The following is a 144,179-nucleotide window of genomic DNA, read 5'->3' on the forward strand; positions in this document are numbered from 1 at the left end:
TGCCATAGGCAGGTCCAAGAGCAGCAAGAAGACTTAGGACTTAGGCAAAAATAAATTAATTAGGAATGAATGAGTTTTGAGTATGTGTTCCTTTTGTTTTTAACTCAAAGCTTCTATGATTTAATATTTGATGGGTGTGCCTGAAAAATGGCTTGCGAAATTCCTGAAGGTGTATCCTCTGGCTTTCAGGAACCAGAGTAAGACATTGCAAGCAGCACCCACACATCACTGAACTTGTTTACCTGTTTTCCTGATGACAGACACATGGATTCAATTCAATTTTTGCCTATTATCAATAAAACTGTTATGGACATCACTGTACGGTTCTTTGCATGAATGTATGCTTTCATTTCTGTTTGGCTGGATGATCGGATAAGAGTATGTTTAGTTTTTTTTGTTGTTGTTTTTTAAGAAATTAAAGGGCCTTTATAAATTGATTATACTCTTTTACACTACCATTAAAATGTGAGATTTTTATTTATTTTAATTTAATTGTAGAATGTGTGATATGCATAGTTCAAATAAAATACAAATCTTGAAAATTATCCTTCTCATATACCATGCTCATGTATTAAAAGAATTATCATTAAAATGTCCAAAGCAATCTACAGATTCAGTGCAATCCCTGTCAAAATACCAATGGCATTTTCACAGAAATAGAACAAATAATCCTAAAACTTATTTACAGAATTGTACCCCTGAAACCTATATAATTTTATTAACCAATATCACCCCAATAAATTCAATTTTTAAAAAAATAAAAAATGCTAATATTTATATGGAACCACAAGATACCCCAAACAGCCAAAAAAACAAACAAACAAACAAACAAAAAACCCCAAAAACTTAAGAAAGAAGAACAAAGTTGCTGCCATTATCAAACTCTACTACACGTCTAATGTAATCAAAACAGCATGGTACTGGCAAAAAACAGATACATGAATCAGGAACAAAATAGAGGACCCAGAAATAAACCCACACTTACATGGTCAATTAATCTATGACAAAGGAGGCATAAATATACAATGGAGTAAAGACAGTCTATTCAATAAATGGTTTTGGAAAAATTGAACAAACATATGCAAAACAATGAAATGGATCCCTTTCTTACAACATATACAAGAATAAACTCAAAATGAATTAAAGACTTAAATATATGGCCTAAACCACAAAACTTCAAGGGAAAAAACATAGGCATTAGACTCTTTGACATTGCTCTTAGTAATACTTTTGTATATGTCTGCTCTGACAAGGGAAACAAAATAAAAATAAACAAGTAGGACTACATCAAACTAAAAAGTTTTTGCACAGTGTGAAAACTATTAACAAAATGAGAAGACAACCTACTGAATGAGAAAAGATATTTGCCAATGATACACTTGCTAAGGGGTTAATATCCAAAATTTATTTTAAAAATTGTGCAGTTTAGCAACAAAAAGCCCCTACAATCCTATTTTAAAATGAGCAGAGAACAGAGAGATGGCCTATAAACATATAAAAACATACTCAACATCATAATCATAAAGGAAATACAAATTAAAACCACAATGATATATCATGTCAAACCTGTCATAATAACTATTATTAAAATCAGTAAACCAGCAAATAACAAGTGAAAATATGTTTGTTCTTACTTGTATACAAATTCAGAAACAGTTTTAAAAATCCAAGAAACTAAGAACAATGATTACCTGCAGTGAGGCTAGGTAAAGGGTGGGCCCTGAGCAAATGAGAAACAGGGGTGAGAGGTTATTTTTCTTTTTAAAAAAATTTTGTAAAATTTATTTGTCAATTATAATTGACATACAATATTATATTAGTTTCAGGTGTACCAGATAGTGATGTGGAGAAAAGGGAATCCTCATGTACTCTTCCTAGGAATGTAAACTGATGCAGCCACTATGGAAAATAGTATGAAATTTCCTCAACAAATTTAAAATAGAACTATCATATAATCCAATTCCACTTCTGGGTACATATATGAAGATATCCTAAACATTAATTCAAAAAGATATATGCATCCCTGTGTTCACTGCAGCATTATTTACAATAGCCAAGACATGGAAGCAGCCTAGATGTTCATCAATAGACGAATGGATAAAGACAAATGGAATATGCACAATGGAATATTATTCAGCTATAGAAAGAATGAAATCTTGCCATTTGCAACAACAGGGATGGAACTATAGGGTACTTTGCTAAGTGAAATAAGTCAGACACAGAAAGATAAATACCATATGATTTCACTTATGTGTGGAATCCAAAAAACAAAATAAATAAACAAACAAAATAGAAACAAACTCATAGACAGAGAAAAAAATTGATGGTTGCCAGATGAAACAGCAGTTGCAGGGTTGGGTGAAAAAGACAAAAGGGATTAGGAAGCACAAATTGCCAGTTATAAAAATAGTTATGAGGATGTAAAGTACAGCATAGAAAGTATAGTAATTAATATTGTAATAACTCTGTATGGTGTCAGATGGGTACTACAGTGTATAAGTTATATAAAAGTTTCATCACTATCTTGTACACCTGGAACTAATATAATATTATATGTCAATTGTAAATGACAAATACATTTTACAAAATTTTTAAAAAAAGAAAATTATCCTCTCACTCCTGTTTTTCACTTGCTCAGGGCCCACTCTGTACCTAGCCTCACTGCACGTAATCACTGTTGTTAGTTTCTTGGATTTTTAAAACTGTTTCTGCATTTGTAAACAAGTAAAAACAAACAAATATTTTCATTTCTACCTTTTTACACAATGTTTTTTAAAATTGATTTTTAGAGAGCGAGGATTGGAGAGAGAGAGAGAAACATTGATGTGAAAATGAAACATTGATCCTGGGTACATGCCCCCTACTGGGGGTGGAGCTCAAAATCCAAGCATGTGCCCTGACTGGGATTCAAATTGGCAATCTGTTGGTGCATGGAATGATGCCCAACCAACTGAGCCACACCTTCCAGGACTACACAATGCTTTTTTTAAGGCAGTTGTATTAGTTAGCTAGGTCTGCCATAAAAAACACCACAGACAAGACAGCTTAAACAGAAATTTTTCACACTTCTGGAGGCTGCAAGTTCCAAGATCAAGGTTCTAGCAGGTTATGTTTTTCCTGAAGTCTCCCTGCTTGCAGATGGTCACCTGCTCATTGTGTCCTCATATGGTTGTCTATAGATCTATGTTCTTTGTATTCTAATCTCTTTATGTAGACACCAGTCAGGTTGGATTAGGGCTCACCTTTTTAAGCCTTAATCGTGTTTTAAAAGGCCCTATCTGCAAATGGTCACATTTTGAGTAACTGGGGGGTTAGGACTTCAACATATGCATTGGGGTGGGAGAACACAGTTCAGTCTATAACAAGAGTTCTACATTTTGTTTTGTTCATCTAACAGCCTACCTTAAAGATATTTCCATCTCAGTATACAGAAAGGTTGTTCTTTATTATTATTATTTTTTGAGTTTGGGTGAACCAGATTTTGTTCAGTCACTCCTCTGGTGATAGACACTAGGGTTGTTTCCAATATTTTGCTTCTCTCAACAATGCTGCAGTTGTTAACAGGTGAAATGGCAACAGATGTTAGGCCTTGGTCCTTGAGTTTTGGCTAAGAAAGAATTCAGAGCCAAGACTGAAATACAAGCAAAAGTTTACTTAGAAAGTCATAGAGGTAGAAGGAGTGAGCCATGGAAGAAGTGAGCCAGCTGGGCAATATGAGCTCAGGAAATAATTTACAGCAGCAGAAGAAGAACCTTTGGGGCTTAGGAAAAAGAATGGCAAAGAAAACACGCCTGGCGGGAGGAGAGGGGAAAAAGCATGGGCATGCTCCAGAGAGAGCACAACTAGGGAAAAAAGGGGTGGGAAAAGGTGTGAGCATGTTCAAGGGAGCAAGAGTGTGTGTGGACTTTGAGTCCTTTGTCTCGAGGGTTTTTATCAGGAGGTCTCAGGGATGGATCTCAATAGAATATTCATCAGCTTTCCAGGTGTGTTCTTTAAGGGTCATTGTCTCTACTGATTGTTCAGCACCAGGGCAGCTGGTCCTGATGTCAACCTTGGTGTCGCCACCCGATCTTGCTACTTTTCTGGGCTTGTAGCTGAAACACAACTGATGCCCAGCTGTTACCTCTAGGGCTTATTGCTTAAGAGAGTGGTCATGCAAGGGCTTGTATGGGAATAGTATCTGGCCCTCTTGTTTCTCCTCTAAGGGGGTCTACCACATGACTAGCAACATGCTGGGGAGGAAGGTCAGGGGAGGGTCTGAAGTGCATGAAAGATCAGGCGGTATAAACTGAATCACCATCAATACGCTAGGGGAGGAAAGGTCACCCTGGAGGTGAGGTGCCACCTTATAATTGTCTGTTGCTAGGCACCTGGGGCTTTCCTCCCTGGTGACCGTTCCTACCTGGCCTATCATTCCTATTCAGCTCATGTCTGTCTAACTTCCTACTATACCACAGTGAATAAACTTGAAATGGTTTTATTTTACATGTCAGCAAGAATCTCTGCAGACACTCTCAGAAGTGAAATTGTTGGGTCTAAAGTTTTGTGTATGTTTATCTTGGTACGTATCATCAAATTATACTCCTTCCAATTTAGCAATGTTCCTGCTTCCCCACAGCCTCAGCAATAGTGTACTGCCAGTTTTTTAAAAATTTATCTTTATTGTTGAAATTATTACAGAGTTCCCCTTTTTTCCCCATTGACCCCTTCTACCCCACACCCACCCCCAGCCCCAGGCCTTCACCACACTACTGTCGGTGTTCACGTGTTATGAATATATGCACATAAATTCTTTGGTTAATCTCTACCCACCCACCCACACACCCACCCACCCACCCACTCCCGCCTTCCCTCTGAGATTCATCAGTCTGTTCCATGCTTCTATATCACTGAATCTATTTTGTTCACCAGTTTATAATGTTCTTTAGATTCCACATATAAGTGAGATCATGTGATATTTGCCTTTCTCTGACTGGCTTATTTCGCTTAGCATAATATTCTCCAGGTCCATGCATGCTGTCCCAAAGGGTAAGTAAGAGATCCTTCTTTACAGCTACATAGTATTTCATGGTGTAAATGTCCCACAGCTTTTTTATCCACTCATCTACCGACGGGCACTTGGGCTATTTCCAGGTCTTAGCTATTGTAAATTGTGTTATGAACATAGGGATGCATACATTCTTTCTGAATGGTGTGTCATGATTCTTAGGATATATTCCTAGTCAAGAGCTCTGGTGGGGTTATGCTGCCAATATTTTTGATGCTTGCAAATCAAATAGGTAAAAGATGCTATCTCAGTGAGTTTAAACTTCCATTTTTCTTTTTATGAATGAGGTTAATTTTTTTCACATGTCTAAGAGCCACTGACTTTCTTTTCTATGAACTCTTTTTTCTCTTGAGTTGTAGGATCTTTTCTTAATGACTTCTGGAAGCTCTTTGAAAAATATTAAAATTAGCTTATTGTGTATATGTGTTGGAACTATTTCTTCCTTTTAATCATTTGTCTTTTGACTATGCTCCTGGTGCATCTTGCCAAATCAAAGTTTTTCATAGTCATGGCTTCTGGATTTTGAGAGGACATTAGAAAGGCCTTATTTATGCCAAGATTAAAAATGAATTTTCACACGTACTTATCAAACAGACTATTTTTATCCCCAGTAATTTGAGATGCTTCCTTTCAGATAACAACTTTCCCAAATTATTTGGGTGTATTTCTAGATTTTCTGTTATATTTCATTGGTCTCTCTACTCATGCATCAACGATACACTGTTTTATTGATCAGGGCTTTTAAATTTGTCTTCCTATCTGCGAGGTCTAGGAGCCCTTCCTTATTACTCTTTATTTTCAAAGTTTTCCTGGCAGATATGCTTGCTTTTGATTTTGTTGTGTTTCTTTTCCCCATATGTAAATTAAAAACACTTTATCTAGTTAAAAATAATTATTGGTGTTTTATAGGAATTGCATTAAATTCATAAATTCATTTAGGGAGCATTGACATTATTCTGATATTAAATCTACTTATCCTAGACTATGGTGTTTTTCCCCATGTTCTTCTGTGCCATTTGGTAGTTATACTTTTAATCATATCGATCCTGAATGATTCTTATAAAAGTGTATTACTAGGCATTATATTGTTATTTTTATATGTTTATTTTCCCTATAAGTAACCTTGTACAAAAGAAATCTTTTCTTCCATTATATCTTTTAACTAGTTGTTATTTAAATACATGATAGCTTTTTTTTTTTTCATTTTGATTACTCCTTGTTGATGAATTCTCTTATTCTTTGTGTACTTTAGATGATCCCACCAGCTTTGGACCTGATGCTTAAGTGAGAAATAAACTTCTATTGTGTGAAGACACTGAGATTTTGGGCCTGTTATTGCAGCATTTCCTGGCTATCTTGACAGATGTGATTTTTTTTTAAAAAAGATGCCCAATACACTATTAGGGTAAAATTTTGTAGGAGCAGTGGAATGGAAGCAAGAATTCAAACAGAAAAAGGAACAACGAAATTTCATACTGTTACAGAACTTATTCATGTACTTTTAAAATGAACAATAGTGGCAATCAAATCACCATGATCTCTACATTCCAGTAGATGTTTCAAAGAATGACATCCAGTTTTATTTAAAACTCTCTGTATTTACAGTGTTCCAGAAATCACGTCCTTTGCAACTACCTTAACTTGCACTGAAATCTTATAGATGCTAAGTAGAGTCTTTAGGAATGGTATGGGGTGTTCCTCAAGAACAAGTTGTTCTCTGCTCCATCAGGGCAAGCTAGACTGCCTGGGCTCTTTCTGATAAATACAGGTTCACAGGGTTGTCCTTTCTCTTGGCCCTAGCCAGATGACTTATCCCAGCCTGCACCACAGGACTTCTCCACCTCCCTTCAAGGAAGACCCATTGGTTCTGAGCTCAGGCAGGGAACTTGTAGTACTTGTAGTACTATTAATGCTACAGAGACAGTGAGAACAGTTCTGAAAGTCAATAAAAGGTCACTGCCATCAATCCAGTGTCAACAGGAGTCTCCAATTCAGGGTGCAGTAAAAGGACAGGCTTAATTCAGGTGAAAAAGAAAATGCAGCCTCCAGCAGAAATGGAAAGCACACTCCCACGAACAGACAGGAGGCTGGCTGTTTGTACCTGCCCTAATCCTTGATTGGTTCATTGTTATGCAGTCCAAATTTGCCCTCTATTGATCCAAATTGCACTGTCCTGATTGATCCTTATGGAGCCACTGCATTGGGGTAAAGATGCAAATAAGGATATATCTGTGCACCTCCAATTGGACAGGCAAGTCTCAGCCAATTGGTCAAAACAGGATTCCAGGAACTCCTTTATAAGATTGGACTCAGAAGACAGGAATGTAGTGCAGGAGGCTTGGCAGCTTAGTTTCTGACTTTTCCTGACATGCAGGTGCATGGGAGACCTCTGTAAATAATGGCTGCTAGACTCTGGTTATGACTTTGGAGCTCAGTTAACCAGTTTTTTGACATGTATATTCCTTCCTGGGGTCAACATGGGAAAGCTAAAAGCCAGAACTTCCCCTTTAAGAGCAAACACTCTGAAGTCAGAAACGAGTTTGAATCTTGGGTCAGCTTCCTAGTAGTTGTGTGTTGAGCAAGTTTGTCAGCCTCTTTGTGTCTGAATTTCTTCATTTGTAAAATGATTTATTATGTGTATTAAATGACTTAATGAATGCAGAACATTGAAAAGTGTCTGGGAGAGTGAGTGCCGTGTCGACACTGGTAGCCACTGCGTGGTACTTCTGCTTCATGGCTGAAGCATGCTCTTGGCGAGGTAGCATATACCCCTACCCTCACCACCGCTAAATCAGCCCTGGCTACAGGAGTTAGGCCTGGTGCTCAGCTCTCTAGAGCATCACAGCCAGGAGTGGGTCACCCACCAGCATCGCCCCTTGGCATGTTTACATGAAGGTTCTTCCAGGGCAGAGGCTATCTTTAAATACAAAATCAAATACATTTTCTCATACCATTGTAATTAACCTAGTTATTAATAACAGGAAAGGAGCCAAGTTAAGGCCAAATATCATGGGCATATTCTTTGTTCAGCTTTGCCAGGAAGCTGCAGTTTAACACTCCGCTGGTCTATTCCCTGCAGGTCCATGGGGGAAGGGACTGAACAGGTGGAGCATAGCCAGGGCCCAGTAAAGTCTGAGTGTAATAGGGAAGGTGTTTATCTGTCAGTCACACCTGGGAACAGATCATTGGCCAAAGTAGGTGTCTCGGCTGCAAGCACGGGAAGATTTGTGATAGTTAATCCCCTAAACAAAAAAGTCCATTCTTTTGCCGCCCCTGCATCCACCTACATGGCTAACGGCCTGTGGACCCCACACAGTGGACTGCAACTAGGCTGATGCTATATCAGGCCCAACTTCACCATGGAAACTTTAGACTCTTGTGCTGGCTTTGCTTCTAGCTCTACTGAATCCCCAGCTTCCCGTCTTTCAAAACTGAATTAAAGGAAATGGGACTTTGGAAACTTGGAGATGTAATTCCACTCAAGTAAAAATCACTCATCCCTCCCACGCGAGTCTCAGAAAATTATTTTTCTCTAAATATAAGGACCCCAGCACTCAACAGGAAGAGGGATACCCCACTTCCACTGATGATAATAAAATGTTAATAAACCGGTACAATTACGTTCCAATATGTTCTTTCCATAATGCATCAGTAGGAGCAGCAAAAAAGGCTTGAGGAAAAACATTCCATATGAGCGCTTGAAAAGGGAAACAGAAACCACCCCGCTGGCGCCATGGGCCTCTGGCTAAGCGCCTTTCAAACCATCTGGATGCTGGGAGGGTCGCCACAACACTCCTTCATTTCCGTCTCTCGCAGAGGCACCAGGCGCCGCTTCGACGCCCAAGGGAACTTGCACGTCACCTCCCCAGCCCGGAAGGTGCAGTGGATTGACGTGCTCCGCACCCCAGCCTGGGCGCGCTCCAAGCGGAAGTCAGAGGTCCGGGCTGCGCAGCTTCAGTGGGGAAGCGGGGTTTTGGAGAGGGGGGCCGGGCCTAGGGGGCCCCAGAGACCCGACAGCGAGGCTCAACCCACGCGACGAAGTAGGCCTCCGCGGCGCTCTCTGCTTGCGGAGCCCCAACGTCAAGCCAGTCCCGAGCAGACGTGTACTCGTCCTCCAGGCCTAGAAGGCCACCGCTGCGCGGTGAGTGCGGCGAGCGTCCCACTCGCTAGGCGCTGCTGCCCGCCGGAAGTGCGGTGCTTTATGCAGCCCGCTTGGGGCGGTACCGAGGTCGAGCCCCTCACTCTGGTCCTTCCGCGCCCCGGAAGGAATCCGCTGCGCTTTGTTCCGCTGGGCCAAGCTGGGCGGTGTTGGGTACGGGGTCCTGGGACGCGGAACCTGGTAGGGGAGCGGGGCGCGGGCAGGTGCGTTGTGGGTCGCGGGAGCTGCTGCGTAGGTGGAGACTTTGCACAAGAATGTTCTCTGGGTCTCTTTAAGGTCTGAGTTAGATCAGATTAGGAAATTGGATGAAAAATGGGGAAGCATCGGGTTTTTGTTTCTGTAACTTAGGTTTAGATTCTTATGATTTTAATAATTTCATATATGTAAACTACTCTCTTTGCCTGACAGAAACCTAGTGTTTGCCCTCCAGCTGGATGAAAGGCTTTTAATGTTTTCTTCAGAAAGGGCATTTCGTGGCTCAGTCTGGGTTAACTTTGAAAAGGAGTGGTGGAGTTTTACAACCTGTCTACAAACAGGGTATTTCTCCTTTATAGTGTAAGTGGGCACTCAATGGGTTGTATAAGTTAATGCTTAATTAAAGTCATACATAAAAATATTTTGGAATGTCTTGGCATGCAAGAAAAATTTTTAAATGAAAAGGTTTGTCTAGTTTCCACTCCTTAAATTTTCAAGTCACCTTTGTGTTTGTAATTTAAGGTTACTTTCCCAAATAGTATATGAAAAACTAGATTAAAAGTTTCTGTATTTGGCAATAATAGGGGCGCATTTTTAAACTTTGGTAGGTATAGAAGTAGTGGATTATTTTTGCATTGACAGCCAAGAATTGAACAATTCAAAGCTATTTTTTCTAATGTTGAAGCTACTGTGGTACACATTGTGAAATTTTTTTGTCTCTCTTAAGCTACGCGGGCTCCCAACGAGTGTTTGCCTACATTACATGTGTTTAGTCCTGGTGTGGTCTGGTAGAGGTCCCTGAAGGCTTTAAGAGTTGGAGACAGCCTGCTTCCTTGGGTTCTGCTTGGTGTTTTTTGTGTAGTGGTTGCTAGAAATGCTGAGCTGGTAGCGCCCCCCTCTTCCTGCCTCTGCTTTTCAGAATAGTGGATTGGGCTCTGTGTGTAGAGCAAGTGCTTGCTACCCATGAGGAGGGAGGAAGCATTATCTGCTGCAGTTGGTACCCATGCCATCCTATCAGGTCCTCCTGTATTTGTTAGGATTTTCAGTTATTCCACTCTACAACTGCGTTTCAGATCATTTCCATTTTAAGGTTAGAGAGAATTGCAATGCCAAAATTATTTGAATTTTCAAACATTGGGACAATGAGTAAGTAGTGTAATGCTACAGAAGTAGAGGATTAGAATTGGAAAAAAAACTTAAGTACCCTTAAAAATATTATTTTAACTTTTTATAGGTTTTGTAGTTTAAAGGGAAATTTTTGTGTACCAAACTTGTCTTATATAAACATCTTCTTTTCGTGGATCAGTTAACAATTTAAAAATGCAGTCAGTATATGTGTTCAACTCTATACCATTGAAGTTTCTCCAATTGTTCTATGCAGAAATACATGAATTTATCCCAATAGATTGCAAACCTTGGTAGTGAAGGTAAAGTTTGTGGGAATTGAGAATTTTCTCCTATTACATGCTCTTGATGATGTCATAACGTCACTGAGAATTTCCAGTGTTGATTGTACAAAGGGGTATCGTATCTTGTATATTAGTGTCTCATAGGTAGAATTTAAGCCCCTTAAGATTAGTTTTGTTGACATGAAATACTAATATATAAGGCCTTTAAAATTTTATAATTACTATTTTGTGGGGGAACTTTATTTAGGTCATATCATGTTTTGAAACTAGAGAAAATAGTACAGTGATGGGTTTTAAATATACTTTTCCTGTGGTTATTATTGGATTTTCAAATTGAAGACTTTTTACTGTCATCTCTTTTAAAGGTAAACCTGAGGTTTTTCTTCTGATGCAGGTATCAAACCACTCATAGGAATTCTGACAGTTGAGTCATTACAAATGGGAAACTTAAAAAAAAGAAAAAGTGATATCCTCTGGATCCAGCCTCAGATTTGGGATTCTTGGTCCATACCAACCAAATCAGACTGGGAAATTGAGGGTTTCTGAGTAGCCAAAGGCACTAGAATTCCAGACAGAGTAGTGATGGTGTGTTTTTTCCTTACATTTTCATTATGCAAATTTCAAAGTATAACAATCCAGTATACAGCCACATACCCAACATCTCAGTGCAACAATTATTAGCATTTTGTTGTAGTTTTTTTAATTACTATAGGCATCATATCATTTTTATTCTTATGTGTGTTAGTATGTATTTCTAGGGGAAAAAAGACCTTTATTAACCGAAATACTATTATCACACCCAACAAAATTCACAATTATTTAATGCCATTTGATACCTAGTGCATATTCAGTTGTGTCCCAAAATCTTTAACATACCATTTTACAGTTTTTTCCAATGTAAATCAGGATACAAACAAAATCCACTTATGGCCTTTATGTCTAAATATGTTTTAATCTAGAACTGTCCTCCCCACTCCTCCACCTTTTTTCAGACCATTGACATACTGAAGAAACTGGGTCATTTGCCCTCTAGAAAGCCCACCTTTTGGGTTTGTCTGATTGCTTCATGGTATTGTTAGGCATATTCCTCCAACTCCTGTCTTTTCCTGTAAACCAGAAGTTATGGAACGGTTCCGTTAGATTCAGATTTTAATGTTTTTGTAGCAGTACACCTTAGATAATGCAGAGTAATGTCATCACATTAAGATGGACATAACATTAACTACTTTGACTTTTAGTGATGTTAAGATTGGTCAGTGGGTTCAGCTTTCATATTCACTAACCAATAAATAGATGTATTTCATCAATTATGAATTAGATTTTAAAATGTCTCATCATATTTATTACTATGAAAAGTCCTATATTTTCTGTTGGATAGTTCTTTTATTCAGGAACATTCAGAAGATATTTATGAGCCACCTCTGTGCCAAACACTGTGCAGGGAGACAGGGCCAAATAAGTTATTTTCCCTCCCCTTGAAGCACACAATATTGGGAGGGAATCTCTTTTTAAAAAAAAAAAATTTTTTTTAATTGAGAGAGAGAAATCGGTTGCCTCCCCAACAAGCCCCCCAAACATGCTCCTAGAACATGCCCCGACCCCACAACCTGGGTATGTGCCCTGACTGGAAATCAAACCACAACCTTTCGATGTATGAGATGACACTCCAACCAACTGAGCCACACTGGCCAGGGAGAGAAACTCATTTGATCAAGTAACTTAAGGTGCTGTTTGACGTGTTCATAGACCTTATTTTTGTATTACCCAATGCAAGCCCTTTTGTTGAATTGGAGAGGGAACTGCAACATTTCTTTCATCAATTCTGTTACCATGTTTTCTTACCTATAATTTTTATTTATTTATTTTTAAACATATCTTTATTAATTTCAGAGAGAGGAAGGAAGAGAGAGAAACATCAATGATTAGAGAGTCATTGATTGGCTGCCTCCTGCACACCCCTGAATGGGGATTGAACCCACAACCTGGGCATATGCCCTGACTGGAAATCAAACCATGATCTCCTGGATCCTAGGTCAATGCTCAACCGCTGAGCCATGCCCAGCTGGGTCTTACCTATAATTTTTAATTCACTATGACTTTTTAATCACTTTAGGAAATATTTATCATTAGCTTCTGGGAAGTAAAAGTGTTTTCAGGAAAGGTAACCTCTGGGTGGTTTGGAATTAATGGTATTTAGAATTCAAATGCAATTCTATAAATTTTTTAGTGGTGAGTGTAGAGTATATTTTTATTATTGGTTAAACTATAAGTCAGGTCATTTTGGAAGGAGAGCCTTGTGGTGTTCAGTGCTTTGAGTTGTTTGCAATTGTTTGCCATTATGCATAACATTTGTGTACAAGTTTTCGTGTGATTGTATATTTGCACTCCTCTTGAGCAATTTTCACTTAGGAATGGAATTGCCAGGTCATCTGGTAACTTGTTTTTAACTGCCATGCTATTCATGAGCTTTATTGCCTGCCAGGTGACATCTCCTACTCAGTTCCACATTTAAGAGTTTCTACATGATGGTTCTAACTTAACCTTTGTCTCTATATCATCTGCTGATTCCCTACATATAGCCTAAGCGCCGAATGAGACTTGTTGCCCAGTATTCCTAAAGTGCATCTTGCATTTTCTCATTTCCATGACTTTTTGAGATCTTACCTGCTGTTTAGAGCTGATTGGAAATACCTCCTCTGTAATCAAGTTTTCCCTGACCATTCCTCCCCCACTCAACCCTCACTTTATTCTTTTATGGCTTTTAACACTCTATGCCTTGTATCACCATTATTTGTGTCTTGTCTTATAGACCTGTGTTGTCCAATACAATAGCCATCACCTACTGGTGACTGTTTAATTAAAACTTAAATTTAAGCTAAGATGTAGTTCCTTAGATGTGCTGGCCGCATTTGAAGTGTTCAGTAGCCATTAGTGGCTACTATATGTGGACAGAGCAGACACATTTCCATCTTCACAGAAAGTTCTATTGGACAGCACTTTTCTATTTTGTAAACTCAGAACAGGGACTGTGACTTGATTTTTTGTTTTCTCTATGGCCTTTGCCTAGTGCTTTGCTTGTCTTGAATTCAATTAAGGAAATATAATTAGATCCTGGAACAGAATAGAGAAATCATTTTGAGAAATACTCAATTCTTGAGAGATGATAGTTGAACCAGAAAGCTAGATGAAATATGTGAGGGACTCCACAATTCTTATGTTGTAAATCTACCAAGAATGGGTTAAAAGTGCAGGATAATAGGGATTGGCAGTTGCCAATTTGGTTATTCTTAAACTATGGGGTAAAAATTCACAATTGATTCTCCTGCTTACTTGTTATATACCTTCCTATCCTTGTTTTCTCTGTAGTCTGTTTGTAGGCCTGTGCTGTTCAATGTGGTATCCCCTAGCCACATGTGAGTAAATTGAAATTGAAATTTAGTAAAAGTAAAATAATCATATCTTATACTAGCCACATTTTTGGGGTGCCCAATAGTTCCTTTTAGCTAATGGCTATCACGTTGGACAGCACAGAGAGAGAATATCTGCCTTGTTGCAGAAAGTCTTCTGGATAGCATGGATCTAGACTTATTTTTTTCTTAGCTCTAGTTGTAGATGTCATGGAAAATTTGGCATCTGCCTTTGGTTTAGAAGTTTAAATAAATTAGACAGTTATTCAGGTAGTGAATGTCCCAGTCACCGATGTCCCCAGTTTATTCCTAATTTGGATTAGAACTTGTTACAAAGGTTAAGGATGTGACTGATTATATTTTTTGTGTGTATTGAACTGCTTGGTTGTGAAAATTCTAAAGGAGTCACGTGAGCTGAAAATTTGAAGTGGTTTGTTTTTGTATTTTGTCTTTGTAATGGAATTTGATATCTAGAGTTTTGAGGTGCATGTTTTTTTAGATAGCCAGCAGGTAGTTGCACCTGTTTTGTGCCAGACATTGTTACTGGTGCTGGAGGTACTGCAGTAAATAGGTCCAAGTCCCCTGTTCCCTACCTGCATGGGGCTACATTCTAGTTGGGGGTGTAGTGGAGAAGGCTGAACAATGCATGTGCATTTTATGTGTTTTTATTTTTTAAATAGACCTTATTTTTTAGAGCAGTTTTAGGATCACAGCAAAATTAAGCAGAAAGTACAGAGAATTCCTGTGTACTACCATTTGCCCACTCCTCCCCCTTCCCCTTCCCGCTTCCCATGGTATTTTTATTGTTAAATGTAAGGTTGCCTTAATCCTTACTACCACATAAATCAGTGAGTGGTTAGATGAGAATACTGAAGAGTCTTAATTAAGCTCACACTTTAAAAATACATTGGGTAATAAAATTCAGACTGGCTTGCTGGAGATATTAAAGATAATCATTTTTGGGGGGAGGGTGTAAAATCATGATTGTAGATGTGCAAGTTCTTGAACTTTTTAGGAAAAAATATTATGAACGATAGAACACTGAATGGGTAATAGAGTTGCTGTACCGTAGCTAATTTGTCTTTTTTAGGAAATATATGTATATTTAACAGAAGGTATTTAAGAAATAAGAAAAGTGCAAAAAGAATACTAAACCCACCCCATCTAAAGACAGTTATTCTTTATTTTTATTTCCTCCCAGACTTTTTTCTGTTTGTGCTGGGGGTGCCATGCCTATACGTCTAGGTACAAATTTAAGATCATGCTGCATAATGCAATATTGTCCCCTTCTGTTTTTCACTTAACATTTTTAAAAGCAGCTGCATGAGCCCTAGCCAGTTTTGCTCAGTGGTTAGAGTGTTGGCCGGAGGACTGCAGGGTCCTTTGGCCAAAGGCACATACCTTGGTTTCAGGCTCCCCTGGATCAGGGTGTGTGCTGGAGGCAACCAATTGATTCACATCGATATCTGTATCTCCCTCTCTTTCTCTCTCTCTCCCCCATCCACCCACTTCTACTCTCCCTGAAAAGCAATGGAAAAATATCCTCCAGTAAGGATTAAAAAAAATTTTTTTTAAATATAAGCAACTGTATGATATTTCATGTTGTGGGTAGATCTGTTTTACTTAACTATTCTTTTCTGTTATAAGGACATTTAGGTTATTTACAGATTTGTTTTCACTCTTTTAAGCAGGGACATAGAGAATACTTTTTTTCCTTAGCTTGTGATGAACTGAAGCAGTTGTAAAGAAAGTTTACAGTGTCCTGGTGGGTACCTGTGAGGACTTTGCTGTTGATTTTCTGTTCACTGTGGGTTGGCAGCAGCATGAGATACCTTGTTTATGTAAAGGAGAGGAAGGACTCTTACTACCTGCTTTTTTGAGACTGATGCTGGAGGAAAACCTGAGAACAATAGTGTTTGACTAAATCACTTATTTTTTCTTTTTAGTTCTTAAAGTCATGAATCCTGTTTATAGTCCTGGTTCTTCTGGGGTTCCCTTTGCAAATGCCAAAGGGATTGGTTATCCAGGTAAGCAAGTACAATTTTGTTTTCATTATTGAACTTTGAATTTAAACACTGGTGAATTTCCATGTCACTAAGAATGCTTTCAGTTGAAAACCCAGCACAAAGTGGCTTAGTTAAGGAAGAAAATGCATTGGCTCATGGAACTGAAAAATCAGGATACTGGAAAATCGAGAGCTCTGGTGACTCCTGTGGTTTGGACTAGGATCTAGTTTCTCTGCCTCCTGGGCTCAGCATTACTTCCTCAGTATTAGCTCAGTGTTTGTCACAGGTCATACTTCTCCCCATTGTGGTTGCTCTGTTTTTAGTTTTTACTATCTGTCCCTTGGCTAGCAGCCTTTTTATCTCTGACTTACAGGGAGGCCCCATGGGCATTGTTATTCCCTGTTCAAACCAGTAGTGTGCTTTGTTCTAATTAGTCTCAGCTCCCATCCGTGGGCCACATGCCCACCATTATTATTATTATTTTAAAATTTATCTGTATTGAAAGTATTACAGATATCCCCTTTTCTCTGCATTGACCCCTTCGACCCCGCACCTACTCCCCACCTCAGGGCTTCACCACACTATTGTCTGTGTCCCTGGGTTATGCATATATGCATATAAATTCTTTGCTTAATCTCTCCCCACCTACCCACCACCACCTTCCCTCTGAGATTCGGCAGTCTGTTCCATGCTTCTCTTCACTGAGTCTGTTTTGTTCATCAGTTTATTATGTTCTTTACATTCCACATATAAGTGAGATCTTATGATATTTGTCTTTCTCTGCCTAGCTTGTTTTGTTTAGCATAATACTCTCCGGACCCATCCATAATGTCCCAAAGGGTAAGAGATCCTTCTTCTTTGCAGTTACATAGTATTCCGTGGTCTAAATGTCCCACAGCTTTTTTATCCACTCATCTACTGATGGGCACTTGGGCTGTTTCCAGATCTTAGCTATTGTAAATTGTGCTGCTACGAACATAGGGATGCGTATATTCTTTCTGATTAGTGTTTCGGGATTCTTAGGATATATTCCTAGTAGTGCGATCATTGGATCAAAAGGCAGTTCGATTTTTAATATTTTGAGGAACCTTCAGACGGTTTTCCATAGTGGCTGTACCAGTCTGCATTACCACCAGCAGTGTACCAGTATTCTCCTTTCTCTACATCCTTGCCAGCACATGTCGTTTGTTGAGTTGTTGATGTTAGCCTTTCTGACAGGTGTGAAGTGATAGCTCATTATGGTTTTAATTTGCATCTCTCTGATGATTAGTGATGTTGAGCATTTTCTCATATGTCTCTTGTCCATCTGTATGTCCTCTTTGGAGAAGTGTCTATTTGGGTCCTTTGCCCATTTTTTAATTGGATTATTTGTCTTATTCCTGTTGAGTTGTATGAGATCTTTGTATACTTTGGAAATTAGCCCCTTATCAGATACATCCTTGGCAAATATGTTCTCCCATACCATGGGATTCCTTTGTATTTTGAGAATGATTTCTTTTGCTATGCAGAAGCTTTTTAGTTTGATGTAGTCCCATTTGTTTATTTTTTCCTTTGTTTCTCTTGCCCTATGAGATGCATCAGTGAAGGTTCTGCTGCTTGAGATGTCTGTGATATAACTGCCTGTTTTCTTCCAGGATTTTTATGGTTTCTTGACTTACATTTAAGGGTTTTTTTAATCCACTTTGAATTTATTCTAGTATATAGAGTAAGTTGGTGGCCTAGTTTCATTTTTTTGCATGTACCTGTCCAATTTTCCCAGCACCATTTCTTGAAGAGACTGTCTTTACTCCATTGTATGCTTTTGCCTCCTTTGCAAGTATTAATTGACAATAATGGCATAGGTCGATTTCTGAGGTCTCTGTTCTTTTCCATTGATTTATATGTCTGTTGTTGTACCAGTATCAGGCTGTTTTGATTACAATGGCTTTGCAGTATAGTTTGATATCCAGTAAAGTGATCCTACCAACTCTGTTCTTCTTTCTCAAGATTGCTGTGGCTATTTGGGGTCTTAGTTGGTTCCATATAAATTTTTGGAATATTTGTTCTAGCTCTGTGAAGTATGCTGTTGGTATTTTAATAGGGATTGCATTGAATCTATAGATTCCTTTAGGTAGTATAGACATTTTAATTATGTTAATTCTTCTAATCCATGAACACTATATATTCTTCCACTTGTTTATATGTTCCTCTGTCTCTTTTTGCAATGTCCTGTAGTTTTCCAAGTACAGGTCTTTTACCTCCTTGGTTAAGTTTATTCCTAGGTATGTTAATTTTTTTGTTGCAATGGTAAATGAGATTGTTTTTTTAGTTTCTCTTTCTGAGAGTTCATTATTGGTATATAAAAGGCCATCGATTTCTGGGTGTTAATTTTGTATTCTGCTACTTTGCTGAGTTCATTTTTTAAATCTGGTAGTTTTTTGGTGGTCTTTAGGGTTTTCTATATACGATATCATATCATTTGCCAATAATGACAATTTTACTTCCTCCTTTCCAATTTGGATACCTTTCATGTTTTCTTCTTGTCTGATTGCTGTGACAAGGAATTCCAGTACAATGTTGAATAAGAGTGGTGAAAGCGAACAACCCTTGTTCTTGTTTTTAAGGGAAATGGTTTTAGTTTTTGGCATTGAGTATGATGTTGGCTGTAGATTTCCCTCTATTCCCACTTTGCTGAGAGTTTTTATCGAAAATGGGTGGTGGATTTTGTCCAGTGCTTTTTCTGCATCTTTTGATATGATCATATGATTTTTGTTTTTCATATTGTTTATGTGATGTATTGCATTTATTGATTTGCAGATATTATACCAGCCTTGCATCCCTGGAAGAAATCCCACTTGGTCGTGTTGTACGATCTTCTTAATGTATTGCTGGATCTGGTTTGCTAGTTTTCTGTTCAGATTCTTTGCATGTATATTCATCAGGGATACTGGCCTGTAATTTTCTTTCTTTATAGTGTCTTTATCTGGTTTTGGGATTAGGATGATGCTGGCCTCATAAAAAGAGTTTGGGAGTTTTCCCTCCTCTGAATTTTCTGGAATAGTTTGAGGACAATAGGTATTAATTCTTCTTTGACTGTTTGGTAAAACTTGCCTGTAAATCCATTTAGTCCCAGACTTTTGTTTGCTGGGAGTTTTTTGATTACTGCTTCAATTTCATTAATTGTTATTGGCCTATTCAAATTTTCTCATTCTTCCTGATTCAACTTTAGAAGATTGTATGTTTCTAGGAATTTGTCTATTTCACCCATGTTGTCCAGTTTGTTGGCATATAGTTGCTCATAGTGTTTTCTTACAATCCTTTGTATTTCTGTTGGGGCAGTTGTTATTTCACCTCTTTAGTTTCTGATTTTATTTATTTGGGTCCTCTCTCTTTGTTTCTTAGTGAGTCTGGCTGAAGGTACATCAATCTACTTATCTTTTCAAACAACCAGATTTTGGTTTCATTGATCTTTTGTATTTTTTTTTTAGTCTCTATGTCTTTTTTTTTTTAATATATCTTTATTGATTTCAGAGAGAGGAAAGGAGAGGGAGAGAGAGACAGAAACATCAATGATGAGAGAGTCATTGATCAAGCCTGCAACCGGGCATGTGCCCTGACTGGGAATCGAACCCCGACCGCCTGAATCCTAGGTCGATACTCAACCACTGAGCCACACCCGGCCGGGCTCTATGTCTTTAATTTCTGCTCTGATCTTTATTTATTTCCTTCCTTCTACTTCCCAGGGCTTTTCTTGCTGTTCTCTTTCTAATTCTTTTAGTTATTGTGTTAGATGGTTTATTAGAGGTTTTTCTTGTTTCTGAAGATATGCCTATAATGCTGTGAAATTTCCTCTCAGGATTGCTTTCATTGTGTCCCATAGATTTTGAGTTGTGTGTTCGTTTTCTTTTGTTTCCAGGAGGTTTTTGATGTCTTCCTTGACCTCCTTGGTAACCCATTCATTGTTTAATAACATGCTATTTAGCCTTAATGTGTTTGAATATTTTTGAGTTTTTTATAGTGGTTAATTTCTAGTTTCATGCTATTGTGATCCAATAAGATGCTTGATATTATTTCAGTCTTCTTGTAGAGACGTGTTTTGTGTCCTAACATGTGGTTTATCTTTAAGAATGTTCCATGTGCACTTGAGAAGAATGTATATTCTGCTGCTTTGAGGTCAAATGTTCTGTATACATCAATTAAATTCATTAGCTCTAGAGTGTGTGTCAGTTAAGGTCTCTGTTTCTTTGTTGATTTTTTGTCTAGATGATCTATCCAGTGATGACAGTGCGGTGCTAAAGTCTCCTACTATGATTGTGTTGCTGTTGATCTCACCATTAAAGTTCACCAAAATTTTTTTTATATATATAAGTGCTCCTCTGTTGGGTACATATATGTTTATAAGGGTTATTTCCTCCCGTTGGATGGATCCCTTTAGTATTATGTAATGACCTCCTCTGTCTCTTATTATGGTCTTTATTTTGAAGTCTATTTTGTCAGAAAAAAGTATTGCTATCCTAGCTATTTTTTCATTTTCATTTTCATGGAATATTTTTTTCCATCCCTTCACTTTCAGTTTTTCTGAATCTTTTGTTCTGAGGTCTGTTTCTTGTAGACCACATATATAGGGGTTGTTTTCTTATCCATTCAGCTTCCCTATGACTTTTGATTTAAGCATTTAATCCATTTACAATTAAGCTTATTATTGATATGTACTTGTTTAATGCCATTTTCCCCCTTTATGCCTATATGCCTTACTCTCTATATTTCTTCTTAAAGCAGCCCTTTTAGCATTTCTTCAATGCTTATTTGGTGGTTCTGAACTCCTTTAGCCTTTTTTTTTATGGGACACTCTTTATTTCACCATCAATTTTTTTAAAAAAATATATCTTTATTGATTTCAGAGAGAGGAAGGGAGAGAGAGAGACAGACAGAAACATCAATGATGAGAGAGTCATTGGGAATCGAGCCCACAACCCAGGCATGTTTCCTGACCGGGAATCGAACCTGGATCTTCTGGATCCTAGGTCTATGCTCAACCGCTGAGCCACGCCCGGCTGGGCTCCACTGTCAATTTTGAATGACAGCTTTGCTGGATAGAGCAGTCTTGGTTGCAGGGTCTTGCTTTTCATTACTTTGAGAGCTTCATGCCAATCCCTTCTGGCCTGAAGTCTGTCTGTTGAGAAATCTGCTGACAGCCTTATGGGGGTTCCCTTATATGTCACTGATAGTCTCTCTCTTGTGACATTAGGATTCTCTCTTTTTCCTTAACATTTGCCATTTTAATTATGATATGTCTTGGTGTGCATCTCTTTCAGTTCATCTTGATTGGGACTCTCTGTGCGTCCTGAACTTATGTAGCTTTTTCTTCTACCAGGCTACAGAAGTTTTCTGCGATTATTTCTTCAAACAAGTTCTCTATCCCTTGCTTACTTTCTTCTTCCACCCCTATGATGTGGATGTTGTTACGTTTCATGTTGTCCCAGAATTCCCTTAAACTATCCTTGTTCTTAATTCATTTTTCTTTTTGTTGCTCTGTTTGGGTATTTTTTTCTACCTTGTCTTCCAAATCACTGATTTTATCCTCTGCCTCGTCCAGCCTACTTTTAATTCCTTGCAGTGTGTTCTTGATGTCAGTTATGGTATTTTTTATTTCCAACTGGTTTTTATTTAGAGTTTCTATCTCCTTCACATTGATGTAGTTGTCATTAAGTTTTTCGTAGTTCCACTAAGTTGTTTGAGCATCCTTATAAGCATTATTTTGAACGCTGTGTCTGAGAAATTGAGTGCTTCTCTTTCATTTAGTTCTTTTTCTGGGGATTTTTCCTTTTCTTTCATTTGGGGGTTGTTTCTTTTTCATCCTATTTTAGTTGTTTCTTTGCTTTTGTTCCTATGTATAAGATAGAACTACTATAACTCCCAGTCTCTGTGGGGTGGCCTTATGTAGTAAGTGTCCTGTGGGACAAGGTGGTAAAGTCTCCTTGAACTCCTGAGCTGAATGCTTTAGTAATGTCCCTTGTGTGAGTTATGCGGACCCTCCTGTTGTATTTGGGACCTAATTGTTGTTGGCTCGTTTGTGGATGGGATCGACTTTCACCCCACAGAATTGAGCTTAGCAGGATGGAGCCAGCTGGAGATGGGAGTGCAAATCCAATCCTCCCTTTAAATGGAGTGACACAAGATCTCAGACCTCGAGTGGGGAGCTAGCTTTTTGCCTTCTAGCTTAGTGGTGTCATAAACCCTGAGGGGAGGCTCTGAGGGGATCTTGCCAGATGCCCTGGCTCTGGGATATGTCCCCTTTCTCCTGTGTGTCTTCCTCTGCAGGGATGTGTAGGCAGAGCTTGGAGGAAGAGAACAAGGCTGCCCCCCCATCCACTTGGGGTGTCACCTTTCCTTGGAAGGAGTGAGAGAGAGCTGTTTGCTTCCTTCTCTCTTTGCAGTGCTCTGCCACAGGCCCTGTTGGAGTGCTCTGAGTCAGGTCCAGTGTCCAAGCTCTGCTTTATGCCCCGTTCCCCCAGTGGATATGAGATCATGAGGGCATTGCCAGCAGAATCTGGGAATGCTCATCTAATCCACCCTTTGACTGAGGTGGTGAGGGTCCTTAGCCCTCAAGAGGGGAAGGTAGGTCCTTTCCTTTAATCTCCATGCCAGAGCTCTGGAAGGGAAGCTCCAAGGGGGACACATCAGATTTCACAGTTCTGATTTGTTACCTCTTTACCATGTGAGATTGCACCTGCAGGACAGTGGAGGCAGGGCTTAGAGATTAGATCAAGGCTGCCCCCTCTACTTGGGGTAGCACTGGCTCTTGTGGGGGGTGGGAGAGAGCTTTTCACCCCCTCTCTCCTTGCAGCCCCCTTGGAGACGCCCTGATGTAGTAGTCCTCCAAGGGGGTAGCTCCAGATGCCTCGGTTCTGACCTGCAGTTCCTTTCCTCTTTTAGTTTGCACTTGGCTGGTGGTGCAGACAGGCTTTGGGAATGCAAATCCAGGTCGCCCCTTGTTGGGGGCGCTCAAGAAGGGAGCTAGGTGCTTGCCCTACAGCTCAGGGGTACCCCACCAGAGCCCTGGAAGGGAGGCTTCTAAGGGACATACCAGGTTTCACAGTTTTGATTTGTGACCCCTTTTCCCAGCAAGTCTGCTCCTGCAGTATAGAGTAGATGGGGTTTGGAGTGATAGCACAAGGCTGCCCCCTCTGCTTCGTGTTACAACAGCTCTTGTGGGAAGAGTAGAGAGCTTTTCACCCCCCTCTATCCCTGCAGCTCACTGCCAGAGGCCCTGGTGAAGGCCTCTGAGGAGGGGGGGCCTCCAAAGTCCCAGCTCTGGTTTGCTCTTTGCTCCAGCTGTGGATCTGCTCTTGGCTTGTTGTGCTGGTAGGTTTTGGAATGCAAATCCAGGCTTTGGGAATGCAAATTTAGGCATCCCTTTGTTGGGGGTGGTGCAGGATCTTGGCAGGTTAGTTAACTGTTGGCTTTCTAGCTTTGTAGCACCTGGCCAAAGATGTGAAGGGATGTTTGCAAGTGCATACCTCCCCCTCATTCCACAGCTGCCTATAGCCTGAGACACTGCCCAGGGATCCTTCTTTGGGGATTGTGCCTGCCTACCCCATGGGAGGGGGGGAATACTGGCTATTATTCCCCAGCCACTCAGTTCAATGTTCGCCTAAAGCTGTCTATAGTTTCTCCAGAGGAAAAAGCACTGTTCAGGTCTCTTTTGGGTACAGCCTACAGTTCTTTATGCCAGACTCAATCTTGGCAGGGTGGTGTCACCAGCATTTGGAGGATAGGGTTAGTGCACTTTCTTCAGCTGGTACTATAAGAATAGAAGTGCTGGACCCTGGGAGATGGTGTCTGGGGACTTTGTAGGATGTTGGTTCTGGACTGGGTCCTCAGAAGCCTGCCTTCCCAATCTCCAGCACTATCCCACCATGATCTCCTTTTGGCTTCTGTATGCCGAGTCTTGTTCCCTCCACCAGAGCCCTGGGTGAGTGCCTGAGAGCTAGTCCCTGTGAAGTGGCCTTTATGGAGAATGCCCTGGATTCAGGCAGACTCCCTCCCCTTCCCAGTGGGCCAATTCCCCATTTAGTTTTTGCTGCCAAATGTTATGCAGGCTCTTCTTTCAGGCCCTGGTGTTCTGGGTTTGGGGTCCTGGTGTGGAATTGAGACACCTTTTTCCTCTGGGGGTGCTTTTATAGCCACAATATTTCTCCCTCTAAAGCTGCTGCCCTAGGGTGCAGGGACCAACCCTTTCTGCTTCTCTGCCTTTCTTACTAGTCTCTGTGTAGCTTCTGTTTTTCAATCCTTGGATATACTACTCCTGTTCCGGTGTCTTTTTGTTGTTAATTCAGGTTAATTGCTGTAAGTTTTAACTGTATCTCTGGTTTGGCACCAGGATCAGGTGTATTTTGCTTTCATCTATTCAGCCACCATCTTCAACTCCTGCCCACCCTTATTTGAGTCAACTAGTCAAACATGGGATGTGAGGGAGGGAAGAAGCAAAATTTGGGGGAATAGGAGTGGGTTGGTAAAAAATGGCAAATGAGGCCCTGGCTGGATAGCTCAGTTGGTTAAAGTGTCATCCTGATGTGCTAAAGTTGCAGGTTTGATCCTCAGGGTACATACGAGGATCAACCAGTAAATGCATAAATAAGTAGAACAACAAATTGATGTGTCCTTCTCTCTCAAATTAAATAATTTTTTAAAAAAGCAAATGGTTGTCTTAATTGTTGACTTTGAACAAGGAGTAATTATTTGTAATGTTACAGTTTCATTTTGGGTTTTGATAATATGTTGGAACAAATAACCTTAAAATTTTGTTGGTTAAAGAAAAACTAGAAAATTGAATAAAACATGTAAAAATAAATGTAACTGAACTTGCAAGAATGTAAGAAAAATATCTTCAGGTAAATATTGAAGTGATATAAAAGCCAGTCCATTTTGCTATTGAGCTAATGTTGTGTCTGTCCTTGGGGCATTTACTATTTGTGGGCTTAAATAACTCAACGTGGGGACAGAAAGTGAGGCCTTAGGCCCTTGTGAGGCTGGGAGTTGGAGTGGGAGCTCTCATCAATGTGGTTCCTCCGAGGGTGATACTCCCTGTGAAGAGGTAGACTGAAGCAATTCATTCACTGGCCCAGAAGGAAATTAGTTTTTGCTTGGGCTGTGGGAAGGGGGAAATCTTTCCTAAGAATATGTAACATAAAAAATAGTTTTTAGCCTGCAATATTCCCTGGAACACCTGACAGCAGCAAATGTAGAATTGCTATAGAGGCATTTGTTCTCAAACCAGGTTATGAGGTTTTTCCACATACTTCTGTCTGTTAACAGTGCAAAATTATTGGTGTACACTCAGTCCTCACTGGTGAAGAGTTTGTACACTTTCCTGCAGTGGCCCCCAGTTCCCTCTCCTTTCTGAGCCTGTCAGCAGACCCAAGTTTGAAGCGGCAACACTGACATTTGGAAAATTTTACCAGATAGTGGGTTAGGACTGCAGCTGCATTAAAGGCTCTCCGCCTCTCCCGAACCCCAGGAACAGGAATAACACTTTTGGGGGGAAAACTAAGTCAATGGCTACAACGCTTGGCTATGTAGCTGATTGCCTTTGAGGTTATTTTTAAAGTTTTGAGTTGTACAGCACTTGATTCTTTTGCTCCATTGTGGAAACACCTCTTCATAATGATTGCTTCAGAGTTACGAGTGTTACAGGATTCAACTAATGAAACTACTGCTCATTCGGATGCTGGCAGTGAACTCGAAGAAACAGAGGCCAAAGGAAAAGGAAAAAGGGGTCATCCTGGCAAGTTTCCATCTATAAATAAGAAACCTCAAAAATCTCCGGGATAGAACAATAGAATTGAAGCTGGAGTTAGAATTAAAGCCGTGGAAGAGCTAATGGGCACCTTAACTGAATGGTTAAGGGGAGCCTGTCACATTATTTGAAGTGGTGAAACTGGGAGAAAGTGCAGTGCAGTACTCGTGGATTACTGGATTGAATCATATAAACAAGACAGAGACATCACACTTCTGAATTTAATCAACTTTTTTATGCAGTGTTAAGGATATTGAAGCACTGTGAAAATAAACATGTTTTGAAATATGCAGAATGCAGAAATCGTCAGAAAAATTACTGAAGAATTTGATGAGGACGGGGTGATTATTTCCTTACCATGCCTGGACCTCAGTGGAAAAAAATTTGTGAACTTCATTGGAGTTTTGATTTGACAGTATTAATACATCATAATTTATGATGAGTATATGATGAACACAGTAATCTCCCTTTTGACTGGTTTGTCAGACTCCCAGATCAGAGCTTTTAGCCATACAAGCACCCTTGCTGCCATGAAGCTCCTGACTGCTTTGGTGAATGTTGCCTTAAACCTCAGAACTCATTAGGATAATACCCAGAGACAATATGAAGCTGAAAGAAAAAAAAGGATTGGAAAAAGAGCCAATGAAAGGTTAGAGGTACTACTTTAGAAATGCAAGGGGGGTACAGGAAAATTAGGATGAAATTGAAAACATGATGAGCTCTATTTTTAAGGGTATGTTTCTTCATAGATACTGTGATGCTATTGCTGAGATTAGAGTCATCTGTATTGAAGAAATTGTAGTATGAAAGAAAATGTATAGCGATGCCTTCCTAAATGACAGTTACCTAAAATATGTTGGTTGGACTCTTCACGACAGGCAAGGAGAAAACAGGCTGAATTTTTTAAAGCTCTAGAGTCTCTATGCCAATAGAGAATTATTCCCCAAATTGGAGTTATTCACAGACCAATTCAAGGATTGCATTGTATCAGTGACACTTGATAAGGAATACTATGTTGCTGTGGCAGCTATTCGATTGGTTACTCTGTTATTTCATAGAAGTAAAGAAGCTCTTTCTGAGAAAGACTGTGAAAATGTTTGCCACTTGGTGGACTTAGCACATTGCCCTGTTGCTATGGCAGCTGGAGAATCCTTCACAGAAAGCTGTTCAGCAGACATGACCCACAAGCAGAGAAGCATTAGCGAAGAGAAGGGGAAAAAACTGTCCAAATGAGAATCTCATTATGATGCTGTTTTTTTTCTTTCTTGAAAGCTTTCATGTTACTCTGTGATCTTTTGTTGATTTTTAGCCACTAATTAATGACAGGTGGTAGGGAGGGCCTTCAGCCTTTGGTGTTTAATCCAGATACTGGACTCCAGTCTGAACTCCTTAGTTTTGTGATGAATCATGTTTTCATTGACAAAGAAGAGAAGAACCAGAGCATGGAGAGTGATGAAGAAGATGAAACAAATAAAATTGGGTCCTTACATAAAAGAAGGAATCTACTTGCTGCCTTTAGCACACTTATCATTTAGGATATTGTTGACTGCAGGCATCTTTAAACACTACATGAAGTATTGCTATGACTGTGGTGATATTAATAAGGAAACACTGAGTAAACCCAGGCAGACTGAAAAAATTCAGTGTGCCAAGATCCTCATTCTCAATTTATAGCGGTTTAATGAACTGTTCAAGAGCAGGGTCCCAACTTATATAGGATATCTGCCTACGTCACAAGAATGGCGTAGAATTTGCCTTTAAATACCAAAATCAGGACAGAATATCTACCTCCTAATCTGGCTTCTAAACTTTTTCTTCTAAACTTTTTCTGCAGGACAAAAGGACTGTTGTTCATACATACCTAGAAAAAAATCCTTATGGAGCAGATGATGGAAAGGGTGGAAGATGTATGGCTTTTATACATCTCTTATAGAAATTTGTTAGTCACTAGAAGTGTAGCTGATAGAATGTGTGGAAGTAGCAGCAGCAAAACCTCCTCAGTAAGGAATAAGAAAGGACAGCCCCCACTTCATAAGAAACAACTAGAAGGTGAAAGTCTGGATAATATGTGGCTAAACAGGACTGACACCATGATTCAGACTCCTGGACCCCTGCAAGCACCATAGCTCACTTCCACTGTCCTGTGGGAGAATAGCCAGCCCATGGGAGAGCAAATTCAGGAACCTGAGTTCTGAACCTGACTTTTTACACAATCACAGATGCAGATCTCTTGGTTAGGAAAGCCAAAATTAGAAGATTTAAATCAGAAGGACAGAACAGGAATGAACTACGTGAAAGTGAGAACTGGAGTGAGTCATGCTGTTTGGGACCTAATGGAAGAAGATGCTAACCCTGTCTTTGAAGATGTGATGTCATTCTGGAGCCAGTTGGAAGATATGAATGAAAAATTTGAAGACACCATAGTTATTGATCTGCCCCCATCAAGAAATTGGTGAGAGAGCTGAACTGAGGCTAGATTTCTTTGATTCTGCAGCTGTTGTAGATGATTCAGGATTTGGAATGCCTATGTTCTGAAGTCTGAAGAAAATTTACAAATCTGGAACTCTGCTTTTAGAGCTAGAGGCCTATATACTGTGATAGGTGGTATGGGGAAAAAACACTTCTGATGTGATCTGATTTGTTTTTTAATCAAGTGATTGAGGTCAATCCCTTTTTGCATTAACAAAAGAGGAGCATGTAAATTACTCAAGGGAATGTTGGTGAATGTCACCTCAGGAAGACTGACCTGAAAAATCATTTGTGTCCTAATATTGGACTTACCCAATACAGATGTGTGTTATTTTGGAGGGAGGGGAAAAATTTAAAACAGCTGTCAAGATAAACACTGTTATACACCTGTTTTATGAAAACTCAGCATTGAGTAAAGAAAATATTTTAAACTTTATTTTCCTATTGTACTATTTAAAAATTGTTTCAACATTTTGCTTTTTTATGTTTTAAAAGGCCACTTTTTATGTTTGAATAACCATTTTTATTAAACCTATGAGTAAGCAGCTCATTTTAATTGCTGAAGAGTGTTTTGGATCTCACTGGATTTGGTTGACCTTGTGGAATACAGAAATATAGAGGAGCAGAATATTGATAGGCTAAGATGAAAATCTGACATTGCATCTCTGCCAAAATCCACACGCCCTCTATGGATATGGATTCCCTGGTTTTATATACTCTTGAATAAAAAGGTTTATTTTTATTTGTAATGAGGGCATAAAATAAGAAATGTCCATGTAGCCATTTTTCCAACAGATTCTGTGCACCATTCACTATATAGGATAGAGAGATTCAAATACAGTACATTTTCTATTGGTATTTGCTCTGTGCATTTTTAGTAACTTCTACTAGCAAAGTATTCTCAGTAAAAACAAACAACAACAAAAAAAGTGCAAAATTATTATAAAACACGACATAATTTATCAATAACAGGCACCAATCACAACAGACTGCAGGAATAGGACATCAAGTAGAAGCCATGTCACACAACAATGCTTAGAATAACAAAAGATGTAAAACTCTGAGTCAAAACATGAGAATGAGAGGGGAATGAGACACTTGGTGAACAAAAAGTGGGCCCAGCTGGGTATGGCCCAGCTGGGTATGGCCCAGAGGTTGGGCATTGACCTAAGATCCAGGAGATCGTGGTTCGATTCCTGGTCAGGGCACATGCCCCAGTTGCGGGCTCGATCCCCATTTGGGGGTGTGCAGGACGCAGCGGATCAATGACAATTCTCATCATTGATGTTTCTCTCTCTGTCTCTCCCTCTCCCTTCCTCTCTCTGAAATCAATAAGGATATAGTTAAGAATAATAATAATAAAGTACCAACTGGAACTTAAATGGGGAAAAAAGGCATTCGAACAAAATTTAGGTTAAATTGCAGGTAAAACTGCTAAATAGAGAAATAGCGTAAGGAAAGGGGGAAATAAACTGGTTAAGAAATAAAGGTGTTGCCCAGCCGGGCGTGGCTTAGCGGTTGAGCGTTGACCTAGGATCCAGGAGATCAGGGTTCGATTCGCGGTCAGGGCACATGCCCGGGTTGCGGACTGCAGCCAATCAATGACTCTCTCATCATTGATGTTTCTATCTCTCTCTCTCCCTCTCCTTTCCTCTCTCTGAAATCAATAAAGGTATATTTAAAAAAAAGAAAAAGGAAAAAAAAAAAGAAATAAACATGTTAGAATGAAAAGATTTGAGAAGAGCTCCAGAAGGATTGAGTAGAATCTAGAAGAAAAGGAACAACAGAATTTTCCAGAATTGATAAGAGGTAATTTAGTAATAAGACCTACTGTTTTTAAAATGTTAACACTTAACCTAGTGTTAACTTAAACTAGGAAAATGCTAAATAGCTGAAAAGAATTCTGAGTGGATCCAGAGCCAGTGAAATAAATAGGCATTACCTGAGAGTCCATGTAAAAACATTGATTGATTGTCTGTCATACACCAGCTCTACAAGGCTGTGAGGATACTAAAGACATATACATATATTTTGTTCTGCTCTTTGGTTGGTCAAAAGCAGGGTATGGCAAACTTTATGTAAAGGTCCAGGTAGTGTAGTATACAGGGTGTGTGGGTCACACTGTCTCTGTGGTAATTACTCAACTGTCTTTCCATCACAAAAACAGCTGTAGACAATACTGAATGAGTGTCTTTTTCAGCGCAACTGAAAGCAGACAGTGGGCTACAGTGTCCTGTGGCCTGTAGTTTGCTGACCTCTGGTCAGCAGCAATGGAGTAAAACACTTGAGTTTTTTGGGGGTTTTTTGGTCTTGAAATAACATTTAAAAGAAAATTTCTATAATGTTATAGCAGTCGTAAATTTTGTATAGTTTCTCCTTATTTTATCTATTTCTTTAACACTTATCTGGCTTATTTTTATGATTTTGGTATTTTTAGTTTCCTTGACTTTCATTACACTGTATCGGGAAAGTACAATGCAGGAACCTAGTAATCATTCTGGGTATTTTAAATGTGGGAGGGGTGTCAATATAGGGAATTAATGTGCCTACAGAATTTTGAATCTAGCATAATTGCAGTACCTAAAACAGACAAGACCATCTTACTCTTAAAATTGATAGCACCTGTTTTCATTCACTTTCTTTTTCTTCTTTTGACTGGAAAAATCAAATATATATTTTCTTAGTTTATTATTTTTTTATTCTTAACAATATTATAAATGTCCTCCATTTTACCCCCCTTTGCTCCACTCAACCAAGCCCCTGCCCACCCCAGACCTTCACCACACTATTGTTAGCGATCATGGGCTGTGCATATATGTTCTTTGGTTGATCTATTTCTCTCCCGCACACCACCCTTCTCTCAGATATCTGTCAGTTTGTTCCATGCATTTGTGCCTCTGGACCTATTTTGTTCATTAGTTTATTTTGTTCATTAGGTTCCACATATAAATGAGGTCATGTGATATTTGTCTCTTTCTGAAGGGCGTATTTTGCTTAGTATAATAATCCAACCATGCTGTCTACAGCTTCATAGTATTTCATTGTGAAAATGTAACATAGCTTTTTTTATCCACTCATCTACTAATGGGCACTTGGGGTTTTCCAGATCTTGGCTATTATAAATAACGCTGTTATGAATATAGGGGTGCATATATTCTTTCTGATTGGTGTTTCAGGATTCTTAGGATATATTCCTAAAAGTGGGATTGTTGAGTCAAACAGTAGTTCCATTTTTATTTTTTTGACCAAACTTCATACTGTTTTCCACAGTGGCTGCACCACTCTGCATTTCCACCAACATTACACTAAGATTTCATTATCTTCACAACCTTGCCCGCACTTGTTTGTTGATTTTAATGATGGTAGCCATTCTGGCAAGTGTGAGGCAATACTTCATTGTAGTTTTAATTTGCACCTCTCTGATGACTAGTGACATTGAGCATTTTTTATTAGTCTGTTGGCCATCTGTATGTCCTCTTTGGAGAAGTGTCTGTTCAGGTCCTTTGCCCATATTTTAATTGGATCGCTAGTCTTCCTGGTGTTGAGTTGTATAAGTTCTTTATATATATTTTTAAATTAACCCCTTATCAGATGTGCCATTGGCAAATATGTTTTCTGATACAGTGGGTTCCCTTTTTATTTTGTTGATGCTTTCTTTTGCTGCACAGAAGCTTTTTAGTTTGATGTAGTCCCATTTGTTTATATTTTCCTTTGTTTCTCTTGCCCTCGGAAATGTATCAGCAAAAATACTGCTGTGTGAGATAGCTGAGATTTTTAATGCCTATGTTTTCTTCTAGGATTCGATAAAAAAATTCAAGTCTTTTACCCATTTTGAGTTTATTCTTGTGTATGGTGTAAAGTTGTTGGTCTAGTTTCATTTTTTTGCATGTATCTGTCCAGTTTTCCTACGACCATTATTGAAGAAACTGCCTTTACTCCATTGTATGCTCTTGCCTCCGTTGTCAAATAGTGATGACAGTAATGGCGTGGGTCGATTTCTGCGGTCTCTGTTCTGTTCCATTGATCTATATGCCTGTTCTTGTGCCAGGCCCAGGCTGTTTTGACTACAGTGGCTTTGAGGTATAACTTGATATCTGGTATTTGATCTCTCCCACTCTGTTCTTTGTTCTCAAGATTGCTGAGGCTATTCAGGGTCTTGTTTGGTTCCATATAAATGTTTGGAATATTTGTTCTATATCTGTGAAATATGCCATTGGTATTTTAATAGGGATTGCATTGAATCTATAGATTGCTTTGGGTAGTATGGTCATTTTAATGATGATAATTCTTCCAACCCATGAAGACAGTATATGCTTCCACTTCTTTGTATCTTCCTCTGCTTTTTTTCAATGTCCTATAGTTTTCCGAGTACAGGTGTTCTACCTCCTTAGTTAAATTTGTTCATAGGTATCTTACTTTTTTTGTTGCAATGGTAAATGGGATTGTTTTTTAGTTTCTCTTTCTGAGAGTTCTTTATGGGTATATAGTAATGCCATTGATTTCCGAATGTTAATTTTGTATCCCGCTACCTTGCCGAGTTCATTTTTTAAATCTAGTAACTTTTTGGTGGAGTCTTTAGAGTTTTCTATGTACAATTTCATGTCATCTGCAAATAATGACAGTTTTACTTCCTCCTTTCCAATTTGGATGCCTGTTATGTTTTCTTCTTGTTTTACCACTATAGCTAGGGTTTCCAGTAGTATTTTGAATAAGAGTGGTGAAAGTGGACACCCCTGTCTTGTTCCTGTTCTTAGGGGAAATGCTTTTAATTTTTGCCCATTGAGTATGATGTTGGCTGTAGGTTTGTGATATATGGCATTTATTATGTTGAAGTATGATCCCTCTTTTCCCACTTTGCTGAGAGTTTTTATCAAAAATGGGTGTTGGATTTTATGAAATGTTTTTTCTGTATTTATTGATATGATCATGTGATTTGTGTCTTTCAGTTTGTTTATGTGATGTATCATGTTTATTGATTTGCGATTATTGTGCCAGCCTTGCATCCCTGGAATAAATCCCACTTGGTCATGATGTATGATCTTTTAAATATATTACTGGATTTGATTTGCTAATATTTTGTTGAGGATTTTAGCATCTATACTGGCTTGTAATTTTCTTTCTTTGTAGTATCTATCTGGTTTTGGAATTAGGATAATGCTAGCCTGGTAAAGAGAGCTTGGAAGTCTTCCTTCTTCTTGGATTTTTTGGAATAGTTTGAGGACAGGTGTTAGTTGTTCCTTGAATGCTTGGTAAAACTCCCTTATGAATCCATCCATGCCAGGGCATTTGTTTGCTGGGAGTTTTTTTTTATTACTGCTTCAATTTCAGCTGTTTATTGGCCCATTCACATTCTGTGATTCTTCCCCACTCCACCTTGGAAGATTGTATTTTCCTAGGTTTATGTCCATTTTGTCCACGTTGTCCAACCTGTTGGCATATGGTTGTTTATAGTGTTTTCTTACAATCCTTTGTATTTCTGTGGTTACAGTCGTTACTTCATTTCTTTTGTTTCTGATTTTAATTATTTGGTTTCTCTCTTTTTGTTTCTTGATGAATCTGGCTAAAGTTTCATCGATCTTGTTTATCTTTTCAAAGAACCAGCTCTTGGTTTCATTGATCTTTTGTATTTTTTTTCTATCCTCTATTTATTTCTGCTCTGATCTTTATGATTTCCCTCCTTCTACTCACTACATTTTTTTCTCTATTTCTTATTCTTATTACAGCAGTCCCTTTAACATTTCTTGCAGTGCTGGTTTGGTGGCAATAAATTCCTTTAGCCTTTTTTTGTCTAGGAAGGTCTTTATTTCACCATCTATTTTGAATGATAGCCTTGCTAGGTAGGGTATTCTTTGTTTCAGGTCCTTGCTTTTCATTTCCTTGAATATTTCATGCCATTCCCTCTGGCCTGTAGGATTTCTGATGACAAATCAGCTGACAGCCTTATAGAATCTCCTTTGTAGGTAACAGATTGCTTTTCTCTTGCTGCCTTTAAGATTCTCTTTGTCTTGAATTTTTGGCATTTTAACTATGATATGTCTAGGCATGGACCTCTTCAAGTTTTTCTTGTGTGGGACTCTCTGTGCCTCCGGAACGTGTGTGACTTTTTCTTTCACCAGGTTAGGGAAGTTTTCTGCTATTATTTCTTCAGACAAGTTCTCTATTCCCTTGTTCACTTTCTTCACCTTCTTTCACTCCTATAATGTGACTATTGTTATGTATCGTGTTGTACTACAGCTCCTTAAACTGTCCTGTTTTTAAATTGTCTTTTCTTTTTGGATCTCTGATTGAGTGATTTTTTTTCTACCCTGTCTTTTAATTAGCTAATCCAGTCCTATTCCTTCCAATGTGTTCTTTATGCTGTGTCGTTCTTAATTTCCTTCATGGTTTCCATATCTTTTTTCATGCTGTTGAGCATCCTTACTATCAGTATTCCTAACTCTGTATCTGATAGATTGCTTATCTCCATTTCATTTAGCTCTTCTGGAGAATTCTCTTGTTCTTCCATTTGGGGCTTGTTTTTTTATCTTCTCATTTTGGCTCCCTATTTGTGTTAGCTTTTATTTTTAGGTTCATCTGCTAGGACTCCCAGTCATTTTGGAGTGTCTCTGGTGGAGGCCAATGTCAAACGCTGTTTGTGACTGGCCTTGAATACTCTGTTTGGAGCTATCAACAGTCCATGGCTTGTGGTCCCCTCTGCTGGGGTTGGGTGTGTTTGGACAGTACCAAGATGCACACCAAAATTGCTTTTCCAAGGCCTTGGTCCAGAAACAGATCAGGCAAGACTCAAAGCATCCAGAGGTCCACCTCTGCCTGCAGCCTGATTAATCTTAGTCTCTTAATGAGCTTTAGGCTGTAGACCAGAGCAAGGCATATATTCCCAGTGTGCGGTAAGAAGTTTTCCAATACGTGGAGCAATTGTTTCCCCCCTGGCAAAAGCGCCTGGCTGGCAAAGGTCTGCCTGAGAAAGATTTCCTGTGCAGTATGTGAGCGTGATTCAGTGCAGGAATCCCTATGGCTGCCCTCTGAGCTCTATCCTCACATCTGGCAGCCCTGGATTCTCCTCACACAACTCTACTCCACTCTGCCCTCCCTCTGCCAGAGCCCAAGGTGATTGGCTGAACTAAATTTTGTGTATTGGTTCTTTAAGGTGGTGCCTGATTTGCAGCTCTTTCCCTGGCAGACAGAAACCCTGCTGCTTTTCGCAGCCAGATGTTATGTGGGCACCTTTCTGGTTCTGGTGCTCTACGTGGGGCAATCCAGCTTGGGTTTTAGACCCCAGAGTTCTTAGTGGGAACCCCATACAGCTGAGATATCCCACCTGAACTTCAGCTGCTGCCTGTGGTGGCCCTGCCAGCCCTCTCACTCTTCTGCACTTTCTACCAGCCTCTATACGGTCTCCTCTCTAGGTCCTTGGTTATGAGGGTGCTCTCCAGCTCATCTTCAGTTGATTATTCAGGCTGGGTATTCTATATTTTAGTTTTAATTCCAGTTTGGTCCTCGGAGAGTGTCAGTGTTATAGTCAGTATATTTAAATGCAAGGTCACTGCTCATAAATAATGTTCAGCGAATGAGTAGCTTGTGGTCACTCTGCATCACATGCAGTAATTGGTTCTGTTGTCATGTGGCGTGACTGCACCAGTTTTAACACATGCTTGCTTATGTTCCTACGTCAGCTAAGCCTTGCCCCAGCCTTTGCATTTGTTTACTCACAGTATTTAGTGAATGCATGAATTTACTAGACCCATTCATTATCAATTTTAAATTACAGTAATATATATAGAAAGCTTTTCTGTGAAATTAAACTTTTCGTATATACTTAATTTTAATTACACAAACGTGTCTATATAAGTAAAAACTGGTAAACTAATTTGTCAATTTTTTAGCATAGGCATTCTTAAAATCTACTTTATTATATAATGGACCTTTGTCATTAATGGGTACCCCCTCCCCCATATTATTCTGTTATATTGAGGTTTTACTGTATTCCTATTTTATTTTTCTTATTTTTTACCTTTCCTCCTCCTTTTTTCCTTCTTCTTCTTCCTTCCCTCCTCCCCTCCCCCTCCTCCTCCTTCTCCCTTCTCCTCCTCCTCCTTCTCTTCCTTCTCCTTCTCCTCCTCCTTCTCCTCCTCTTCCTCCTCCTCCTCCTTCTTCTTCTTCCTTCTTCTCCTTCTTCCCCCCTCCTCCTTTTCCTTCTCTTCCTCCTCCTCCTCCTCCTTCTTCTTTCTCCTTCTCCTCCTCCTTTCTTCTTTCTTCATTCTTCTTCTTCTCCTTAATATTTCTTGTAAAACTAGTTAAGTGGTGATGAACTCTTTTAGCTTTTTCTTGTCTGGGAGGTTTGTTATCCGTCTTTTGATTCTAAATGATAGCCTTGCTGGGAAGAGTGATCATGGTAGTAGATCCCCCCTTTTTATCTCTGAATATTTCATGCCAAGCACTTCTGGCCTACAAAGTTTCTGTTGAAAATCGGCTGACAATCTTATGGGAGCTCCTTCATAGGTAACTAACTGCTTTTCTCTTGTTCCTTTTAAGATTTTCTTTTGTCTTTAACCTTTGACATTTTGATTATGATGCATCTTGGTGAGAGCCTCTTTGATTTCATCTTTTTTGGGTCTCTCTATGTTTCTTAGACTTGTATGTCTCTTTTTTTCACCAAGTTAGGAAATTTTTAGACATTATTTCTTCAAAAAGGTTTTTAATTTCTTGCTCTCTCTCTTCTTCTTCTGTAACCCCTATGGTGTGAGTTTTGTCATGCCTGATGTTCCCAGAGGCTCCTTAAACTGTCCCTTTTTTTGGATTCTTTTTTCTTTATGCTCTTCTGATTGGATGTTTTCTGCTACCTTATCTTCAAATCACTAATTTGATCCTCTATCTAATATGTTGATTTCCTCTAATGTATTCTTCATTTATGACTAGCTCTTTTGTATGTTTTCTGTCTCTATTTTTATGTTTCCTCTTTGTTGAAGTTCTCACTGAGATCATTGAGCATCTTTAGAACCAGTGTTGAAGCCTGCATCTGGCAGATTGCTTGTCTCCATTTTGTTTAGTTTTTTTCTGCAGTTTTGTTTTGTTCTTTCATTTGGGACATTTTTCTTTGGGTCCTTATTTTAGCTGCCTCTCTGTGTTTGTTTCTATGTATTAGGTAGATCTGTTATGTCTCCCAGTCTTGGTAGGGTGGCCTCATGTAGTAGGTGTCTTTTTGGCCCCAGTGGCTCAGTCTCTCTGGTCATCTGAGTCAGGTGCTCCAGAGATGTCCCTTGTGTGAATGACCTCTCCCCACTTGTTGAGTTGAGCCTTGATTGCTCTTGGCAAGCATTGATCCTTACTCTGATTGGTTGTGAGGATTGTCCATGACTACAGTCAAGGAGCTGTTGTGTAGGGGTTGACCCTATGTAGCAGGATTCACTTTAGTGAGTCATTGGTACTTGCCTAGTCTGTTCTTTGAGTGTGTCATTTGTTGAGGTGGTGGGTGGTGCTCTGGTATGTCTGAAGCTGGCCGCCAGGTGTGTTGGTTCTGGGGCCTTTTGGGAGGTGCAGGCGAAGGTCAGCTACTGCTTGTGCCCTGCCTGGGACCACCTTGTATGAGCTACAAAGTCATCTGCAGATGGTTGCCACTTGCACTGGGTGTGGAAATGCCTGTGAGGAACTAAGCTGCGAACTAAAGCCAACTGGTGCTAGTGCCAGGCTTGGGGCTGCTCAGCAAGAGGTACAAGGCACCCCAAGGCTAGATGCTGCTTATTTGGTGTTTGTAAACCTTTGAAAGATTTTAGGAAAGTCTACAGCATAAGCCAAGATGGCAGTTAATATAGAAAAGCCATTAGAAGCAGCTTGATTGGGCCTGTAAGTTGGGTGTGACAGTCTCAGGGAGTCATCAAGGAGTGGAGTACAGTATTAGCCAGGTTGATGGTGACTCAGATATGGCACCTGCCTGTGGGCTCTGTGGGGAGAGGGCTCAGCAAAGGAACAGTGAAGGGGCTCTGCCAGAACTTCTGTTTGGGAGAAAGATGCCCCTGCAGCCTTCCAGCCCTCACCCTGATGCCAGACAATTCACTTCCTCCCCATATGTCCCTGTGCTTTTCAAGCTGCTGCTCCAGCCCTGGAGCTCAGAATAAGTAAGTCCAAGTAAGTTCCTTTGCGAGCTCTTTAAGAGGAACCCTGGGACTCTAGGAGTCCTCTGTCTCACTCAGCCATAATCTAAAAATGATTTTTATAGCCAAAAATTATGAGGACTTTCCCTCTGGCACCGGAACGCTGTGCTCAGGAAGCCTTATGTGGGCCTGGGACACCCCCCCACCACCACTCTTCAGCGAGGACCTCCACAGCCGAGATTTTTATGACACACATGGTTATGGAACCAGTGTGTTCTGCTTCTCTGCCCCTTTACCAGTCTTGATGTGGCTTCTGTATATCCTTAGTTATAGGACTTCTGTTCAACTAAATCTCAAGTGGTTCTCACTGATGCTTGTTCTGTAGTTTAGTTGTAATTTTAATGTGGTTGTGGGAGGAGGCAAGTGCAGTGTTTACCTATCAGCCATCTTGACTAGAAGCCCATCTGTGTGTTTTTTATGTACACACTTGTCATTAGATTTAGGGCCTACCTGGGTAATCCATGATGATCTTATCTCTAGATCCTTATATCCGTGAAGACCCTGTTTCCAAATAAGGCAGTCTTTACTAGTTTCAGGGGTTTGATGTGATTTATTTATTTTAATTTTTTGTATTTTTCTTGTTTAGTGCTCATAGAGCTTCTTGACTCTTGTGGACTGATTTTTTCCAGCAGTAACAGTATCTCTTCAAATATTTTTTCTGCCCCTTTCTCTCTGTCCTGGAACTCCATTTATAAGTATATTAGGTCATTTCACTTTGTCTTATGTCTCTTACATCCTTTTTGATTTTCCTTTTCTGTGTGTGTGTCTGTCTATGGGTTTTAATATAGATAATTTTGTTCTTATCTGCTTTCATTTTGCTAATTCTGCTTATTCTGCTCATGTATTGAATCAAGTTTTTTTATTGATTCCATTTTCTGTTTTCTTTAACATACTACTCACAGTTATTTATTTTAAAGACCTTGTTGGCTTACTGCTGTCCCTGGATCACTTGTGGATCTGTTTCTGTTGTCAGTTTATCTTTTCTTCTGTTTTTAGCCATATGGTCCTGTTTCTTGGGATGCTTAGTGTTTTAACATTGAATGTAATACACAGTGTATTAAAAGTCATAGGTAGCCCAGCCAGACGTGGCTCAGCGGTTGAGCGTCAACCTAGGATCCAGGAGATCGCGGTTCGATTCCTGGTCAGGGCACATGCCCAGGTTGTGGGCTCAATCCCCAGTCAGAGGCGTGCAGGAGGCAGCCAGTCAATGATGACTCTCTCACCACTGATGTTTCTCTCCCTCCCTCCCTCCCTCCCTCCCTCCCTCCCTCCCTCCCTCCCTCCCTCCCTCCCTCCCTCCCTCCCTCTCTCCCTCCCTCCCCCTTCCTTTCTCTGAAATCAATAAAGATATATTAAAAAAAAAAGTCATAGGTAGTCCAGTTGATTTCTTCTTTTGTTAGGCAGATAGCATCTTTTTTTCCAATGATTGACAAAAATTGTATATGTCTAGTTTGTACGTTTTATAAAGCTGTTTGTGATGATTTAATATATGTGTACATTGTGAAATGATTACTGTTGAGTATCTCCAAATACCATCACATTGGGGTTAGGGTGTCAACATACAATTTTGAAGGGAACACAAATATTCAGTCCATGTCATGCCCCTAGGCCAACTGCATCCATATATTCTAATTTCTTCTTTGTTACACAAAAGGCGGTACATACTTAGATGGAATTAGAAATGCAGACATTTTGGGGGAGGATGACACTTTTGAAAGGTCTAGTGGGGAAGAAGCAGAATTGGGTAGGGGAGCCTCAGGATTGTGATACAAATTTGCCGAAGTCTTAGCCAACTCAACAGGAGCTCTGGGGCAAGGATTGGCAGTGAGAGGAGGCCCTCATTAGGCCAAAGTGGCCCTGGAAGTTGCTGCTGCTGGACACTGTTGACCCACATACTCCTTATGGCTGAACCACAGGTCCTTTTCTGGAATGGAGATGTAGGTGGTGTTCACTTTGTTTTGTCATCTTAATGCATTCTAGGAACCATTCCAAATCAGTTCACAGAGGTTACTTTGTTCTTTTTATATTTTACATACTACTGCTGCATAATTCTTCATCTGCCAATGGCAAGGATTTTGACTATAATAATAAGTCTTATTTGCTGTTTCTTTTGTGTTCACATGAATTATTAGGCTGTGGTTTAGTTTTATGAAGGATTCCTCGTTTGTATTAATAAATCTAAGGTTGCTTCCAAGTAGGTTATGAGATTGGCTTTTTCTCAGTTCCGTGTGTCTTTGGTCCCAGTTAGAGCCCCTTCAGCACACAGTGCTCTTAGCAGTCTTAAATTATGGGATTAGAATCTAGAATAAAACTGCCACAGTATTGGCAGTTTTTGACTTATATTTGGATGTGTATTTGTTTTGTTCGTTTTTGATATTTTGATTCTTAGTTTGTCAAATTTTTTCAGTTGTTGAATGTTGTAAGCATTTTTTATAAAATGTTTTTTTTTATTTTTAGAGAGAAAGGGAAAGGGAGAGAGAGAGAGACATTGCTGTGAGAGAGATACATCAATCGGTTGCCTCCCGCATGCAGCCCAACCTTGGATGAAATTCACAGCTTGGCCATGTGCCCTGACTGAGAATCGAACCGGTGACCCTTCGGTGCACAAGATAACGCTCTACCAGCTGAGCCACACCAGCCAGGGCAAAAGTTGTAAGCATATACTCATAGGTTTAAAAGACATAATTAGAATTGTGACTCATAATAATTCTGAGGAAAGGAGACAACTAGAGACAAACTGTTCAGCCTATATAACACTGTTGGGCTCCTTAAGTCAGTCATGAGTTCTGATGAAGGAGATAAGAAGACTGTGTATGTGGGAACCCTGGTTGTAAAATCATGTTACTCCTTCAGGTGATGACATCAGATTGTTCTGTGTGTTTTTCTCTAGCGGGTTTCCCCATGGGCTATGCAGCAGCAGCTCCTGCCTACTCCCCCAACATGTACCCTGGAGCAAATCCTACCTTCCAAACAGGTATGCATGTTTTATGTACTGGGTCGCAAAAGTGCTTTTTCCATGTAGCTGGGGGAGAATGTAAGGTGGGTGGATTTTGAGAGGAGTGGTTATAGAATTAAGATTTGGGGTTGATTTCTTGGTTCATAAGATTAGTCTTGTTGATAAGGGCAATCAAAACTTAATTATTCTTGCATGTAAAGCTTTAGATATCGTATTTCTGATGTCCTTCCACAACACAGATCTTCATTCTAAATATAGGTTGTTACAGGTAAATAGTTGTGCCAGAACGTGTATTTATGAAATAGAATTGATTACAAGAAATTAAAGATCATCATGCTATTTCCATGTTGCTAACATTTTTAGATATTTCTTTTAAGATCATTTAGCACTTTGTTTATAGTGTTAAAAGAGTGTCTTATTTTTTATGTAAGTTTTCTATATAGTTTTCAAAGAATAATAATTGTTGTTGTTGAGTTTTTGTTTGTTTTTTTTTTTTTGGTTTTTAACTCTTATTTTCTACCCATGAGAATTTTTTACATTTTAGAAATTACTGATGAAGTTGGAATTGGTTTAGGTATGAACCTTGTAAAGATAGCATATTTAGTGAAATTTTCCTCTGCAAGCCCGCAATATGGTGTTGGCTCATTCCAGGCTTTATTCACTGAGACTAGACTTTGTGAATCTGCTGCAGCAATGGTGGCCCATGCTCTGACTAGAAGGCTTGGCCTCACTGGTCCACCGAGCACTTCTTTGTCCTTTGGAACCCCTAGCCTCACGCAGTTAACTTTGACAGAAGAGAAGACAGCAATAGTGCCCTTTTCCTGAATTCTTCCTATTTTGTTAATCATAAAATTCTTCCTTCTATCCATCTCTTTGCTTTTCATTTCCACTCTGACCACGTTTGTTCAGCCTGTAGTTCACACTCAGAGATGGCTGCTTCTTTACCAAATGATTTTCGTTTTTTGCTTTTGCCCAACTTTTATTCACCCTTTCTCTCCTACCTGAACTAGAGTACCTGCTACTTTGCAGCTGTCTTTTGGTGTTTGTTATGGAATATTCCTTCCCTGGGGTCAACAGTATTATGTTCTGTATTTTTCACCATATATTTAGGCCAAATAGCACCATCCATTTCCTTATATAAAACATCTCACCTTGTTTAACTTTTTTAAACAGTTCTCTTGAGGTATAAATGGCATATAGTAAATTACACATACTTAAAGTATATAGTTTGATAACTTATGATCTAATATATACCACCCTTACAATTGAAAGTGAGCATATCTTTTGCCCATAAAAGCTTTCTGCTGCCCCTTTGTAATCTCACCTAGGCTCCGGGAAATCACTGACCTGTTTTCTCTCATTATAGATCATTTGTATTTTCTAAAATTTTATATTAATGAATCATATGGAATGTACTATTTTTTGGAGTGGGCATGGCTTTGAAGGGGGGACTGGCTTCTTTTAGCACAATTATTTTGACACATATGTTGAAGTGTATATCAGTAGTTTATTATTTCTTTTTATTGTTGGGTGGTCCATTGTATGGACATCCACGATTTGCTTATTTATGCACCAGCGATGGACATTTGAATTGTTTGCAGCTTTTGGCTGTTACAGATGAAACTTCTATGAACATTTATATCCAAGTCTTTGGACATATGCTTTCATTTTCTTAAGTAAATACAAAGGAGAGGAATAGCTGGTTTTTAAAGCCAGGGGTATGTTTAACTTTGTAAGAAATTGCCAAACTATCTTCCGAAGTGTTTGCACTATTTTATGTTCCTACAAGCAGTGAGTTTCCATTCCTAACCTTGTTAACACTTGATATGGTCATGGTTTTTAATTTGAGCCATCTTAGTATAGTGATATTTCTTTTTTATTTTTATTAGCAATAATCACGCCTCCGATAAACCTCATTGGCTACAATACTGCCACTGCACAAAGCTTCATTGTAGTTTTAATTTGAGCTTATCTAATGACTGATCATGTTGAATATCTTTTCACATGCTTATTTGCCATTTTTATGTCTTTGCTTAACTGTTTGTGTACATCTTTTAGTTCTTTTTCTGGCAATTTCTCCTGTTCTTTTGTTTGGGACATGTTTCTTTGTCTCCTCATTTTGGCTGCCTTCCTGTGTTTATATCTATGTATTAGGTAGATCTGCTGTGTCTCCCAGTGTTGGCAGAGTGGTCTTATGTAATAGGTGTCCTGTGGGACCCAATGGCTCAGTTTCTCCGATCACCTGAGCCAAGTGCTCCAGGATTGTCTCTTGTGTGGGTTATGTGTGTCCTCCTATTGTGGTTGAGCCTTGGTTGCTATTGGAATGTCAGGTGGGATTGATTCTCAGGCAATTGATTATGAGGGTTGGCTGAACCAGTGTTCGAACTGCTGTGTGGAGGTTGACCCCATGAAGTGGGACTTTGGAGCTAACTGGGTTGTTTTCTGAAGCCAGCCACAGGGTGTGTTGGTTCTGGGGCCTCTAAGGAGGGGCTGGGGTGCATACCCAGGTCAGCCACTGCCTGTGACCAGCCTGGTAAAAACTAAAAAGTGATCTGTGATTGGTAGCTGCTGTGCTAGGCCTGGAGTTATGTGGGAGAGGCCACACTGTGAACTATGATCAGCTTCTACCAGTACCAGGCCAGAGGCTGGTCAGCAAAAAGGTGCTTTGAGACCTGCTGCTGCTAGTACCTGCTGGCTGCCTGTAAGGCTCACTGAACAAGCCTCAGGCAGCAGGCCAGTTGGGTGAGGTGAGTTGGGTGAGGTAGGGTTTCAGATTCACCAAGATGAGGTGCGTGGGTGTTCACCAGGTTAATGCAGATTCAGAATTGGTGCCAGTGCATAGCCCAAGGACACTCTTCAAAAGGTACAGGGCACTGAGGCCATTCACAAACACTGCCTGCCTGGGTCCTGTGGACTTCTGAGAGTTTTAAGAAAGACTGCAATGCAGGCTGAGGACGGCTGCCTGCCTTTGGCCACCTGCAAGCTGGGTGGGGGCATGGGCTCAGGGAGTCACCAGGGTGGAGCAAGTAATGTTCACCAGATTGATGCAGATTCAGATTTGGCCCATGTGGTGGTAGGTTCAACAACCAGAAAGATGGCACCCACCTGTCTGCTGTACAGGAGGAGGGCTCAACAAAGGGACAGTGGCAGCTGTCCTTTCAGCCCTCTTCCAAAGCCACACAACTCAGTTTCTCCCTGTATGTCTCTAGCACCCCCTAAGCTGCTGTTCTTTTGTTGGAGCCTAGGGTAAGTGCCTGTTGAGTGACTGAGTCTGTGTGTGGGCCCTTTGAGATGCCTGGGTTTACACCAGCCTTTTGTTTCATGTGGTTGGATGGAATCCCTGCCAATTTGCAGAGCCAGATGTGAGGGCTCTCTTCCCGGCACTGGTGCTCCAGGCTGGGGAGCCTGGTGTGGGATTGAGACCCCTCGCTTTTAAGTGGGGACTTCTGCAGCTGAGATATCCCTCCCAGTTCTCAACTGCCAGACTTGGCTTTGGGGCCAGCCCTTTTTGTATCTCCTTCCCTCCTATCGTTCTTGATATGGCTTATATATTTCCTTAGTTACAGGACTTCTGTTTAGCTAGTGTTCAAATGGTTCTCCCTGTTGATTGTTCTGTAATTTAGTTGTAATTTTTATGTGGTCATGGGAGGAGGTTAGCACAGTGTTTACCTACTCCTCCATCTTGACCAGAACCCGCCCATTGGTACATAATTTTAAAAAGATGAAGATGTTGCTAAGAGTGATTAAATAGCTTCCTTGGTTGCTACTGTGCATTACTGGATGGAGGATTAATAAGGTAAACTTTTGGAGAACAATTTGGCAATGTATTAGAAAGAAGCTTAAAAATGAGTCCTTTTGCCCAGCCGGATGTGGCTCAGCGGTTGAGCGTCAACCTAGGATCCAGGTGATTGGGGTTTGATTCCTGGTCAGGGCACATGCCCGGGTTGCAGGCTCGATCCCCAGTCGGGGGCATGCAGGAGGCAGCCGATCAATGACTCTCATCATTGATGTTTCTCTCTCTCTCTCTCCCTCTGCTTTCCTCTCTCTGAAATCAATAAAAGATATATATTTTTTTAAAATGAGTCCTTTTGACTCACTTCTAGGAATGTATCCTAAAAGAATAATCAAATATGCAAACATTAATGTACAAGTGCAGATTTATCTAATAACAAAGTAATATTTTAATTAAACTGTTGGTTTATTTCACAGTGTTTAACTGGTCTTACTACTTCTTTATGAAGGATCTTTAATAAGTAAAAGGCTTTACAGCACACCCCCTTTTTTTAAACCCTGGAATTAGGTACATGAAGTAAGACCTCAGGTTTATTTAAAAGTTAAGCTTCACATGGCAGCCACATAGGAGAGAAAAGCGTTAGAATGTTAACAGGTTGTGAGGTCATGGAATCTATCTCTCTCTTGCTTAAATTAAAAGTTTACATGCAAATAATTTGAAGATTTCTTCCCATTCTTGTTATTGTAACCATGTGAGCATTATGCAATGTTGTGAATATATGGCTATTCTGCAACTACTTTTCCCTTCCTGGACCTGGTATCCTTGATTAAATTTCTGTAACCATATGATTAATTATATTAATAATATGATTATTATTATAACCCAGGTATGGGGAACTCTTCTCAGTATTTTATGTCACATGAGGGTTCTTTTAGTATGTTTTATTTTATTGGTGACCTCTTTTGAAGCCCCCTCTCTTGCTCTAATCTGGACTGCTTGTCCTCTTGGCCTTACCCTCGGTGGTTGTTCTTTATCACCCCAAAGCATTCTTTTGCCTTTCCCTTCTATTTGATTCCTGTCTTTCTCAGTTTACTCTTTGGTTTTAGTGGAGGATTTCCTTCAGTAATCTGCCAAGAGAGTATGAAAGAGTCACAATTTTGATATTTTTCATGTCTGAAAACAATTTATTGTGCACTCATACTTAATAAACAGTTTGTCTGGATATAGACTTTGAGGCCAGAAATTATTTCCACCCAGAATTTTGAGAGCATTCCTTCACTGCTTTGCAGCTTCCATTGTTACTGCTGATTGCTGATGCTTGATTGTAACCTTTGGTTTCTCTTTGGTGCTCTGTGATATTTTTGCCTTCAGTGTTCTGAATTTTCATGATGCTGTGCTCAGCACAGCTCTTTCCTTCTCACACTTTGTATCTTAATTTTCCAAATTTTTCTAAGTAAATATCTTTTATACTCAGAAAACTATATATATATAATCTGTGTCTTATGCAGTACTGTTGGAAAAAATGATCCATTCAAATATTAAAAGCTCTGGCACCTCACAGTTAGCAGCCTAAGAACTCATGAGTTCTTCCCTGAGAGGAAGTCAGCTACATGTTTGGTGAGTAAAAGGAGAAAGGTTCTAATTATTTTGTTGTCTATGTTGCATTGGTAGGGATTGTCTTTTTAGGGAAGGAGAACCTGGAAAGCTATTACTGTTTTTGAAAGGCCTAGCAATTTATATATTTGGTTTTGTATTGTTAATAGTTGGCAAGCCTAAAAATTATTTCAGAGAGGTAGTGTCTAGTTTGGATAAATGAGTTGTGTATGTGTATATGTATGTATTTTAAGTTTGTAAGGTTCTTCTTGAGACTTTCTGGTGTGATACAATGGATCTAGTGCTATATAAAAGAAAAAAGGAAGGTACCTGACACACACTTAGTATTTTTTTTTTTTTATTTTACTGATTGATTTTAGAGAGAGTGAGGAAGGGAGAGAGAGGGAAACATCGATTTGTTGTTCCACTTATTTCTGCATTCATTGGTTGATTCTTATATGTGCCCTAACTGGGCATCACACCTACAACCTTGGTGAATCGAGTCAACGCTCTAACCAACTGAGCTGCCAGGCCAGGGCACACTTATTCTTTAATTGACTGGGAGACATGCTTGCTTTCCTTGAATGTGAATAGAGTAATGTAATATTCATGCCTGTACAAAAATAAGTAAATAACCTGGTGATTATTAGGACATAGCTCTCCGTTATAAGAATAAGCAGTTTATTTTGTTCATTAGAGTCTACATATAAGTGAGATCATGTGATATTTGTCTTTCTCTGACTGGCTTATTTCACATAGCACGATACTTTCCAGGTCCCTCCTTGCTGTCTCAAAGGGTACGTGATCTTTCTTTGTTACAGCTGTATAGTATTCCACTATGTAAATGTCCCACAGCTTTTTTATCCACTCACCTACTGATAGAAACTTGGGCTGTTTCCAGATCTTAGCTATTGTAAATTGTGCTGCTATGAACGTAGGGATGCGTATATTCTTTCTGAGTGGTGTTTTGGTATTCCCAGGAGTGGGATTACTGGTTCAAATGGCAGTTCCATATTAAATTTTTTGAGGAAACTCCACACTGTTTTCCACAGTGGTTGTAGCAGTCTGCATTCCCACCAGCAGTGTACTAGGGTTCCTTTTTCTCCACATCCTTTCCAGTGCTTGTTGTTTGCTGATTTATTGATGGTAGCCATTCTGGCAGGTGTGAGGTGGTACCTCATTGTGGTTTTAATTTGCATCTCTTTGACGATTGGTGACATTGAACATTTTTCATGTTTCCTTGCCATTTGTATGTCCTCTTTGGAGAAGTGTTTATTCAAGTCTTTTGCCCATTTTTTAATTGGGTGGTTTGTCTTTTGTTGAGTTGTATGAGTATTTTATGTATTTTGCAAATTAACCCCTTATCAGATATATCATTAGCACATATATTCTCCCATACAGTGGGATCACTTTTCATTTTGATTCTGTTTTCTTTTGTTGTGCAGCAGCTTTTTAGTTTGATGTAGTCCCGTTGTTTATTTTTTCCTTTGTTTCTCTTGCCCTAAGTGATGTATCTGTGAAAATTATGTTAACTTGTGTGTTATTTTGCTGCCTACATTTTTCTTCTAGGATTTTTATGGTTTCACGACTTCCATTTAAGTCTTTTATCCATTTTGACTTTATTCTTGGGTATGGTGTAAGTTGGTGGATGTGATTCTCAAGTTTTAAGTCTAGCATATGTTCTCAAAATATTACATAATAGTGGGCAGTTCTGTGTATAATTTGATTATATGAGTTTTATAAAGAATCGATAACCTTTTGATTTGGTGTGAATTTACTGACTATTGGGAGGATGCAAACTAGTGGAAGAAATGGATTAAGTCAAGTAGTGGGAACCACATTTGGTAGTGTCCTTCTATAAATTAATCCAGTGATACCTTGCTGCAAGGTGAATGAAGAAGGGGAGGGTGGCTTCAGAAAAAGGGAGCTATCTAGACACAGTCTTCTCCTTCATTGACAAGGTTCCTTTTCTTGAGGCAACTTGAATCCTGCTTTTGCCAGCCAAGACTGAGTCAATGCTACTCTATTGGTGGTCTGTTTACCTGTGATTTTTTCCTGAAGTCAGTACCTTGTCAAAAGAGCCAGACCTTACCTGATCAGCTCTGTGTCAGGTCCTGGATCTAAGCATGAATAGCCTTTTCTGGTGCCATACTTCCATCACCATGACTGGTCACTAGTCTGCGCACCATGCACCAACATCTCATTTCCTCCTCTGATCTACCCAGTCACTTATGGGAAAATAGGAGCTGTCACAACCTTCTCCTGGGAATATCAGTGTGTGGTTAGAAATTGATGGCTTTCACATTACCTTTTTCTTTATAATTAAAGAAAATGTTTTACAACTATATTATGGTATAATTGGCATACAAGAAAATGTACATATTTAAAGCTTCAATTTGATAAGTTTTAATATCCACAAAACCATCACTTTTGTTTTTCATCCCCTTAAAGTCTAGAAGATGAGCAAATAGAGAGGCACATTTTTAACTGCTCCTGTCTTTAAAATTTTGCAAATCCTAACTGAAAACTGAGCTCCCTTTTAGCTAAGCAACTAATATTAAAATTTGATGTATTCAAATTTTGGCATTTTTTTACTTACACTTAACATAGCAATTAATAAATTTCAGAATAATAAAGGAACAGACTGACTAATCTCAGGTGGGTGGGTAGGTGGAAGGAGATTGACCAAAGAATTTATATGCATAGCCCCTGGACACAGACAATGGTGTGGTGAAGGCCTGGGGTGGGCAGGGCATCGGCAAGTGTGGGGTAGAAGAGGTTAATGGGGGGGAAAAGAGGGCATCTGAAATACTTCCAACAATAAAGATAAAATTTTTTCAAAAGAATAATATAGGAAAACCTGGGAAGGTCTTTTCTCTCTCTAGTCAGAAACTAATTGAGCTTGGGAGATACCTGATTTGGGCAAAGGAGTCAGGACTCGATGCAGCCAGATCTGAGTTTGAGTACCTCCTCTGCTACTTAGGACTGTGTGAACTTTTCGAGGGTTAGAATCTTTATCACTGTCTTCATCATGAATGCCATGAAAGGTGTTCTGGAGAGTAAATGAGAGAACATGGCATTCAGGTCTTAACATAGGCACACAAAGTACAGTTCTAAGAATGACTTGCCCCCTTAGGGGAAAGGGATTTCTTTCAAAGGATCATTTAAAACTGCTACATATCCTGGGAGTCATTCATTCTCTTTCTCTTTTTTAAATTAAAAACAGAATATAGATACACTGTTCAACACAATCAAGTAGTGTAACTTAAAATTTTTTAGTTTTAATTCTTTTATATTCAGCTCATTTTTTAATATAATTTATGCATAAATTAAGTGTTCAGTTGGATGAATTTTAAGAATTATACATACTCATGTAATCACCACCTAAAAGAAAATATCGAACACTTTCATCATCCCAGAAACTTTCCTTTTACCCTCTCCAAATCATTCCCTCCTTCTGATTTTTCCTTTTGATACCGAGTAGTTTTTATATGGATGTATCATAATTTATCCACCCTCCTGTTGATGAACATGTGGATTATATCTCTCATTTTTTGGCTATTGTGAATAACACTGGGGAACATATTTTCAAATCCCACTGTGGATGTATGTTTTCATTTTTCTAGGGAAACTACCTGGGAGTGAATTGCTGGGTTCTGTGTGAAGTATATCAGTAGCTTTATGAAAAGTTGTGCTGACACTCCCATGGACTGTGTGAGCACTTCACCATATCAACTCTTCTAGTGAATAAGAAATGGTATCTCAGACATTTTAGAAAGCAGTTTTATTGAGGTATAATTTACATATATTAAAAGTCACTCTTTTAAGTGTGTACAGTTTGTTGTGTTTAGGCAGATGTATAACACCACCCCAGTCAAGTAACTTCATTCCCCTGGGAGGTTCCCTCATGCCCTCTGGCCCCTGGGAACCACAAATCTGTTTCCTAATCTGTGTAGATGAGAGATTCAGATTAGTGAACTCAGACAATGTGTATTATTTTGTCTGGCTTCTTTTGTATATTATCATTTTTTTGAGATTTATCTCATGTTGTATGTATTAGCAGTTTTATCCCTTTGGTTGCTGAGTAGTATTTCTTTGTGTGGAAGTACCCCAATTACTGGCAGACATTTAGTCATTATGAATAAAGCTGCTATGGATATAGCACTTCAGAGATACTCGCTTACCCTCCCAGGAGAATAAACCCCTATTCTCTGTTGAGAGGAGGGGGCCAGGAAAGGGATCCAGGCATCTCACTCCTTAACAGATAGACTCAGCCACTTTTCCATATCATAGCCCTTAATCAGCTCCTGGAAACAAGTGCTAACAGCTGCTAGATCTTGGGGAGGGGGCTATCCTGGTGTCAGGTTGCTTCTTGACCCTCTTCACTGCTGGCTGAGAGTGTATCTTTTGAGTCTGCTAAAATCATTTTGCACTTCTGCTTTTTAGATTACAAATATTTAGGTTCCAAATGTTATCTTATCTACAATTCTTGATCTGCATGGCTTTGTTTTTATTTATTTATTTATTAATCTCCTTTATTGTCATTTTGGGTGAGGACAGAGGCAACCTGTGTTCAACCTGCTGTATTAACCAGAAATCTTTTTACCAAAGCTCTGGTGTTTCACCAATATCTCCCTTTGTTTTTACATGCTTACAGTTAAGCCTTTCTTCAAATCCATGTTTCTTCTCCTTTTTTTAAATTGAAGTAACACTGATTTATAACATTATGAGTTTTTGGTATGCAACATTATAATTTGACATCTGTATACACTATAGTGTGCTCACCACCAAAGGTCTAGTTTCCATCTGTCTGATTCCTTATTCATTTCACCCTTCCCCTGTGGTAACAGCCAATCTGTTGTCTGCATTTATGAATTTTTTTCTTTAGTTTTGTTTGGGATTTTTTGTCATGTTTTAAAAAATATTTCATATTTGAGTAAAATGATGATGCTATTTGTCTTTTTCTTTTTCACCTATTTCAGTAAGTATAATACCCTCAGGCTTCATGCATGTTGTCTAAAGTGGCAATGTTTCATTTTTTCTGGGTGAGTAATATTCCATTTGTATATATGTCATATCTTCTTTATTCATTGATGGACGCTTAGATTGCTTCTGTTTCTTGGCCATTGTAAATAATGCTGCCAAGGTCATAGGGGTGCATAAATTGCTTCAAATTAGTGTTTTTGTAATCTTCAGACAAATAACCAAAAGACGAAAAGCTGGATTATGTGTGATAGTTCTGTTCTTAATATTTTGGGGAACCTCTATACTGTTTTCCATAATGGCTATGCCAGTTTACAATCTCACCAACAGTGTACAAGGGTTTCCTTTTCTCTACGTTCTCTCCAAAATTTTTTTACTTCTTGTCTTTTTGATAATAGCCATCCTAACAGGTGTGAGTATCTCATTATGATTCTGATTTGCATTTCCCTAATAATTAGTGGTGTTGAGCACCTTTTTCATGTACCTGTTGACCATCTGTATGTCTTCTTGGGGGGGGAAAGAAAGTGTTCAGATCATCTGCTCACTTTTTAATTGTTTTTGTTGTTGAGTTTTATGATTTCTTTATATATTTTGGATATTAACCTCGTATCTGATATATGATTCACAATTATCTTTTTTTCATTTGGTAGGTTGCCTTTTTGTTTTGTTGACCATGTCCTTTGCTGTGCAGAATGTTTTCAGTTTGATGTAGTCCTATTTATTTTTGGTTTTGTTTCCCTTGCCTGCCATTAGGGTCAAACCCACAAAAATATCCCTGACGCCAAGGTCAAGGAGCTTAGCACCTGTGTTTTTTCTATGTATTTTATGGTTTCAGGTCTTACATTCACATTTTTGATCCATTTTTAATTAATTTTGTGTATGATGGAAGATAGTGATTCAGTTTCATTCTGTTGCAAGTCCTGTTCAGTTTTTCCAACACTGGTTATTGAAGACTATTTTTTTTTAATTGTATGTTATTGGCTCCTTTATTGTAAATTTGTTGACTATATATGTGTGGGTTTATTTTTGGCTTCTTAGTTTTGTTCATTGGTCTGTGTGTGAATTTATGCCAATGCCATACACTTTTAATTATCGTAGCTTCGTTTTATAGTGTGAAATCAGGCAGTGTGATACCTCAAGCTTTTTTTTTTCCCCCTCGGGATTGGGATCTTTTGTGGTTCCATACAAATTTGAGGGCTTTTATTTTGTTCTGTTTCTATGAAAAATGCCATTGGGATTTTGATAGTGATTGCATTGAATCTGTAGATTGCTTTAGATAACATGGACATTGTTATAATGTTAATTCTTCCAGTATATGAATACGGAATATCTTTCCATTCTTTGTGTCATCTTCACTTTATTTAAATGTCTTCTAGTTTTCATTGTACAGGTGTTTTACAACTCTTGGGTGAAATTTATTCCTAGGTATTTTACTCTTTTTGTTGCGATCTTAAGTAGGATTGTTTTCTTATTTTTTCTTTCTTATTCTTTGTAGTTACTGTATAGAAACACCACAATTTTTGTAAATCGATTTTGTACCCTGCACTTTACTGTATCTGTTAATAATTTCTAATAGTTTTTTTGGTAGTCTTTAGGGTTTTCTTTATGTAAAATAATGCCATCTGCAAATAGTTTTACTTCTTTCTTATTTGGATGCCATTTACTTATTTATTTATTTATATATTTTATTTTTTTGCCTAATTACTCTGGCTAGGACTTCCAGTAAAAGTAGTGAGAGTGGGCACCCTTGTCCTGTTCCTGATCTTAGAGGAAAAGCTCTCAGTTTTCATTGTTGAATCTGATGCTAGCTGTGGGTTTGTCACATATAGCTTTTATTATGTTGATGTACTTTTCCTTCTGTATCCATTTTACTGGGAATTTTTTAAAAAATCATTAATGGATGTTGAATGATGCAAAAGGCTATTTCTGCATCTATTGAGATGGTAATTATTTTTTTTAATCCTCACCCGAGGATGTGTTTTTGTTGATTTTGAAGAGAGAGAGAAACATCAGTGTAAGAGAGAAACATCCATCAGTTGCCTCCTGTATGTGCCCCGAACAGGGATAGAACCTGCAACCTATGTATATGCCCTGACCAGGAAGTGAACTTGCATTGCAACCTTTTGGTGTATGGGACGACACTCCAACTGACAGAGCCACAAGGCCAGGACGAGATGGTAATACTTTTTATTCTTATTCTGTTAATGTGTATCACATTTATTTGCAGAAATCAAACCACTTTTGCATCCCTGGAATAAATCTTACTTGACCATGGTAGTATATAATTCTTTTAATGTATTGTTTTATTCAGTTTGCTAATATATTGTTGTGGATTTTTGCATCTATGTTTATCTGAATAATTTCCTTTGTGTTCTTGTCTGTTTTTGGTATCAGGGTAATGTCGGCCTCGTAATATGAGTTTGGAAGCATTCCCTCCTCTTTAATTTTTTGGAAATGTTTGAGAATAGGTATTTACTGTTTTTGAGTGTTTGGTAGAATTCAACAGTGAGCCCATGTCTGGCCCTGTACTTTTTTTTTTTTCCAAAACATAACAGATGTCTCTTTTTCTCCCCATTGACCCCTTCAACCCCACCCCCGCCCATCTCCAGTCCCTCACCATACTATTGTATTTGTCCTTGGGTTATGCATATATGCATATAAATTCTTTGGTTACTCTCTACCCCCCACCCCACCTTCCTCTGAGATTTGTCAGTCTAATCCATGCTTCCATGTCACTGAATCTATTCTGTTCATCAGTTTATTAATTTCTTTAGATTCCACATATAAGTGAGATCATGTGATGCTTGTCTTTCTCTGCCTGGCTTATTTCACTTAGCATAATACTCTCCAAGTCCATCCATACTGTCCCAAAGGGTACGAGATCCTCCTTCTTTACAGCTGCATGGTATTCCACAGTGTAAATGTCCCACAGCTTTTTTATCCACTCATTTACTGATGGGCACTTGGGCTGTTTCCAGATCTTAGCTATGGTAAATTGTGCTGCTATGAACATAGGGGTGCATATATTCTTTCTGATTAGTGTTTCAGGATTCTTAGAATATATTCTTAGAAGTGGGATCACTGGGTCAAAAGGCAGTTCCATTTTTAATTTTTTGAGGAACCTCCTCCATACTGTTTTCTACAGTATCTGCACCAGTCTACATTCCCACCAGCAGTGTACTAGGGTTCCCCTTTCTCCACATCCTGGCCAGCACATGTCATTTGTTGATTTGTTGAGGGTAGCCATTCTGACAGGTGTAAAGTGATACCTCATTATGGTTTTAATTTGCATCTCTCTGATGATTAGTGATGTTGAGCATTTTCTCATATGTCTCTTGTCCATCTGTATGTCCTCTTTGGAGAAGTGTCTATTCAGGTCCTTTGCCCATTTTTTAATTGGATTGTTTCTTTCCTCTTGTTGAGTTGTATGAGTTCTTTGTACGCTTTGGAAAATAGCCCCTTATCAGATACATCTTTGGCAAATATATTCTCCCATGCTCTGGGGTTCCTTTGTATTTTGAGGCAGATTTCTTTTGCTGTGCAGAAGATTTTTAGCTTAATATAGTTCCATTTGTTTATTTTTTCTTTAGTTCCTCTTGCCCTAGGAGATGTATCAGTGAAAATTCCACTGTGTGAGATGTCTGTGACTTTACTGCCTGTATTTTCTTCCAGGATTTTGTTGATTTTACCACTTTAAGTCTTTAACCATTTTTAATTTATTCTTGTACATAGAGTAAGTTGGTGGTCTAGTTTCATTTTTTTGCATGTACCTGTCCAATTTTCCCAGCACCACTTGTTGAAGAGACTGTCTTTACTCCATTGGATGCTCTTGCCTCCTTTGTCAAATATTAAGTGATCCATAATGGCATGGATCTATTTCTGGGGTCTCTGTTCTGTTCCATTGATCTATATGTCTGTTATTGTACCAATACCAGGCTCTTTTGATTACGGTGGGTTTGTAGTATAGTTTGATATCCAGTAAAGTGATCCCTCCCACTCTGTTCTTTCTCAAGATTGCTGCAGCTATTCATGGTCTTTCTTGGTTCCATATAAATTTTTGGAATATTTGTTCTAGATCTGTGAAATATGCTGTTGGTATTTTTAAAAGGATTGCATTGAATCTATAGATTGTATGGGATAGTATGGACATTTTAATGATATTAATTCTCCTAATCCATGAACATGGTAGATTGTATATTCTTCCACTTGTTTATATCTTCCTCTATTTCATTTTTCAGTGTACTGTAGTTTTCCAAGCACAGGTCTTTTACCTCCTTGGTTAAATTTATTTCTAAGTACCTTATTTAGTTGCAGTGGTAAATGGTATTGTGTTTTTAGTTTCTCCTTCTGAGAGTTCATTGTTGGTGTATAAAAATGCCGTCGAATTCCAGATGTTAATTTTGTATCCAGCTAACTTGGCGAATTCATTTATCAAATCTAGTAGTACTTTGGTGGAGTCTTTAGTGTTTTCTATGTACAATATTATGTCATCTGTGAATAATAACAGTTTTACTTCCTCCTTTCCAATTTGGATACCTTTTATGTTTTCTTCCTGTCTGATGGCTGTGGCAAGGACGTCCAATACTTTGTTGAATAACAGTGGTGAAGCGGATATCCCTATCTTGTTCCTGTTTTTAAGGGAAACGCTTTTAGGTTTTGACCATTGATTATGATGTTGGCTGTAGGTTTGTCATATATGGCCTTTATTATGTTGAGGTATGTTCCCTCTATTGTCACTTTGCTAAGAGTTTTTATCAAAATTGGGTACTGGATTTTGGCCAGTGTTTTTTCTGCATCTATTGATATGATATGATTTTTGTTTTCTTGATTTTTATGTGATGTATCACATTTATTGATTTGCGACTATTATACCAGCCTTGAATCCCCAGAATAAATTTAAATTGGTCATGGTGTATGCTCTTTTAAGTATATTACTGGATCTTGTTTGCTAAAATTTGCTGAGGATTTTAACATCTATGTTCATCAGGGATATTGGCCTGTAATTTTATTCCTTTGTAGTGTCTTTATCTGGTTTTGGGATTAGGATGATGCTGGCCTCATAAAAAGAGCTTGGAAGTCTTCCCTCCTCTTGAATTTTCTGGAATACTTTGAAGAGAGTAGGTGTTAATTCTTCTTTGAATGTTTGGTAAAACTCTCCTGTAAATCCATCTGGTCCAGGATATTTGGTTGCTGGGAGTTTTTTCATTACTACTTCAATTTCATTAGTTGTTATAGGCCTGTTCAGGTTGTCTGACTCTTCCTGATTCAGCTTGGGGAGATTGTATGGTTTTAGGAATTTTTCAGTTTCACCCATGTTGTCCAGTTTGTTGACATATAGTTGCTCATAGTATTTTATGATACTTGTATTTCTTTTGGGTCACTTATTTTATCACCTCTTTCATTTCAGATTTTATTTATTTAGGTCCTCTCTGTTTCTTGCTGAGTCTGGCTAAATGTGTGTCAGTTTTATCTTTTCAGAGAACCAGCTCTCGGTTTCATTGATTTCTTTTCTTTCTATTGTTTTTTCAGTTTCTATGTCATTAATTTCTGCTCTGATCTTCATTATTTCCTTTCTTCTACTTCCTCGGGCCTTTCTTGCTGTTCTCATTCTAGTTTAGTAGTTGTGTTAGATGGTTTAGTGGAGCTTTCTCTTGCTTCTTGAGGTCTGCCTGTACTGCTATGAACTTTCCTCTCTGGACTGCTTTCGCTGTGTCTCATAGATTTTGGGTTGTGTGTTCATTTCCCTTTTTCCAAGAAGTATTTGATTTTTTCCTTGATCTCATTGTTAACCCATTCATTGTTTAATTACATACTATCCATGTGTGTGAATATTTTTGAGTTTTTTTAATAGTGGTTGATTTCTAGTTTCATGGCATTGTGTTCCGAGAAGATGCTTGATATGATTTTGAAAAGTCTTCTTGAATTTGTAGAGACATGTTTTTGTGTCCTAATATGTGACCTAGTTTTGAGAATGGTCCATGTGCACTTGAGAATGGTCGATGTGCATTTGTGAATTCTGCTGCTTTGGGATGAAATGTTCTGTAAATGTCATTTAAATCCATTAGAGCTAGTGTGTCATTTAAGCTGTAAGTTTCCCTGTTGAGTTTTTGACTTGATGATCTATCTAATTATGATAGTGAGATGTTTAAGTTCCCCACTATGATTGTATTGCTGTTGATCTCCCCCTTAAAGTCTACCAAGAAATTTTTTGTATATTTAGGTGCTCCTATATTGGGTGCATATATGTTTATAAGGGTTATTCCCTCCTGTTGGATTGATCCCTTTAGTATTATGTAGTGACCATCTTTGTCTCTTGTTATGGTCTTTATTTTGAAGTCTAACTTGTCAGAAATAAGTATTGCTACCCCGCCTTTTTTTTTGGTTCAATTTGCATGGAATAATTTTTTCCATCTCTTCACTTTCAACCTGTATGAATCTTTTGCTCTGAGGTAGGTCTCTTGTAGACAGCATATATTTGCATCCTATTTTCTTATCCATTCAGCTACCCTGTGTCTTTTGATTGGACCATTTATTCTATTTACATTTAAGGTTACTATTGATATATACTTATTTAGTGCCATTTTCCTCCTTTAAGCTAATGTACCTTTCTCTCAGTATTTTTTCTTCTTAAAGCAGTACTTTTAGCATTTCTTGCTATGCTTGTTTGGTGGTACTGAACTCCTTTTGCCTCCTTTTGTTTGGGAAGCTCTTTATTTCACCTTCAGTTTTAAATGATAGCCTTGCTGGATATAGCAGTCTTGGTTGCATGTTCTTGCTTTTGATTACTTTGAGAACTTCATGCCACACCCTTCTGGCCTGAAGTCTTTCTTTTGAGAAATCTGCTGTCAGTGTTATGGGGGTTCCCTTGTGGGTCACTTCTTTTCTCTCTCTTACAGGCCTTAATATTCTCTCTTTGTCCTTAACATTTGCCATTTTAATTATGATGTGACTTGGAGTGGGTCTCTGTGGGTCCTCTTGCTTGGAATCCTCTGTGCTTCCTGAACTTGTGTGGCTTTCTCCATCACCAGCATAGGGAAGTTTTCTGTCATTATTTCTTCCACCAGGTTGTCTTCTCTTGCTCACTTTCCTACCCCTCTTGTACCTATGATGCAAATGTTATTTCACTTCAAGTTGTCTCAAAGCTCCCTTAGACTGTCCTCATGCTTTTTAAGTGTTTTTTTCTTTTTGCTGCTCTGATTGAGTGTTTTTTTCTACTACATCTTCTAAGTCACTTATTCTGTCCTCTGCTTCATTGAGCCTGACTTTAATTCCTTCCAGTGTATTCTTGATATCAGATATAGTATTCTTCATTACTCCTGGTTCTTATTTATCATATCTAGCTCTTTTTTCATTCTTTCACTAAGTTCCTGAATCTTTCCATTAAGTGTCTTGTTGTTCTTGAGCATTTTTATAACCATTACTCTGAATTCTATTTCTGATAACTTGCATAACTCCTTCTCATCAAGGTCTTTCTCTGGTGACTTTTCCTTTTCTTTAGTTTCAGCGTTGTTTCTTTGTCTCCTCATTTTGGTGGCTCTTAGTGTTTGTGTCTTTTTTAGATATATTTGCTGTCTCACAGCCTTCGGGATGGGATTTTGTAGTGTCTGTCCAGTGGAGGTAGGAGGTGTGTTTTCCTTATATTTCTGAACTATTTGCTCTAGGTGTGTCTCTCTTGTGGGTGTCCCTTTTGTGGGTTCTTTGAGCTCTCCTGTTGTGATTGAGTCTAGATTGTTATTGACCCGTTCTTTGGGTGACTCTCCTCTGTGGTTAGTTAACTGTGTGTCTGAGCCCCAACCATGTTGTGTTCGTTGTTGTACGGGTGCTGGCAAGGCAAGACAATACACAACCAAACTCCCAGGAAACAAGCAATATCTTACACAATATCCTGACAATCACAGTGAAAACACCCCAAGTGAAAGTAGAATTGGGAGAGTGATGTGAGAATACAAATGCTAAAGAAAAAAAGGAAAGAGAAAAAAAAGAGGTAGAAAAGTATGATATTGCTAATAGTAATGAAAAATAAATGTTAAGAATAATAAATTAAAATAAAAAGTAAAAAATGCAGAAGCTACTGGAAGATAAAAGGGGAAAAGATTCCGAAAGAAGGGCGAGCAAAAAATTAAGGGTAGAGCATAGGATGGAAAAATAGTTGAAAATTTTTTTAAAATACAGTAAAGAGACAAACAGAAACAAACAAAAAGACAGAAAGATAGAAGGAAGAAAAATAAAAGAAAGAAAGAGGGGGGAAAAAAGGTTATGCCAAAGGAATGAGAAGAGAGAGATAAAGCAAGGGCTGGGAGGGAGTCCAATAAGAGATATGGGGAAGACAGTAGAGAAAAGAAGGAATCTTATTGGTTATAATGATAATGTCCCAGCAGTTAAGCAGAGAATGTCAATAAAATCTTGATAATAGAACAAAAGACACACACACCAAAAAAAAGCTAAACAAATTTTTTTTTAATTAATTTAAAAATTAAAATTTTCTCTCTTTTTTCTAAGGAAAAATAATAATAAAAGTCAATCAGGTGAGTTTCATCTGGGCAGCTTATGTTGTCTGAGGCTCACTGTTTTGTATGCTGATTTCAGTTTTCCTGGTAGGTACTTATGTACTAGCCAATGTCAGGAGCTGTCTAGGTTTGGCTCTGGCATCCTTAGGTAGTTGGCTGGTCTGAGGCTCTCTGTGAACCCTCTCCACTTGTCAGCTCTTTTTCCTCCCCCTTGTGGTTGCTTGACCTTACTCCAGAGTCTTCTGAAGTGTCTCTAGGGTGGAAGCCTGCTAATGTAGCTCTGGATATTTCTCCCCTTACATAGAGGTTTCACTGTCAGGCACTCACTGTGGGGAAATCAGTCTCTGTTTCAAAGCCAACTCCTCAGTCTCTACCTTATCCTCCAATTCTAGTTCCCCATACAATGGCCTGCTGCAGTTTCAGATTGACTTCAGTTTGTTGCCTTTTCTGTATGAGCAGTTTTAGCATCCTGGGCTCAGTGGGTTTGATTTAAAAAAAAATATTCTGGTGACCACATTGCCTGCCCAGCCCCCAGGAAGGGTTTTAAGCTTTTCCTCCAGTTTCCAAATAGTAGTTCCTGAGAGTCTTATTCTTGTATTTTCTCCTGTGAGCTGTTCCCTCTTCCTCCTCAGGACTGTGCCCTGTGGGTGATATCTGGGGCTTCAGTGACCTGAACCAGTCCCTTTCCTATTGGGGTGGTTCTCCTAGCTGCAGGAGAGGTGGGCGTGCTCCGCCCCTCCTTTCCCAGACCTGGTTGGCTGATTGCATGTGACGCTCGGTTCAAACTCTCCACATTGCAGACACAAATCCCAGCTTTCACTGGTTTGTTTCCCCAATGCAAGCCAGGAAGGTGGACATCCATTCAGGAATCAAAAACTTAAAAGCACACAGAACAACACATAGGCAGTGAACCCGCTCTGCGAGGTCCCGTTGCCCCTGCGCCTTATTACCATGCAGGAAGGGTCACAAAGTCAGCCCCCTGCAGGTCCCTTGCATGGCTGATCTCAGTAAAGTTGGGGCAGCTCCTTGCGCACTATCCGGGCTCCCCTCAGAGCGACTCAAAAATCCTGGATTCGTAGCACCTGGCAGCTCTGGTGGCTGGAGTCCCGATTCACCCTGTTGGAGGCTCTGGACCCTTTCTGGTGGTGGGAGGGCTCTCTTTCCCTTCTCCAGGCCACACAGATCAAATGGTTTCTTGGGTTCTACACAATATCCCTGTATGTGGCTGCTCAGTGCAGCCTTCTGGCCCCTTTCTATTCAGGAGCCACACAATGTGGGATAACCTTTCCTACGGTCAGCACCCGGTGTGAAATCCTGCTGTCCCTTCCACCTTTAGCAGCTGTATTTCACTGGGAAGGTGTGGTCCCCTCCTTGCAAGCACACTTTTCCCCTGGCTCCCTCTGCCCACCCTGCATGACTGTCCTTCCGTTCTCCTCTGCTCCGGGTTTGAGATTCCAGCTTTTGGATGCCCTTCCACACTCCGGGGGAGCTTTGCAGCCTCTAGCCCTCGGGCCTCGTAGCCCAGCACAGGCTTTAGGGGGTACTCCCCCTTTCTATGCCTCCCTTCTCTTACCAGAGCCTATGATGTTTCTTCAGTGCTCCTTCCTTGAAATATGTCCACTCAGGTATATTTCTCTGGTTTTTCTAAGCTGGTTATGCAGTCTTTTAGCAGTAAATCAAGTCCATGGCTGGGAGCAAGGGCGCTTTGCTTCTTGTCACAGTGCTACCATCTTCCCGGATCACTCACTTTTTTGGTTTTTGATTACTGTTTCAATCTCCTTACTGGTGGTTGGTCTATTCAGATTCTCTATTTTCTCATGATTCAGTTTGGAAGGTTGTCTGATTCTAAGAATTTATCCATTTCTTCTAGATCATCTAATTTTTTGGCATATAGCTGTTTATAGTAATCTCTTAAGATTCTTTGTGTTTCTGTTATCCATTGTAACTTCGTTTTTTTATTTATTTGAGCCTTCTCATTTCTTTTCAGTTATCTGTTTAAAGGACCAGCTTTTAATTTAACTGATCTTTTCTATTGTCTTTTTAGTTTCTATTTCATTTATTTCCACTCTGATTTTTATTAGTTCCCACCTCTTTTGATTTTGAGTTTCATTTGTTCTTCTTTTTCTGTTTTCTTTAGGTGTAAGGTTGGATTGTTTATTTGGGATTTTTCTCGTTTCTTGAGGTAGGCCTATATTGCTATAAACTCCCCTCTTAGTACTGGTTTTGCTGCATCTCAGACTTTGGTGTGTCATATTTTTGTTTTCATTTGTCTCCTTTTTTTGATATCTCTTTTGATTTCTTCATTGACTTAGTCTTTCAGTAGCATGTTGTTTAATCTCCACATATTAATGATTTTTCAGTTTTCTTGTAGATTTCTAATTTCATACTATTGTGTTTGGAAAAGATGCTTGATATGATTTCACTCTTCCTAAATTTATTGAAACCTTTTTTTGTACCAACATATGATCTGTTTTTGAAAATGTTTCATGTGCACTTGAGAAGAATGTGTATTCTGTTGCTTTTGGGTGGAATGTTCTATATAGAGATCTGTTAAGTCCATCTGGTTTAATGTGTCATTTAAGGTTGATATTTCTTGGTTGACTTTTTTTCTGGATCACCTTTGATGTAAGTGGAGTATTGAAGTTCCCCGTTGTGTTGCTATCTATTTCTCCCTTTAAAATTCTCTTACTGATGGCTTTATATATAACTGTTCTGTCTTCTTGGTGGATTGTCCCTTTTTGTCATCATATATCCACCTTTGTCTCTTATTATCTCTTTTGGCTTGAATTCTATTTTGATACAAGTATTGGTACTTATTTAAATTGAGATATTAATTAATAACTACACCTGATTTTTTTGGCTATCATTTGCTTGGAGTATCATCACCCACCCCTTCACTTTGAACATGTTTGTCTTTAAGGCTGAGTCTCCTGAAGGCAACGTACAGTTGGATTTTGTTTTTTATATCCAACCATTCCATGTCTTTTGATTGGTGAGTTCCATTTACATTTAGGGTGATCATTCATATAAAAGAGTTAGTAGCACTATTTTATCTTTTATTTTCTGTTTTTTTTAATCTCTATTGTTTGTTTTTCCTTGTGTTTCTATCATTTTGGTGATTTTCTATTATATTTCTCTCAGTTTCTTAATGTTTCAAGTCTTTGCTCTAGATTTTTGTTTTATGGTTACTGTGGAGTTTATATAATATGTCTCATAGCTAAAATCGTCCTTTTCCTGCTTATATTATCTTCATTTACCTATGCAGGATTCTGTCCTTTTCTTCCTCTCCTTTTATGTTATTATCACAAATTGTGTTTTTTTAAATATTGTGAATTTATTACCAGATTGAAGTAGCTATAGTTATTTTTTAATGCTTTTTGTTTTCCTTAAACCTTTACACTCTAATTGTCTAACAACCTTTTCTGATATAGAATCGCAAACTTCTGATTCTGTTTTCTTATCACCTTACTCAAAATTTTGGATACTCATGCCTTTTTGTTTCAGGTAGAAGAGCTCCTTCCCTTAAGCATTTCTTGCAAGGCAGGACTAGTGGTGGTGAATTCCTTCAGCTTTTGTTTATCTAGGAAATCCTTTATTTCGTTTTCATACCTAAAGAATATACTATTCTTGGCTAACAGTTTTTATCTTTTAGCATTTTAAATGTCATTTCACTCTCCTGGCCTGTAGGGTTTCTGTGGAGAAATCAGCTGATAGCCTGATGGTGTACCTTTGTAGGTTACCATCTTTTATTCCCTGGCTGCCTTTAAAATTTTTTTTCATTGACCTTTGACAGTTTTGATATATCTTGGAGAAGGTTTTTTTTGCACTGAGGTATTTAGGATGTTCTTTTAGGTGTGCAGTTTATATAATATGTCTCATAGCTAAAATCATCCTTTGTGGACTTGTACATTCAGTTCCTACCTCAGGTGTGGAAAATTCTCATCTATTATTTCTCTAAATAAGCTCTCTGCTCCCTTCTCCCTCCCTTCTCCATCCAGAATACCCATTATCCTAGGTTGCCCTTTCTAATGAAGTTGGGTAGTTCTCGTAGAGTTCTTCATTTTTGAAAAAAAATCTTCTCTTCACTCATCTGCCTGAATTATTTGTAGATTTCTATCTGCGAGCTCACAATTCTCTCTTCTGTATGATCTGCTCTTTAGCTCACAATTCTCTCTTCTGTATGATGTGTTATATTTCCAGTGCATTCTTGATCTCATTTATTGAGTTCTTCACCTCTAGAATTTCTGTTTAGGTCTTTGTTAATTTACTTATTCTGCTTATTAATTTTATTCTTGAGCCTATTTAACTGCCTTTCTGAGTTTCCTTTGTAATGGCTATTTGGAGTTCTCTGTCAGTTAGATCATAGTCTTTTGTGACTTTAAGTGTGGTTTGGGAAGAATTATTTTCTTTTTTTGCTACCATGTAACCATGATTTTTGATGGTGTTTGAGTTATTCCTCTGGGCACATTTGAAGTAGCCAATACCTTTCTTATTTTGGTATAGCTTTGTTATTTACTTTGATTCTGAAATTTCAACAGGTTGGTAATTAGAGGCCTCTCTTTTGTTTTCCAGTAGAAGGCGCCATAGGGCACATTTTTGCTTTCTTTTACCTAAGATGCCTCTGGCTATATTTGAGAACCAGTGCTTTCCATCCTCCACCAGAAGTGTCTCTGGTGCCCTTGTCCTTCCTGTTTGTGCCTCTGAGATCACTAGTGCCTTGCTGCTGCTGCTGGTGTCACTGGGGTCATACCCCACAGTCACCAGGATAGCGGGTGCCTCCACCACATCTGAGTCATCTGGTCATGGGTACTGCTATGGCAGTGAGATGGGGGTTGGAGGGTAGAGAGAGCTCAGGTTGCCTGTGGAGCTATGACTAGCAGGCTGAAGTCGTGTACACTGTCTCTGTGGGGTGGCTAGAGTTGTGGTGGTGGGAACAGGGTTGTGGGTGGCACCTCTGCTCTTCTCCCAGTTTCTACTCGTCTGTGTGTTCTAGTCCACCCATTTTCAGCTGTACAGATGCATGGATCTCTCCAGTATCCTGGTATGTTGGGTGAGGAGTCTTTGTTGAGTCATGGCTGTTTTACTTGTTACAGATAGAAGGGGAGAGATAAGGGAACATCTCATGCCACCATGATGCTAAGGTCATTGCCATGCTTCTTTTTTTAAAAGAATTTTTTATTTTTAATTACAGTTGGTGTACAATATTGTATTAGTTTTAGGTGTAAAACCCTAAATGTGATTAGACATTTATAGAATTTACCAAGTGATCACCCTCATCTGACACCATATATAGTTAATTACAATATTATTGACTGTGTTCCCTGTGCTGTACTTTACATCCCCATGACTATTCTGTAATTATCAATTTGTACTTCTTAATCGCTTAACCTTTTTCACCCATCCTCCCAAACCCCTCTAGTCTGGCAACCATCAAAATGTTCTTTTTATCTCTGAGTCTGTTTCTGTTGTGCTTGTTCATTTATTTTGTTGGGGGTTTGTTTTGTTTTGTTTTGTTTTGTTTTAGATTCCACATATAGGAGAAATCATCTGGCATTTGACTTTCTCTGTCTTATTTCACTCAGCATAATACCTTCTAGGTCCATTCGTGTTGTTGGAAATGGCAAAATTTCATTATTTTTATGGCTTACTCATAATCCATTGTATATATGCACCACTTCTGTATTCATCTATTGATGGACACCTAGATTGCTTCCATATCTTGGCCATTTTAAATAATGCTGCAGTGAACATATGGATGTATATGCCTTTTTGAATTAGTGTTTTGGGTTTCTTCAGATAAATACCCAGAAGTATAATTGCCGGGTCCCTCTTTGTCTCTTGGTATAGCCTTTGTTTTAAAGTCTATTTTGTCTGTTATAAATATTGCTACCCCAGCTTTTTTGTTTGTTTGTTTCTGTTTTCATGAAATGTCTTTTGCATCCCTTTACTTTCAGTCTGTGTCTTTCTATCTGAAGTGAGTCTGTCATAGACAACATATGTAAGGGTCTTGTTTTGTTATCCATTTAACTGCCATGTCTTTTGATTGAAGCCTTTAATCCATTTGCATTTAAAATAATTATTGATAGATATCTATGTATTGCCATTTTATTCATATTTTCTGTCTTTTTAAAAAATTTTTATTAAAGAAGACCCTTTAACTTTTTTGGTAATACTAGTTAGGTGGTGATGAACTCTTTTAGCTTTTTTGCGGGGGAAGCTCTTTATCTGCCCTTCATTTCTAAACGGAGCTTTGCTGGGTAGAGAAATCTTTGTTGTAGGTCCTTGCTTTTCATCACTTTTAATATTTTGTGCCAAGCCTTTCTGGCCTCCAAAGTTTCTGTTGAGAAATCAGCTGACAGTCTTATGGGAGCTCCCTTGTAGGTAACTAACCGCTTTTCTTTTGCTGCTTTTAAGATTTTCTTTGTCTTTAACCTTTGGCATTTTAATTATGCTGTGTCTTGGTGTTTACTTCTTGGAGTTCATCTTGTTTGGGACTCTGTGCTTCCTGAACTTATATATCTATTTCCTTTACCAGGTTAGGGAAGTTTTTCATCATTATTTTTGCAAACAGGTTTTCAATTTCTTGCTCTTTTTCTTCTCCTTCCGACATACTCATGATGTGAATGTTGGTACACTTGAAGTTGTACCAGAAGCTCCTTACACTATCCTCCTGTTTTTTATTCTTTTCTTTTTGCTCTTCTGGGTAGGTGTTTTCTGTTTTCTTGCCTTTCAAATCACTGATTTGATCCTCTACTATGATTTCCTGTAATGTATTCTTCATTTCTGACTGGTTCTCTTTTATGTTTTCTATCTCCATTTTTATGTTTCCTATCTCTTTATTGAAGTTCTCACTAAATTTTTCTACTCTTTACCTAAGTTCATTAAGTATCCTTATACCAGCATTTTGAACTCTGCTTCTGGTAGATTGCTTGTTTCTATTTTGTTTAGTTCTTTTTCTGAAGTTTTGTTCTGTTCTTTCATTTGAGACATGTTTCTTTGTGTCCTCTTTTTGGCTGCCTCCTTGTGTTTGTTTCTATGTATTAGGTAGAGCTACTGTGTCTTTCAGTCTTGGTAGAGTGGCCTTATGTAGCAGGTGTCTGTAGGGCCCAGTGGCTCAGCCTCCATGGTAACCCACGCTGGGCACTCCAGGTGGCGCTTCGTGTGTGGGCTGTGTGCACCCTCATGGTCAGCTGTGAGGGCTGGCTGTGACCACTGGAGGATCTGCTATGCAGGGGCCGACTCCTTGGAGTTGTAATCACTTCAGTGGAGCTTAGGTAACTGCTCTGTCCACCCCTAGAGTGTGCTGCTCATGGAGGTGGTTTGGTGGTGCTTTGATGTGGTCTGAAGCTGTCCACCTTGTGTGCTGTCTCTTGGGCCTCCCAGGAGATGCAGGCCAAGGTCAACTGCTGCTTGTGCTTTACCCGGGACCACTTACCATGACCTACAAAGCAGTCTGCAGATGGTTGCTACTTGCATTGGCCTTATGGAGGCCACTCATGGGGGAGGACAGCAAAGGAGTGATGGCTTCTGCTAGCACTACTCTCTGGAATAAAGCTGCCCTTCTAACCCCCGCTTTAATGCCAGAGGATTCAGTTCCTCCCCATTTATCCCTGGCACCCTTCTGCAGCCCTCTGTCTCACTCGGCTACAATCCCTGCTGGTTTTCAAAGCCAAAAATGATGGGGACTTCTTCTGGCACTAGGAGCCCTTGCTCCACAGCCAAGATATTCCTCTCTTTCACTGCTACATATGGGTGTGGGACCAGCCCATTTAGTGTCTTCACCCCTCCTACCAGTCTGACATGGCTTCTTTATGTCCTTAGCTATAGGACATCTGTTCAGCTAGATTTCAGGTGTTCTCAGTGATGGTTGTTCCATAATTTAGTTGTAATTCTTATGTGGTTGTGGGAGGTTTCGAGTACTGAGTTTACCTACACTGCCACCTTGACTGGAAGCCCATGCTTATTTCTTTAAAACAAATTTCTACAAGTGAAATTATGGAACTAAGAGAAATACATGCTTTTAATGCCGTAGTATGCCCCAGGAATGCTGTACCAATTTATATTCCATCAGGACAGGTGTTTTTTCCTTTTTCTATATGAGTATACTTTCAGTATGACTTTTTCCTTTGTTTTTTATTCCTTCTTCCCAAGTGACTCCCACTCTATACACACATTCTTGTACATTAAGTAATGAAGTCAGATCTTAGTGGAACACAGATGGGGCCACAGTGGAGTCATATCTTATACAGTCAGGGCTGGAAAACTGCTTCGCTTCTCACTGCATATTTGGTTCCTTCCCTTTGTATGGCCAAATGTGGGTTTGTGATAAGATCATTGGGCTTCTTTGTTTCAGGTTACACTCCTGGCACACCTTACAAAGTGTCCTGTTCCCCTACCAGCGGGGTGGTGCCACCGTACTCCTCCTCCCCCAACCCCTACCAGACTGCTGTATACCCTGTGCGAAGTGCCTACCCCCAGCAGAGCCCATACGCACAGGTAGGCCTGGGGTGCACTGTGAGGCTCTTGATAGTGCTCTTGGGCACTGTACATGTAGATCCCATCTGGGCTCTTAACCCCCTGTGTGTAGGACCCTGTTGCAGTTGTCTCTCTTCCTCCCCACAGCAAGGCACATTCTACACACAGCCCCTGTATGCAGCACCCCCTCACGTCATCCACCACACCACGGTGGTGCAGCCCAACGGCATGCCGGCGACAGTGTACCCTGCTCCCATCCCTCCACCAAGAGGCAACGGGGTCACCATGGGCATGGTGGCTGGGACCACTATGGCCATGTCAGCAGGTGAGTCAACTCTGGGTTGCCTATTCTATGGTGGCATGACAGCTGGGAAGGGAGAGCTAACTAATACTCTGACCCTTGGCGTTGATTTCCCATTCTAGATTTGTGTGGAAGAACATACTCTTTTGGGAAGGAACAGCATATTACTTTTTTCTTTTCTTCCCCTTCTCATTTCATTCCTGGTAGAATATGCTGGATGGCACTCTCTGAATTTGAGAGCACCACCTTGTTGGTGAGCTGAGCCATTTGGCAGTAGGAACTAGGAATGACCAGCTCTCCCTTATGAGCATGTAAAGCTTAAGCAGAAGGGCAATTTTGTATTCTGGGGTACTGGACCTCTTGTACTTCCTTTTAGTATGGGCTCCTTTGCAGGCCAAGTTGTCTGTCTAGGAAAGCTAGACTTATGTTAACAGAGATCGCATCTACTTGTAGAAATCCTTTGGCATTCATTGACTTTATTTCCCAGGGAAAGTAAACCACTGAGATGAGAACCTTGGCTAGAACTGGCATATCTACCTGGAGTCCTGGCACCTCTGTGCCAGGTATACACTATGCACTTGGTTGTCCATGGCTGGGATTTTTTTTTTAAAGTACTGTTCCCTCTGTTTTCTAGATTTTACTTCAGTGTAAGAATATTGTGCCAGAGAGAAAGGTGTTTCTTCTTAAGTCTCTATTTTAGTTGGTTTTCCCATACTTATCTTTGAAGGCAGAGGAGATTGTGGCACAGACAGAACTGCATGTTTGAGGCAGATAGAGGGAGGTGAAGATAAATCTGTGATGGGTGTGGGCAGGGAGACAGGAGAGTGAAGAAGTGCAAGATGAAGGTGTTATGTTTGAGGTAGTGCTTGTCTGTAAATGGACTCAAATAATTGCTGACTTTTCTTCAGGTTAGGGAAAAATACCTTTCTCTTAATGTACTCATAAGTTTATATAGTTTGTAACCTCCCTCAATCCCTCTCTTCCATTTATTTGTTATCATATTATCCATTTTTCAGCGTACAGTTCAATAGTGTTAAGTATATTCACACTGTTGTGAAACATTTCCAGAACTATTTTATCTTGCAAAACTGAAGCACTAAACAATTTCTCTTTCCCCCTGAACCCCAACCCCTGACACCGCCATTCTTTCTGTCTATCAATTTGACTACTCTAGGGACTTCAAATAAGTGGAATCATACAGTATTTGTGTTTTTGTGACTGTTTTTTTCCCACCTAGCATAATGTTCTCAAGGTTCATATGAGTTGTAGCATGTGACAAATTTCTTTCTTTTTTAAGGCTGAATAATAATATTTTTATTTTGTCTTTTATCATCTAATCCACAAAAATAATTGAGTATGCTTATATGAAGGGAAGGCATAAAGGTTCCCACAAATGTATTACCAATACGAGCTTTCTTTGTTTATACATCTTTGAGTTCTTATATAATCAGAGTTCTGACAGCACTCAAGTCAAGGCCTTTCCCCTCTTTCTGACCTCCCTCCTTGTCAGAGACAGTGTAAAGCTGTGCAGTGATGATATAAGGCCAGCATTGAGTGTGGGCTATGCTACCTACCACTGAGACGTGCTGCTCTTTCTTACAGGTACTCTGCTGACTGCCCACTCCCCAACTCCTGTCACCCCCCACCCAGTCACTGTGCCCACGTATCGGGGTCCAGGAACGCCCACCTACAGCTATGTGCCCCCTCAGTGGTGATCGATCACCTGCAAATGTAAGTGACCAGTGAAGCCTGGGTTGGCTCTTGACTAAAGTGCATTTTTTCCAGTGGAGAATGACAAATCTACCATAATTTAAGCACTAATAAGAAAAATGCTACCTGACTGTTCACCCAAGGGGAATGCAGTGTTTAAATTTTTGTTCATATTTGGTCTCTACAGAGTAGAAGAAAGACGGAAACCATTGAGTACTTGCTATGTACACTATACACTTTGTTCCTTGTACCCGCCTCCTGCAAGATAAGTAGCATTCCAGTTATACTTGGAAGTCTCTGTGAGGTTGGCGGGAACCAGGAACAGTGGCATTTCCTTCTGCTGCCCTTTTTGGTTCTTGTGAATTTCATCCTCCTCTAATTAAAATGCCTTCTTTTCAAAGCAGCAATGCCAGAGGAGCTCTGTGATTTTGTATCTGTCTTTCTCCCCCCACCCAGGTTTGAGGATGGAGCTGTGCAGTCACATCATGGATGTTCCACAGCTGGTGCTGCAGGCCTCGTGCCTCCAACCAGGACTTTCTTCTTAATGCTCTCGACACTTAGCTAAACACTACTATGGCCTGGCCTTGCAGATCTCAGTGCCATTAGTCTCCAACTAACTGTGGGTTGGTCATAATCCTGTTTTGGGGCTGCCTGGCAATTTTTTTAGCTAACTGTAATGATAAAAAGGGAGTATTAAATGTATTCTGAAATCATATCTAGTTGCATGCATGTTTAAAAAAACAAACACAAAAACAAAGCTTGCTCAAACTACCTGCAGTGACTGATGCAAAACCATCATATGCAAAATCCAAAGGAACGGAAAAATATTTTACAACTTGTATCACTAATGCAGTGTTGTAATATATGCAGAGTCTTAAAGATGTGTTAAAGTGGATTTCTTCATAGAACATCTGAAATCTCTTAAGTGATTCTTCAACCTTTGGGGTTGATGTGGGTTGCCAGTTGGAAACACAAAATTTGAGTTTTTAGCCATCTGTTTCTTTCACACTGATTGCACTGGAAGAGAGTTGCAGGGACGGGGAGTGTGGGGTGGGCCACAGCTACGTGGGATAGCCAGGTTAATGGGCATCCCTGTCTTTTCATTTAAGCTTGTGGGATCAGTGTGATGTGGACATTCTTAAAAGATCATGAAAGATTAGAGTTGTATGGCCAGTACATTTAGGGGTAAGAGGCAGTTTGTCTATCAGCAAAGCAGTTTTCTCTAGATTGCTATATAAATTTTCATTATAAACCTATTACAGACAGAGATGCTGTTTTCTGTATCTTTATTAGAAAAGCCCTATGTAGAATTAAATTACTTTCCTGGGGTGGAAGATATGTGAAATAAACAGACAGACTTGGAGAAGGTATTGTTCTCTTCTTGATTTAACTTAGAAAATCATTTCTGTTTTTCCTTTCCTGAGAAATGTTTGAGTTAGCTGAAAACATATGTAGGCATTGCTATTCTTTCCCCCACAAAGAAGGGTAAAGATATCTCAGCTGTCCTGAAGAAAGTTGTATATTTAAGAACTATTAAAAAGGGAACAAAACTTTATTTCAAATTGATTACTTGTTGAGAGGTGTAGGGCCATGGCTATGTTTGGGCCTGTCCACTTGATGGGGACTTAATCCTCTGAGACCATGTAGAGCTGGTTTTGGGAGGTGAGGGAAGAAGACCTGATGTCTGTTGTTTGTGAGCCTCTTTTGCCATCTCTACTGGCAGCTGAGGGCACTCATCACATAGCAGGTATGGACAGCAAAGGGTCAGGCAGCATCAGAATGCATTTGCCTGCCGGGGTTTATTATAGAAAGGATTTTTGTGTTTAAAATATGAATATTGTACATAAGAAATCAAGGATTTTTTTAATTTTTTTTTTGCCTAAATGGGCTCAACTTGTATTGATAGGAGTGAGCCTGTTCTCAGATAAAGTCAGAGTGAGTCTCAGCAGTTTGTCAGACAGGTTGGGGGAAGGGTGTTCCCCTGTTCTACCCCATCATTGTTTCAGGTGCTGTGTACTTTGGTTAGGGAGGGGACCCTACTCTTCTTATGTCTCTGGCAACTAGGTCAGGGCTCTAGCTCTGATTAGGCATTCAGTCAGATTGGTGAGTGGGACTCTGAGCCTTTGGTAACCTTATTTTTTATAGTAAGTATTCTTCGTAATGTTTTTTCGCATATTATTTTATAAGAAGTTTAGGAATATTTTTGCATGGGTCATTATAAAGAAAAGATTTCTTATTCCTAATGTCTGTTAACATAGTGTGTTTACTGATAAGTACTTTAAATTGCTTCATGAGCACTTAACCTGTGTGTGTGTGTGTGTGTGTGTGTGTACACTTATTAAACTTTTGTGTTGTAATTCCATCTGTATAGTGGATGGTTTATAATCAGTAGATTCCAGGAACTGAACTGACCAAGTAACAGAGAACTCAGTTTCCCTAATTTAGTGTAGTAGGTAGGAGAAAATGTGATTTTAGTGTATGCTTTTAAAACATCCCAAACAACAAAATGGGAAAACATACACATACACATACACACACACACATATGGCTACCTGTAAGGGGTGGAGTCATTTGAAATCAAGAGGAAGCTATTTGAAGTTATATAGGATGTTTCTTCAGGCTTGCTTGAGACTTGGCACATACAGGGTGAGTGTTTTCACAAGCACTAAATTAAATGGTGTTTTCAAGAGAAAGCAGAATGAGTTGCATTTTCCACCATTTATATTAGCTTCATAAACACTTTCCCCCTATAATTTTCTTTTTAAATCTTTTCCCTTTTGTCAGGTTGAACTGAGAGACATTATCAAATACTTTTGCATTACGGAATACATCTTTTCAATTTGAAACTATCAGGGCATCAGCTATCAAATATGATGGTGAAATGTAGATCTTGTCTGGTGTGTATGAATCTGGACTTATGAACAGTAAAAGTATGATAGATTATAATTTTAGCAGTGTTTTTAATTCTTCCTAGTACAATTAACTGAGGAATAGAAGTCCTGTTATAAACTTGCATAATTTGATATCCAACGCACAATAATGTAACATTTAAAGAAATTTGGCTTCCTAATTTGTGAGTCTTTTAGCTGAATTGCAGTTCTTTTTTAAGTTGAGACAGGCAACTTCATGGACATCAGGGACATGGACATCATCGTGGGTATTTAATTTGTTTTGTTTTACAGCCTCTTCCCTAAAGTTTAGGAGGTCTGTTTCCCTGCTTATGGAACTCTTGTTTGGCCCTGGGCCGGATGACTTAGTGTTTAGCAATGAACAAGCCATGGTCCCATTAACTCACTGCCTCTGAGAAGGGAGGACAACATTAGGGCTAGGGCCATTTGTGGTAAACAGGCACAGAGGTGCTTCCAGAACCTTTTATGTTTCTTGTGTTAAATCTTTTCAGAGCATTCTCGTTGGTGTGGTTATTAGGCCTACCCCTTGCTATTCTGTGAATGTTTCTTGTGTGCAGTGCAAATGTAGTATTTATAGAAGATAGAGGAAGGTTGTGAGGCTTAGGCTGGGTACCTACCTGATCATTAAGCATTCTGCCCTTCCCAGTTTGGAAAGACAATGCCTGACTCTCTCTGGTAGCATCATAACTTCAAATAATGAGAGGAAATATATTCTTAAGGCACTTTGGATATGCTAATATCTGGCAGTTGTCCCCTTATATGGGTTTCTGTGAATGTGCCTGCCAGTGGTGGTGGAAGGATGGTAAACACAGGCCATATCAATAGTGGAACCTGTTTTAAAATGAAAACCCAGACTTTTCCTGTCCTTTGGAAACAGTATTACTCTGACCAATTAGGCGACCTTCTCCTCATCTGGCCGCTAACAGCAGATGGATGACCCAGTCATTCCCATCCTGAGCATTGCCGAGAAAGGACAGAACATCTGATATCCTCCATTGGCTGCAAAGGCAGTTTAAGGGTGCATGGCTTGAGGTTGGAGGCAATTTCTGGTCCTTCTCTGGTGCTTTCTATGGTATAGGGATGTCTGTAAAGAGGAGTGTGGTTGGCTTAGGGAAAGGCCAGACTGTTCAGCTCTCCTCCCTGGCACATCTCAAGTGTGTATATGTGTGTGTCATTCCACGTGTCCCCCTGTGTCCTTGTCCCTGAGTTTCCTGAAGGTACAGCAGACTTGAGTAGACTGCAGATGACACGCTTCAGAGGAGGGTCTGATCTTTTCAGGTAGAAAGTTGCAAAGTTGATCTTTACATGTTTCAGAGGATTTGTCTCTTTATCCACCCTATTCACTTGAACAGAAAACCTGTGGAATCACTTTATAAGAGTCCCCAGGACTAAAGTCAACTCACTTGGGACAGGGACAGAGGAGATGCAGACATCTCTGTCCAGGGAATCTGAATGAGCTATGGGAGATGATATTCTCTCGGATTTGTACATTGGAGATGACAGGCTGCTCATCTCAGCCTCCTGAGCCCTGTTGGAGTCTCCCCAGGTCCTTGTGCAGATGACTGATTAGTGGGGTGGATCTGAGGCCAGCACTCTTGCACGCCATGCAGGATTGTTCTGACAGCCACTTGAAGGAGAGGCACCAAGGAGTCACATAGGTTGTAACTAACTAGGAAATGGTTCCTTTTAAAAAAATTTTTTAATGATTTCTAAATACTGTTTTTTAGACTGTTCTCTTGGTACATTTTTAAGCTTAAGGTCAGCATTGTCTTCCAGTGTTAAAGGTATCCTTCACCTCTGCATTGAACTTAGGTGTCAATCAATACAAAGGAATGGAATATCCATCCTGAGCCAGTTCTGTTATGTGTAAATTCATACTGTTTTAATTTTTTATGCAATTTGATAAGTAGATGAGTTCAGATTTAAAATTATTAAAAGCACGTGTATTGTAACAAGAGTTATGTATTAACACTGCAGTTTTCAATAAAGATGAACTTGTGTTGCATATTAAGGTTTTCATGATTTTTTTCCCTGTAGGTTTTGTCTCAAGGTGGTTCGCCTGGCTGGGAGGTGGTGTAGTTTCTAGGGGTTCTGGACAAAAATCCTTGTGGTGCTCAGCTTCCTCCCAACTCAAGCCATGTACTCTTGACCTTGGCAATGTATGTGGAGGCAGCAGGTGGTGGGGACTGTTTCCCCAGGTGGGAAGGGTAGGGAAGCCATCCTCATTCCTCTTCTCCTGGTCCTGTAGCCTACGTCCTCCTGGGAGACACATTCTTTCCCTTGTCACTGAGGAAGATGCTGAGACCCAGAAAGATTATGGACTGCCTGTCCCGCAAACACACTTGCTAACTTCAACTAAATACAAACTCTGAGAGCAGTCCAGGCTCTAAGGGGAGGGAGAGGCTGAACCAGCTATACCCTACACCTGGACAGCTCCCAGCTATTTTACCAGATGCCCTGAGCTTCTCTGAAGCACTCAGCCTGGCCACCTTAGCCTCTCTCCACCAAATCCCTGAGGCATTGTCCCAACTAGGTGAGGCCCCACCCCCACCTCTGGGTGCTACTGGGCTCATTTCTTCCAGGTTAAGGAAAGTCCTGGGGTAGAGACAGATAACAAGCACAGAAGGATGGACATGCAAAGAAGAAAATGCACAGACACCAACAGAAAACAAGGGCTAGCAGCCAGATTATTTTTCCCAAGTTTCTTTATGAAATTAAATGTGGTTTTTGGCCTGGAGAAGGTACAGTAGTGAAAGTGACTATGTGCTGCCAGAGGGGCTGCTCGGTACTTTGCACCCACAAGCCAGGCCCTGGCTGCACTCACAGGCACCCCTCCTTGGGGAGGGATGTGGGCTTCCCTCCAACCCACATGTACACTGGCCTCTGGGTGGGCAGGTCAGTCCTGGATGCTGGGCCATAGAACTCAGTCCTTGTGGCCTCTCATCATGCTCACTTAGGGTAAGACAATCTTCCTGTGTCACTAACAATTCTTTTCCTTTATTTTTAGAAAAACAAAATCCAAACAAAAAACTGGAACCAGGTTCTGGAGTCAGCACATGGCTATATGTGGATATACCCTGATGGAAGTTTGCAGTTGATTATAAAAACATCAGCCAGGAGTGTCTAGAGAGGAACTGGGAGGCGAAATGGGTGGGCCCTGGGGTCAGGTATGGTCATATGCAGAATTCCTGATTCCTACCCTCCAGGGATGCCAGCTGCCTGGCACCACCAGCTGGAGGCCTGCAAGAGAATTGGAGGGCAGAGGGGCACACAGCCCAGCTTTCCAAGTGGTGGGAGGCAGACAGCCTCTTCCTGCCCAGAGAAAACAGGAGGAGGAGGAATGATTAGATGCCCAAAGAAGGTCTGAAGTGGTCAGTCCTTTCACACATGTCCACCTGGCTGGTGTTTCTCAGCTGTGGCTCCAAGGAGACCCCACAAAACTCTGGAGGGTGGCGGGAGGTTCCTGTGCTATGGGGCTCCTGCCCCTCCAGCTGATATCTTCAGTGCATCAGTAGTGAGGAAGAACCAAGAACAGGTGCAGAGCCTGGTACATATTGGTGGCACCAAGCCACTTTCTTGCTCAGCCCTGCTCACTTCCAGTTTGCAGAATAGGCAGAGGAGGGCAAGATGCCATGGGTGAGCCTTGGGGAGGAAAACCTGGAGGCAGCAGGCATAGCAGGTCCAGACAGTGCTGTTGGATAGGGCATAGGCTCACTTGCGGAAGGAGGCCAATGCTGTGCCAGAAGGTGGAGGGCTTCCACTTGGGCTCTGCCAGCACCAAGATCTGTTGCTGGGGCAGGCTGGTTGGCAGTGCCAGGTGCTTCTGGCGCATCAGGTAGTAGGGCTGGCCAAGGGCTGGGTAAGAAGACAGAAGGAGTTATATAGGTGCCTAGGGAGTCAGTGGTACAGGGCAGAGTGGCATCTTCTGCTGTGGGGTGATGGAATGGGGCCTGTCTCAAGGCTCTGCCTCAGACCCCCATGGTAGGGAACTTGCTTCCTGTGGAGCTGATTACACCCAGGGACCTGGGCCGCCCTCCTATAATCTGCAGAGATGATGGCTAGGGGGCCTGGGAAGGTGTGAGGCCCTGGAGCTTCTCCATGGAACAGACCCTATGCAAGGCAGTGACAGTGCCTCTGTAGGATGGGGATATGAGCTTCTTGCCAGGTAGTTGTGAGGATGACTGCCACAAAGCAGGCCTTGCTGAGGAAGTGAGCACTGTCACTAGTGGTATTGCTTGGGGGGGGAGGGGGTTGAGGGGATGTAGAAAAAGAATATCAACTGCATACTGACATGTTTCATCAGTGGTGACCCCTTATCACAACCTTTGGGAATATGCATCTGCAAAGGGCAGTGGTAACTGAGGACCCAGGTCCTCTTTACTTTGGGGGTCAGAGAAGGGTTTGATCATGGCTAGGACTAGGCTGCTAAGGGTGGAGGTGGGACTACCACCTGCTTACCTTTGGGCTTCCCAGCTACCTTGCTGGCATTCAGCATGGCCTGCTTCCTCTGTAGCTCGGTGATGGAGAAGCCCGGGAGGGAGGGGCACAAATGAGACACCTGCTTCCCTGCTAGGACTTGGCTGCTCTTCTATCTCCCCCTCACCCCCTGCCCACAGTCCTCTTGTCCTATGCTTCCTGACCGTGGTGCAGCCCTCTGTGTACCCTGCTCGTCCCACAGAGCTCAGGGCTCATCATGCTGCAGGGACTCAGTGTCCTGCTCAGCCATCTGGCCTTGGCTCCTGGCAGACCCAGGGTACCCCTCCTGGTGCCCCTCTCAGGGCCTTCCCCATATCCTCCCCTTGCCCTTCCCCATCTTTCACCAGAGGCTTTTCACAGGCCAAGAGCCAATCTGGCCCCTGCTGAGTGTGAGGGGCCAACCTCACCTGCCCCCTCTCCCTGGTGAAGGCGCTGAGCCAACGCTGGCTCTGCTCAGGCTTCCTGGCACACAGAAGGTAGCTCTCTCTCATGGTTCCACAGTGCAGCCAGAAGGCATTCTTGATGCTCATGTGGAGGTCTCTGTCCTTCCAGTCCTCTAGATCCACCACCTCCAAGCTATCCATCTCCCCTCGGCCCTTATAGTATGGCACATCCTGGTGTAGAAGGTCCTGCCAGAGATACCATGAGCCCCTGGCCCAGCCTGTTTGTTCAACTCCTCTCCATCCTTTGAACTGCTCTCCTGACTGTCCCCAAGGCCCGGCCTCATACTCTGCCCTGTAATTGGAAGGGCTAGTGGGCCACACCTACCTCCGCAGCAGAGGATGAGCTCATGAGGGCAGAGCGAGCCTAATGCAGCCCCCAACTATGTGCCAAATCTATGATGAGGAGCTTCACACCTCCAGTTAAGTTCCTGGCTAGCCTGAGGGTCTTTTAGGGCACCTGTAGTTTTGTGGGCAGGCAGCCATGAATACAGACAGTGAGCCATGGCTTATACCACAGCAGAAGAGCACCAGGTATACATGGGCCATGTTTTGAAAGAGGAGTAGAAGTTAGTAGCACAGAGGAAGTAGGGAAGTTACTGGAGCAGAGGACCCCAGGGTGGGGGAGGTGAAGGTGAGTTTTGTTCAGAGAGAAGGAGGGTATTCTCAATAGCACTGCACCCTGGTTAGGCTGTGAGGGCCACCCCATGGCCCCTGGGCTACTAGGCTCACTCTGCAGAGAGCCACCTTCATCCTGGCCCAAAGGGCAAGACCAGGGAAGGGCCTGCTGTACTCAGGGCTCCTGGAAAAAAAGGAACCACCTGTGTGTGGCACCTTTTCTCTGGGCAGCTGTTTCCAGTCCTCAGCTTCACTTTCTCCATTCCTGCTCTAAATATGCTCGTCCAGGAGGAAAGAGAGACTTTACAGTACCTTCTTACAGTAGATGAATTAGTGGTCAGAGAAAAAATATCCTCTGCTGGCTCTTGGCTTGTGGCTGTTTAACTTGAATCAGCTCCTCCAAGTAGATGAGTGCAGAGCTCCTGATCAGGAGATCTTCCTCCTGAGAGACAGCAAAGAGAGCAGTGAGCTTCAGACAACATCAGAGCAGGACCCAATAAGCTTCACAAGCAACATATCCACAGAGGGATCTTGGCAGGCACCAGACACTGCAGACGCAAATTCCACTTCATGTGGTCAGCACCTGTAGAGCAGGTAACACGCTGTAGTGGAACTTGAGCCTCATAACCCATCTGAGGGTCAGTGCCATGTATGAACAAATCAATAGCACTCAATTACAGAGGAAAGGGAAGATGGTGGCACTCTGACAATAAGCAGAGCGCCCTTGCTCTTAGCCAAGAGCTTGATTTACCGCTAAAATATGGCATAACCAGCTTGGAAAAACACAAGAAATATACCTGAGTGGACATATTTCAAGTAAGGAGCACTGAAGAAACATAGAGTCTGGTAAGAGAGGGGGACCATTGAAAGGGGGGCCATTGAAAGCCAGTGCTAGGCTGTGAAGGCTGGGGGTTAGAGGCTGCAAAGCTCCCTCCCCTTGGGAGTGTGGACTGGCATCCAAAAGCTGGGATCTCAAACCCAGAGTGGAAGAGAAAGGAAGGAGAGCCTGGGCAGGGCAGGGAGAGGGAGCTAGGGCAAGTGTGCCTGTGAGGAGGGAACCATTCCTTCCCAGTAAAACAACACACATAATGGCAGCAGCCGGGACAGTCTTTCACCCCAGGTGCTGACTGCAGAAAAGGCTGTCCTACAGTATGTGGCTTCTGAATAGAAAGGGGCCAGAAGGCTACACTCAGCAGCCACCTTCAGGGATCCTCTGCTTTCCCATAAGGCATTGTGTAGAACCGCAAATAGCATTTTAACTGTGGCATGAGGAAGGGGAAGAGAGCCCTCCTGCCACTGGAGAGAGGACCGGAGCCACCAGTGGGGCAGATCAGGTCTCCAGCCGCGTGAGCTGCTAGTGAGGAGAATCTGAGATTTTTAACCTGCTCTGAGGGGAGCCAGGATAGCGCCCAAGGAACTTCCCCAGCTTTACTGAGATCAGCTGTGCAGGGAACCTATGTAGGGCTGATTTTGTGACCCCCTCCTTGGTTCCGAGGCACCGGGGCAATGGGACCTTGCAGGGCCGGTTCTCTGCCTGTTTGTTGCTTTGTGCATTTTTGAATTTTTGATTGCTGAAGGGTTGTCCACCTTCCTGGCTTGCATTGGGGAGACAGACCAGTGAAAGCTAGGATTTGTGTCTGCATTGCGGAGAGTTTGAACTGAGCACCCTGTGAGATCAGCCAAGCAGATCTGGGAAAGGAGGGGCAGAGGATACCTAACTCTCCCTCAGATTAAGAGCACCACCCCCAACAGGAAAGGGGCTGGCTCAACTCACGGAAGCCCCAGATATCCCCCGCAGGGCACAGTCCTGAGGGGGAAGGTAGACCAGCTCACAGAATGACAATACAAGAATAAGACTCTCAGGGACTATTGTTTGGGAATTGGGGGAAAACTTAAAACCCTTCCTGGGCGCTGGGCAGGCAGTGTGCTCACTGGAATCATTTTTTAATCAAACCCAGTGAGTGCAGGCCACTGAAACTGCCCATACAGAAAAGGCAACAAACTGAAGTCAATCTGAAATTGCAGCAGGCCATTCTATGGGAAACTAGAATTGGAGGATAGGGTAGAGACTGAGGAGTTGGCTTTGAAGCAGAGATTGATTTCCCCATAGTGAGTGCCTGACAGTGAAGCCTCAAAGTAAGGCGAGCAATAACCTGAGCTACTCTAGCACGCCTGCACCCTAAAGACTCTTCAGAAGACTCTGGAGTAAGACCAGCCAACCACAAGGGGGCGGAAAAATAGACAAATGGAGGTGGTCCACAGAAAGCCTCAGACCAGCCAACTACCTAAGCAAACCTAGACAGCTCGTGACATTGGCTGAAACACAAGTACCACCCAGGAGACCCGAAATCAGCATATAAAACAGTGAGCCTCAGACAACATAAGCTGCCCAGATGAAACTCATCTGATGGGCTTTTTTTTTTAATAGAAAAAAGAGAGAAGAACAAAGTTCTCTTTTTAAAATTTTTAATTGTTTTTAATTTCTTTAAATGTTTTGTCTTGCTTTGCTTGTTTTGCTTTGTTTTGTTTTTTGTCCTATTATCAAGATTTTCTTGATATTCTCTGCATTATTGCTGGGATATTTTCATTATAACGTATAAATTTATTGCTTTTCTCTATTGTTTCCCCCATATCTCTTACTGGTGTCCTTCCCTGCCCTTACATTATCTCTATCTCTCTTCTTATTCCATTGGCATAACTTTCTTTTTTTCTTCGCGTCTTTTTCTCCCCTTTTATTCTCTATCTTCCTGTCTTTTTGTTTCTTTGTGTTTTTCTATTTAATTTTTATTTTTTATTTTTCAACCATTCCTATTCCTACTCTCTACACTTAATTTTTGGCTAACCTTTCATTCCTTTCAAAATCTTTTCTCTGCCCTTTTTATCTCCCAGCAGCTTCTCTATCTTTTACTTTTTATCTTATTTTATTATTATTATTATTATTTTACTATTAACAATAATATCCTTCTCTCTCTCTGTCTCCTTTTTTTTTGCTTTAGCATTTGTGTTCTCCCTTCACTCTCCCAATTCTCCTTTCTCTTGGGTTGTTTTCATTGTGATTGTCAGGATATTCTGTAAGTTACTGTTAGTTTCCTGGAAGTTTGGTTCTATATTGTTTCGCCCTGTCAGCACCTATACAACAGTTCACATGACGTGATTGTGGCTGAGCCTCACAGTTAGCCAACCTGAGAGGAGGGTCCTCCTAGTAATGGGTCAACAACAATCTAGACCCAATCACAACAGGAGAGCCCAAAGACCCACAAAAGGGATACACCGAGAATATATAGTTCAGAAGTATAAGGAAAACACACCACTGGATGCACACTACAAAATCCCACCCCACAAGACTGGGAGAGAGCAAATATATTTAATACACATATACAAACACTGAGTCAGTAAAGTGGGGTACAGAGAAACAACACCCAAACTAAAGAAAAGGAGAAGGCACCAGAAAAAGACCTTCATGAGATGGAGTTAAGCAAGTTATCAGAAATAGAGTTCAGCGTGATGGTTATAAAGATGCTCAAGGAAATTAATGAGAACCACAAGATACTTAATGGGAAGGTCCAGGAATTTAGTGAAAGCTTCATCAGCATGAAAAATATACAGATATGATAAATAAGAACCAGGCAGAAATGAAGAATACTATATCTGATATCAAGAATACACTGGAAGGAATTAAAAACCTGAGTAAAGCAGAGGATAGAATAAGTGAATTAGAAGATGTGGTAGAAAAAAAAAAAACTGCATCAGAGCAGAAAAAAACAATACTTTAAAACCATGAGGATAGTTTCAGGGAACTTTGGGACAACATGAAGCAAAACAACATTTGCATCATAGGGGTACCACAGGGGTAGGAAAGTCAGCAAGGGATAGAGAACTTGGTGGAAGAAATAATGACAGAAAACTTGCCTTTCCTGGTGAGAGAGAAAGCCAAACAAGTTCAGAAAGCACAGAGGGTTCCAAACAAGAGGAACCCAAAGAGACCCACTCCAAGACACATCATAATTAAAATGGCAAATGTTAAGGACAAAGAGGCAATATTAAAGGCTGCAAGAGAGAGACATGTGGTGACCTACAAGCCAACCCCCAACAGATTTCTCAACAGAAACACTTCAGGCCAGAAGGGGGTGGCATGGAGTTCTCAAAGTAATGAAAACCAAGAATGTGCAACCAAGACTGTTTTATCCAGCAAGGCTATCATTTAAAATTGAAGGTGACATAAAGACCTTCCCAGACAAAAGGAGACAAAAGGAGTTCAGTACCACCAAACCAGCATTGCAAGAAATGTGAAAAAGGACTCTTTAAGATGAAGAAAGGGTATTGAAATAAAGGTACATCATCTTAAGGGGGAAAAATGACATTAAATAAGTATATATCAGTAATAACCTTAAATGTAAACAGATTAAATGCTCCATCAAAAGACATAGAGTAGCTGAATGGATAAGAAAATATTACCCACATATATGCTGTCTGCAAGACCCCCACCTGACAGCTAAAGATTCACAGGAGCTAAAAGTGAAGGGATGGAATAAAATATTCCATGCAAATGGAAAGAAAAAAAGAGCTGGAGTGGCAATACTTGTTTCTGACAAAACAGACTTCAAAATAAAGACCATAACAAGAGACAAAAATAGTCACTACATAATACCACAGGGATCAGTCCAACAGGAGGAAATAATCCTTATAAACATATATGCACCCAATATAGGAGCACCTAAATATATAAAAAATATCTTCATGGACTTTGAGGGGGCAATCAACAACAACACAATCATAGTGGAGGACTTTAACACCCCTCTGTCATGGGACAGATCATCAAGACAAAAAAATCAACAGAGAAACACAGACCTTAAATGACACAGTACCTTTAAAGGACATAGAGACTAAAAAACCACTACAAAAAAAAAATCAATGAAACCAAGAGTAACTTCTTTAAAAAGATAAATAAGATTGATGAACCTTCAGCCAGAATCACCAAGAAACAGAGAGGACCCAAATAAATAAAATCAGAAATGAAAGAGGCGATATAACAACTGACCCAACAGAAATACAAGGGATTGTAAGAAAACTCTATGAGCAAATATATGCCAACAAAGTGGACAACATGGGTGAAATGGATAAATTCCTAGATACATACAATCTTCCAAAGTTAAATAAGGAAAAATCAGAAACCGTGAATGGACTGATAATAACTAATGAAATTGAATCAGTAATCAAAAAACTTCCAGCAAACAAAAGTCCAGACCAGATGGATTTAGAGGTGAGTTTTATGAAACATTCAAAGAAAAATTAACACCTATTCTCCTCAAGCTATTCCAGAAAATTCAAGAGGAGGGAAAACTCCCAAGCTTTCTTTATGAGGCCAGCACCATCCTAAACCCTAAACCAGATAAAGACACTTCAAAGAAAGAAAATTACAGGCCAGTAACCCTGATGAATATACATGCAAAAATCTCAACAAAATACTAGCAAACTACATGCAGCAATACATTAAGAAGATCAGGTGGCAGGGAAGATGACAGCACTGTGAGAAGCAGGAGAGTGCACCTCCCCCCCCCCCCCCCCCCCCCCCGCCCAGCCATGGACACGATTGACTCCTAAAATCCTACATAGCCAGCTTGGAAAAACCAGAGAAAGGAGTGGAAGGAGTGCAAGTGGGGAGAACTGAAGAAACATCGCAGAGTCTGGTAAGAGAGCGGGGCATAGGATGGGGGAGTCCTCCTGAAGCCTGTGCTGGACTCCAAGCCCAGAGGTTTGGAGGCTGCAAAGCTCCCTCCACTCGCTCGGGAGTGTGGACCAGCATCCAAAGGCGGGGATCCCACACCCGGAGCAGATGAGAGGGGAAGGAGCGCCCCGTGGAAAGGGCAGAGGGAACCAGGGAAGCGGTGATTCCACAAAGAGGGGATAGCACCTTTCTAGGAAACAAAGCCTCTAGTGGTGGATGGTGCCTTCCTAAGGAAACAAAGCTTCTAGTGGCAGAAGTGACCAGCGTCTAATGCTCAGGGTGCTGACCTTAGGAAGGGCTGTCCCAAAGTGGGTGGCACCCAAGTGGTAAGGGACCAGAGGACTGTGCTGAGCAGCCACACACAGGGACCCTCTGTGCCTGTGTGTGGCAGGCCTCCCTGTAAGGCATTGTATTGAGCCCCAGAAAGCACTGAATCTGCATGATGTGGGGGAGGGGAGGAGCCCTCCAGCCCTGAGCTCCTGCTTCAGAGAGGCTGGGATCTGTGACCAGCCCTGAGGTTGTCCTCCTGCCCTGAGCTCCCGGTGCCATGTGGATGGGATTGGTGACCAGCCCTGAGGGGCACCATGGTGGTGTGTGAAGCTGCCCCAGCTTTGTTGAGAACAGCAATGTAGGGAGCTGCGTGAAGCTGACTTTGGGGCCCCTCCAGCTGGGTGCCTTGGCACCCAGGCTGTGGGACCCTACAGGGCAGACACTCTACCTGTGTGTTGCTTTGTGCATTTGTGAGTCTGATCACAGAACTTGCTCCCACCTTCCTGGCATGCACTGGGCAGACAGATAAGCGGAGGCTGGGATTGGGGTCTTCACAGTAGACTGTGTTAGGAGCAGGCCTGGTGTGAACAGCCAACCAGAGCTAGGAAGGGAAGGGCGGAGCCTGCCTGCCTCTCCTGCAGCCAGGAGCACCACCCCCAATAGGAAAGGGGCTGGTCCAGCTCACTGAGGCCCCAGACACACCCAGAGGGCACAGTCCTGAGGGGGGAGGGAGAACAGCTCCCAAGAGTACATTACAAGAATAAGACTCTCAGGGACTGTTGTTTGGGAGCTGGAGTAAATGCTGAAAACCCCTGCTGGGGGCTGGGCAGGCAAAAGGCTCACCAGAATGTTTCTTTAATTGAACCCACTGAGCCAAGGCTGCTAAAATGGCCCATACAGAAAAGACAACAGGCTGAAATCAATCTGAAACTGCATCAGGCCAGTGCATGGGGAACTAGAATCAGAGGACAGGGTAGGGACTGAGGAGATACTAACTCCCGCACAGTGAGTGCCTGACAGCGAAACCTCTAAGGGGAGTGATACCCTGGGCTACACTAGCCATCCTGCACCCTAAACACTCTACAGAAGACTCTGGAGTAAGAAAAGGCAACTACAAGGTTGCAAAATAGCTGACAAGAGGAGGTGATCCACGGAGAGTCTCAGATCAACCATCTACCTAAAGACACCAGAGCCAAACCTAGACAGCTCCTGAGATTGGCTGATACGCAAGTACCTCCCAGAAGAATGGAAATCAGTGAGCTGCTGACAACATAAGCTGCCCAGAAGCAGCTCACCTGATGGACTATCTTTTTTTCTTCTGATTTTTTGTTTGGTTTTGGTTTTGGTTTTGTTTGTTTCTTTGTTTGTGTGTTTGTTTCTTTGTTTTTTCTCTTTTTTCCTTAGAAAGAAGAGAAAGGGGGGGAAATTTATTTGTTTTTTCTTCTTTAAATTTTATAATAATTTTTTAAAATTTTTTTATAAAACATTTTTAACTAAATTTTTTTTTATAAAAGAATTTTATCTTGCTTAGTCTGTTTTTAGTTTTGTTTTGTTTATTTGCTTTGTTTTGTTTTATCCTTGCTTCCACTATCAAGACTTTCTTGATATCCCTGCTTAACAACTGCGACTTTATCATTATAACCAAGCTTACTGCTTTCCTCTATAGTTTCCACCAAATCTCTTACCAGACTCCCTCCCTGCCTGGGCTCTCTCTCTCTCTCCTCTCGATCCATTGGCATAATTTTTTTTCTTTTTTTTTTCCTTTTTCTACTTTTTTTTCGTTCTTTTGTTATCCTCCCTTCTGTATTCCTGTCTTTTGTTTGTTAGTTTCTCTTCTTCTCTTTATTGTATTTTTATTTTCTCATTTTCAACTATTATCCTATTCCAATTTGCTACCTTAATTTTTTGCTGGCCCTTCTTTCAGAATCTTTTCTCTGCTTCTGTTATCTCCCAGTAGCTTCTCTATTTTTATATTTTAGTTTATTATTATTTTCAAAATTTTCACCATTAACAACAATATACATCTCTCTCTCTAAGAGTTACTTTTCTTTCTTTTTTTAAAGTTTTTCTTTTTGTGTGTGTGTGTTCTCCTTTCACTCTCCCAGTTCTATTTTCACATGGGTTGTTTTCATTGAGACTGTCAAGATATTTTGTAAGATACCTCTTGTTTCCTGGAAGTTTAGTTGTGTATTGTCGTGCCATGCCAGCACCCATACAACAGCTTATATGATGAGGTTGGGACAGACACAGTTAGCCAGCCTGAGAGGAGAGTCCTCCCAAGGACTGATCAACAACATTCTAGACCAACCACAACAGGAGATCATAAAGAAACCACAAAAGGGACACCCACAAGAGGGACACGCCTAGAGCAAAGAGCTCAGAAGTATGAGGAAAACACACCTCTGGGCTCCACTGGACCCACAAGACAAAATCCCATGCCACAAGACTGGGAGACAGAAAATATATCTAATATATAGATACAAAGACTAAGACCTACCAAAATGGTGAGACAAACAACCCTCAAATTAAAGAAAAGGAAACATTGCCAGAAGTCTTTGATGAGATGGAGTTAAGCATGCTATCAGAAACAGAGTTCAGAGTATTGACAATGAAGATGTTCAAGGAACTTAAAGCGAAAAACAAGGCAATAGAGGATAAGATTGAGGACTTTAGGGAAAAAATGAAAAAAGGGATACATAACATGAACAAAAATCAGGCAGAAATAAAGAATGCTGTATCTGCTATCAAGAATACACTGGAAGGAATTAAAAGTAGGCTCAATGAAGCAGAGGATAGAATAAGTGACTTAGAAGACAAGATAGAAAAAATCAGAGCAGCAAAAAGAAAAAACACTTAAAAAGCATGAGGACAGTCTAAGGGAGCTTTGGGACAACATAAAGTGAAACAACATTCACATTATAGGAGTACCAGAGGGGGCGGAAAGAGAGCATGGGACAGAGAACCTGGTGGAGGAAATAATGATAGAAAATTTCCCTAGGCTGGCAAGGGAGAAAGCCACACAAGTTCAGGAAGCACAGAGGGTTCCAAATAAGGGGGACCCAAAGAGACCCGCTCCAAGACAAATCATAATTAAAATGGCAAATGTCAAGGACAAAGAGAAAATATTAAGGGCTGCAAGAGAGAGACAAGCAGTGACCTACAAGCCAACCCCCATAAGGCTGACAGCTGATTTCTCAACAGAAACTCTTCAGGCCAGAAGGGAGTGGCATGAAGTTCTCAAAGTAATCAAAAGCCAGAACATGCAACCAAGATTGCTTTATCCAGCAAGGCTATCATTTAAAAATTGAAGGTGAAATAAAGAGCTTCCCAGACAAAAAAAAAAAAAAGGGTAAAGTAGTTCAGTACCACCAAAACGGCAATGCAAGAAATGATAAAAGGACTGCTTTAAGAAAGAGAAAGAATAGTGACATAAAGGTACATCAGCGTAAAGGAGAAAAATGGCATTAAATAAGTTTATATTAATAGTAATCTTAAATGTAAACGGAATAAATGGTCTAATCAAAAGACATAGGGCAGCTGAATGGATAAGAAAACAAGACCCAAATATATGCTATCTACAAGAGACCCACCTGAGAGCAAAAGACACACAGGCTAAAAGTAAAGGGATGGAGTAAAATATTCCATGCAAATGGAAAGGAAAAGAAAGCTGGAGTAGCAATTCTGATTTCTGACAAAATAGACTTCAAAATAAAGACCATAACAAGGACAAAGATGGTCACTACATATTACTAAAGGGATCAATCCAACAGGAGAAAATAACACTTATAGACACTTATGCACCCATTAAAGGAACACCTAAATATATTAAAAATTTCTTAGGCGACTAAGGGGGAGATTGACAGAAACACAATCATAGGGGGGACTTTAACACCCCACTGTCAGCATTTGACGGATCATCAAGACAAAAAATCAACAGAGAAAGACAGACCTTAAATGACTCACTAGACCTAATGGATTTAAATGACTTTTACAGAACACTTCACCCCAAAGCAGCAGAATACACATTCTTCTCAAGTGCACATGGAACATTCTCAAAAATAGACCACATATTAGGGCACAAGGCAAGCCTCTACAAATATAAGAAGATTGAAATCATATCAAGCATCTTCTAAGATCACAATGCCATGAAACTAGAAATCAACCACTTTAAAAAAACTCAAAAATATTCAAACACATGGAGGCTAAATAGCATGTTATTAAACAATGAATGGGTTACCAATGAGATCAAGGAAGAAATCAAACACTTCATGGAAAGTAACAAAAATGAACAGACAACAACCCCAAATCTATGGGATAAGACAGAAGCAGTCATGAGAGGAAAATTTGTAGCATTACAGACCTATCTGAAGAAACAAGAAAAAGATATAATGAACCATCAAACACAACAACTAAGAGAACTAGAACTAGAACAGCAAGAAAAGCCCTGAGGAAGTAGAAGGAAGGAAATAATAAAATCAGAGCAGAAATTAATGACATAGAGACCAAAAAAACAATACAAAAAATCAATGAAACCAAGAGCTGGTTCTTTGAAAAAGGTAGATGCACCTTTAGCCAGACTCACTAAGAAACAAAGATTGAGGACCCAAATAAATAAAATCAGAAATGAAAGAGGTGATATAACAACTGACCCAACAGAAATAGAAAGGATTGTAAGAAAATACTATGAGCAACTATATGCTCACAAATTGGACAACATGGAGGAAGTGGACAAAATCCTAGAGGCATACAACCTTCGAAAGCTGAACCAAGAAGAGGCAGAAAAACTGAATAGATCGATACCAACTAATGAAATTGAAGCAGTAATCAAAAAACTCCCAGAAAACAAAAGTCCTGGACCAGATGGATTTACAGGTGAGTGTTACCAAAAATTCAAAGAATTAACACCTATTCAAACTATTCCAGAAAATTCAAGAGGGAAAACTCCCAATCTCTTTTTATGAGGCCAGCATCATCTTAATCCCAAAACTGGATAAAGACACTGCAAAGAAAGAAAATTGCAGGCCAATATCCCTGATGAACATAGATGTTAAAATCCTCACTAAAATACTAGCAAACTGGATCCAGCAATACATTAAAAAGATCGCACATCATGACGAAGTGGGATTCATTCCGGGGATGCAAGGCTGGTACAATATCCACAAGTCAATAAATGTGATACATCACATAAACAAAATGAAGGACAAAAATCATATGATCATATCAATAGAAGCAAAAAAAGCATTTGACAAAATCCAGGTTCTATTTCTGATAAAAACTCTCAGCAAAATGGGAATAGAGGGATCATACCTCAACCTAATAAAGGCCATATATAACAGACATACAGCCAACATCATACTCAAAGGGCAAAAACTAAAACCATTTCTGTTAAAAACAGGAACAAGACAGGGATGTCTGTTTTCACCACTCTTATTCAACATAGTACTGGAAGTCTTAACCACAGCCATAAGACAGGAAGAAAACATAAAAGGTATCCAAAGTGAAAAGGAGAAGGTAAAACTGTCATTATTTGCAGATGATATGATATTGTACATAGAAAACCCTAAACACTCCATTCAAGTACTACTAGATTGGATAAAGAAATTTGGCAAAGTAGCTGGATACAAAATCAACATCCAAAATCAATGGCATTTGTATACACCAACAATGAACTTTCAGAGAGAAACTAAAAAAACAATACCATTTACCAATGCAACTAAAAAAATAAGATACCTAGGAATAAACTTAACCAAGGGTGTAAAAGACCTGTACTCAGGAAACTACATGACACTGAAAAAAGAAATAGAGGAAGATTTAAACAAATGGAAGAATATACCTTGCTCATGGATTGGAAGAATTAATATCATTAAAATGTCCATAGTACCCCATATACTCTGTAGATTCAATGCAATTCCTATTAAAATAGCAACAGCATATTTCACAGACCTAGAACAAACATTTCAAAAATTAATATGGAACAAAAAAGGCCCCAAATAGTTGCAGCCATCATGAGAAAAAAGAACAGAGTGGGAGGGATCATATTACCAGATTTCAAACTGTATTACAAAGCCTTTGTAATGAAAATGGCCTGGTATTGGTACAACAAAAGGCATATAGATCAATGGAACAGAACAGAGTCCCCAGAAGTAGACCCATGCCATTATGGTCAGTTAATATTTGACAAAGGAGGCAAGAACATCTAATGGAGTAAATACAGTCTCTTCAATAAGTGATGCTGGGAAAATTGGACGGATACATGCAAAAAAATGAAACTAGACCAACTTTCATCATAGACAAAAATAAAAATGGATAAAACACTTAAATGTAAGTCACAAAACCATAAAATCCTGGAAGAAAACATAGGCAGTAAAGTCACAGAGATCCCATGTAGTGGAATTTTCACTGAGACATCTCCTAGGGCAAGAGAAACAAAAGAAAAAATAAACATATGGGACTACATCAAACTAAAAAGCTTCTGCACAGCAAAAGAAAACAGCCTCAAAATACAGAGGAACCCCAAAATACAGAGGACTGGGAAAACATATTTGCTAAGGATGTATCTGATAAGAGGCTATTTTCCAAAGTGTAAAAGAACTCATATTACTCAGCAAGAGGAAGACAAACAACCCAATTAAGAAATGGGCAAAGAACCCGAATAGACACTTCTCCAGAGAGGACATACAGATGATCAAGAGACACATGAGAAAATGCTCAACATCGCCAATCACCAGAGAGATGCAAATTAAAACGACAATGAGGTATCACTTCACACCTGTAAGAATAGCTACCATCAACAAGTCAACAAATGACATGTGCTGACAAGGATGTGGAGAAAGGGAAACCCTAGTACACTGCTGTTGGGTATGCTGACTGGTGCAACCACTATGGAAAACAGTATGAAGGTTTGTCAAAAAATTAAAAATCGAGCTGCCTTTTGACCCAGTGATTCCACTCCTAGGAATGTATCATAAAAATCCTGAAACACTAATCAGAAAGAATATATGCACCCCTATGTTCATTGGAGCGCAATTTATAATAGCTAAGATCTGGAAACAGCCCAAGTGCCCATCAGTAGATGAGTGGATAAAAATGCTATGGGACATATGCACCTTGGAATACTATGCAGCTATAAAGAAGAAGAATACCCTTTGGGATAGTATGGATGGACCTGGAGAAAATTATGCTAAGTGAAGCCAGGCATGGAAAAATAAATCACATGATCTTGCTTTTATGTGGAATCTAAAGATCTTAGTAAACAGATTAACAGAATAGATTCAATGACATGGAAGCATAGATCAAACTGACCAATGTCAGAAGGATGGAGGAGATTGGGTGGGTGGAGGAGGAGAGAGTAACCAAAGAATTTATATGCATATATGCACAATCCAAAGACACGGACAATGGTGGGGAGAGAGACTGGGGAGGGGGATGGGACAGGGTGGAATGGCTCATTGGGGAGAAAAAGAGACATCTTTAATATTTTAAGCAAAACAAAAAATTTAAAAAAAAAATCATACAACAGGGCCAAGTGGTATTTATTCTGGGTTTGTAAGGCTGGGACAATATTCAGAAATCAATAAATGTGATACATCACATAAAATGAAGGACAAAAATCATATATAATAGATGCAGAAAAATCACAGGACAAAATCCAGCACCTATTTTGATTAAAACTGTCAGCGAAGTGGGAATAGAGGGACTATACCTTAACATAATAAAGGCCATATACCACACACCTACAGACAACATCATACTCAGTGGTCAAAAACTAAAAGCATTTCCCTTAAAAACAGGAACTAGACAGGGTTCCGAACTCTTATTCAACATAGTACTGGAAGTCCTTGCCACAGCTACCAGAAAGGAAGAAAACATGAAAGGTATCCATATTGGAAAGGAGGAGTTAAAACTGTCATTATTTGCAGATGACATGATATTATAGAAAACCCCAAAGGCTCCACCAAAGTAATACTAGATTTGATAAGTGAATTTGGCAAGGTAGCTGGATACAAAATTATCATCAAAAAATCGATGGCATTTTTATCTACCAACAATGACCTCTCAGAAACAGAAACTATAAAAGCAATACCATTTACCATTGCAACTGAAAAAATAAGGTACGTAGGAATAAAATTAACCAAGGATGTGAAAGAACTGTACTCAGAACACTGCATGGAACTGCCAAAGGAAATAGAAGAAGATATAAACAAGTGGAAGAATATACCATGTTCATGGATTGGAAGAATGAATATCAGTAAAATGTCCATACTAGCCAAGGCAATCTATAGATTCAATACAATTCCTATTAAAATACCAACAGTATATTTCACAGAACTAGAACAAATATTCCAAAAATTTAAATGGAAACAAAAAAGACCCCTAATATCCTCAGCAATCTTGAGAAAAAAGATCAGAGTTGGAAGGACCACTTTACTGGATATCAAACTATACTGCAAAACCACTGTAATCAAAACAGCCTGGTATTTGTACAACAACAGACATATAGATCAATGGAATAGAACAGAGACTCTAGAAAAAGACCCACGCCATTATGATCAGTTAATATTTGACAAAGGAGGCAAAAGTAAACAATGAGTAAAGACAATGTCTTCAATAAATGGTGTTGGGAAAATCGGACAAGTACATGTAAAAATATGAAACTAGATTACCAGCATACTCCATACACAAGGATAAATTCAAAATGGATAAAAGACTGAAATGTAAGTTGCAAAACCATGGAAATCCTGGAGGAAAACATAGGCAGTAAAGTCACAGACATCTCACATAGTGGAATTTTCACCTATATATCTCTTAGGCAAAAGAAATTGAAGAAAAAATAAACATATGGGATTACATCAAACTAAAAAGCTTCTGCACAGCAAAAGAAATCAGCCCAAAAATACAAAGAAACCCCATGGTATGGGAGAACATATTTGTCAAGGATGCATCTGATAATGGGCTAACTTCCAAAGTGTACAAAGAACACATACAACTCAACAAGAGGAAGACAATCCAATTAAAAAATGAGCAAAGGACTTGAATAGACACTTCTCCAAAGAGGACATACAGATGGTCAAGAGACATGAAAAATGCTCAACATCATTAATCATCAGAGAGATGCAAATTAAAACAACAATCAAGTATCACTTCACACCTGTCAGAATGGCTACCATCAACAAATCAATAAAGGACACTTGCTGGTGAGGATGTGGAAAAAGGGGAACCCTGCTACACTACTGGTGGCAATGCAGAGTGGCGCAGCCGCTATCAAAAAGAATATGGAATTTCCTCAAAAAATAAAAATGTACTGCCTTTTCACCCAGTGATCCCACTTCCAGGAATACATCCTAAGAATCCTGAAACACTAATGAGAAACAATATATGCACCCCTATATTCATAGCAGCACAATTTACCATAGCTAAGATTTGGAAACAGCCCAAGTGCCCATCAGTAGATGAGTGGATAAAAAAAGCTGTGGGACATTTACACCATGGAATACTATTCAGCTTTAAAAGAAGGATCTCTTACCCTTTGGAACAGTATGCATGGACCTGGAGAGTATTGCACTAAGCAAAATAAGCCAGGCAAAGAAAGGCAAATCACATGATCTCACTTATATGTAAAATCTAGAGAACATAATAAACTGATGAACAAAATAAATTCAGTGACATAGAAGCATGAAACATACTGACAAATCTCAGAGGGAAGGTTGGGGTGTGAATAGGGTCAGGAGAGATTAACCAAATAGTTTATATGCATAACCTATGGACACAGACAATAGTATGGTGGAAGCATGGGGTGGGGAGACATTGGCAGGCAGAAAGGGCCAATGGGGGGAAAAGGGGATATCTGTAATATTTTGAACAATTGAAAAAAATACATAAAATAAAGAATTACAGCATGAGGACCAACATACACCACATAAGGAAGTCATGGAGCACCCAGTTCAGGTGATCAAGCACACTGCACCACTGGACCCCACAGGACACCTACATATGGTCACCCCATTAAGACTAGGAGTTATAACAAATCTATCAAATGCAAAGAAACAAACACAGACAGCTAGAATGGGGAGACAAAACAGGCACCAAATGGAAGAACAGGGAAAACTCGAGAAAAAGAGCTAAATGAAATAGAGGCAGGCAACTTATCAGATATAGAGTTCAATGTAATGGTTATAGGATTCTGAACAACCATGCAAAAGAACATATAAACCATATAAAGGACGAATCAGAAATGAAGAATACAGTATAGGAAATGAAGAATACACTGGAAGGCATAAACAGATGGGATAAAGGAGAGGATCAAATCAGTGATCTGAGCAAAAAAGTAGAAAAAAACACCCAGTCAGTGCAGCAAAAAGAAAAAAGGAATTTTTAAAAAATAGTTTATGGGACTTTTGGGAAAACATGAAGCAAAATATCCACATAATAGGGGTACCAGAAGAGGAAGATAGCAAAAGATTGAGAATCTATTTGAAGAAAAATAATGACCAAAATCTCCCCTCACCTGGTGAAGGAAAGAGACCCATTAAGTCCAGGAAGTGTGGAGTCCCAAAAAAGTTATACCCAAAGAGGCCCATACCAAGACATATAATTAAAATTGTACATCTTAAAGACAAAGAGGGAATCCTAAAAGCTGCAAGAGAAAGGGAATTACCTACAAAGGACCTCCCATAAGACTATCAGATGATTTCTGAACAGAACATTTCCCACTGGAAGGGATTAGTATGAAATATTCAAAGTGAAGAAAATCCTGGATCTACAACCCAGACTACATTAGTCAGCAAGGCTATCACTTAAAAATGAAGGAGAAATGAAGAGATTCCCCGACAAAAAAAGCTAAAGAAGTTTTTTACCACCATACCAGTATTATAAGAAATGTTAAAGCACCTATTTCAAGATAATGAAGCAGCAGCCCTGGCCAGGTGGCTCAATTTGAGTGTCGTGGCATGCACCAAAAGGTTCTGGGTTCGATCCCAAATTGGGCAGATACAGGAGGCAAAGGATTAATATTTCTCTCACATCAAAGTTTCTCTCTCCCTCCCCCCTTCTCTCCTTCTCTTCCTCTCTCTCTAAAATCAATAAAATACAGAGATTAAAGATGGTGACAACCTGAGTGGAAGTTACACTGACACTCTCCTGGGACCAAACTGGAATTACAATTAAAATACAGAAAAACTATCCTGAATAATTAATTATAACTGAAGAAGAGCTGGAGAGCACCCTCAAACCAAGGAGGAAAAGTGGAGACCACATAGAGACTGGTAGGAAATGCAGAGGCAGGAGAGTGAAGACTGGGCTCCCATAGGCAACAGCTGAAAGTCCAGAAGGATATCTCAGCTGTGGGGGGGTTCCCAGTGAGGACTTGGGCCTAAATAACCAGGCTAGGCTTCCCAGCCAAGAGCACCAGACCTGAGAAAGGTGCCCACATAACATCTGACTGTGGAAAGCAGCTGGGTTTCTGACTGCCAGGTAGAAAAAGCTAGAAGTGCAGACACCCTCTTATAGAGCCAAACACAAAGTTTCCTGTGCAGCCACTCACCTCAGGCTCCAGCAGAGGGTGGTCTGGAGCTGTGTGAGGGGAATCTAGGGTTGTGGGGTTTGGAGATAAAGCTCAGAGGGCACCCCTCTGGATGTCTGTGCCAAGTCATACCCGGTACTGCATAAGCAGACATTTACCTTCCAAGCAGCTTTTGCCTGAGGGGGAAGCAATTGCCCCACCCTGCTGGAAAACCTCTTGCCCTACTCAGAGGACTTTCTACAGCTGGGGCTCATTAAGAGACTGATAACAGCCAGCCACCCCACCCTGTGGAGTTTCTACAGCCTGAAGCTCATTAAGAGAATCAGATTAATCAGCTTGCAGGCAGAGACAAACCTCAGAGGGCTTTGAGTCTTTGCCTGATCTGCTTCTGCACCCAGATCTTGGAAAAGCAGACTTTGGTATGCATCTTGGTCCTGTCCAAGCGCACCCAGCCCCAACAGAGGGGACCTCAAGCCATGGGTTTTTGATAGCTCCAAAGAAGGTACTCAAGGCCAGTCACAAACAATATCTGACATTGGCCTGCACAAGAGACCTTCCAAAAAGACTGAGCATCCTAACAGGCCTACCTAATACATAGAAACAAACCCAGATAGGCATCCAAAATGGGGAGACATAAAAACAAGCTGCAAGTGAAAGGACAAGAGAAGTCAACAGAAAAAGAGCTAAATGAAATGGAGATAAGCAATCTATCAGATACAGAGTTCAGAATACTGATTATAAGGATGCTCAACAGCATGAAAAAATGTGGAAACTATGAGGGAAATTAAGAATGACATAGCAGAAATAAAGAATACACTGGAAGGAATAAACAGATTAGAGGAAGCTGAGGATTGGATCAGTGAATTAGAAGACAGGGTAGAGAAAATCCCTCAATCAGAGATCTAAAAAAAAAAAACCCCAAAACATGAGGAGAGTCCAGGGGATCTATAGGACAACATGAAATGTAACAATATTCCCATCATAGGAGTGCTAGAGGTCTAAAATAAGCAAGGGTTAGAGAACTTGTTTGAAGAAATAATGGCAGAAAAATTCCTTAACCTGGTCAAGGAAAAAGTCACACAAGTTCAGGAAGCAGAGAGTCCCAAGAAAGAAGAATCCAAAGAGGCCCACACCCAGACACATCATAATTAAAATTCCAAAAATTCAAGACAAAGAGAATATTAAAGGCATCAAGAGAAAAGCAATTTGTTACCTACAAAGGAGCTTCCACAAGGCTGTCAGCTGAGTTGTCATCAGAAACTCTACAGGCCAGATGGGAATGTTGTGAAATATTCAAGGTAATGAAAAGCAAGAATCTGAACCAAGACTACTCTATCCAGCAAGGCTATCATTCAAAAATAGATGGTGAAATAAAGACCAAAAAAAAAGGCAAAAGGAGTTTTTCACCACCAAACCAATGTTGCAGGAAATGTTAAAGGGACTGCTGTAATAAGAAATAGAGAAGCATAGGCATAAAGAATTAAAATGGAAATAAATAAGGACCTATCAATAATAACCTTAAGGACTTATGGAGAGATCAACAGCAATACAGTCATAGTCGTGGACTTTAATACCCCACTGACTTCACTGGATAGATCTTCCAGACAAAAAACACAGGAACAGTGACTAAATGACACACTAGATCAGATGAGATTAATTGATAGTTACAGAATATTTCACCCTAATGCTGCAGAATATACATTCTTCTCAAGTGCACATGGGTCATTCTCAAAGATAGTCCACATATTAGGACACAAAACCAGTCTCTACAAGTTCAAGAAGTTTGAAATCATATCAAGCATCTCAGATCACAACTGCATGAAACTAGAAATCAACTATAGTAAAAATACTCAGAAACATTCAAACACATGGAGGCTAAATAACGTTATTAAACAATGAATGGGTTACCAATAAGATCAAGAAAGAAATTAAAAACTTCCTGGAAACAAATGAAAATGAACACACAACAACCCAAAATCTATGGGATGCAGCGAAAGCAGTCCTAATAGGGAAGTTCATAGCACTGTAGACCTACTTCAAAAAGGAAGAAAAATTTTAAATAAATTATCTAACCCTACAACTTAAAAGAGTTAGAAGCTCCCCTGTGAAGCCATCCGGACCAGGGCTTTTGTTTGCTGGGAGTTTGTTTTTGTTTTTTTATTACTGCTTTGATTTCATCCGTTGTTATTAGCCTATTCAGGTTTTCTGATTCTTCCTGATTCAGTTTTATATGATCTAACTCTTATGTGGAATCTAATTAAAAAAATAGACTGAGGAACGAAATAGATCAAGAGTCATAGAAGCATGGAACAGACTGATGAATCTCAGTGGGAAGGGGTGGGTATGGGAGTAGGTGGGGAGAGATTAATCAAAGAACTTACATGCATATATGCATAACCCCTGGACATGGACAATAGTGTGGTGAAGACCTGGTGCGGGGGCACGGATGTGGGGTAGAGGTGATCAATGAGGGAAAAAAGGGGAGATATCTGTAATACTTTCAACAATAAAGACAAATTTAAAAATAAATAAAATAAGTTTTAAAAAACTTATCCTAAGGTGAGGATTTAAAAAATCAGCAGGAAAAAACCCCCAGGAACTTAGTAAAAAGAATAAAATGGCAATAAGTATGTACCTATCAATAATCACTTTAAATGTAAATGGTTTAAGTGCTTCAATAAGTAAAAACATAGGGTAGCTGAATGGGTAAGAAAACAATACCCATATATATGCTGTCTACAAGATACCCATCTCAGAGTGAAAGATACAAACTAAAGGTAAAGGGATGGGAAAAGATTTCATGCAAATGAAAATGCAAAAGAAGAAAAAAAAATACACCTGGGGTAGCAATACATACATCGGACAAAATAGACTTTAAAATGGTATAGGAAGAGACAAAGAAGGACACTACTTAATGATAGAGGGAGAAATCTAACAAGAGGATATAACCCTGGTAAACATTTATGCATCCAGCATAGGAACACCTAAATATGTAAAGCAAATTTTGATGTATATAAAAGGAGAGATTGATAGTAATACAGTCGTATTTGGGAATTTTAACACCCCATTGACATCAATGGATCAATCTTCCAGACAGGAAACAACAAGTAAACAGATGCCTTAAATGACACACTAGATCAGTTTAATTTAATTGATATATTCAGAGCATTTCACCCCAAAGCAACAGAATATACATTCTTTTCAAGTGCACATGGGACATTTTCTAGGATAGACCACGTTTGGACACAAAACAAGTCTCAGTAAATTTAAGAAGACTGAAATCATAACGCTATGATTATGACCATAACGCTATGATACTAGAATGCAATTACAAGAAAAAATCTGAAAAACACAGAAAGGCATGGAGGTAAATAACATGTGACTAAACAATGGGTTACAATGAGATCAAGGAAGAAATCGACAGATACCTTGAAACAAATGAAAAAGAGAACACAACAACCCAAAATCTATGGGAGACAGCAAAAGCCGCCCTAAGAGGGAAATTCATAGCATTTAGGCCTATCTCAAGAAACAAGAAAATCTCAAACAATCTAACTTAACACTTAAATGAATTTGAAAAACAAACATAAAAAAACAAAGTCCTAAGTGAGTAGAAGGAAGGAAATAATAAAGATCCAAGCACAAATAAAATAGAGCCTAAAGAATACACAAAAAAATCAATAAAACCAAGAGATGGTTCTTTGAAAAGATAAACGAGATTGACAAACCTTTAAACAGACTTGTCAAGCAAAAAAGAGAGAGGACCCCCCCAAAATATAATCAGAAATGAAAAAGGAGAAGTAACAACTGATACCAAAGAAATACAAAGGGCCCTGACCAGGTAGTTCAGATGGTTGGACTGTTGTCCCAATGCACCAAGGCTGTAGCTTCAATCCCTGGTCAGGGCACATAAAAGCATCAACCAATGAGTGCACAGAAGGATGGAGCAACAATGTTTCTTTTTCCCTTCTATTTCTCTAGAATAAATAATAATAATAAATTTTTAATACAAAGGATTTTAAGAAAACACAATTATATGCTAACAAATTGGACAATCTGGACAAATGGGAAAGCTCCTAGAAAAATACAATTTTCCAACACCAAATCAGAAAGAATCAGAGAATCTGAATAGACAGATTACAACTAGTGAAATCCAAGCAGTAATCTAAAAACTCCCAATAAACAAAAGTCCTGGACTGGATGACTTCACAGGTGAATTTTACCAAGCATTCAGAAAAGAACTAACACCTATCCTCAAACTATTCCACAAATTCAAGAGGAGAAAAGACTCCCAAGCTCATTTTACAAGGCCAGCATCATCCTATGTCCAAAATCATGTAAAGGCACTACAAAGAGAGAAAATTGTAGGCCAGTATCCCTGATGAACATAGATGCTAAAATCCTCAACAAAACAGTAGCACACTGAATCCAGCAATGCATTGAAAAGATCGTACACCATGATCAAGTGGGATTTATTCTGGGGATGCAAGGTTGGTACAATATCTGTAAATCAATAAGTGTGATACACCACATAAAATAGGGATAAAAATCACATGATTTTATCAATAGATGCAGAAAAAGCATTTGATAAAATCCAGCATCTATTTATGACTTTTTAAAAAACCTCTCAGCAAAGTGGGAATAGAGAGAACATAATGAAGGCCATATATGACAAATGCACAGCCAACATCATACTCAGTGGGCAAAAACTACAATTGTTTCCCTTAAGATCAGAAAAAAGAGGGATGTCTGCTTTCACTACTTTTATTTTTACTTTTTACTGATTTCAGAGAGAGGAAAGAGAGGGGGAAAGAGATAGAAACATCAATGATGAGAGTCATCGATCAGCTGCTTCCTGCACGCCCCCTACTGGGGAGCTAGCCTGCAACCCAGGCATGTGCCCTGACCAGGAATTGAACCATGACCCCCTGGCTTATTGGTCAAAGCTCAACCACTGAGCCACCCTGGCCAGGCTGCTTGTACCGCTCTTATTCAACATAGTACTGGAAGTCCTAGCCACAGCAATCAGACAAGAAAGAGAAGTAAAAGGCATATATATTGGAAAGAAAGAAGTAAAACTGCCATTATTTGCAGATGATACTGTATATAAAGAACCTTATAGATATCACCAAAAAGCTATTAGAACTGATAAATGAATTTAGTAAAGTAGAAGAATACAAAATAAATATCCACAAGTGAGCTGCATTTTTTTACACCAATAATGAACTATCAGAAAGGGAAACTAAGAAAACAATCCCATTCACAATTGCTTCAAAAAGAATAAAATACCTAGGAATAAATTTATCCAAGGATGTAAAAGATTTGTACTCAGAAAATTATAAGACAATGAAGAAAGAAATTGAAGATACAAGTAAGTGGAACCACCCTTGTTCATGGGTGGGAAGTATTAACACCATTAAAATGTCCATACTACCTATAGGAATCTATAGATTCAACTATCAAGATACCAATAGCTGCCCTAGCTGGTTTGGTTCAGTGGTTAGTGTTGGCTGCAGACTGAAGGGTCTCAGTTGCAGGCTCGAACTCCAGCCCCAGTCAGGGCATGTGTGGGAGGCACCCAAAAGATGTGTCTCTCTCACATCGATGTTTCTCCTGTCTCTCTCTCCCCCTCCCTTCCACTCTGTCTAAAAAAATCAATGGAAAAAAATATCCTCAGGTGAGGATTAACAAAAACAAAAAAGATACCACTGGCTTATATTGTTATTTCACAGAACTAGAAAAAATATTCCTAAAATTTTATGGATCCACAAAAGACCCAAATAACCACAGCAATCTTGAGAAAGAAAACAAAGAGGAATCACACTACCTGATCAAACTCTACTATAAAGCCATAGCAATCAAACAGCATGGTACTGGCATGAAAACAGACATATAGATCAGTGGAACAGAATAGAGAGCCCAGAAATAAGCCCAGGCCTGTATGGTCAATTAATATTTGACAAAGGAGGCAAAAACACACAATGAGGTAAAGATAATCTATTCAATAAATGGGTGTTGGGATTATTGGACAGATACACTCAAAAAAATAAAACTAGACTACCTTGTTATACCACATAGCAGAATAAACTCAAAGTGGATTAAAGACTTAAATGTTGGACTTGAAATCACAAAAATCCCACAAAACATAGGCAATAAAATCTCAGACATTTCTTGTAGCAATATTTTTTCTGATATATCTCGGGCAAGGGAAACAAAAGAAAAAATAAATGGGACTACGTCAAATTAAAAAGTTTTTGCACAGCAAAGTAAACCATCAACAAAATGAAAAGACAACCCACTGGATGGGAGAACATACTTGCTGATACATGTGATAAAGGGTTAATATCCAAAATATATAAAGAACTTATAAAACTGAACACCAAAAGACCCCAAGCAATCCAATTAACAAATGGGCAAAGGATCTGAATAGACGTTTCTCTGAAGAGGACATACAGATGGCCAATAGGCATATGAAAAGATGCTCAGTGTCACTAATCATCTGAAATGCAAATTAAAACCACAATGAAATATTACCTGACACCTGTCAGAATGGCTATCATCAATAAATCAATGAGTGTTGGCAAGGATGTGGGGAAAATGGAACCCTTGTGCACTGTTGGTGGGAATGCATATAGTTGCATCCATTATGGAAAGCAGTATGGAGTTTCCTCAAAAAAATAAACATGGAACTGCCTTATGACCCACTGATTCCACTTCTGGAAATTTATCCAAAGAAACTAGAAACACAAATTTAAAAGAATATATGCACCCCTATGTTCATTGCAGCATTATTTACAATAGCCAGGATCTTGAAGCAACCCATGCCCATCAGTAGATGAGTGGATAAAAAAGCTGTGGGACATTTATACAATGGAATACTACTTAGCCATAAAAAAGAAAACCTTACCCTTTATGATGGCATGGATGAACCTAGACAGCATTATGCTAAGTGAAGTAAACCAGTCAGAGAAAGACAAGTACCATATGATTTCACTTTTACATGGAATCTAATAAACATCACGAACTAACAAGCAAAATAGTGATGGACTCAGATAAAGATTAGGCTGACAGCCGTTGGGATAGGAGCTGTGTCTGGGTGGGGATAGAAGGACTGAGCAAAAAGGAAAAAACTCATGGACACAGATAACAGTGTGGTGACTGCTGAGGGGAGGAGGATGGAGGGACATGGAGGAACATAGAGTGGGGATACATGGTGATGGACTTGGGGTGGTGCACACACAATACAGTGTACAGATGATGTGTCATAGAATTGTGCACCTGAAACCTGTATAATTTTGTTAACCAGTGTCATCACAATAAATTAAATAAAAAGAAAGAAAAGGAATGGCTCTTGGAGGACTGGAATGTTACCATTAGTTCAGGCCTCCATGTTGCCTTAAAAGGCAAGATTGGCAAATACAAGGGGAATGTGCAAGCCAGAAAAAAAGAACCAGGAGGCTCTGATTCATGGCACTCCATCTTTGGTGATACTTCGGCAGGCCTGAACCCTTCTGTTGGGAATCCCAAAACTTGGGGATCTTGCCTGTCCCCTGAGGACAGAGGACCAGCTCCTCTTGCCAGGCTGGCTGGCTGCACTTTGGGAGCAACATCATAGTTATCTCTTGTGGCTGTGTAATGTGAGTCAGCTCTCACACACTCCTCCAGGAAACAGGCCACCAGGCCTACTCTGGGTGGCAGCACTAAGGGACTGGGGCCCAGTGCTCAGTTGAGTCACCTGGGCATAAAAGATTGGATTTCCTGCCACCAGCTCTTGTTTGCTAGCTCCAGGAGTATAGTCCTCTGCCCCTGCTCCCTCCTAGATTTTTCAGAAGTATGATTTTAAAGCAAGTGGCCAAGCCCCATGGTATTTTCTGGAGTGTTGGGCCCTCACCTCCCAGTCCTCTATTGAGCTCTGCAACTGAGCAATCTTGTTGATGTTTTCAAGTCTCCGTTTCCATTTGCTGATGAGCTGGACGACATTCTTCATGACATGTAAGGCAGTTTCCACATCCTTGAAATCCCTGGGGCAGAACAGAAATGGAAGAGGGCTGAGACGTGGAGAGCAGATAAGGGCTGGGAGCCTCATCGAGCCCCAGGTGGAGCTGCTTCCCTCTGGGGCCCCTTAACTTATTAATTTCTTCACCTGTCAATGCACACCCCCATCTTCTCCATAAGTGCCACATAGGGCAGAACATAAAATTCTATTTCTGTCCTCTTCCCTCATTCCAACAATAGCTCGTGAGAGCAGGAATGGTTTTACTCTGCTGTCACCCCAGTACCTACACACCAGGAGTACTCAACAAACTGGCTGACCCAAGGCATGAGGAGCCTCTGGCTGTCTCCCTCCTTCAGCAGCCTCCTACCTGTGCTGGGGGAGAGTGTACTCGAGCAGCTCAACCAGCTGCAACAGGTACTTGCAGATCTGTAGTGGGGTCAGCAGGAAATCGTCTAGGGAGATGTTGATCTTTTGCAGCAGGCAGCAGGCCTCAAAGAAGTACATGTACTGACTGAGCTTGGTGAGCCGGGAGAGCTCCATGCAGGCGTTGGGGTGGTTGTTGCAATACTCTGAGTAGATTTGGAAGTTTGCTTGCTGGGGGGCACAATTGGAGGTTAGGATGGCTGTCTCTCCAGCAGGCACCCAGCATGTGTGGGTGGGGCAGGAGTGGGAATCTCTGCATTTCCTTCAGGAGTTGCACTCGGCGCCCAGGCTCTACATACTGCATTGGCCCAAGCTACAGTAAGTCACATGTAGGGATGCAAAAGACCTCTGAAAGCTCCAGCATGTGCTATCCCTGTCACCATGGGGCTTTCTCAGCAGGACACTCATCAGATACTTTGACTGACATACAGTCAAAATATCTTTTTTTTTGGATGACATCAATGATGCTAATAAGAAAGGCCAGAAAGGAGAGAGAGGGAGAGGGAGGGAGACAGAGACAGAGATGGAGACGGAAGGAGAGGAAGATAGAGTCAGTGGATGCCAGGGTCCATGATTGTGCTTCCTGGGTTTTCATTCTCAGTCCAGTGTCCTGCTTCTTCCTTGCAAAGTCCTAGCCTTTCTTTCGTTTTTTTTGTTTAAGGCTTCATCTACCTGGAGCCAAAGGAAGGCCAGGCCTGCCATGTAGTGATCTATGACATCATGGACTTAAGTGACCAAGGAGGGTAACAGCTGCTGGCTGGTGGTGGGTTTCTGTGATGCTCACACTAGGTGATATCGATAAAGTGCCTGTTTCCATCCCTCCAGTCACAATTCTGCCTGCTGAATAACTGGACCCCAATCCCACACACACTCAGGTGTTTAGACCCAGCCTGCTCCTGTGCGTGGACAGACCAAAGTCTCCCTTCCCAACCCCCACTGGAACCACATTGTCCCTAATGGGCTGGGGTTGGCATCCTCTGCTCAACTCCACAGCTCACAGGAGAGGCATAAAACCTGTGCCTTCCCTATCAGGCACAGGAGTTCATCTAACCCAGACCAGTCCAGGGAACCTTGACTAAATAAATGCCAGTTGGCATTTGAAGTGGAAGTAAGCAATGTAAATTACACATAAATTTGCTCACTGTATGAAGAACCCCAGAATTTGCTATGAAAAGCCTATCAGGTGCTCAACAGGCAGCCCAGCCTACCTCTGCCCTCTACTCTGGCCCAGGAAATCCTGGGACTGATCCCAAGCCCACTGCTCCAAGGAGCCTTCGCTGATGTGGTCTCCCACAGAACCAGCCACACTTCTAAAACAGTGTTGAAGGGTGAGGGCATTGGGCAGGTGATGGAGTGGAACCTAGAAACTTCCTAGAAAAGAGTAGCAAGTTGCCTGGCCTTTAGCCTGCAGGGTGACTTCTGAGTGGGCAGGTGGGCTAGGGCATGGGAGGGGGTCGGCAGGCTGAGGATCCCCCAGCACAGGTGGGTGGGCAGGGACAGACTGGGGTGGACTCACCTGCTCCAGGAAGCAGGCGCCCAGCTCGCTCGGGTGGGAGTGCTCCCTGTTGAACGTATGCTCCAGGGCCTTCAGGAAGGCCTTACGCACTGGTAGATGTGTCCTTGATGTTCCCGAAGATGGTGCGCAGCTGCTCCTTGCTGAACATGTCGGAGCGCTTGCAACACTGCCTGATGTAGTCCTGGGAACAGGGTCGGGGTGGTCAGGTCCCGGCTTGAACCAGCGCACCCTGCACTGCGCAGGCGGCCTCACCTCGCGGATATCCTGCAGGTGCTTGTTATAGTCTTGCTCTGTGCTGAAGATCTCGTTGATGATGTTGGTTCCTGCTGCTGCTCTGCGCCTTGGCTCTGCTATCCCCCGTCCTCAGCGCTTCATTGTCCAAGGGCTCCTCTTGGTTCACCTGCAGCTGCAGGCAAGGCTGCCTGTCAGCGCTAAGCAAGGATCGACGCCCCTCATGTCTGTGGCTGTGTGGCAACTGGGTGTCTGAGAGCTGTTAGGGTGCACAGGGGCAAGCTCCCGCCACCCTCGCCACCTTTGAACAATGCTCATCTGGACAGGGGGACTTCAGGTCCAATGACCATTGCTGTTGTCAGTGTCATCTGAGACCACGCCTCCTCCAGAGTGCCTTGCTCTTCCTCTTCTACTTACACTTGGCTGTGCTGGACACAGGGGTTAAAACAGAGGGATTGCTCACTATAATTTCTGAATTGTGCCTGCTCTTTAGGAACTGGGCTCTTTAGGAACCATGAGAGAAGTGGATGGTGACATGGCTTTGGTGGCTCTCTGACCCATGACTAGGAAAGTTTAGGGAGTCTGGGCAGGGAAAGCAACAAATGGAATTCCAGTGCCTAGGATCTCCCCTCCCTACTGTCCTCTGCACCTAGATTCCTTCCTTGAAGACCAAAGGTCTCCTTAGGGAGAATCTGGGTCCCTCCCTGAGAAGTGTTGGGCTAAGGACCTAACTTGTCCATGCCTCAGGTATAGGTGAGGTTTCCAGCTCCCAGGGCTGTTGTGAAAGTTATAACTGAGAGGACTCAGGTGAATGTCCTACGTGATGCTTAGTCAATACTTGGTAAACCAAGTTGTCTGTGGTGGTGTTCTCCCCTTGGAGAGATCCACACACCTTTATTCTGACCTATTCCTCTCTGGCTACTGAGGGGCCCCTGGAAGGAGGGGTGGGAACAGGTGTTGGAGTTAGTGATGGCTCTGCTGGAGGAGGAAGGCTATGTCACAACTGCCTGGACTGTTCCTGACCCTCACGCACCCAGCTTATAGCTGGGAATGGGAAGTCCATGCCCAATACCAGAGCAATTTCAGGCTTGAGTTTCTGAGCAGAGCAAGTTGGAGCTTTATGGTCTTGGGGAAGCTCAGGCCAGCACCATACCCGCACAAAACTAGCTGGAAACCAGCTCTCGCCATCAGTGACACAGCCCCACCACCACTCTCTGTTGGTGGCATCCATTACTTCGATGACATCCCCAGCTTTGAAGCCCAGTTCCTGGTTATCCATGGTGACAGTCCCAGAGTGCTTCCGCACAGACCACACTGCCATCACTGATGAGCTGTGGAGAGAGCCATGGACAGGCAGATTAGTGGAGTAAGGCTGCCATGGACCTCCTGATGGGGCAAGGTGCTACTGCCCTCTACGTCCACCCCTCAGCAGCCATGGGAAGAGGGGATCCTGACTCATGTCACAGAAGAGGGGATGGAGCATCTCTCTGAGCCAGCAGTTCTTTGGGGGGCAGGGTTATGCCCTGGGCATGCCTAAACTGGCAGAGCTCATGATGAAGTCTGAAGTGAACTTGATCACTAGAATCTTGGTAAGCCACAGAATCTGGAAGTCAAGCATGTTGCTTACTCCCCTGTACCGGGCACACCTTCCTCCCATCCCCATTGGGCCAGTGATGACACTATTATCTCTGAGCTTCATCTATTATCTCTGCTGAGATACTGGGGCTAGGACACTTCAAGCTGCATTTCTGTTGTGCCAGCTACTCCGCATTAGGTCTCCTAATGTGACATTAGAGGGGACCACAAAGCTGCAGGGATAAGGGGCATGCTCCGTCCTGTTGGCTTCTTGTGGACTTGCATTACCTGTCAGGTCACCTGACAAGCAACAATGCTGCTTCACCCAGGTATGGCTGTGCCCAGACATTGAAACAGCTGGATCCAGTGTGCAATGTTTTTTGAACACTTGGCAGAACCAGTCTCATGGCATCACCACTGCCCCCAATCAACACCAATTAAGCAGTAACCCTCCTCAGAGTTCTAGGTCCCACACCCACAGGATTTTCAGTTCTAATTATTCCAACCTCCTTCCTCTATTCCCTAGGCCTAGAAGAGATAGGTAGCTCTTGCAGCTGCTCCCTCTGTAATAAATACCTCATGATTGTTGTGCAGTTGGTTACCAAGTCAGCCACTTTGTATCTGGCTAACACTCTTTGTATTAATTTCTCTCTGCTGCAATAATTGGTGTGGATCCATCTTCCTGCATAGTCATTGACCTCACATCAGGAGGTACAGAGAGTGCATGGACCTCACATTACATGGACCTCACCCCGAAATGCAGGCAGCCCTTGTGCTCCCAGCTCCATTTCCCATTGGGCTGACACCTACTTTCCTGGAATATGGACCCAGTTTCTGCTCCTCAAATAATGAATGTGCCCCCCATTAAGGGCAAGAGGAGGGGTATTCTAATGAGGTGAGGTCCATGCCCCTCTCTGCTGGGACCAAGTGTGGCTCTGATTTTTACAGTCATGGGCTGGCTCTTTGGCTAAAAAGTCAAGCCCTTGCCCTGGTGAGGTGGCTCAGTTCGCTGGAGCATCATCCCATACATCAAAAGGTTGCAGGTTCGATTCCCAGTTAGGGTATATATCTAGGTTGCGGGTTCGATCCTCAGTCAGGGTGTGTACAACAGGCAACAGATCAATGTTTCTCACATCAATATTCCTCTCTCTCTCTCTCTCTCCCCTCCCCCCTCTAAAATCAGTAAACAGTGAAGAATTTTTTAAAAGTCAAGGCCTTGGCAATCATCAGACAGGCCTCCTGAGCTGAACTTCTTGCCCTGCTCCTCATGGGGTTGAGTTCCCCCTTGGCTTCAGGCACACTCGGGCCTTCCCTGGATGCTACCAGGCAGTATGAATGCTCATCCTCACAGAGAAATGGGACCCAAGAAGATCCAAGCAGGGATAGCTGTGTCTCCACCTGAGTGACTTCCATTTGCTGTCTAACAGGTGTTTATCATGCCCCAAATGGGCAGGATAAAGGGTGGGCAGGCTGCCTAGGCACAGGAGGCCACTCAGACTGGACCTTTCCTCCAGATAGGGCCTGAGCAAGCCCATGCAGAAACTACCAGTTCTTCGTGATTTCTGAGGGTTAAACCTGCTCCAAACCCTGATGAGAACCACTCCTGAGAATAATTGACACACTATTTATACACCTGCTCTCACATGCAGTAGCCTCTCGGGCTGCAGAGTTCTGAGGCCCACCCAGGGACTACAGCACAGAGCACTGGGATATTTCTGGAATGCTGCAAGTCTCCTCAAAGGACCACTGCACTTACCCAGCTAAAAAGATTTACTATAGGCACTTCTTCTGCAGAGATGCCTGGCCCCAGAATCAAGAGCTCCTGGCAGCAATATGGACAGGGTAAGACAAGAGGATTCATTGAGGCCACATGAGAAGAACCAGACTGCTGCATGTAAGGAGCAGGAACTCAATGGGGCAGCTTGCAGTGCACAATCCACACAAGCAGACCACCATGCCAGGCCTTGGGGGTTCTGGCATGAGGACAAGAAAGAAGCAGAGTACTCAAAGGTGGTCCACATGAGCCAATGAGAATGCAGGCTGCAGGTGAATGTCCCCATTCAGGGACAGTGGCCATAGGTTAGTATGAGCATAAGAGCAGAGGGTGTGTGACCACAAGTGACTTAGGCATCAGGACTGAGGGTGCATGTGACTATGGGTGAGTATTATCATCAGAATAGAGAATATGTTTGACCACCAGTGAGTGTAAGCATCAGAACAGAGAACTGGTGTGACCATAGATGAGCATGAGCATCAGGTGTGAGTGTCAGGACAGAGGGTGTGTAACCACCAGTGAGCATGAGCATCACAACAGAACCTGTGTAACCACAGGTGCTAGTGAGCATCAGGACAGAGGGTGTGCGTGACCACAAATGAGTGTGAGCATCAAGACAGAAGTCCTGTGTGACCTCAGGCACATATGTGCATTATGAAGATTTGTATGTTTTAATGAGACAATGACTTAATGAGACAATGGAACTTCTTGGGTAAACTGAGGTTTGGATCCAGCACGTAACAAGACTTCTTGTTCAAGTTTTGTAGTTTTGATCCTGGAGAAGTGGGTGTTCTAAGACTCCTTCTTGCTGTACAGCCCCTGGCATGCACCTGCCAGCACATATTCACATGCTCCCTCATAGATGCTACACTTTGATCTTCTGAGAAGAGGTTGTGGATTCTTTCTATCCTCAGTACACACCAGCTGCACACACAAGTGAGGCTGCCCTCGCTGATGGAGCCCAGGCAGGGGGAAGTAATGCTTACACACCCAACACAGCCCAGCTGCACAGTTTCCTTCCCAGGTTGTTCCTGCCTGATATTAATCAGGTCAGGCATCTGCCCCTGCCCCAGCTTCCTTCAAATGAGCCCTAAGCTAAAGCCTCTCTTGTATGGCCCAGTGCCTCCTCCCCTGCTTTACTGTGCCAGCCCTTGCAGAGGTGAAATCCTGCACAAATGGTTTCTTACATAGCTGCAGGGAAGGGCACAGGTATAGCACAGTGTCAGGGCTTCTGAGAGAGACCAGGGTTTCCTACATTTTTATAGACAGGCCCCCATACCTGGCCTGCCCAGTCACCCGAAAGCCCTTGATAGTGGTGGTGGTGGAAGGGTTGGTTGCCTTTGTCACTTCCTTGTACCAGTACCTTGCCAGAGGCACTTGGTAGACACACAGCCTGGAGCAACTCCCTTGATGTCCCTGTGCCTCTGTCCCCATGGATGCCTACAGTAAAAATGTACTCCATGTGGGTCAAAAAGATTTTTGTGCTCCACAAATGGGAAGCACTCTGATGAGTTACAGCAATGACATTAACAGTTTACGGATGTCACCAAGACAATGTAGTTCCCAGTGCTCGGAGAAGCATTCTACCTCCAGGACAGCCCAGAGGCTGACAGGGCCCAAGCTAAGTGGGTTTCTGGGCAGAGGCCCTTCCTGGCCACTCTACCCAAGGTGCAGTTGCACAGAAGCCAAGATGACCTTGGCAGGCTGGGGGAGAAGGGGAAGGGATTAGGCTTAATTTTGGCCTGGCAGTGGGCGGAAGCTGGCTCTGAGGTATGGGATGTTTACGTGAGGCAGGTGGGGGACTGTCCTAGTGAAAAAGCAAGTTCAAGGCTGAGACAAGCAGGGACAAGGGACAAGATCCCCTCCTGTGCCCCTGGGATTTTGAAAGGCCTCAGGAAACCAGGCTCTGCCTCATAATGCCCTCTAATGACCACCTACCACCTGTCCCACCCTGCACCATGTCCTCCTCTCTCACATGTGCAGGTTGAGGGAGGACTGCAATGGGCACCTGGGAATGCAGCTCCCCAGGCCCTTAAGCAGCCAGGGCTGGGGGCTGTTCAGGGTGCCACTTGCAAGGCGTGGGTACTCTGTAGTGGGTGGGGGCACGCTAACTGAGACCATTTTTCTTAAGACCGAAAATGGGAAAAAGTGGTAACGTGCAGAAGAGCCCCCTCATCTTCCACAGACATCTCTTAAACCCACACAGAAGTACATGTCCAGTTGCAGTCACATGAGCAGTTTCCAGACAACCACAGCAGCCAAGGCCACAGCTGCATCTGCATCTTCAGTCACCCACAGAGATGCACCATTTTAGGCACACACATGCACACGCGCGCACACACACACACACACACACTACAGATGACAGACTGAAGGACCTCTGGCACATATGTCACCAATCTCCCAGGCAGGCGGGGGCGCAATCCACAAGCGGCATCGGTAAGGGGCGCTAGGGGCCAGGGCCAGCAATAGCTTCACCTTAGGTCACGGAGTTGGGAGTGGGCTGGAAGGAGAGACACGTGGCGCGGAGGGTGCGCAGTGGTGGTGCCACTCACCCGGAGGAGCCCGGGGCGCCTGGCCTTGGCGGTCAGCGGAAGGCCAGCAGGAAGACCAGCACGACATTTATGAGGACGAGGAGCGCCAGCACGGCGAACACCACCACGAGTTGAGCGCCTGGTGGCAGGTTGCAGCGCAGCACAGCGCGCAGGGCGCTTCCGGGGGCTGCGGGGCGGTGCCCGGCCTGCGGCACCCTGGCCATCTCTCGGTTCAGGACCCAGAGATCCCAAGGCGCGGGGACACAAGCACGCCAGGAGCGCCGGGAGAGGGCGGCGCCGCCGTGCTTTAAGTCCGTCTTCTTCAGCGCAGGCTGCAGGTCCCTGCACGAGGTGGGGTGGGCAGGCAGCGGTCACGAGGGCTCAAGGTAGCGCAGTGCTCTGACCTCAGCGAATCCGTGGGATGGCTCAGGGAACCAGCGCTGCCAGGCGCACAGATGGTGGCTCTGGGGTGCCATGGGCCTTGCAGATACAGGCATACCTGAGCCGTGTGGATGGGCCAGGTTCTGATTCCTAACACCAAGAACTGCACTTGGCCCGCACTCCACAGCTAAGTAAATGCAGCTCTGAAAGGTCAGTCATCAAATCACACAGGAATACAGGGATGGTGAAGCTAGGATTTAAACTGGGCAGACTGAGGTTGATCCACGCTGAGGCACTTCAGGAAGGCCCTGACTCAGGATCTCTCTTTACTGACTTTGCCCATCAGAGAATCATTTTGTTCTTGTAGGAAAGCAACTGGCTTCTTCGGCTGCTAACCATCCCAACCCTCCCAGTTTTATTGAGGTATGACAAATAAAAATTGTATATATTTAAGGTGTACAACTCTATGTTTTGATATAGGTATTCATTGTGAAATAATCACCACAATCAAGCTAACTACCATACCCATCACCTCACATTGTTACCATTTTGTGTGGGTGGTGAGAACACTATTGTCTCAGCAAATTTCAAGTGTACAATACAGTATTATTAACTATAGTCACTATACTGTACATTACATCTCCAGAATTTATTCATCCCACATAACTGTAACTTTGCACCCTATGACCAACATCTACCTATTTCCTCCCTCCCCAAGTCCCTGGTAACCAACATTACTCTCTGTTTCTGAGTTTCACTTTTAGATTCCACATGCGAGAACATACAGTATTTGTCTTTATGCTTAGCATAATGTCTTCCAGCTCCATCTGTGTTGTAACAAATCACAGGATTTCCTTTTTTTTAAGGCTGCATTATATTATATATATATAAACTCAGGTTTTCTTTACCATTTATCTGTCAAAGGACATTATGTTGTTTCTATATCTGGGCTATTTTGAATAATGCTACAGTGAACATGGGAGTGAAGATATCTCTTAGACATCCTGATTTCTTTCTTTTTTTAATATACCCAGAATTGAGATTGTTGCCTTATATGGTAGTTCTGTTACAAGATACTGAAAAGCTGGAAAAATTCCAAGGCAGGAGGAATAGGGAAACTGAGACAAGAAAATTAAATAAGACCAAACAGTTTGGCAGCCTGCAGCCAGCTTGTAAATAGCAAGCCCTTGTCTTCCCCCAACTAAGGACACTTGAGAGCAAATGGTTAATGTCTGTCCAAAGAATGCAGGAGAAGAGGAGGGAGGGTAGGGGGAGAGAAGGGGCATTTAATGCTTCTTCTCCCCAATCAGAGTATACATGGTATAAGTCACCCTAAAACTAACAGCAGAGAGGAGGGAGGAGGGAGAAGGAAAGATACAGTCTTATCTTCTCCCATAGTTTAAAAAGAAAGCCAGCAGTCTCAGGATTTAATTGCCAGATGCTTTTCATAAATTCTGAGAAAGCCATAACAAAGTAAATGAGAGAGAGAGAGACCTTCAGAGTTAACCTGTACCAGGATATCTAGCAGAAAAATTTAAAATCTATAGACAGAAAAATGTATAAGGCAAGAAACCCCCTACTCCACTTGCTCTTCAGATTAGCTGAGAGCCCATCTACACTTCATAAGCCAGATGTATATATTCACTTGCCTAGCTGCTTAAATAAAATTGCATGCTTTAATATTTTAATAAATTGGCTTTATCACAATGCAATCATCCAGGGTCACTCGTTTGCATTCATTCATATGAGCATAATAAGAATCGAGGTGGGGGGGTATGGATAAGATGGCGGCAGATTGAGGGGAAGCTACACTGACACTCTCCTAAGACCAAACTGAAATTACAACTAAAATATAGAAAAACCATCCTGAATAATCAACTGGAACTGAAGGCTAGCTGGAGAGCACCCTCATAAGCAAGGACATAGAGTGGAGACCACATAGAGACTGGTAGGAAGTGTGAAGGCATGAGAGGGCTGGCCGGGATCCCACAGGCAGCAGCTGAAGGTCCAGAGGGATATCTCAGCTGTAGGGAGGTTCCCACTGAGAACTATGGGGCCTAAACCCCAAGCTGGGCTTCCCAGCCCAGAGCACCAGAACTAAGAACAGTGCCCACATAGCAACTGGCTGTGAAAAGCAGCGTGGTTTAAGTCAGCCAGGGAGAGACAGCTAGAAATGCAAGCACCCTCTTAAAGGGCCAATGCACAAAGTTTCATTTGCAGCCACTCATCCTTGGGCTCTGGCAGAGGGAGAGCAGAGTGGACTAGAGCTGTTTGAGGAGAATCCAGGAGCACTGGCTGGGAGAATAGAGCTCAGAGGGCAGCCATCTGGATTTCTATGCTGAATCATCCCCCCATACTGCAGAGGACATCTTTCTTAGGCAGACATTTTACCCCTCAAGAAGCTTTTGCCTGGGGGTAGCAATTGTCCCACCCTGCTGGAAAACCTTTCACCCTACCTTCTGGAGTTTCTACAGCCTAAGGCTCATTAAGAGACTAAAAAACAGCCTTTGGGTGCTTTGAATCTTTGCTTGATTTGCTTCTGGATTCAGGGCTTGGAAAGCAGACCTGGGTTTGCATCTTGGTCCTGTCCACACACACCCAGCCCAGCAAAGGGAACCACAAGTTGTGGAGTGTGGAAAACTTCAAACAGGGTACTCAAAGCCAGTCACAAACAGCATCTGACATTGGCCTCTGCCAGAGACCATCCAAATGACTGGAGTCTTAGCAGATCTACCTAATACATAGAAACAAACCCAAACAGGCAGCCAAAATGGGGAGACAAAAAAACAAGCCCTAAATGAAAGAACAAAAGAATTCTCCAGAAGAAGAACTAAATGAAATGGAGATAAGCAATCTATCAGATATAGAGTTCAGAATACTGATCATAAGGATGCTCAATAGCATGAGAAAAGAAATGGATTATGCATATATGCATATAAATTCTTAGGTTAATCTCTCCCCATTCCCCCACCCACCCACCCCTGCCATCCCTCTGAGATTCATCAGTCTGTTCCATGCTTCTATGTCTCTGGATCTATTTTGTTCATTGGATTCCACATATGAGTAAGATCACATGATACTTGTTTTTCTCTGACTGGTTTATTTTGCTTAGCATAATATTCTCCAGGTCCCACCATGCTGTCTCATAGGGTAAGGGAACCTTCTTTTTTTACAGCTGCATAGTATTCCATGGTGTAAATGTCCAAGAAGATGCTTGATATGATTTCAATCTTCTTGAACTTGTAGAGACTTGTTTTGTGTCTTAAAATGTGGTCTATCTTTGAGAATGTCCCATGTGCACTTGAGGAGAATGCATATTCTGCAGATTTAGGGTGAAATGGTCTGTAAATGTCGATTAAATCTATCTGATCTAGTATGTCATTTAGAGTCACTGTTTTTCTTCTTGACTGAAACATCACGGATATGGCCTTCACTGAGCACTTGTTACCCTCCACTTTCCCCTCCCCAATTTCCTGTATTTGAGATAAACAAAACTGGTCTCAACTAGATTCAGCAGCCATTCTGACTTAAAAGTGAACAACAAGGTCATTATATGATCTTTATAATAAATTGATATCAAGGTTTTGGGGCCTCCCCAAACCCCAAATCACCACTAAAGTTCCTGGAGGACCAAGAAGGAAATCACTATCTGGAGAGGAGGGATGAACACAAGCCGCCAGAAGTCACCCCACGAACATCAGAAGCCTGAGGACCACCCTCCCCTCCTCCGACCAACGTTTAATAAAAACTTTCTACCCAGACACCATGGGGCGTCTTGTTCTCCAAGGTCACCAGCACTCACTTCTCGAGTGCATTATATCACTTTAATAAATTTACTGTTCTTTGCTAAATGTTTCTGTCATGCTCCCAAATCCTTTCTTGGGCTGTGATAAGAACCTGGACTCTAGTATCAGGTTGAGGCCTCCTTTGGACTCCTCAGGTACCACCTGGCATCACTAGGGTCAAATGCTCTGGAGAAGACAGATGCACTTGGGAGAAAGTCAAATGACTCCACGGAGCAGCAGTCACGAGCTGGCTTGCATCTAACAATATACTTTATGTTTTTGATAAAGAAGTACTGGGAGTGTGAGGACAGCAGGGCTTCTAACCTCAGTGGCCCTATGGCTTGGTGGGCTGGGCAATCATGCTCCCAACCTGCTGTGCTGGCCTGATATTTGCAGAGCTCCTCCTATGCTACAAGACAGAGACTGTGGACATCTATGCCTGCATGAGTGCTGGAGTCATCTTGACAACCAGGCCATCCATCCCAGCCCCCTCCCTTTATCCACATAGCCCTGAATCTACCTCATTGGTGGCCAGCTGCTCACTGCCCCATCCAGGGTGGCTGGAGTGGTGGCTGGAGCTGTGCACATCCTCATAAAGTTCCTCTTCACTCCCTGTATTGTCAGCAGGGATGGTCATGTCCAGAGCTCCATCAGGGATGTTGGAAGGAGAGAGACCCATTGGCAAAGTGGAGCTGAGGGAAGGGGGCATGAGGAAAATAGCACAAAACTTTTCAGGGTAAATGTTCTTTCTTTGAGAGGAGGGAATAGATCTGAAACTAGTTTCTCAAACCATTCTTGTTGCAAAAACACGGTCTGGTTGAAAGAGCGCACTGGTCAACTTTCACACCATCACTTTAATCACCTACCATTTGGTTCCCACCAACTCTGTAAACAAGGAAACCCAAATATCTGCCATAGCATGACACTCAAGAGTCCCCACCAGTTGAATCCAGTTCAAAACCATTTACTAGTGTGTCAAGTATAGTATAAGGCCCTTAAAAAATATGAACAATTTATTATGAAAAAATATTATGAAATATATGTATATAGTATACCCAAAGAAATATACATTATATAGATGCAAAGTTTGAAAATTAATAAAATAAACACCCATGGTACTTATCATCCTGCATAAGAGAAATACCAGAATCTTAGAATTCAACCTCTTGTATACCCTACTCCAATCCTATGCCCTTTTATCTCCTTTAGAGAAATGTCCAATATTCCCAAATTTTTATAAATCACATGCTTGTCTTTGTTTCACCATTTTTAAAATATATGTTTTATTGATTTTTAGAGAGAGAGGAAAGGAGATGGACAGATAGAAACATCTATGAGAGAGAAACATCATTGATTGGCTGCCTCCCTCATGCCCCTAGTGGGGATTGAGCCCACTTGGTTCCTGGGTTGACCCTCAACTACTGAGCCACACCTGGCCAGGCTGTTTCACCATTTATTTCTGTTGACTTTTGTATGGTTTGACCTTATATAAGTAGCTTTTCTTTTCTGACTGGCTTTTTTTTGTTCAACTGCTCATGTAGCTGTGATTGATTCATTCTCTCTGATGCACAGTCTCGCATTTTATGACTATTTCAAATTTTACATATCCATTTTACTTCTGGAGAACAGTGGATTGTTTCCTATATTGTGACTAGTATAAATGATGGTGCACCAGACATTCTACACACCTCCTGAGCACACATCTCAGAGTTTCTCTAAGACAATGTTTTGCAACCTCTTTTTCATTATTGCACCCTAAAGAGCCTTATATTCATTGTTTTTCCTAATCCTCCAAATAAAATTTTAATACCACAAATATACTGAATATTGTTTTGTACTGTGACTCTTGGAGGGCCACAAAACCATTGTGATATTTAAGATTTTTGTCTGCTTTGGAGAAACCAAAACCCCTGGTGTAAATTCATAGTCTAGGGTACAGACACCTAGGTGTGGCATCCCTGCGTCCCAGGTACACCAAACTGTTTGCCAAAGCTACTCTACCAATTTAGACTTCTAACAGTAAGCATGACTGTTCCCATCATGAAAATCAATACTCAGTTGGGAGGCTAGAAGACAGAACTCTCACCCTTGTGTTATTTGACATATGAAGAGATGTGCCTTTCATCTTAGACAGAAAGTAATACCACTTTACTATATCAGCAGAAGAAAGAAAAGAGTCCTCCTTGGCCAGTAAGAGCTCAACCAATGGGACACTGCCATAGCTCAGCCAATGGGAGATTGCAGTAACTCGGCCAATGAAAAGTCATAATACTTCAAACTTTCATTTTCCTGCAATGAACTTTTTGTTTATAACAGCTCCTTCTAAGTCTATAAAAGAGGTTTCTTTCTTTTGTTTCTCTGGACATCTAGTGGTTTGTCCTTATACCACATGTCACAAATTGCAGTTTATTTTATTATTTTATTTTAATTTTTAAAAATTTATCTTTATTTTGAGAGTATTGCAGATGTCCCCCTCATTGCCCCCTCCACCCAACCCTCACCCCACCCAGGCCTTCACCATACTATTGTCTGTGTTCAGGGGCAATGCATATATGCATATAAGTTCTATGGTTGATCTCCTTCTGCTCCCACCCCCCCCTTCACTCTATGAGTCATCAGGCTTCCATGTCTCTGGATCTATTTTGTCAGTTTATTTTGTTCATTAAATCCCACATATAAATGAGATAGTGATATTTGCCTTTCTCTGACTAGCTTCTTTCAATTAGCATAGTAATCTCCAGGATCCTCCATGTTATGTAGTTTGTCATTAGAACACATATCCCAAATTGCATTTTTTTTTAATTAATTTTTTTAATTAAATTTATTTGGGTGACATTGGTTAATAAATTATACCAAATAGCAATGTTTGCTGTTCCTGATAAATCCATTTTGATGGTGAATATTTGGTTATTTGTTTAAGGGCAACACAATTTGATGGCCCACTGAGGTTCCAAGAAGACCCTGACAGCTACAAGGTTGGTGAGCAAACAGGTGTGGTACCCACAGAACCCACTGAGCTCACTGTTTCATTGCCCATCTTGGAGTTTGAGGATAAGTCTTTCTCCTAGATCTTCGCTTCTACTCTCTGCATTTTGATGCTCTCCAGGCTCTATTTGGCAATCTCACTTAGGACTTCATCCTTTTCTGGTTGAGGCCTTGTTTTGTCCATGAGTACTCAATTGGCACTTTGGCCTGAATCTTCTAAAATGAAGCTGTTTCACTGGAACTGTGCTATTCAGCCTTTGGTCTATTTCCATTTATAGCTGGTCTGTTCCTAGTGGAACAGTGCTGATATTTGGCCTGCAGGCCATTTAGTCTTTTGCTCTAGAGATTTATGTTTAGCAACCGTGGTTCTTTCTTTTGTGCAACTCTAACTAAATGGACTGATTTGACCAAAAGTAATTTAGAATACCAACTGCCATTATGGAAAACTTTTGAACTTTTATTTTTCTTAAAAACAAATTGGACAACTTTAAGTCTGATATTTTCAAAACTGAATGTAATGCCTATATTGATTGGTATTTCAAGGCTTCCTTCAGATGTTAATTCCACTTGGGCAGCTTTTAACTTTATATTTATTAACAGGCTGAACTGAGACCTTTCCCTGTTAAAAGGTACCAGGATGGAATGAGAGACCAGGTCCTCTCTAAAGTCAGTCAATTGGCAAATCAGCTTGCTCACATGCTAGATGAGTCATCTGAAAGAAAAAACACTAATATCCTTAATTTTCAACTCCAGCAAATGAAGGGCCTTATATGAAACCAAAACTTTCTCATTTCTGCTATGATTGCAAAGGTCCAGGACATTAGAAAAGTGATTGTCACAAATTTAAGCACTTCAGATGCCTTTAACCTTCTAACCAGCCTTCTAATTTCCTCCTAATTCCCCATGCGAGGGCTCAGAGCAACTCTAGGGGCTCTTCCCAATCCTCCTTCTTAACTAGCTTAGAGAAACTACTCTCCAGATTGGAAATGAATCTCTCTCTGTCTTTATTTATACAAAAGCCACACTATCAGTGCTCAACCCCACTCACTACTATAATGCAGCCCCTGCTTCAGAGTAATAAAACAGTTCAAATCTGGGCAGAATCTCTAATACACTTAAACAAGTTCCTGTCTACAAACCCATTTCTTGGGTTTCTTCTTAGATTTCTTAGACTTCTTAGAGAAGTATCAAGCCATAAGGTGGAAATAATTCCAGAACTTGACATTAGCCATCAAAATAACCAATCAACCCTGGCTGGTGTTGCTCAGTGATTAGAGTGCTGTCCTGTGCACCAAAAAGTTGTGGGTTCAATTCCCAGTCACATTGATGTTTTTTTCTCTCTCTCTCCTCCTTCCTCTCTCTAGAATCAATGAAAAACATATCCTAGGTGAGAATTAAATATATCCACTGAGGTGAATTAAATGGCCCTTTGATATCTTTTATTTGCTCTATTTAAATAGCACTGTAGCTGAATCTGGAAGCACTAATCATTTGTCCCTATTGAATCAGCTACCATCCTCTTTATGGGCAAAATCTCCAACTGATATTGGCAGAATCCATGGTGCACCTCCCCTTCAAGATTCAAATAGAGCCCTCAAAACCCCTTCCCAGAATAAATCCATCAATAATAGAAGAGTACAAGACTCAGGGCCTCATTTTCCCTTGCACTGGTCTCTATAAAACTTTTATATTACCTGTGAGAAAACCCTAGAACCAAAGGTGGTGGTTTGTGTAGGACCTCTGAACAGTGAACATTGTTATCCCTTAACACCCTGTTGTGCCTAACCCTTATATGCTTCTAGTGTCCTTCCCAACTGAATGTAAATTCTTTACTGTAATTGATTTATGATGTGCATTCCTTAACATTCTGGTTGATGAAGTTAGCCAATACTTATTTTCCTTCACTTGGGAAGGAAAATAATTCACCTGGACAGTAATGCCTCAGGATTTTACTGAGAGTCCTTATTTCTTGCAAATCCTGAAGGCTGATCTGGGTGATGTAAAGTTCCCTAGGAGTTCTACTTTCTTGCAATATGCAGATTATGCTTTTTTGCTCTTCCAAGTTTCATCAATAAAAGACAGCATCCACTTGCTAAATGTTTTAGCTTTTAAGGAACATAAGGTCATCAAGAAAAAGCTGCAGTTTGCCCAAACCTAAGTTAGATATTTAGGGAATCTGATATCAGAACAAGGGCTGCACCTTGATCCTGATAGGCTTCATTGGGTCCTAAGTTTTCCCAAACCCAAAACTAAGCAACACCTGTGAGGTTTTCTTGGGCTAGTTGGTTATTGCCAAAGTTGGACCTAAAATTTCTCTCTTAGGGCCAAACCTCTGTATATTTTATTAACGAACAACAACTTTGACCCAATTTTATGGGAAGGCCAGGATGACATAGCCTTTAAAACTTTAAAAAGGGTTTATTGAACCCACCTGTCCTTGGGCATTCCAACCATCAGATTACCCTTTTTATTTTTGAATATGAAAGAAAGAGAATGTCACTGGGGTACTCACCCCCAAAACATAGGGAACACCATCAACCTATGGGGTATTACAGCCAACAACTGGATGTTGTGGCATGGGAATAGCCCCCTTGCCTTTGAGTCATTTTTGCCACTGCCCTTTTGGTTAAGGCCACTGAGGAAATCATTGTGAGATCCCTTTTAACCATCTTTGTACCCCATGAATAGAAGCCCTCCTGAGTTCTCATTATACACAACATTTTTCAGTCAGCCACCTCACTCCTATGAAATACTTTTGTAAACTTCTCTTCACATAACCCTTTCATGTTGTAATACCCTGAACCCTACAGCTTTCTCCCCTCCATTACCACAAATCCCCTCATGACTGCTTAACACTGGTGGATCACCTCCTGAATCTTCCTGATGATCTACAGGAAACTCCTGAGTGATGCTGACTTCTCATGGTTTACTGATGCTTCGAATTTAAAAGATAACAATAGCAAATATTGTGCTGGATATGTGATAGCAACACCTTTTGATGTAAGTGAAGTGGCACCTTTGCTTTTGGCTACTACAGCCCAAGAAGCCAAATTATATGTGCTCATACATTGCCTGCACCCTAGCCAAAGAAAAAACTGCCAACATTTATACTGATAGTATATGTGCTTTCAGGGTAGCTCAAGATTTTGGAAACTTGTGGGAGCAATGGGATTTCCTTACCTCCAGTGGAAATAAAATTCAGAATAGTATGTTCAGTAATTATCGGATGCTATACTTTACCTGTTGCTTTAGCTATTATTAAGATCCCAGAGTACAAGCCATCAGCCTTGGTCTGAGCAGTGGACATTCCTAAAATCTCTGAAAGGTCCTCAAACTTCAAACAAGCAGTGGCTGGCCTTGGCTTATCCTGTACTTCTTCCTAAGTGGCCCCAAAGATGGCACTAGAGGCATCCAACATTGGTTCACAGCATAGCCTCTCCCAGGAATCTCCCAGCCCAGCACAGTAGCTACAAACAGCAGATCACTTTATAGTTTCTACCAGGAGGCCCTGGGCAGGGGACTAGCTGCATTTATGTATGAGCCCATCCCAAGAGGCCCCCAAACCAACACACCTGATGGCCAGAGTAAGGTCACAACAGAGCACCACCTAGTTAGCTCCACAAATAATAAACCCAAAGGGTGGACTCAGCAAGCACAAGACAACCACTACAGCAAATCCCACTCCACAGGGTCAGCCCCTATGCAACAGCTCATCCACTGTAGTCATGGCCAGTTCTCAAAGCCAGTCGACCTGAGGGTCAGTCCTACACACTGATGTCCAAACAGCAATAAAAACTCAACTGCAACAGGAAGGCATACAAAAACCACACAAACAACACCCATGGAGCAGCCAGTTCAGTTGACCAAGAAGACTGAGCCACGGGACCCACAGGACAACTGCTACATAAAGCCACCCAGCCAAGACTGAAAGATGCAGCAGATTTACCTAATATGTAGAAACAAACACAAAAAGGAAACCAAAATGAGGAGACAAAGAAATATGCACCAAATTTTTTAAAAATTCTGTTCTTTTAACAAAATTCTAGAAGAAGAACTGAACAAAATGGAGGCAAGCAATCAGATACAGTTAAAATCACTGGTTTATAAAGATGCTTAATATACTTAGAAAACAATGGATGAACTCAGTGAGAACTTACACAAAGAGATAAAAAATGATTTTAAAAAAACAGTCATAATAAAAATATAATAACTGAAATGAAGAATATATTAGATAAAACCAACATCAGATTAGATGAAACAGAGGATGGAATCAGTGACTTAGAAGACAAGTTAGCAGCAAATACCCAATCAGAACACAAAAAGAAAAGAAAATTAAAAACAACAAGAATAGTTTAAGGGACCTCTGGGGCAACATCAAGCGTACCAACATGTGCATCAAAGGGATACTAGAAAAAGAACAAAGAGAGACCAAGAAATTAAAAACCAATTTGAGAAAATAATGACTAAAAGTTTTCCTAACATGTCAAAGAAAATAAACATACAAGTCCAAGAAACACAGAGAGTCCCAAACAAGATGAACTCAAAGACTCCCACATCAAGACACATCATAATTAAAACAGCAATGTTTAAAGACAAAGAGAGCATCTTAAAAACAGGAAGGAAAAAAAGACAGTTACTTACAAGGAGGCTCCATTAAAACTGTCAGCTTATTTCTCAACAGAAATTGTTCAGGCCAGAAGGGATTGACACTAAATATTCTAAGTTATGAAAAGCAAAATGTACAACCAAAACTACAAAGCTATAATAAGAAACAAAGGAGAATATTTTATGTAAATCCAACAAGGGGATATAACACTTGTAAATATTTGTGCACCCAACATAACAGCACCTAAATATATAAAGCAAATATTGATGGACATATAGGAAGAGATCAACAGTAATATCATCATAGTAGGGGATTTCAATACCTCAATGACATCAAAGGATAGATTTTCCAGACAGAAAATTGACAAAGAAACATCAACTTTAAATGACACATTAGAACAGATAGATTTAATTGATATTTTTAGAGCATACCAGAATATGCATTCTTTTCATGTACACATGCAGCATTTTCCAAGATAGACCACATGTTAGGTCACAAAACAATTTCAATAAATTCAAGGAAATTGAAATTAAGCATAACCTCCAATTATAATTTACAAAACTAAAAATCAATTACAAAAAAAACAACCACCCTGAAAAACACACAGACACACAGAGGCTAAATAATATATTCTAAACAATGAATGTGTTAAAAGTGAGATCAAGGTAGAAATCAAAGATACTTTGAGACAAATGAAAATGAAAACACAATTACCCCAAATCTATGGGACACAGCAAAAGCAGCCCTAAGAAGGAAATTCAGATCAAGAAACAAGAAAAATCTCAAATAAAAAATCTAACCTTACATCTAAGGGAAGTAGAAAAAGAAAAACGAACAAAGCCCAAATTGAGTAGAAGAAAGAAAATAATAAATATCAGAGCAAAAATAAATGATACAGAGTCTAGAAAAAATACAAAAGATCAATACAACAAAGAAATGATTCCTTAAAAAGATAAACAGGGTATTCCAAGTTGGTGGCAGATTGAGTGCAAGCTACACTGACACTTTTCCAGGATCAAACTTAAATTAAAATTAAAATATAGAAAAAAACATCCTGAATAATCAACTGAAGATTATCTGGAGAGCACCCTCATAACCAGGACCTAAGGTGGAGACCTCATAGAGACTCGTAGGAAGTGTGAAGGCATGAAATGGCTGGCTAGGCACCCACAGGCAGCAGCTGAAGGTCCAGAGATGCAGGGGGTTCCCACTGAGAATTCTGAAGCCTAAACCCAAAGCTGAGATCCCCAGCCCAGAGCACCAAAACTGAGAAAATTGCCCACATAACATCTGGCTGTAAAAAGCAGCAGGGTTTCTGTCTGCCAGGGACAGATGGCTGGAAATGCAGGCACCTTCTTAAAGGGCCAATGCACTAAGTTTTGTGTGCAGCCACTCACCTTGGGCTCCCACAGAGAGGTGTGAGGAGAATCCAGGGTTGCAGGCTCTGGAAAAAGAGTTCAGAGGGCAGCCATATGGATTCCTATGCTGAATCATTTCCCCATACTTCAGAGGACATCTTTCTCAGGCAGACCATTGCAAGCCAGGCAGTTTTTGCCCTGGAAGAAAGGAATTGCACAACTAATTTGAAAAACTTCTAGCCCCACCCTGTGGAGTTTATGCCATACTATGGCCTACAGCCTGAGTCTCATTAAGAGACTGAGATTAACCTGCCTGAAGGCAGAGGATGGCTTATGGGTGCTTTGAGTCTTTGCCTGATCTGATTCTGGACACGAGCTTTCGAAAAGCAGACTTTGGTATGCATCTTGGTCCTGTCCAAATGCACCCAGCTGCAGCAAAGAGGACCATAAACCGTGAATTGCTGATAGGTCCAAACAGGGTCCTCAAGGCCAATCACAAACAATATCTGACATTGGCCTGCCCAAGAGACCATCAAAAAAGACTGGGAGTCCCAGCAGAGCTACCTAATACATAGAAACATATCCAAACAGGCAGCCAAAATGGGGAGATAGAAAAAAAAAAAAAAACAAGCCCCAAAGGAAAGAACAAGAGAAGTCTCCAGAAGAAGAGCTAAATGAAATGGAGATTAAACAACCTATCAGATATAGAGTTCAGATTAATGATTGTAAAGATAATGAGAAAAGATGGGGAAACTCTGAGAGAAATTAAGAATGACATAGCAGAAACGAAGAATATAGTGGAAGGAATAAACAGCAGATTAGAGGAAGCTGAGGATCAAATCAGTGAATTAGAAGACTGGGTAGAAAAAACTCACTCAATCAGAGATCCAAAAAGGAAAGACAATTAAAAAACAGGAGGACAGTTTAAGGGAGCTGTGGGACAACATGAAAAGTAATAATATTCACATCATAGGAGTACCAAAAGGGGAAGGAAATAAGCAAAAGATAGAGAATCTATTTGAAAAAATAATGGCAGAAAATTTCCCTAACCTGGTAAAGGAAGATGTCACATAAGTTCAGGAGGCACAGAGAGTCCCAAGCAAGAAGAATCCAAAGAGGCCCACACTCAGACACATCAAAATTAAAATGCAAAAAAAAAAATCAAGACAAAGAGAGGATCTTCAAGGCAGCAAGAGAAAAGCAATCTATTACCTACAAAGGAGCTCCCATAAGGCTTCCAGCTGACTTCTCATCAGAAACTCTACAGACCAGAAAGGAATGGAATGAAGTATTCAAGGTAATGAAAAGCAAGGATCTGAACCGAGACTACTCTATCCAGCAAGGCTATCATGCAAAATAGATGGTGAATTAAAGAGCTTCCCAGACCAAAAAAAAAAAAAAAAAAAAAGCTAAAGGAGCTTATTACCACAAAACCAGCATTGCAAGAAATGGTGAAGGGACTGCTGTGATAAGAAGTAGAAGCAGAGGAGAGAAACATAGGCATAAAGAATTAAAATGGCATTGATAGTTATCTATCAATAATAACCTTAAATATGAATAAGTTAAATGCCCCAATCAAAGGACATAAGGTTGCTGAATGGATAGGAAAACAAGACCCAAATATGTGCTGTCTACAACAGACCCACCTCAGAACAAAAGACTCACAAAGGCAGAAAAAAAACAACCCAACAATTTCAGGAGGAATTTAAAGAAGAGATCAACAGCAATACAGTCACAGTAGGGCACTTTAAAACCCCACTGACTTTACTGGATAGATCTTCCAGACAAAAAATAAACAAACAGGAATAAAATGAAGGAGGGAAGATGGTGGCACTGTGACAAAAAGCAGAGCACCCCTGCTCCCAGCCACAGACTCTATTTACTCCTAAATACTACATAACCAGCTTGGAAAAACCAGAGGAATATACCTGAGTGGAAATATTTCAAGTAGGGAGCACTGAAGAAACATCATAGAGTCTGGTAAGAGAGGGGGAGTCCCCCCTGAAGCGGTGCTGGGCTCTGAGCCCCAAGGCTTAGAGGATGCAAAACTCCCTCCCCTTGGGAGTGTGAACAGGCATCCAAAAGCTGAGATCTCAAACCTGAGCAGAGGAGGAGGGAAGGTGTGTCCCACACATAGGGCAGAAGGACCCAGGGGAACAGCGTACCGGTGAGGAGGGGACCACAACTTCCTGGTGAAACAAATCATCTAATGGTGGCCACAACCAGCGTCTCATGCTCAGGGTTCTGGCCATAGGAAAGGCAGTCCCAAAGTGTGTGGCACTCAAGCAGTAAGGGACAGAGGTCTGCACTGAGCAGCCACATACAGGGACTCTCTGCCTTCCTGTAAGGCATTGTGTTGAGCCCCAGAAAGCATTTAATCTTTGTGGTGTAGGGAAAGGGAAGAGAGCTCTCTTGCCCTGAGCTCCTGGTAGGGAGATTCTGGGATTTTGGACCAGCCCTGAGGGGTGCCATGGTGGTGCACATGGAGCCACCCAGTTTTACTGACAGGAACCATATAGGGGAGCGGCATGGAGAGGACTTTGTGTCCCCTCGTGCTGCGTGCTTTGACATGGGGCTGGCAGGACCTTCCAGGGCTGATTCTCTGCTTGTGTGTTGCTTAGTGTGTATTTGAGTTTTTGATCACTGAACTGGCTCCCACCTTCCTGGCTTGCATTGGAGAAACAGTCCAGTGAAAGCTGGGATTTCTGTCTGCATAGTATAGTGCTTGAAATACGCGCCCTCAGTGAACAGCCAACCAGATCTGGGTAAGGAGGGGCTGAGCACAATTGTCTCTCCTGCAGCCTAGGAGCACCACCCCCAACAAGACAGGAGCTGGTTTAGCTCACTGAAGCCCCAGATACCCCCCCACAGGGCACAGTCCTGAGGTGGAAGGGAGAACAGTCTTATTACAAGAATAAGACTCTCAGGGACTATTGTTTGGGAACTAGAGGAAAAGCTGAAAACCCCTGCTGGGGGCTGGGCAGGCAAAGTGTTCACTGGAATGTTTTTTAATTGAAGCTACTGAGCCCAGACTGCTGAAACAACCCATACAGAAAAGGCAACAGGCTGAAATCAATCTGAAACTGCAGCAGGCCAGTGTATGGGGAGCTAGAATTGGAGGATAGTGTAGAGACTGAGGAGCTGGCTATAGAGCAGAAACTAACTCCTTCACAGTGAGTGCTTGAGAGCGAAACCTCTAAGTAAGGGAAATGATATCCTGAGTTACACTAGCCATCCTGCACCCTAAAAATTCTGCAGATGACCAGATTAAGACCAGGAAACTACAAGTTTGCAAAATAGCTGTCAAGAGGAGGTGGTTCACAGAGAGCCTCACATCAACCAACTACCTAAGGACATGAGAGCCAAACCTAGAGAACTCCTCACATTGGCTGATACACAAATACCTCCCAGGAGAATGAAAATCAGCACACAAAACAGTGAGCTGCAGCCAACATAAGCTGCCCAGAAGAAACTCACCAGATTGACTTTGACTTTCTTTCCCCCCTCCCTTAGAAAAAAGAAAAAGAAAAAAAAAAATTGTTCTTTTTAAATTTTATAATTTTTTTAATTTTTAAATTTTTTAATTATTATTTTAATCTTGTTTTGCTTAGCTTATTTTTTGTTTTGTTTCTTTGTTTTGTTTATTTGCTTTGTTTTGTTTTATCTTTGCTTCTAATATTCTTGATATTCTGTGCTTAATGGCTGGGACTTTATCATTATAACCAACAAGTTTACTGCTTTTCTTTATAGTTTCCCTCATATCTCTTATTGGACTCTCTCCTTGTCCTATCGCTCTCTTCTTGATTCATTGGCATACATTTTTTTTTCTTCTTTCTTTCTTTCTTTCTTTCTTTCTTTCTTTCTTTCTTTCTTTCTTTCTTTCTTTCATGTTTCTCCCTTCTGTCTTCCTGTCTTTTTGTTTAATTGTTAGTTTCTGTTATTCTCTTTATTGTATTTTTATTTTTTCATTTCCAACTAAGGTACATCAGCATAAAGGAGAAAAATGACTTTAAATAAGTATATATCAATAGTAACCTTAAATGTAAACAGAATAAATGGTTGAATCAAAAGACATAGGGTAGCTGAATGGATATGAAAACAGGACCCAAACATATGTTGTCTACAAAAGACCCACCTGACAGCAAAAGATTCACACAGGCTAAAAGTGAAGGAATGGAATAAAATATTCCAAGCAAATGGAAAGGAAAAAAAAGCTGGGCTTGCTGGGTGTGGCTTGGAGGTTGAGCATCGACCTAGGATCCAGGAGATTGCAGTTCAGTTCCCAATCAGGGCACATACCCAAGTTGAGGGCTCGATCCCCAGTCAGGGGCATGCAGGAAGCAGCTGATCAATGATGACTCTCTCATCACTGATGTTTCTGTCTCTCCCTCTCCCTCTCCCTTCCTCTCTCTGAGGTCAATAAAGATATATTTTAAAAACAAAACAAAAAAGCTGGAGTAGCAATACTTATTTCCAACAAAATAGACTTCCAAATAAAGACCATAACAAGAGACAAAGAAGATCACTACATAATACTAAAGGGATCAATCCAATAGGAGGAAATAACACTTATAAACATAAATGCACCCAAAATAGGAGCACCTAAACATATAAAAAATTTGTTGATGGACTATAAGGGACAGATTGGCAGCAACATAATTATAGTGGGGGACTTTAACACCCCACTATCAGCATTTGACAGATAATCAAGACAAAAAGTCAACAGGAAAACACAGACCTTAAAACACACCAGATCTAATAGATTTAATTGACATTTACAGAACATGTCATCACAAAGCAGCAGAATACACATTCTTCTCAAGTGCACATGGAACATTCTTAAAAATAGACCACATGTTCGAGTACAAGGCAAGTTTCTACAAATTCGAGAATATTGAAATAATTTCAAGCATCTTCTTGGATCACAATGCCATGAAACTAAAAATCAACCACTTTAAAAAAACTCAAAAATATTTAAACATATGGAGGCTAAATAGCATGTTATTAAACAATGAATGGGTTACCAATGAGATCAAGGAAGAAATCAAAAACTTCCTAAAAACAAATGAAAGTGAAAACACAACAACACAAAATCTATGGGACACAATGAAAGCATTCCAGAAAGGGAAGCTCATAGCAGCACAGGCCCTCCTCAAAAAAGAAGAAAAGCTTGTAATAAACCATCTGACGCTGCAACTTAAAGACTTAGAAAGAAAACATCAAGAAAAGCCTAGAGTAAGTAGAAGGAAGGAAATAATAAAAATCAGAGTGGAAATAAGACATAGAGACTAAAAAAAAATAAAATAAAATAAAACAATCCAAAAGATCAGTGAAACCAAGAACTGGTTATTTGGAAAGTTGAGCAAGATTGATGAACTTTCAGCCAGACTCATCAAGAAACAAAGAGAGGATCCAAATAAACAAAATCAGAAATGAAAGAGGTGAAGTAACAACTGACCCAACAGAAATACAAAAGATTGTAAGAAAATACTATGAACAACTATATGCCACCAAGCTGGACAACTTGGATGAAATAGACAATTTCCAAGAAAAATACAACCTTCCAAAACTCAGTCAGGAAGAGTCAGAAAACCTGAGTAGGCAGATAACTACTGATGAAGTTGAAGCAGTAATCAAAAAGCTCCACCACACAAAAGCCCTGGTCCAGACAGTTTCACAGGGGAGTTTTACCAAACATTTATAGAAGAACTAACACCTATCCTCCTCAAATTATTTCAGAAAATCCAAGAGGAAGGAAGACTTTCAAACTCTTTTTACAAGGCCAGCATTAGCCTAATTCCAAAACCAGATAAAGAGACTACAAAGAAAGAGAATTACAGGCCAATATCCTTGATAAACATAGATGCTAAAATCCTCAACAAAATATTAGCAAGTTGGCTCCAGTAATATATTTAAAAGATTATACACTATGACCAAATGGGATTTATACCAGGCATGCAAGGCTGGTACAATATTCACAAATCAATAAACATGTTATATTACATAAACAAATTGAAAGAAAAAATCACCTGATCATATCAATAGATGCAGAAAAGCATTCAACAAAATGCAACACACATTTTTAATAAAACCTCAGCAAAATGGGAAGAGAAGGATTATACCTCAACATAATAAAGGCCATATATGACAAACCTACAGCCAACATCATACTCAATGGGAGAAAACTAAAAACATTTCCCCTAAGAACAGGGACAAGATGGGGCAGCCACTTTCACACTCTTATTCAACATAGTACTGGAAGTCTTAGTCACAACAATCAGACAAGAAGAGAGCATAAAAAGCATCCAAATTGGAAAAGAGAAAGTAAAACTGTCATTATTTGCAGATTAAATGGTATTTTACATAGAAAATCCTAAAGACTCCACCAAAAAACTACTAGATTTAATAAATGAATTCAGCAATGTAACAGCATACAAACTTAACACCCAGAAATCCCTGGCATTTTAATACACCAATAATGTACTTTCAGAAAGAGAAACTAAAAAAACAACCCCATTTACCACTGCAACAAAAAAGTTAAGATACATAGGAATAAACTTAACCAAGTAGGTAAAAAAACCTGTACTCAGAAAACTACAGGACATTGCAAAAAGAGATAGAGGAAGATATAAACAAGTGGAAGAATATACCGTGTCATGGATTGGAAGAATTAACATCATTAAAATGTCCATGCTACCCAAAGCAATCTATAAATTCAATGCAATCCCTATTAAAATACCGATGGTATATTTCACAGATCTAAAACAAACACTTCAAAAATTTATATGGAAACAAAAAAGGCCTCAAATAGCTGCAGCAACCTTGAGAAAGAACAACAAAGATGAAGGGATCACAATACCAGATATCAAGTTATACTACAAAGCCACTGTAATCAAAACAGTTTGATACTGGCACAAGAACAGAAACATAGATTAGTGCAACAGAACAGAGAACCCAGAAATTGACTCAAGCCATTACACTCAATATTTGACAAAGAAGGCAAGAGCATACAATGGAGTAAAGACAGTCTCTTCAATAAATGGTGTTTGGGGAAAACTACAGTAAAGATGGTCAGAGAGACTTTCGGGGAAGATGGCGGCACTGTGAGAAGCAACAGAGTGCGACCCCCCCCCACTCCCGCTCCTAGCCACGGACTCAATTTACTCCTAAAATCCTACGTAGCGAGCTTGGAAAAACCAGAGAAACATACCTGAGTGGAAGGAGTGCGAGTGGGGAGAACTAAAGAAACATCGCACAGTCCGGTAAGAGAGGGGGGCATAAGATGGGGGAGTCCCCCCTGAAGCCTGTGCTGGGCTCCAAGCCCAGAGGCTTGGAGGCTGCAAAGCTCCCTCCCCTCAGGAGTGCTGATGGAATCCAAAAGCGGGGATCTCACACCCGGAGCAACAAGAGGGGAAGGAGCGCCCCGAGCACAGGGCAGAAGGACCCTGGGAAATGCTGAGTCCACGAGGAGGGGTCGGAGCCTTCCTAGGAAACAAAGCCTCTAATGGTGGAAGGTGCCTTCCTAGCGAAACAAATTTTCTAGTGGTGGCTGTAACCGGCTTCTAATGTTCAGGGTGCAGAGCATAGGCAAGGCTGTTCCAAAGTGTGTGGCACCCAAGTGGTAAGGGACCAGAGGACTGCACTGGGAAGCTGCACACAAGGACCCTCTGCCTCCCTGTGGGGCATTCTGTTGAGCTCCAGAAAGCACTGAATCTGTGGGGCATGGGGGAGGGGAGGAGCCCTCACGCCCTGAGCTCCCGGTGCTGAGGCTGGGATCTGTGACCAGCCCTGAGGGACGCGATGGTGGCACATGAAGCCAATCCAGCTTTGCTGAGACCAGCAGTGCGGGTTGCTGCGTGGAGCTGATTTTGGGTCCCCTGCTGCAGGGTGCCTTGGTGTGTGGGCGGCAGGACCTTAGAGGGTGGACTTTCTGCCTGTGTGTTGATTTCTGTGTTTGCAACTTTAATCATGGAACTGGCTCCCATCTTCCCTGCGTGCACTGGGCGGATGGAACAGCAGGGGCTGGGATTGAGGTCTGCACAGTAAAGGGTCTGAGGAGCGGGCCTGAGGCAATCAGCCAACCAGAGCTGAGCAGGGAGGGGCAGAGCCCGCCTGCCTCTCCTGCAGCCAGGAACACCGCCCCCAACAGGAAAGGGGCAGGTCCAGCTCACTGAAGCCCCAGACACACCCACAGGGCACAGTCCTGAGGAAGAAGGGAGAGCAGCTCACAGGAGGACATTACAAGAATAAGACTCTCAGGGATTGTTGTTTGGAAACTGGAGGAAAAGCTGAAAACCCCTGCTGGGGGCTAGGCAGACAAAGGACTCACCAGAATATTTTTTTAATTGAACCCACTGAGCCCAGGCTGCTGAAATGGCCCATACAGAAAAGGCAACAGGCTGAAATCAATTTGAAACTGCAGCAGGCCAGAGCATGGGGAACTAGAATCAGAGGACAGGATAGGGACTGAGGAGCTGGCTGTGGAGCAGAGAATAACTCCCGCAGAGTGAGTGCCTGACAGCGAAACCTCTAAGGGGAGTGATACCTTGGGCTACACTAGCCACCCTGCACCCTAAAGACTCTACAGAAGACTCTGGAGGAAGACCAGGCAACTACAAGGTTGCAAAATAGTTGACAAGAGGAGGTGGTCCACGGAGAGCCTCAGATCAACCATCTACCTAAGGACACCAGAGCCAAACCTAGATGGCTCCTCACACTAAGTGGTACACAAGTACCTCCCAGGAGAACTGAAATCAGCACACAAAACAGTGAGCCTCAGACAACATAAGCTGCCCCGAAGAAACCCACCTAATTGTCTTTTTTTCTTGTTTTTTTGTTTTGTTTTGTTTTTGTTTGGGGTTTTTTTTGTGGGGGTAAATTTGTTTTTAATTTTTTTGTTTGTCTTTTGTTTGTGTGTTTGTTTCTTTGTTCTCTTTTGTCCTTAGGAAAAAGAGAAAGGGGAGGAAATTTGTTTTTTCTTCTTTTTTAAATTTTATAATAATTTTTTAAAAATTTTTTTAAAAAACATTTTTCAACTAATTTTTTTCTCTTTTTTATAAAAAAATTTTGTCTTGCTTAGCTTGTTTTTGATTTTTTTGTTTATTTCTTTCTTTTGTTTTATCCTTGGTTCTACTATCAACACTTTCTTGATATGCCTACTTAATGCCTGGGACTTTACCATTATAACCAAGTTTACTGCTTTCCTCTATAGTTTCCACCAAATCTCCTACTGGACTCCCTCCCTGCCTGGGCTATATCTCTCTCTCTCCTCTGGATCGACTGGCATAACTTTTTTTTTCTTTTTCTTTTTTCTTTTTCTACTTTTCTTTTGTTCTTTTGTTATCCTCCCTTCTGTATTCCTGTCTTTTTGTTAAATTGTTAGTTTCTTTTATTCTCTTTATTGTATTTTTGTTTTCTCATTTTCAACTGCTATCCCATTACTATTCTCTCCCTTAATTTTTTGCTGGCCCTTCTTTCAGCACCTTTGCTCTGCTTCTGTTATCTCCCAGTAGCTTCTCTATTTTTTACATTTTCATTTATTATTATTTTCTAAATTTTCACCACTATTAACAGTATACATCTCTCTCTCTAAGCGTTACTTTTCTTTCTTTTTTTTAAACAACTTTGTGCATGTGTGTGCGTGTGTGTGTTCTCCCTTCACTCTCCCAGTTCCATTTTCATGTGGGTTGTTTTCATTGTGACCGTCAAGATATTTTGTAAGATACCTCTTGTTTCCTGGAAGTTTTGTATTATCCTGCCTTGTCAGCACCCGCACAATAGCTTACACAATAAGGTTGGGGCTGAGACACAGTTAGCCAACCTGAGAGAAGGGTCTTCCCAAGGACTGATCAATGACAATCTAGACCCAACCACAACAGGAGAACATAAAGAAACCACAAAAGGGACACCCACAAGAGGGACACCCCTAGAGCAAAGAGCTCAGAAGTATAAGGAAAACACACCTCTAGGCTCCACTGGACCCACAAGACAAAATCCCATGTCACAGTCTGGGAGACAGCAAATATATCTAATACATAGATACAAACACTAAGACCTACCAAAATGGGGAGACAAATAAAAAACCCCAAGTCAAAGCAAAAGAAATATCTCCAGAAAAAGACTTTGATGAGATGGAGTTAAGCAAGTTATCAGAAATGGAGTTCAGAGTATTGATTATTAAGATGTTCAAAGAACTTAAGAAGAAACTAGATGATAAGATCAAGGACCTTAGTGAAGACATAAAAAAAAGAGATACATACCCTAAACAAAACTCAGACAGAGATAAAGAATGCTGTATCTGATATCAAGAATGCACTGGAAGGAATTAAAAGCAGGCTCAATGAAGCAGAGGATAGAATAAGTGACTTAGAAGACAAGGTAGAAAAAAATCACTCAATCAGAACAGCAAAAAGAAAAAATACTTAAAAAGCATGAGGACAGTCTAAGGGAGCTTTGGGACAACATAAAGTGAAACAACATTTGCATTATAGGAATGCCAGAGGGAGAAGAAAGAGAGCAAGGGATAGAGAACTTGGGGAGGAAATAATGATAAAAAATTTCCCTAGGCTGGCGAAGGAGAAAACCACACAAGTTCAGGAAGCACAGAGGGTTCCAAACAAGAGGGACCCAAAGAGACCCACTCCAAGACACATCATAATGAAAATGGCAAATGTGAAGGACAAAGAGAAAATATTAAGGGCTGCAAGAGAGAGACAAGCAGTGACCTACAAGCCAACCCCCATGAGGCTGACAGCTGATTTCTCAACAGAAACTCTTCAGGTCAGAAGGGAGTGGCATGAAGTTCTGCAAATAATGAAAAGCAAGAACATAAAACCAAGATTGCTTTATCCAGCAAGGTTATCATCTAAAATTAAAGGTGAAATAAAGAGCTCCACAGAAAAAAGGCTAAAGGAGTTCAGTACCGCCAAACCAGCATTGCAAAGAATGCTAAAAGGACTGCTCTAAGAAAAAGAAGGAATAGTGAGAGGAAGGTACATCAGCATGAAGAGGAAAAATGGCAGTAAATAAATTTATATCAATAGTAATCTTAAATGTAAATGGAATAAATTCTACAGTCAAAATACATGGGGTAGCTGAATGGATAAGAAAACAAGACACAAATATATGCTGTCTACAAGAGACCCACCTGAGAGCAAAAGACTGATACAGGCTAAAAGTGAAGGGATGGAGTAAAATATTCCATGCAAATGGAAAGGAAAAGAAAGGTGGAGTAGCAATTCTTATTTCTGACAAAACAGACTCCAAAATAAGGACCATAACAAGAGACAAAGGTGGTATTATGTATAATACTAACGAGATCAATCCAACAGGAGGAAATAACCCCTATAAACATATATGCAACTAGCCCAGCCGGCTGTGGCTCAGCGGTTGAGCGTCGACCTAGGATCCAGGCGATCGGGGTTCAATTCCCGGTCAGGTCACATGTCCGGGTTGTGGGCTTGATCAATGACTCTCTCATCATTGGTGTTTCTATCACTCTCTCTCCCTCTCCTGCCCTCTCTCTGAAATCAATAGAGATATATTTAAAATAAATAAATGAAATAAATAAAAATAAAATAAATAAAAATAACATATATGCACCCAATATAGGAGCACCTAAATATATAAAACATTTCTTGGGGTACCTTAAGGGGGACCTTGACAGCAACACAATCATAGTGGGGGACTTTAAAACCCCACTGTCAGCATTGGACAGATCATCAAGAGAAAAAATCAACAGAGAAACACAGACCTGAAATGACTCACTAGACCTAATGGATTTAATTGACATTTACAGAACATTTCACCCCAAAGCAGCAGAATACACATTCTTCTCAAGTGCACATGGAACATTCTCAAAAATAGACTACATATTAGGGCACAAGTCAAGCCTCTACAAATATAAGAAGACTGAAATCATATCAAACATCTTCTAAGATCACAATGCCATGAAACTAGAAATCAACCACTATAAAAAATACTCAAAAATATTCAAACACATGGAGGCTAAATAGCATGTTATTAAACAATGAATGGGTTACCAATGAGATCAAGGAAGAAATAAAACACTTCATGGAAAGTAACGAAAATGAACAGACAACAACCCAAAATATATGGAACATGGCGAAAGCAGTCCTGAGAGGAAAATTCATAGCATTACAGGCCTATCTAAAGAAACAAGAAAAAGATCTAATGAACCATCTAACACAACAACTAAAAGAATTAGAATGAGAACAGCAAGAAAAGCCCCGAGGAAGTAGAAGGAAGGAAATAATAAAGATCAGAGCAGAAATGAAAGACATAGAGACTAAAAAACAATACAAAAAATCAATGAAACCAAGAGCTGGTTCTTTGAAAAGATAAACTTGATTAACGAACCTTTAGCCAGACTCACTAAGAAACAAAGACAGTGGACCCAAATAAATAAAATCAGAAATGAAAGAGGTGATATAACAACTGACTCAACAGTAATACAAAGGATTGTAAGAAAATATTATGAGCAACTATATGCCAACAAATTGGACAGCCTGGATGAAGTGGCCAATTCCTAGAAGCATATAACCTTCCAAAGCTGAATCAAGAAGAGGCAGAAAAACTGAATAGACCGATACCAACTAATGAAATTGAAGCAGTAATCAAAAAACTTCAGCAAACAAAAGTCCTGGACCAGATGGATTTACAGGCGAGTTCTACCAAACATTCAAAGAAAAATTAACACCTATTCTATTCAAACTATTCCAGAAAATTCAAGAGGAGGGAAAACTCCCAAACTCTTTTTATGAGGCCAGCATCATGCTAATCCCAAAACCAGATAAAGATATCATAAAGAAAGAAAATTAAAGGCCAATATCCCTGATAAACATAGATTCTAAAATCCTCACTGAAATACTAGCAAACCAAATCCAGCAATACATTAAAAAGGTCATACATCATGACCAAGTGGGATTTATTCCGGGGATGCAAGGCTGGTACAACATCCACAAATCAATAAATGTGATACATCACATAAACAAAATGAAGGACAAAAATCATATGATCATATCAATAGATGCAGAAAAAGCATTCGGCAACCAGCACCCATTTCTGATAAAAACTCTCAGCAAAGTAGGAATAGAGGGATCATACCTCAACATAATAAAGGCCATATATGACAGACCTACAGCCAACATCATACTCAATGGGCAAAAACTAAAACCTTTTCCATTAAAAACAGGAACAAGACAGGGATATCCACTTTCACCACTTGCCGGAGCCCGCCGGCAGAGTCGAACGGTCCTGAGGAAGGGGTGAGGATGGAGAAAAGACAGACACAAAAAAGATGGGATCGGGAGGACTGCAGCTCATGACGGCCGCAGCCCCGAGTTTATTTTCCAAGCTCAATTTATACCGGCGCTGTTGTTTTTGCTGAATAGCACCCTGCCCCACATTCCTTCCCCTTGCCCGATACAAAGTGGTTCTCTCCAGGCTGCACAAACACACTTTCAGCGTAAACATCCTGCCTCCTGCAGGAGCTCAGACCTTGGTAACTATCTTTGTCTCAGCTTCTAATAGTAACTTGTTGGGAAGGATTGAGTCCTTGGCTCGGTATGTAGCTTGACTGTCCCTTAACCCTTCAGGCCAGGGCCAGCTTCCTAATGAGCCTTTCTAGAATTTAAGGCTGCAAACTAAATTAGTATCACCTTGGTGCCTCAAGGTCTGGGTCAGGGAGCAAGACTGCACATCTGCAGCTCACCCAGGCAGCTCCTCCGTGCCTGGGGTCACAACGGCTCCCCACAACCGCTCTTATTCAACATAGTGCTAGAAGTCCTCGCCATAGTCATCAGACAGGAAGAAAACATAAAAGGTATCCAAATTGGAAAGGAAGAAGTAAAACTGTCATTATTTACAGATGACATCATATTGTACATAGAAAACCCTAAAGACTCCATCAAAGTACTACTAGATTTGATAAACAAATTTGGGAAGATAGCAGGATAAAAAATCAACATCCAGAAATCAATGGCATTCTTATACACCAACAATGAACCTTCAGAGAGAGAAACTTAAAAAGCAATATCATTTACCATTGCAACTAAAAAAATAAGATACCTAGGAATAAACTTTACCAAGGATGTAACAGACCTGTACTCGGGAAACTACGTGACACTGAAAAAAGAAATAGAGGAAGACTTAAACAAGTGGAAGAATATACCATGCTCATGGATTGGAAGAATTAATATCATTAAAATGTCCATGCTACCCCATACAATCTATAGATTCAATGCAATTCTTATTAAAACACCAACAGCATATTTCACAGACCTAGAACAAACATTTCAAAAATTTATATGGAACCGAAAAACCCCAAATAGCTGCAGCCATCTTGAGAAAAAAGAACAGAGTGGGAAGGATCACATGACTGGACTTCAAACTGTATTACAAAGCCATTGTAATCAAAACTGCCTAGTATTGGTACAACAGACCTATAGATCAATGGAACAGAACAGAGACCCCAGAAATAGATCCACGGCATTATGGTCAGTTAATATTTGACAAAGGAGGCAAGAGTATCCAATGGAGTAAAGATAGTCTCTTCATAAGTGGTGCTGGGAAAATTGGACAAAGACATGCAAAAAAAATGAAACTAGACCACCAACTTTCATGATACACAAAAATAAACTCAAAATGGATAAAAGACTTAAATGTAAGTCACGAAACCATAAAAATCGTGGAAGAAAACATAGGCAGTAAAGTCACAGACATCCCATATAGTGGAATTTTCACTGATACATCTCCTAGGGCAAGAGAAACAAAAGAAAAAATAAACATATGGGATTATATCAAACTAAAAACCTGCACAGCAAAAGAAAACAGCCTCAAAATGCAAAGGAACCCCATGGTCTGGCAAAACATATTTGCCAAGCATGTATCTGATAAGGGGCTAATTTCCAAAGTGTACAAAGAACTCATACTACTCAGCAAGAGGAAGGCAAACAACCCAATTAAGAAATGGGCAAAGGATCTGAATAGATACTTCTCCAAAGAGGACATACAGATGGCCAAGAGACACATGAGAAAATGCTCAACGTCGTTAATCATCAGAGAGATGCAAATTAAAATCACAATGAGGTATCACTTCACACCTGTCAGAATGGCTACCATCAACAAATCAACAAATGCCATGTGCTGGTGAGGGTGTGGTGAAAGGGAAACCCTGGGACACTGCTGGTGGGAATGCAGACTGGTGCAACCACTATGGAAAACAGTATGGAGGTTCCTCAAAAAATTTAAAATGGAGCTGCCTTTTGACCCAGTGATTCTACTCCTAGGAATGTATCCTAAGAATCCTGAAACACTAATCAGAAAGAATATACCTACCCCAATGTTAATAGCAGCACAGTTTATAATTGCTAAGATCTGGAAACAGCCCAAGTGCCCATCAGTAGATGAGTGTATAAAAAAGCTGTGGGACATTTACACCATGGAATACTATGCAGCTGTAAAGAAGAAGAATCTCGTACCCTTTGGGACAGTCTGGATGGACCTGGAGAAAATTATGCTAAGTAAAATAAGCCAGGCAGAGAAAGACAAAGATCACATGATCTCACTTATACGTGGAATCTAAATAACTTAATAAACTGATGAACAGAATAGTTTCAATGACATGGAAGCATAGATGAGACTAACGAATACCAGAGGGCTGGAGAAGGGAGGGTGGGTGGAGGGGGAGAGAGTAACCAAAGAATTTATATGCATATATGCACAACCCAAGGGCATGGACAATGGTGGGGAGAGGGACTGCGGAGGGGGGTGGGATGGGGTGGAACAGGTCATTGGGGAGAAAAAGGGACATCTGTAATATTTTAAACAAAAATAAAAATTTAAAATTAAAATAAATAAATAAATAAATAAATGGTGTTTGGAAAATTGGACAGGTACATGCAAAAAAATAAAAATAAAACTAGACTACTAGCTTACACCATACAGAAAAATAAACTCAAAATAGATAAAAGACTTAAATTCTTGTGTGAAACCATAAAAATCCTAGAAGAAAACGTAGGCAGCAAAATCTCAGATATCTCTTGTAGCAGTATGTTTGCCAATACGTCTCCTAGGGCAAGAGAAACAAAGTAGAAAATAAACAAGTGGTGCTATATAAAAATAAAAAGCTTCTGCCTGGTCAGCATGGCTCAGCAGTTGATCATCAACCTATGATCCAGGAGACTGCACTTCAGTTCCTGGTCAGAGCACATATCTGGGTTGGCAACTCGATCCCTGGTGTGGGGCTTGCAGGAGGCAACTGATCAATGACTATTCATTGATGTTTCTATCTCTCTCTCCCTCTCCCTTTCTCTCTCTGTAATCAATAAAGATATGTTAAAAAATGAATAAATTTTTAAAAATAAAAATTAAAAGCTTCTGCACAGCAAAAGGAACCATCAACAAAATGAAAAGAGAGCCCACTGTATGGGAGAACATATTTGCCAATGACATATCTGAAAAATATATAAGGAACTCATACAACTTAACAAAAGAAAGACAAACAATCCAATTTAAAAATGGGCAAAGGACTTAAATAGACACTTCTTCAAAGAGGACATACAGATGGCCAAGAGACCTATGAAAAAAATGCTCAAAGTTACTAATCATCAGAGAGATGCAAATTAAAGCCACAATAAGATATTGCCTCACACTTGTCAGAATGGCTACCATCAAAAATCAACAAATGACAAGTGCTGGTGAGGATGTGGAGCAAAGGGAACCCTAGTTACACTGCTGGTAAGAATGCAGACTGCTTCAGCAACTGTGGAAAACAATGTGGAGTTTCCTCAAAAAATTAAATATAGAACTGCCATTTGACCTAGTGATCTCACTTCTAGGAATATATCTTAAGAACCTTGAAACACTAATCAGAAAGAACTTATGCACCCCTATGTTCATAGCGGTGCAATTTACAATAGCTAAGATCTGGAAACAGCCCAAGTGCCCATCAGTAGATGAGTGGATGAAAAAGCTGTGGTGCATTTACACCATGGATTACAATGCAGCTGTAAAAAGGAAAGGTCTCTTACTCTTTGGGACAGTATGGATGGAGAGTATTATGCTAAGCAAAATAAGCCAGTCAGAGAAAGACAAGCATCACATGATCTCACTCGTATGTGGAATATAATGAACAAAATAAACAATGAACAAAATAGATCCAGAGACATAGAAGCATGGCACACACTGAAAAATCTCAGAGGGAAGGCTGGGGTAAAAGAGTGGGTGGGGGGAGATTAATCAAAGAACTTATATGCATAACCGTTGTACACAGACAATAGTATGGGGAAGGCCTGGGGGAAGGGGGATGGAGGGTGGAGGGGATCAATGGGGGGAAAAGGGAACATCTATAATACTTTCAAAAATAAAGATACATTTTAAAATGAAAGAAAGAAAGAGAAAGAAAGAAAGAAAGAAAGAAAGAAAGAAAGAAAGAAGAAAGAAAGAGAGAGAGAAAGAGAGAAGAAAAAGAAAAGAGAGAGAAGAAAGAAAAAGAAAGAAAAAAAGAAGAAAGAGAAAGAAGAAAGAAAGAAAGAAAGAAAGAAAGAAAGAAAGAAAGAAAGAAAGAAAGAAGAAAGAAAGAAAGAAAGAAAGAAAGAAAGAAAGAAAGAAAGAAAGAAAGAAAGAAAGAAAGAAAGAAAGAAAGAAAGAAAGAAAGAAAGAAAGAAAGAAAGAAAGAAAGAAAGAAAGAAGAAAGAAGAAAGAAAGAGAGAGAGAGAAAGAGAGAAGAAAAAGAAAAGAGAGAGAAGAAAGAAAAAGAAAGAAAAAAAGAAGAAAGAGAAAGAAGAAAGAAAGAAAGAAAGAAAGAAAGAAAGAAAGAAAGAAAGAAAGAAAGAAAGAAAGAAAGGAAGGAAGGAAGGAAGGAAGGAAGGAAGGAAGGAAGGAAGGAAGGAAGGAAGAAAGAAAGAAAGAAAGAAAGAAAGAAAGAAAGAAAGAAAGAAAGAAAGAAAGAAAGAAAGAAAGAAAGAAAGGAGGGAGGAGGGAGGGAGGGAGGGAGGGAGGGAGGGAGGGAGGGAGGGAGGGAGGGAGGAAAGAAGGAAAGAAGGAAAGAAGGAAAGAAGGAAAGAAGGAAAGAAAGATCCCTGCTGGGTGCAACCCACAGGCCCCTCTGCTGGACCCAAACACTACAGTGCAAACTTGCCAGCAGTCAGAGCCCCAGCAAAC

General features: G+C 40.7%; 3 protein-coding genes across 19 annotated transcripts; 1 reads left to right on the forward strand and 2 right to left on the reverse strand.

Annotated features, from left to right (window-relative positions):
* The first annotated feature begins 6,384 nt into the window (after window positions 1-6,384).
* Window positions 6,385-75,790, forward strand: FAM168B (family with sequence similarity 168 member B). Of its 17 annotated transcripts, none has more exons than XM_081129485.1 (8): window positions 9,101-9,188; window positions 16,164-16,244; window positions 17,012-17,063; window positions 41,509-41,592; window positions 68,744-68,886; window positions 69,013-69,190; window positions 70,769-70,897; window positions 71,333-75,790. In XM_081129485.1, the coding sequence occupies exons 2-7, from the start codon at window positions 16,221-16,223 to the stop codon at window positions 70,879-70,881; spliced, it is 594 nt and encodes a 197-aa protein (XP_080985611.1). In that variant the 5' UTR covers window positions 9,101-9,188; window positions 16,164-16,220; the 3' UTR covers window positions 70,882-70,897; window positions 71,333-75,790. The 17 variants fall into 17 exon arrangements, with proteins under 17 accessions (XP_080985600.1, XP_080985615.1, XP_080985606.1 ...); XM_081129484.1 differs by lacking the exon at window positions 9,101-9,188 and adding an exon at window positions 9,313-9,386; XM_081129483.1 differs by lacking the exon at window positions 9,101-9,188 and adding an exon at window positions 9,323-9,409.
* Window positions 75,791-76,980: 1,190 nt separating this feature from the next.
* On the reverse strand, window positions 76,981-117,725 carry ARHGEF4 (Rho guanine nucleotide exchange factor 4; the record flags this gene model as incomplete). The annotated part of the gene is given in 16 exon segments (XM_081127747.1): window positions 76,981-77,025; window positions 77,501-77,640; window positions 78,244-78,343; window positions 78,669-78,890; window positions 79,632-79,649; window positions 79,653-79,659; window positions 79,661-79,761; window positions 104,724-104,853; window positions 105,196-105,422; window positions 106,768-106,853; window positions 106,856-106,865; window positions 106,868-106,948; window positions 107,020-107,088; window positions 107,090-107,173; window positions 108,152-108,329; window positions 117,568-117,725. Coding segments are annotated over 16 exon segments (1,572 nt in total). The 5' UTR covers window positions 117,642-117,725.
* SMIM39 (small integral membrane protein 39) lies at window positions 112,935-113,105 on the reverse strand (the record flags this gene model as incomplete). The annotated part of the gene is made up of 1 exon (XM_081128142.1): window positions 112,935-113,105. The coding sequence occupies one exon, from the start codon at window positions 113,103-113,105 to the stop codon at window positions 112,935-112,937; it is 171 nt and encodes a 56-aa protein (XP_080984268.1).
* Window positions 117,726-144,179: the final 26,454 nt, after the last annotated feature.

Source organism: Miniopterus schreibersii, assembly GCF_964146895.1.
Source record: "Miniopterus schreibersii genome assembly, chromosome: 2".
NCBI lineage: Eukaryota > Metazoa > Chordata > Mammalia > Chiroptera > Miniopteridae > Miniopterus > Miniopterus schreibersii.

Bases quoted from the DNA above. Each gene is read 5' to 3' on its own strand.
- FAM168B (XM_081129474.1), top strand. From the start codon at position 8,781: ATGGGCCTCTGGCTAAGCGCCTTTCAAACCATCTGGATGCTGGGAGGG. The intron at 9,189-41,508 runs GTGAGTGCGGCG...GTTTTTCTCTAG, and splicing joins TAGAAGGCCACCGCTGCGCG to CGGGTTTCCCCATGGGCTAT. The intron at 69,191-70,768 runs GTGAGTCAACTC...TCTTTCTTACAG, and splicing joins CACTATGGCCATGTCAGCAG to GTACTCTGCTGACTGCCCAC.